This window comes from Lepisosteus platostomus, chromosome 5 (assembly GCF_059453375.1).
Source record: "Lepisosteus platostomus isolate fLepPlt1 chromosome 5, fLepPlt1.hap1, whole genome shotgun sequence".
NCBI classification, from domain to species: domain Eukaryota; kingdom Metazoa; phylum Chordata; class Actinopteri; order Semionotiformes; family Lepisosteidae; genus Lepisosteus; species Lepisosteus platostomus.
The window spans coordinates 52,918,059-53,061,679 of record NC_142615.1 but is presented as its reverse complement, the minus strand read 5'-3'; the positions used below and the strand labels follow the sequence as shown (position 1 = coordinate 53,061,679).

At 44.8% G+C, this 143,621-nt stretch overlaps 1 protein-coding gene, 1 long non-coding RNA gene, 15 other non-coding genes and 4 pseudogenes across 18 annotated transcripts; 10 read left to right on the top strand and 11 right to left on the bottom strand.

Annotated features, from left to right (window-relative positions):
- Positions 1-1,048: 1,048 nt before the first annotated feature.
- Positions 1,049-1,120, bottom strand: trnat-cgu (transfer RNA threonine (anticodon CGU)). Its single transcript has one exon. It is a non-coding gene; the product is annotated as a tRNA-Thr (tRNA).
- Positions 1,121-1,850: 730 nt separating this feature from the next.
- trnai-uau (transfer RNA isoleucine (anticodon UAU)) lies at positions 1,851-1,944 on the top strand. Its single transcript has 2 exons — positions 1,851-1,888; positions 1,909-1,944. It is a non-coding gene; the product is annotated as a tRNA-Ile (tRNA).
- A 4,439-nt stretch (positions 1,945-6,383) lies between these two features.
- On the top strand, positions 6,384-6,465 carry trnal-aag (transfer RNA leucine (anticodon AAG)). The gene has a single exon. It is a non-coding gene; the product is annotated as a tRNA-Leu (tRNA).
- A 5,586-nt stretch (positions 6,466-12,051) lies between these two features.
- On the bottom strand, positions 12,052-12,164 carry trnal-caa (transfer RNA leucine (anticodon CAA)). Its single transcript has 2 exons — positions 12,127-12,164; positions 12,052-12,097 (listed from the first exon to the last, which is right to left on the bottom strand). It is a non-coding gene; the product is annotated as a tRNA-Leu (tRNA).
- Positions 12,165-29,805: 17,641 nt separating this feature from the next.
- Positions 29,806-29,970, bottom strand: LOC148669227 (U1 spliceosomal RNA). The gene has a single exon (XR_015938012.1). It is a non-coding gene; the product is annotated as a U1 spliceosomal RNA (small nuclear RNA).
- Positions 29,971-33,337: 3,367 nt separating this feature from the next.
- Positions 33,338-33,456, top strand: LOC148669226 (5S ribosomal RNA). The gene has a single exon (XR_015938723.1). It is a non-coding gene; the product is annotated as a 5S ribosomal RNA (ribosomal RNA).
- Positions 33,457-51,055: 17,599 nt separating this feature from the next.
- On the top strand, positions 51,056-51,113 carry LOC148669225 (U7 small nuclear RNA). The gene has a single exon (XR_015938913.1). It is a non-coding gene; the product is annotated as a U7 small nuclear RNA (small nuclear RNA).
- A 5,174-nt stretch (positions 51,114-56,287) lies between these two features.
- LOC148669224 (uncharacterized) lies at positions 56,288-70,110 on the bottom strand. Of its 2 annotated transcripts, none has more exons than XM_088632471.1 (2): positions 69,478-70,110; positions 56,288-58,476 (listed from the first exon to the last, which is right to left on the bottom strand). In XM_088632471.1, exons 1-2 carry the CDS (start codon positions 69,863-69,865, stop codon positions 57,140-57,142), a joined length of 1,725 nt encoding a protein of 574 aa, XP_088488597.1. In that variant the 5' UTR covers positions 69,866-70,110; the 3' UTR covers positions 56,288-57,139. The 2 variants fall into 2 exon arrangements, with proteins under 2 accessions (XP_088488597.1, XP_088488599.1); XM_088632473.1 differs by lacking the exon at positions 69,478-70,110 and having other exon boundaries at positions 56,288-58,119; positions 58,247-58,385.
- A 5,807-nt stretch (positions 70,111-75,917) lies between these two features.
- Positions 75,918-82,630, top strand: LOC148669223 (uncharacterized). Its single transcript, XR_015937056.1, has 3 exons — positions 75,918-76,185; positions 82,025-82,072; positions 82,280-82,630. It is a non-coding gene; the product is annotated as an uncharacterized LOC148669223 (long non-coding RNA).
- Positions 82,631-95,255: 12,625 nt separating this feature from the next.
- On the bottom strand, positions 95,256-95,374 carry LOC148669222 (5S ribosomal RNA; annotated as a pseudogene).
- Positions 95,375-95,911: 537 nt separating this feature from the next.
- LOC148669221 (5S ribosomal RNA) lies at positions 95,912-96,020 on the bottom strand (annotated as a pseudogene).
- Positions 96,021-96,555: 535 nt separating this feature from the next.
- On the bottom strand, positions 96,556-96,674 carry LOC148669220 (5S ribosomal RNA; annotated as a pseudogene).
- A 533-nt stretch (positions 96,675-97,207) lies between these two features.
- LOC148669219 (5S ribosomal RNA) lies at positions 97,208-97,326 on the bottom strand. Its single transcript, XR_015937665.1, has one exon. It is a non-coding gene; the product is annotated as a 5S ribosomal RNA (ribosomal RNA).
- Positions 97,327-97,864: 538 nt separating this feature from the next.
- On the bottom strand, positions 97,865-97,973 carry LOC148669218 (5S ribosomal RNA; annotated as a pseudogene).
- A 1,505-nt stretch (positions 97,974-99,478) lies between these two features.
- Positions 99,479-99,643, top strand: LOC148669217 (U1 spliceosomal RNA). Its single transcript, XR_015938628.1, has one exon. It is a non-coding gene; the product is annotated as a U1 spliceosomal RNA (small nuclear RNA).
- A 625-nt stretch (positions 99,644-100,268) lies between these two features.
- LOC148669216 (5S ribosomal RNA) lies at positions 100,269-100,387 on the bottom strand. The gene has a single exon (XR_015937178.1). It is a non-coding gene; the product is annotated as a 5S ribosomal RNA (ribosomal RNA).
- Positions 100,388-102,720: 2,333 nt separating this feature from the next.
- LOC148669215 (U1 spliceosomal RNA) lies at positions 102,721-102,891 on the bottom strand. Its single transcript, XR_015937319.1, has one exon. It is a non-coding gene; the product is annotated as a U1 spliceosomal RNA (small nuclear RNA).
- A 6,076-nt stretch (positions 102,892-108,967) lies between these two features.
- On the top strand, positions 108,968-109,039 carry trnaa-ugc (transfer RNA alanine (anticodon UGC)). Its single transcript has one exon. It is a non-coding gene; the product is annotated as a tRNA-Ala (tRNA).
- Positions 109,040-112,005: 2,966 nt separating this feature from the next.
- Positions 112,006-112,077, top strand: trnat-cgu (transfer RNA threonine (anticodon CGU)). The gene has a single exon. It is a non-coding gene; the product is annotated as a tRNA-Thr (tRNA).
- A 17,555-nt stretch (positions 112,078-129,632) lies between these two features.
- trnat-cgu (transfer RNA threonine (anticodon CGU)) lies at positions 129,633-129,704 on the top strand. The gene has a single exon. It is a non-coding gene; the product is annotated as a tRNA-Thr (tRNA).
- Positions 129,705-133,852: 4,148 nt separating this feature from the next.
- On the top strand, positions 133,853-133,946 carry trnai-uau (transfer RNA isoleucine (anticodon UAU)). The gene is made up of 2 exons: positions 133,853-133,890; positions 133,911-133,946. It is a non-coding gene; the product is annotated as a tRNA-Ile (tRNA).
- The last annotated feature ends 9,675 nt before the right edge of the window (positions 133,947-143,621 follow it).

Here is a 143,621-nt window from a genome sequence, read left to right as displayed (position 1 = left end):
AAAACGATAGTAAGGTGCTGGTTCAAGCACATCTAGGCACGCCTTTCTCACTGTTCCACCGTGAACATCATCTAGAGAAAAAGTGGCATGTAATGTTTAATACATTATTGGCCTTATTAATAATTTGAGGGAATATAAATGCTTTGCATGTATCGAATTACAGCACGTAACAACTGAGTACCTGAGTCGATATCACCGGGCAATTTCCAATAACGACCAACATCAGAAAATTCAAGAAAAATAAGATTCCGTAATGTAGGGCGGGAGAATTCATTTATACTCCTGTTGCATCTTGAGCTAAACTTTTTTTAAAAAAAATATGACGCAGATTTGCTCAAGATACTTGTAATCGCCTTAAAGAGAGTTTTCATGAAAACGTACATCGGCTAGCTCTCCACTGTTAATTGACAGAACTTTTGAAGAAACTGTTCTTATATAAGCAACATACAAATGACACATCTTAATGAACATGAAGGGAAATCTATGAAGTCCGTTTCCGCCAGGGAGTAAAAAAAAACGCGCTATGGTATCTCATTGTATGTCCTTTTTTACTTAAAAAAGAAACTCTTCTTTAGCTCAGCTGGCAAGACCTGGGTTCGAGCCAATGCAGTTCGAGCCAACTAGGGTGGGAGCGGCGAGGGCACAAGCCCTAGAACGCGAATCCGTTACGATAACAAAAGGGCAGACATTGAAATATGGGCTATTTCGAAGTCGCAAATGTGAGATATAAAGTAGGAATTCTGAGTTACTAAGTCGCAATTCTGAGTTGCTAAGTCGGAATTCTGAGATACCATAGCGGTTTTTTTTTACTCCCTGGCGGAAACGGGCTTCCATAGAAATCCGGGTTGTGAATAACAACTGTCACTACACACGACTGAGTTCTTGAGGCTGGCACCTAAGACAACTCAGCCATCCTGACAAGCAGTGGAGGATGCCCGTTACTTTGTCAAAGGATTATTAACTACTTTTCTTTTCTTATTATTACAGAGATTTCTACATTGCAAGACAATTGACGATTTAGATAAAGGTATATCTTGGCACGCAAACCAGGCACGGACGGGGTTTGAACCCGCGCTCTTCGGTTTACGAAACCGATGCCTTACCACTTGGCCACCGCGCACACAGTTTAGCTTTTTTTCCCATCGAGGCTAATACATTTTGAAAAAAAAAATCTGTGCGCAAATTGCAATGGCAGGAGAAGTAAAGAATATAGTTCTTCTGTGGAGCTGGCTTCAGACTCTGCTTATAGCGCCCGTCAAATAAAATAGATATTTTATTTTTACAGGAAGACGCATTCCGAAATGTATCTCTGCAGTTTTAGAAAAGTTTTGAATGGTATATTTTATACAACGCACAAACCGTATTCTAATTGCAGACTGCAGATCTGTGCAGCAATCGTACTACATTTCACTGTGATTCTGAAATACTTCTAGCAAACATATTCAGGTTTCCTTGAACTTTAATAAAAAACTACTTCGCTTTCAGTCTCTGGTGTTACTGTAAAATCGGACGTGATGTTCCGCAGATGTGCAGTGTGCCTTCTTGTCTTATTCAAGTTTACTTGATTTGTGAAACGAAAATACAAACTGGATAGTTTCAGACACATGAAGACTCATAAATGTCACTACAAATGACAAATTTGTAGTGTAAATCCGCCGGGCTGATTTACGTGTCTGACCATCTCTCTCCTCCCACTTCTGCAGTGAGCACTATTTTTTCATTTTCTTCCCTTGTAGTTTCCTCGCTCTTTTACTGTCCCTTTCTCCCACGGAGAGACGGAAAACATGCCGAAATCGTTTTCACCCTGTGTTTGTGCAACGTCAGTGTGTGAAGGGAAAGTAATCTATGTGGCTCCAGTGGCGCAATCGGTCAGCGCACGGTACTTATACAGCAGTGCACAGCGGAGTCATGCCGAGGTTGTGAGTTCGAGCCTCACCTGGAGCAGTGTGGCCTGTCTTTAGCTACCGAAAGCAACCGTCCACTTTAGATACTGTTACTTATAGGTCGTCCTTAACACCTTATCTAACGGGATTGTAGCTTGTTAGGTGTTTGCTGGAGATCCAGTCTAAATTAACATCAAAGGAACAGGTAAAGGTTTATTCCACGTCACACCCGAAGAAGGGTCCACGTTGTGTTTCCTTCTCCTTTCAGCATGGAATAAACCTATACTTTTTTTATTAGTCCCTATACCTATACTTTTTCCTTTGCAGCTGACGCAGGTCACTACTTAAATTCCCATCAGCTGTGGACCCCCAGCTGATCTCTACACAGATAGATGAGAGATATCTTCTTAGACGAGAGGTCTACTGGGACTAAGGGAGCACGATGGGGTACCGAAGACTTGAAAAAGCTCTCGCATTAGATTCTGTTTTTGTTGTTTCCCAGATTTGTTTTTAATGTTCTTTTTGTTTTGAAGTTGTTCCTTTAAGTATTTGTTTATTTTATTTTCTGTAGTCGTTAGACTACTACAGTGATTTACCTAGGTTCCCGGAAGGCTTCTCACATCGTGGTTGTTGTGTTTTTGGGTTACAAGTATTTTTTTTCTATTGATAGGACCCCACGCATTACTGTGGGACTAGTTAACTTAAGTTCTTACATTGTACCTGAAATTACCACATAAACTACTTCTCTGTTTTTCTTTTTTTTAAATAAAGGCACAAATGATGTTTTTTTTTTTCTTGCAGCTGATTGGCAATGACCCTACAACGGGTCATTGCAACGAACGTGGCTGCTGAAATTTGTCAGCAGCTCCATACTAAACCTGTTCTCAATTGCAACAAACCTAAAATAACATATGCTGCCCATTAGATGTTACCGATGTAGGAGACTAACTTAAACCACCTCTTCACAGGGTTTATGTAGTTCAGTAGAGGAACAGTTGATCGCATTTGAACTGTTCTGAATGTAGTGGAAATAATATAGTCACAAAGTAACGAACATACGCACCACTTGCTTGAAATATTTACTGTAGCTAAAATTGTTTTCTAGACACCACAACTATTCACAATGAATTTGATTAATACATGTCTTTATTAATAAAAGTGTAATTTATTAATAATTAAGATTAATGTATATCTTTATTAGTAGCTGTATTACCGGTAATGCATGTACAGTCCTTAATATGGGATAGTGAACTTTCAGGTATCCTGGGGAGGTAAGAAAACTGAAATGAAGGAAATACATATTTAAAGGGGGTGTAAGTCTTAAATGTGTTCTGTTACATCTGGGTGTTAACTGAATAGATTGTATTACTTATTGTGATTTGACACATGTCTGTCTCAGGAGACAGCAGAAAAATTGAGGAATTTGCAGGTACAGAAAATAACTTGAACTGAACAGGCAAATGTAAGGTTATGTTAAAGAAAAATAAACTTAGTCACCTTTTTCAACATGATTATTTAAGACAGTTTATCGGAACCGTATCTCTCCTCGATTCTGTGGCTGTGGTCCAACAGTAACGGTGGTGAAACAAGCAGAATGTGCGGAAAGAATTGGAGACGTAACGGGAGACTCATCCAGTCGATAGAAGGGTTGTGTACGCTGAGAAGTGTAGTTTAAAAGCTTAACGAGCCAGGGAGGAGTCAAACCTGCAATCTTCTGAGCCAAAGCCAAACACATTATCCATTGCACCACTGGCTCTGATACCCTAAAGCCACCACTGTGAGCTTTGTGCTACTATTAGTAATACTGTAGCACTCCGGTGTTCACAACAGCCCCCCACCACCAGGAACTCAAACCCAGGCTTCCTGCATCACTCAACAGGGACCTAGCCTGTTGAGCTAAAGAGCAATCTCCCTTCAGTCCTGCGGCTGTGGCCCTGCTATTACAGGGAAGGGCAGTGACATCACCGCTCTGGTAAGCCGGCTCTTACACACTCAATGGCGGCCGTATGCGTTACACTCTCCCCCGCTTCACTCACCAACCTCAGCAAAGGGCTATCCCATCCCACTGCTGACACCAATGTAACGCTCCAGGGTTCACATGGGCATCCTCGCCACTGCCACATCAGGTCAGTCCCCCACCGTCGGGGACTCAAACCCAGGCCTCTGGCATCACTCAACAGGGACCCAGCCTGTTGAACTAAAGGGAGACAGTCCTTAAGCTCCAGCGGCTGGGTCCCTGTTGAGCTATGGTGGCGGTCGCAGGTTTGAGTCCCCGACGGTGGGGGGCTGACTTAAGTGGCAATGGCAAGGGTGCCCGCCTGAACCCCCAACCATTACAATACTATACATCGCTCCGGTCCAAATTTTCTCAATTAGATTCACGTGTTTTCTACTTGTATTTAGCTACTAGGTCTTTCATTTGGTCTGTTTTAAAAATAGCATCTCAAACGATTTTATGTGTCATGCTGAAATTCACACACGGGGGTTGTCACATGAAAGACAATCACAGATAAGATGTTGCGTTTAAAGAGAAATCCAGAGTGGCAGTAGAAAACAAGGCCTTATACACGAGATGCAAGTGCTCTACCACTGAACTAAACTGACAGGCACTTTTACCTGCGGCTCTTTAATTGAGTTAGGGAGAGTGAAGGGTCTACACAGTGTACAATTTAAAGGTCGAAGCAAGACAATCTGATGCGAGGAGAATTCACAAAACGAGCCTCTGCTTTATCGTTTACTGAGCTTTCAATGAACATCTAAGTGAAAGACATATTCACTATTTTCACTTTTTGTTTAAAGAACACTTTTATCACGTTCTGCACTCCCGATGGTGTTTAACGGTGCTCTTTTCTACACTCCTGATTTGAGGATCCCCAGCTAAAATATTTTTTAAATACAACAAAATTCCGATATATTGAATAGTATTTATGTTTACATTTATATTCACTCGTGCCAAAAGCTTGTGTTCTCTGCATATATCAGGATGTGGAAAGAGGCCCAATCACATCTGGAGTAGATAGTATTTAGGTCAAAGCTAATTCGAAGTGCATATCTTGGTGTGTTTGAATTACCTACATGTTTGACTGAAGGACAAGCTCACGGTGCCATAAAAATTGACACTCGTCATCTTTTCTTCTATATTCACAAGTTTTACGCTAAAGACAAAAAAAATTGTTGTCGTTTTCATGCCAGCTGGCACTAATTATTCTGCACTGACAGGGAAGATTAGTATTTTATCTATCACAATATGTGTGGAATTTGTTTTTAAAAAAGTTGTTCCAGAAATGAACACTTCCATTAAAGTTAAGGCAGACACCTGTTGCTGTCCACAACGACCAACTCTGCATGGCAAGAGAGGAAGAAAAGCACTGTGGTGATTTGAACCCAGAAGACAGGAGAGCTTCCTTCATCTATGTTTTTTGCGTGAAGGGGGGAAACCATGCGTGTGCTGCAAATGATCTTAGAATCGGAATGCTGTCCCAAATATCCGATCCGAACAATCTGCTTTACAGAGGAGCTTATCGTTGGCAAATTGAAGACCAGGCCGACCTCTTCTGTGACTCTTGAACACTGAATCTCAAGATTGTGAATTCAAGCTCCACGCTGGCGGGAAATTCCATAGGTAATGATCACATTTTCTTGCATGCTAATCAAAAGAAATATTAAGAAACTTTTCCCGATACCAGTTTTTTACAAAAGTAAAGGCACACGGCACATGTGTGCCACATCACGTCCGAGTTTAGTGACAACTACCTCAGAGATTGTCAGCTGGGTTGCTTGAACCTTTTTATCAAAGGTTCAAGCAAACCCGAATACTTTTGCAAGAGACATTTCAGAATCCCAGTCAAATCCAGTACGATTGCTGGATCCTTTGAATTCAACTGAACTATAGCACAGATCTGCAGTCCACCATTAGAATACTGTGGGTGTGCTGTATAAGCCATACCGCCCAAAATAGTTCTAAAACAGGAGAAGCATCCTCGTTTAGGAATGTGGTATAAAGTGAAATGGTCTGGGAAGAGTCCTACGTTTGAACAGTTCAAAATAGACGTAAAGGGGTATTTACGAACTCTTTCGAAATGTAAGAACAAGCTGTGCGAAACTTATCTTTATTTACCTTGTGTAATCGTTTTTCATAAAGTGTAATTGTATTATAGCATGTGCCCCTGACGATTTTCTTGATATGTTATATGTGCTCTTGTTTGTATTGTATATAGTTTTGTTGTTTAAATAAAACGTAAAAGACAACTTTCCGGATGCGGCTGCTGTAAAAATAAAATGACATCAAGGCTGCTGTACGCAGAGGTCTGAAACCTGCTCCACAGAAGACCTTTATCCAGAGGTGTTAAAGAAGTCGAGATCTCGCCATGAGAGCGGAAGCATCTCAGAAAATGCAGGTGCAGTCGGTTCCACGGTCATAACGCCACTAAGTCGGGCGACGCGCAAAACCCACCCGGCTTCCTTCGGGCAAGTAATGAGACAAAGAGACAGCACACAGCGGGTAGCGTGGCCGAGTGGTCTAAGGTGCTGGATTAAGGCTCCAGTCTCTTCGGGGGCGTGGGTTCGAATCCTACTGCTGCCAGGTGCTTCTGTTGAGACCTCCTTTCAGCTGGCTTCAGATGAAAGGGAGGGAACTACTTTTTGGCAGTCTCTCGAGAAACTAAGCAAAGTGTTTAAAGATACTTTCTCAGCTTGACATCAAGGCACAAAACAAAAACCTTCTTGCGTCCTCTCAACCCAAAAGCGCTTTGCCACTTTTTGCGTTATGCAGGGAAGGACGTCTGCCCAGATCACTTTTGTGTCAATGCAAATTGTAGTGTGCCCTCCGTTTTAATGTTGGCTGTGCTGGCGTGCTGCTTCTGTCTGTGAAACCTGAATGTTCTGCTTCTTCACACCGAATCGTCGGCGGGGGTTGAGCTTGTTAAATCTTTGTGCATAGCTCTCTTTTGGAAGTACTTTGTCCAAGGTCAAAAGCGATCGTGGGATTTACTTCATGCGTGCAAAAAGCATGCCTCGCACGACAGATTTAAATGGGGAATGGAGCCTGCTTCTTGCTGTTTTTCCTGTGGTTGCAGTTACAAAGTTGATCGTGCTTTCACATTCTGTTAACAGTATTCACTGGCTGAGCTTTATCAGTTGGTTCGTAAAGGAATCTCTGCTTCGGTTCCAGAAAAGTCATCTGTAGTGTGTTTTTTTCCGTGCCCATGCCAGTCTTTTAAAGCTGGTAGTAATGGCGGTGAAGTTAATTTTTTATCCTCTTTAAAAGAATAAGGACGGGCTGGGGCGAGCTCCATTTACCAATCTTTCAGCTTACCACCGAACTCGCGAACTGATTACACTGCAGAGCCACAGGCGCCTCGCTTTTCTCCATTCTCTGGGTAAGGGTGAAAAAAAAACTTTGCTGGTATTAGCTGGCCTGCTGGGAGTACCTCTTCTTCACTGATAAGCACGATTTGTGTTTCATCTTTCGCAAGCTGTATAGATTTCTTTCAAAACAAGTTGTTCCAGAAAGGAAACGAACACTTGCATTCACCTGAATTAAAAGGCATGGGATTTGCCCGTAAGGATAAATTCTGTACAATAAGACAGGAAGAAAGGCACTGCTGGGAATTGGACCCAGGATCTCTTGTTTACTAGATAGGCACTTTAGCCAACTATTCACAGTGCCAGCAAAGTGCTGTCCTTTGACAGCCACTTGGACACTTCTCAACTGTGGGAAGTTCCATAGTTAATGATCAAATTCACTTGCATCCTAATCAAAAGAAATATTAAGAAACTTTTTCTGATACCAGTTTCATAGTGACTTTGTAGGTGACATGTTCTTTATGAGAATAATGTTTTGTATGCGATCAATAACAGCACTAGAAAAAAATACCGGAAAGAAATGATCTGTCACTAAGGAAATTCATTAAATGAAGCCAAGACATAATCAGAAAATCTATATCAAGGAAATGTTAATCACTTTACATGTTCTTTAGCGTTTATATATATATACATACTGATAGACTGTCACGATTATAGTCCCCCCTCCTTAAGGGTGCTCCAGCCCTTTCACTTGTCTTTATTCTGTGCACCTGCTCCCTATCCCCAGCCCACCTTAAAAGCCAGGCGCTGACGCTCATCCGGGCTCTGCTCTGATTTCCATATCGTGCGAGTCCGGGACCAGGAAGCGCCTGGTCCTGTTAAGGTTTTAACCTCTGTTCCCGTTCCCGTTCCTGTTCCCCGTCCGCCGGTTCCGACCCGGCCTTCGTGGTTTTTAATCCTTCTTCTGATGGATCTCCTGGTTTTGGACTTACCCTTGCGTTTTGGATTTTCCCTAAGGACTACTCTCGGATTGTTCGCCTCGGCCACACCTCCCCCGTGCACCAGCGCACCTTGGACACGCCCCCTTGTCTTCAGCCCCGTTTTCATGCATGACGTTTCCCTAGTGTCTCCCCACTCCGTCGGACTGTCGTCCGCATAGGGTCCGGAAAGAACTGTTCGTTACAAAGACATTCAAGGCATTCTAGTCGCTGTACTCTAAATGAAATCACAGTACAGTACAGGACATGCAGTGAGGAGCTCACGCAACGAATACTCTTGAACGCAACAAAAGTAATGGCACACGGCACATCACGTCCGAGTTTAGTGACAACTACCTCAGAGATTGAAAGCTGGGTAGTTTCAGATCACTTTCGATCATAGTATCGAAGTGCCGTCTCCCACATAACCGATCCACAGAAGAACTGTATCCAGAGGTGTTAAAGAAGTCGAGATCTCACCATGAGAGGGGAAGCATCTCAGGAAAAGCAGGTGCAGTCGGTTCCATAGTCATAGCGCCACTGTCGGACAAGAGCAAAAGCCACCCGGCTTCCTCCGGGAAAGTAATGAGACAAAGAGACAGGGCATAGTGGGTTGTGTGGCTGAGTGGTCTAAGGTGCTGGATTAAGGCTCCAGTCTCGTTGGAGGTGTGGGTTTGAATCCCACTGCTGCTAGAAGTTTTTGTGTTACAACCACCAAGTGGAGCAATGTGTTAAAAGCTACTTTATCAGCTTAACATCAAAGCAGGGAGAAAAAAGTGTTTCTTCTTCTCAACACAAATTCTTGTTTCCACCTTCAGCAGGGAAGTTTGTGTACCAAGATCACTTTTGAGTCAGTGCAAATCACAGTGCGCCCTCAATTTTAATGTCGGTTGTGCTCCTTTTATCTGTGAAACGTTAATGTTCTGCATTTTCAAGTCGAGTCATCCTCAGGGGTAGAGCTGATTAAGTCTTTCTGCATAGCGCTCCATCAGAAATAACTTGTCTACGTTCCAAAGAGATTGTGGGTTTCACTTCAAGCACTCACAAAGCATACCTCACATGTCAGATCTAAATGGGGAATTTGTTGGTTACAAAGCTGAACGTTTTTCCATGTTCTGCTGGAGTATCCACTGGCTTGCCTTTATCAGCTGTCTTGGAAAGATAAGCTGTGCTTCGTCTCAGGAAAAATCATTAGTACTGTCATTTTATTCTGTGCATATGGCTGATATTTAAAGTATATAAAAATCACGAGTTCATAGATTTATCCAAATATCAACGGCACCTTGTAAACCTGTGATAAGAATTCCTTCAATACAATAGTTTCACTCCAGGGAAAAGGCAGGGAAACATCGAGAATTCTTATTTAAAGACAACATCCGTATTGGATTGCATGTCAGCAGGCATCACTCAGAATTCCTAATATGATTTTGAATTCAGTTTTGCAGTTCTTTAGTGTTTTACTACTTTCAGAGAGTCCTTTATTGACCTTGCTGAAGCAGAGAAGCGACATAATCACAAATGTGACCAGTTTTTCTGCTGTTTCTGGTTAATAATGATTATTATTTTGTATTTTGATTAGTATTTTTCGTAGCGTTCTTCCTCAGCTTTTAAGTTATTTGGTGAGCAAGAACCACTGAGAACGAGTCTGAATCAATCAAGAACATATACGGTACTGCTGTCCTGTGTACAACTGCTTCGTCCTAATTGAGCTTTTCAGTGTTGAAGAAGACGTTTCCAATTTTGATTGCTTGTTTCAGAGGATGTGCTACAAGATCACAGATTCATTTGAAAAGATTTGGAGATGTATTGGCTGGGATTCAAACCTGGCTCAATTGCATGAAGGCACCTATACTCAGCAACGAGAGGAAAGGAGAAGGGGCCAGAGGTAGTGTGGCTGAATTGTCTAATATGCTGGATTTTAGGCTCCACTCTCTCAGGGGCGTGGGTTTAAATCCCACTACTGCCCAATGTTTTAAGACCTTACTTCCTGTGATTTGTAATATGGTCAGTAAAAGCACTTTATGTAAGTATTTCTTATGTCAGCGTTACAAGTCACTTACTGCTCCACAGGTCCGGGGTTCAATCCCTGGCATCTTCAGGTGTTTTATATTACTGTACTCACATCGCAATCTTCTGTTGAGTGAGAACTCTTTGCTCGTGTTCATAGAGAGCCAGGTTTACCTTTTGAATCTCACCCGGGATTTCCTGAGAGATCATTCAGCGAGCGAGCCCTCCCTCTGGACTCCGCACTGAGCTGAAAGCTGCACGAATTCCTCACTGTGTGTCCTCTACTGTTACAGGTGGTCCAGCGTAAATGTGCAGCACAGTGATATGAACAACTTGAACTTTTTCTGTATGTGAAGAAAAATGCAAAAGAGCATGTAAAGTATTGATCATATAAAATATCCATGGTACAACTCGAGAAAAAACTGAAGCACAAAACAACGACTTTTGATGATTACAAGAGATTCAAGAAACACAACCGTCCGCAGATGGGTTCAGATCCTGAACGCATAAGTCAAAAGAACAAAAGCGAAGTAAACTCTCTTCATTGTCTTATAGTTTATGTAATTAAACATTTTTTTTCTTTCTTTATAATTTCTTACTGTTGATAGATGATTTATTGAATTTTAACAGAATCACAACTACAAACATTTGGGGTTAAACTTTTATTCACATACTCTAACAAAGAGAAACGTTAGTGTCTTCCAGTGTGTGAGCCAATTTCTAAAAAAATTAAAAATAAGTTATAGAAATTGAATTGTTCTACTTTTTAGGCTTGCATAGTCTTATTCATATTTCAGTTAAGCCTTTTCTTCTGTAGTAATTTCATTTGATATTAAAATTAGTCCAGATTTACAAGAACTTTGTAATAAGTTTCAATTTAGGAAAATCGTGCCCAGAAGCTACCAAAACTGGTAATGTTCACATAATGTGTAATGCCAAAGCAGCAGTTGGGGTGGGAAACAAAAGGCATTTCTTGGTATGAATCCTAAAACTTACATAGATGGCGTTCTAGGACTTCTCGCTTCAGATAAAGCTGTTAATACATCATAGATTTCTACTCAATCAATATCTGCAGTGTTATCACTACCGAACGCTAAATATAGATCCTGGCAATAATTCATGAGTTGTTCGTTAGAAAATTGTTTATGTTTTTTTAAAACATATTTTCAATACCAGACAAAAAGTCGAAAGTTTCAATTTCATGCAGCTGATGATATCTCTCTTCGATGGAAGTTATAAGTACAGTACATCCAAAATACTGCGGAATCAATCAGATTTACATGTTTCTTGTGGATCCAGAAGATCATTTTGAGATTTAAAACATGCCTGTCTTTTCTTTTTTCAAGGACGAAGAAGTAGCAGCAGTAGTAGAAGTTATGGCAAGAACGTGTTTAGAGTTCAGCACTTCTCATTTCTAATGCAGAGCCATCGAAAAGCACCGCCAGTGATAAAAGAAATTGCAGAATTGGTCTGTTCATGCTGCCTACACGCTTTGAATTGCTGGCATTTTCTGCAAGCGTTCCTTTTTGAGGGTTCATGAAATTCCTCACATTTGAGCCAACACTAAAATATTTCATTCGGGGTCGCCTAATTCATAGTGCAAACCGAATCTACAGGGGAATGCTGTGGCACATGAAGCCGTTTGTTATTCTGTTGTGAGGTGTGAGGGGCGGAATGCAAATCGAGTTGGTGAATAGAAAATGAAACAGGAGTCACTTCTTGAGCTACGAATTCCAAAAAGTATGAAAACCTGTGCATTTTAACAGTGCAGAATACTCACAAATTGCACTGAGTTGCTTGGTTTCTTCTGCTGCTTTTATATTTCAGTCATTCACTGTCAGCTAGCACTGGAACAATTCAAGAGAGGTAAAAACAGAAGCTGTCAGGAGTGGGATTTGAACCCACACCTCCATTTGGAGACCAGAACACCCAAGCCAGCTGGAAAGACACATGTCTTTGAGTCTGGCGCCTTAGACCACTCGGCCACCCTGACAAGCAAAAGCGAATGGTATGCTGAATGCACCAGTAGTTGACTAAACTGAGTTTCTTCCCTGAAATTATTTGCTTGCGAAGACCCAAGTTGCCTTGAATGGATCTTGGAAATCAAATATACGGATGGATTGTTATTCGGTTGTGAGTTTTGAGGGGCGTATTATAAATTGAGTTGGTGAAAAGGCGCTTTTTGTTAGTCTGTCGGGAGGCTGCACAAGGTGTTTAAAGGGAGAACTTCTAAAAGGCAGGCTCTCTATGTTTAACATCAAGAAAGATTTTTTTTCTCAGTGGAAATGCTCTTTGGCGCTTTCAGCTTTACGTAGAGAACAACGTCTGCCGAGACCACTTTTGAGCCAGTGCAAATGGTAATGTGCCACCAAGTACATTTAATATTGGCTGTGGTAGCGAGCTGCTTTTGTTTGTGAAGCTTTTACTTCTTTAAGCTGAATCATCGGCAGGAGTAGCTTATTAAATCTTTGCTCATTGCGCTCCATCAGAAATACCTTGTCCATGTTCAAAAGAGATCAGGGGATTTACTTCATGCTTTCACATGGCATACCTTACACGAAAGATTTAAATGGGGAATTGATTGTGCTTCTTGATGTTGTTCCTGTGGTTGCCTTGGTTACAATGGTGAACGTTCTTCCACGTTCTGCTAGAGTATCCACTGGGTGGGCTTTATCAATTGGCTCGGATAGGTCATCAGTGCTCCGTCTCCAGAAAAATAATCAGCACTGTCTTTTTTCTGTGCGCATGACCGTCTTTTAAAACATATAAAATCATGAGTTCATTGATTTCTCTAAATAACAACAATACATTTTAACCCTTCAATCCAATAGTTTTACTCCAAGTAAAAAGCAGCGCAATATATAGAGAGATGACATTCAAAGATTTCAACGTTCTTATTGGATTGCCTGTATGCAGATATCGCTCAGAATTGCTAATATGATTTTAATTCAGTTTTTCTCTACTACTTTCAGAGTCTTTTATTGACCTTGCTGAAGCAGAGAAGTGACATAATCACAAATGCAACCAGTTGTGCAGCTGTTTCTGGTTTAAATGATTAATGCGAAAAAAAAACAGCTCCTTGCATTAAGAGTCCTCCCTCTGGATTCCTCTGAAAGCTACGCGAATTACTCACTGCGTGTCCTGTACTGTGTAGCACAGTGACAAGAACGCCTTGAGTTTTTTTCCGTATGTGAAGGAAAATGCAAAAGAGCATGAAAAGTATTGATGGTATAAAATATCCATGGTACAACTCGAGAAAGAACTGAAGGACAAAACAATGACATTTGATGATTACAAGAGAAACACAACCGTCCGAACATGGGCTTGGATCCTGACCGCTTGCGTTAAAAGACAAAGCAAAGGATATAACCTGTAAATGTCTTCATGTCTTACAGTTTATGAAATAACACAATTTCTTACTTTCTTGATAATTTCTTACTATTGATAGATGCTTTTTTAATTTTAACAGAATCACAATTACAAACAAATGGGGTTAAACTGTTATTCACATACTCTAACGATGAGAAACGTTAGTGTCTTCCGGTGTGTGAGCCCATCTCTCAAAAAATAAAAAAATAAGTTCTATAAATTGAATTGTTCTATTTTTCAGGCTTGCATAGTCTTATTCATATTTCAGTTAAGCCTTTTCCTCTGTAGTAATTTCATTTGATATTAAAATTAGTCCTGATTTACAATTTTTAGACATGGTTCATCTTAAAGAATTTTGTAATAAGTTTCAGTTTGGGAAAATCGTGCCCAGAAGCTACCAAAACTGGTAATGTTCAGATAATGTGTAATGCAAAAGCAGCAGTTGGGGTGGGAAACAAAAGGCATTTCTTGGTATGAATCCTTAAACTTCATAGATGGCGTTCTAGGACTTCTCGCTTCAGATAAAGCTGTCAATACATCATAGATTTCTACTCAATCAATATCAGCAATGTTATCACTACCGAACGCTTAATATAGATCCTGGCAATAATTCATGAGTTGTTTGTTAGAAAATTGTTTATGGTTTTTTTAAAACATATTTTCAATACCAGACAAAAAGTCGAAAGTTTCAATTTCATGCAACTGATGAAATCTCTCTTCGATGGAAGTTATAAGTACAGTACATCCAAAATACTGCGGAATCAATCAAATGTACATGTTTCTTGTGGATCCAGAAGATCATTTTGAGACTCAAAACATGCCTGTCTTTTCTTTTTTCAAGGACGAAGGAGTAGCAGCAGGAGTAGCAGTAATGGCAAGAACGTGTTTAGAGTTCAGCACTTCTCATTTCTAATGCAGAGCCATCGACTCGGAAAGTACCGCCCGCGATAAAAGAAATTGCAGAATTGGTCTGTTCATGCTGCCTACACGCTTTGAATTGCTGGCATTTTCTGCAAGTGTTTGAAGTGGAAATCTAATAAGTAAATTGATTCTTAAAATGTAGAGAGTTTAGAAAAAAATATATTGGTGCTTTTAGAAAATATATTTCAAGGATGTAATTGCTGTGCTACAGTACGTGCAGAATTTTAGAAAACAGTGCGTCAACAAAGTACACTGTTTAGGTTACTTTAGAAGACAAAGTACCAAAACAATATATGCTGTCTGGGTCGTTAGAATTAGCTGAAAGTAACTGATTAGCTTTGAATAACAACTCTATTGCTTCTTCTCTCGCTCTATGATGTAATCTGTTTTGTCTCAGGGAAAGGGGAAGTTTTTGAAGGGACAAAGCACTGAGCTTTTTTACAGCGCAACGTCTTATAAAAACCCTGTACTGCTTGTAACAAATTGAGTCTCTGGTTGCACTTTGCAGAGTGGCAACAGGGCTCCCAATATTGCAATATTGAAATTAAGACCTTACTCAGGTGAGAACTCTCTTTTGTGGCTTCCTTGATAGTTATATTTCCATGACAATTTGGGGGCTCATCCGGGATCACAAACCTGAACGCGAACGGCTGCTGAAACTCCATCCGGACCCGGACAATTTTAGCAAATTGGACGAACCTTGGAGGATAAACTGTTTATCCTTCCAGAGACGCGTCTGGAGAATTGGCAGCTGGCTGACGTCAGTAAGTGATCCTTTAAAATTAATAGTTTGAGAACCGAGCCACAGGGGTGTTCTCACACAGGTTTGATGAGTCTGGGACTCATATAAAGAAATTATCTTAACACAGACGTGTGGTTTTTGCTCTGTGGAGTAGTTGATGTGATAAGGTTCTAAGTAAGGCACCGATCGGTAAAAATGGGAAATTAAAATTCAAAGACGAAAGTGGGACAGAGCAGTCCAGCAAAAGTACATGTACGACAAATTCAGAGAAACAATTATAGCCTGTGTTAGAGTAAAAAAAAAATTTATGTTCATGAACTGTAAAGCTAGGGTAATAGGTGTAAGGGAACTTGCACATAATTTATATATGATAATTAGGGGCCCATAACTATGAAGGATCTTTGTAAGTGAATCAGAATGGACAGAGGAAAGTTGAATTAGGAAAAAGAAGTTTCCTGAAGAAGGGGAAACTTAGAAGAGAAGGAGAAGAAAGGAAAGAAAGTGAATTGGAAAACTTATGTAATGGAAAGAAGAATCACAGAAATAATGGGAAGCTTCAAAAAAGACTAGTCTTGAAACTAAAGAACAGCAAGCTGCAGCTAAAGTCATGGCCATGCCTTCTAAAAAGAAAAAGTCTCCACCGAAACTAGAAAGCGGTCAGGAGCCAAAGCCTTTTCACTTGTTCATGAAATGCCAATGTGCACTTTTACAGGTCCAGAAGGAACATTGACATTGGTCTCCTAGTGAATTATTTGCATTAGTTAAGACTTTTCCTAAATTGCCTGATGACCGTAAAGAATTTCGAAGAAAGGCCAGCCTTGTTCTTGATTGTCTTAAGCCTCATTACAGTTACATAACCTTGTTGCTAGATTATATTGTTCCTAAAGGTTTACAACGTCCTCTAAAAAGGAGGAGGCAGATTGGCGGATACGTGACCCAAATGATGAAGAAGTATCCATCTAAATTAAACCACACGGACATGGAGAGGAAAAGTTAGGCGGCCGCTTCTAAAAAGAGGTAAGGACTCCTCTTTTCTAAAAAGTCCCTTGTCCTCTCCATGTTGCTGTGGTGCTGAAGCAAGTACAACAGAAAAATTAGTTAATGGTGTATGTGTTTTTAGATGCCTGTTTTGTGAAGGTGGGGTAGAAAAAAAGGGATTGCTGAAGGAATAGCATCTCGCCCTGCCCGTGCGAAACAATCCAGGTGTTGCATCCTGGTACACGACTGCAGTACGGCTGAAGGTAGTAACTAGAACTGTACTCACAGAAGAGCCGAAAATGGTAACTCGATTCAACTGTGTGTTTAAAGCCAGGATTTGGAACCTGGTCCGTGTTCCCGAATTTTGATAGTTCGTCAGTTTGTCTCGACTGGGGGGCTCCGCGGGGCACGTGGGAGAGGTGAAAATGGTTTAGTGTGAAGAAAAAAAAAAGTTTGATTAATCCAAAGTGAAACTTAAAAGAAATATGTCAGACGGAATTTAGGATGAACAGGAATGTAGAAAAGTGTATGAACATTTGGATAAAAATAAACAATATTTAGAGGAATATTTGAGAATTCAACAGAATATCATAGATGAGACGCAAAAATCTCTGATGGAAAAGCTAAAAGCAATGGCTGAACGAAACGAAGTTATATATGCAGAAAAAGAAACAGCAAAAGAAGAAATAGAAGAGAGAATCTAGGAGAAGGGTGGGAATTAGTGTGGAGATTTTTGAAAGAGCATTACCCACCGAAATCTGATTAGAGAAAAGTAACAGCATGTCAGCAGAAGGAAGTGAGGATGTTTCAGATTTTACAGAAAGGTTTATAGCTTTATGGATAGTATACTCGGGGTTAGCCAATGAGAAGGAAGTGAATGAAGATACTTCCACAGTAATAAAGCAAATTTACTTGAGTGGGTTAAAACCTGATGTTGCCAAGAATGTACAACTATGCTTTCCTGATATTACGGACAGCGGAGACAGATTTGATTTAATAACTCGCGAAGCATGCATGCAGAAGTGCGAGCGCTGCAAATGGGAGGTAAAAAGACTCCCAAGGAGGAGAAAAGGGAGCCGCCAGTTTGTCGAAATTATTGTGCGACTTTAATGTTATACCGAGATATAAAACCCCAAAGACAAAACTACTAATAAGCTGGTGTGCAGTTACTAAAAAAAAGGTGTTTTTTGGAGAAATTGTAAGAAAGAGGCTTGATTTCACAATTAAAGAACGTCAGAAGCTGAAACGAGAGCCGTGCGTGAACTAACAGTTTTAATCTAGTAAACCCCTCTGTAGCCTTCCTAAATTTATCTCAGGATTTAAATAAAAGTGAAATAATCTTACAGTGTGCAGTAACTGGGGGACACAGGAGCACATCTGTCCTGTTTTTAGACTAAAACAGCATAAAGATGTGATATAAAGTTTTCTAACGGGTAACAGGAACCTACAGGAGAAGGGGTGCAAGGGTTGTGTTTAAAGCAAATATAAGCTGTCACAGTCTGCTTGGGAAAAGATAGATAGATAGATACTTTATTGATCCCGTGAGGGAAATTGCAGTGCAACAGCAGCTTAACACACACAACACAGCCACAGTGTAACGAATTATATACTAATAGTACAATACATACAATACAATACAAGAGTTACTCACAGTCCGGACACACAAGAGGAAACTAGAACAGAACAGTACACAGAAAATCGTATCACACGTATGAATATAAATATAGATGTAACCATAGATATAAATATAAATATAAATGTATTGCACAGGTCCCAGGCATATATTGCACAAAAGTGGTTGTAAATAGGAAAAAGAAAAAGAAAGAGAACAGATGTAGCAGTAGATGTGTATATGCGTTTAGTCCAGAAACAGGTCACTGTCGCTGTTGCCTCTGCCAAGACGCAAGGTGGATGCGTTGTACAGTCTTATGGCAGACGGCAAGAATGACCTCCTGTAGCGCTCCCTGTCGCACCGTGGATGAATCAGTCTATTGCTGAACGTGCTCTTCATTCCTGCAAGCCTGTCATAGAGGGGATGGGAGAAGTTGTCCATGATGGCCTCTAGTTTGGACATCATTCTCCTCTCAGCCACTACCTCCAAGGGGTCCAGGTCAGACCCAATGACAGAGCTTGCTCTCCTGATGAGCTTGTTCAGCCTTTTGGAATCTACTACTCTAATCCCAGAGCCCCAGCACACCACTGCGTAGAAAATGGCACTCGCTACCACCGACTGATTAAACATGTGTAGCATCTTACTACACACATTGAAGGACCTGAGCCTCCTCAAGAAGTAAAGTCGGCTCTGTCCGTTCTTATAGATGGCCTCGATGTTCTTAGACCATTCCAGTCTATCGTCGATGTGCACTCCCAGGTACTTGTACGAGTCCACCATCTCCACGCCACTCCCATGGATGTAGACAGGAGTAGGTTTGACCTTTTTCCTCCTGAAATCTACCACCAGTTCCTGGTTTCAACTACTGATGTGGGTGGGGGACACCCCAGACCTGTTTTAGGCCCAGACTGCAGCATTTTATAAGGAATTACTGCATGAAATAGCATTTATGTAAACTAACTCAATAGAGTTATGTGATATTGTGATTGTTTTACCTAATTAGGGAATCCATAAGGCCAGGCTACTCCAAGTATTGGATCTTGAGAGGAAAAAAAGGAGTATAAAACCAACTACATGATAAAGCCAGGGTGAATGCCTTCTCAGAACGAGCTTGTCCAGTGACGTATTGGTTTAAGGGGGGTAGTGCAATCAAAAGACAAAATTGCCTTGACCCCTGCAGCAGAAACCGTTTTTGATGTTTTGAAACAAGCTTTCTTGCAGACACTGGCCCTGGACTGTATTCCCTCAGATGGATCATCTGTATGTAATCTGTCTGTAAGTGAAAGAAATGGGTTGTGAGCCATTGTGCTGGTGCAGGAGCATGGAGATAGGCATCGTCTGGTGGGTTATTATTATTCAGGACCCCTTGATGCGGTGGCCAAGGGGCCGTGTTTATGTGTTGTGCAGGCTACCTGCCTGGCTGTATAAACTGTGAATAATCTGGTGTAGAACTAGCAGACCGAATGAAAATATTTAATTGAAACTTGTAAATATGCTAAATGGAAAATTGTAGCCATTTATATAGACTGTATATATACATTTGGTGTATGCCACAATTTTGGATGGCAGTGAAGGAATAGGGATTTCCCCAACATGGAAGGGACTCCAGTCAAGAATGCTGGGTTTGTCTCTGAACTGTTAGAAGCTTTGCAGCTACTGACTGAAGTAGCTGTGGTAAAGTATAAATCACATAATAAAGAAATGTTTCCAGTAACTCGAGGGAACAACTTTGCAGATGTAGCTGTCAGGTGCACAGTCCTGGTAGAACAGGAGTCTGAGACCCCTGTGAGACCTCTGTTGGTGAAAAGGGGACAGCTACAGGATATTCAGGCTGAGGCCTCTAAAGCAGAGAAAAGGACATGGTTAGAAAAGAGTGTGGTGCTGCCAGCACACTGGACGCTCTGCATGCCCTCACAGCCTAATGCCCTTTGTAGCTCGACTAATGCACTCTGTCGGACACCTGGGTGTGAGTCAAATGGTGTGCCGGTTACCCAAACCTGGGTGGGGACCGTGTTTGAAGCAGTAGCCACTTATGTGGTATCTCAATGTGATGCTTATCAAAGGAACTCAACTACAGTTCAGGTGCAGGTGCTACAGCTCAAAAGGCCTGCTCCTGAGAAACCTTTCATGCAGTAGCAAATGTTTACAACCTTGGCTCTTATAATCTGTTTTCCCAGTGGGTTGCTGTCACTGCCTCTGTGTCTACCAAACACTTGATGATGGAGATAAGCCCTTGGTGGGCACTGCCCTACCGCTTGTATTATGATCAAGAGACAGGCTGTGGCTGGATTATTCGGGGTGAGATGGACTGAGATCACCCTCAGTCTGCTGGAACAGTGGAATGAAGGAACAGAAAAGATTGACTAGACATCAGACTGAAGGAACACCATGGGATGCGGGCTGGATCAAACAGAACTGTGTAATAGAGCCTGTTTGATATCATCACAGGCCAATCAACGAAACTTCCTGGAGGGATGAATTTGGCTAATGGATTGTTGAATTTGCTAATTCTCTATTGTAGTATTGTAGGTTGTTAATTGAAGTGGTGCACGGGACTGGTGAACAGGTGCTGGACGCTTGGAGACCTCCAGTAGAGGGAAGACACGACCTGATACCTGGCGAGTGGGTGTGGGTGAGGAAGATATACCCTGCCAGATGTTGCAACCCTGCTGGGAAGGACCATATCAAGTGCAACTGACTACCGACTCTGCCATCTGAGTGACAGGATGAGATCGCTGGATCTACGCATTGCGCTGACACCGAACCACTGCACCAGAGACTGAGTGAACATTATTATATTGTCACTGTTTCTGTGTTTGTTGAGCTTCCTGAGGGGGGGTGACAGTGTACCTGTTAAGTGTAAGGAGTTTTACTTTTATAAATGGGGATATGGAATCAATACTTTATCAGTCAGCCACAAATAATAATCAGAGCTCCTGTTGGGATTGTATTGCTATAAAAGATGCTCATGGGAGTAATCCCCTTTGATAGAGGTGATTATTTAGGTTTATTGGCATGGGTAAATAGCCCTGCTTTTAGTCTGAGTGTAACTCAGATGTATTAGAATGGAAATAACTGTATGCTCCTCGCTATAATCACAGTTTTAGGCCATTCTCTATTAGGGTGATAGACAGCTGTTTAGGTGAGCAAAGACTAAACAGTACTTGTATTCTAGACAATTATTAGCAAATTAATGACTTAGCAAAGCACATCTATGATGAAGAAAAATATATATCATAATTATAATCCAGATGATTGGGGCATTGGTGCATGGCTACAGTCTGTGCTAGGAACCTGGAGAGGGTCTCTGGTTCAATACATATTTGTGTGTCTGGTATTATTCGTTATAATCATACTGTTAATATCCTGCTTGAAAAACATGTGGACTAAAGCTGCTGCTTCTGTGCTAATTGTACGCCCTGAAGGGATCATGAAGGTCAAAAAATGACTTCATGGGAAAGGTTCTCTTATCTAGTGGCAGAACCTGATGGATAGAACAATATGGTTTTAAGGGGGGGTTACCCTTGGGAATGATTCCCCTAGATGCACATTATTATTATGATTTGTTTGTTCATAATAAGATGTTTTGCAGGAACGGGCCAATGAGAAATTTTACAACTTCAGCTAGAATTGTTCTGCAAAATGGCACAGCTGAGGCAGTGGAACAATGTGTAGATTTTTCTAAGAGTTATTACTCTTCTGGTGAAAGACTTCAGGAAAAAGAAGTGGTGTTCACTCAGGTGGAGGGGGCCGTACCAAGGCTGCTGACCGCTGCGACTGCTGTGAAAGTCACGGAAAGGGTGCCCTGAATTCATGCTTCCCACTGTAAAAAGGTCACAAACGAACTGAGCAAAGCGCAGGAGTGATGTCTCCACAGGGATAGATGGGGATCACATGCTTGGGACTGATGTGCCCAGCCTTTTTCCTTTTTATGTGGAAGCCTGTCACCACCCAGAAAGAGGAAGAATCTAAATGCGAAGCCTCTTTGTATACAAACTGGCTGAATGAAACTGATAATGAGGGGGATATGAGTAATTTGTGGTATAAACTTATAAATCATACTGTAAAGTTAAAGAAATTTAATGCATCTTGTTATGTATGTGCTTTAATGCCTCATTCTACAGCCTCACCCATTTCTCTCCTGGTTAGAATCACTGTTTGGGCCAGGGGGAATGTTTTTCTTTAAGTTACTAACACCGATTATCGTAGCTGTGATACTTGTCTTCCTGTTTTTGTGTTGCTGTACGACATATATTATTCCAATGCTTTGAAATATGGTAATGAATATGTTTGCGCATCAGTATGTCCTGACAAGAACGCAAGAATCCGAAGTATGGGAGCCTCCTGGGAGTCCATATTGTATTGTACCAGCGGAGCTGCGAGGGCCTCGATCAGGACCAGCGGCAGCGGCTCCAGGCACTACTCGCCCAGAACGAGGATCTCTTTGCGGCGATAGATGAGGACTGCACCCGCACTGCCCTTGTCCAACACGAGATCAACACCGGCGACGCTCGGCCCATCCGCATCCCACCGGGACGCATGATTCAAGCCAAGCGGACCGCCGCCGAGGATAAGATCCGGGAGATGGCCGCAGCGGGGGTGATTGAGCCCTCCGCGAGACCGTGGTCGGCGCCAGCTGTACTGGTAAAAAAAAAAGACGGCTCGTGGAGGTTCTGCGTCAACTACCGCAAGGTGAACAAGGTCACCCGGAAAGATTCCTACCCCCTGCCGAGGATAGATGACGCCCTAGACTACATCACCGGGTCGACCTGGTTCAGCTCCCTGGACCTCCGCTGCGGCTTCTGGCAGGTACCGCTTGCTCCCGATGCTCGCCCGAAGACGGCCTTTTCTATCGGCCAGGGCCTCTGGCAGTTTACTGTCATGCCTTTTGGCCTGTGCAATGTCCAGGCGACGTTCGAGAGGCTGATGGAGAGGGTGCTGGCATCTGTCCCGCGGAACCAGTGTGTGCTGTATCTGGATGATCTGCTGGTTCATGCCCGGGGCTTCGACCAGGCCTTGACGAACCTCCAGGCGGTGCTGGCCTGAGGCTCAACCCCCGCAAGTGCGAGCTCCTGCGGCGGGAGGTGAGCTTCCTGGGACATGTTGTTGGACCGCGAGGGGTGGCTACGGACCCAAGTAAGGTCGCCGCAGTGAGGGACTGGCCGACTCCACGCACCGTCATGGGGGCCCCCGTGCTGGCCTACCCCGACCCGCGGTTGCCGTATGTTCTCGACACCGACGCGAGTGACTCGGGGGTGGGTGCGGTGTTGGTGCAGGAGGGGCCGGATGGGGAGCGCGTAGTGGCCTACTATAGTCGGGCTTTGACTAGGCCTGAGCGGAACTACTGCGTGACCCGTCGCGAGCTGCTGGCGGTGATGGCGGCGGTCCACCACTTCAGGCCGTACCTGTTCGGGACCCGGTTCCGGCTGAGGACCGACCATGCGTCCCTCACCTGGCTGCTCCACTTTAAGGAGCCGAAGGGGCAGATGGCGCGATGGATAGAGATCCTGCAGGAGTACGACTTCACTGTCGTGCACCGTGCGGGGTCTCGCCATCTCAATGCCGACGCTCTCTCGCGGCACCCCTGGCGGGAGCAGCGTGAGGAGGCTGTCCGCACCGTGGCGGGGGTGAGCACTGCGGCCACGGCCCGGGAGGGGCCGCTGGGGGTGGGCCTGCCAGACCTGGCGCAGCGTCAGGCAGCTGATCCTGACGTGGGGCCGGTGCTCCTCTGGAGGGCAGCAGGAGTGCGGCCTACGCGAGAGAAGCTCGCCCCGCACCCAAAGTCCGTCAAGGCCCTCTGCGCCCTGTGGGAGGCCTTGGAGGTAAAGGACGGGGTGCTGCGCCAGGGGTGGCGGGTACCCTCCAGTGGCGAGGTACGGTGGCAGCTGGTGGTGCCTCGGTCGCTCCGCGGGGCGGTGCTCCGAGCGGTGCACGGCCAGCCGGGCATGGGGCACTTCGGCAGTAAGAAAACCCTGCAGCGTCTCCGAGGCCATTTTTATTGGGGTCTTTGCCACCGGGACGTGCAGCGGTACTGCCGAACGTGTGCGGTGTGCGTGACGCAGAAGGGTCCCCCCGAGCGCTCTCGGGCCCCCCTCCAACAACATGTTGCTGGAGCGGGTGGGGGTGGACGTTTTGGGCCCCCACGGTGGCCGATGCACTGCTGGAGGGGATGTTTGCCAGGCTGGGGGTGCCGGAGGAGTTACACAGTGACCAGGGGCGTAACTTCGAGTCCCAGGTCTTCGCCAGAGTGTGCCAGCGCCTGGGGATTACTAAGACGCGGACCACCCCGCTGCATCCCCAGAGCGACGGGTTGGTAGAGCGGTTTAATCGGACGCTCGCCACCCAGCTGGCCACCCTGGTGTCGACGTCGGCGAGACGCCAGACGCCAGACGCCAGACGCTTCAGGTGGGGGCAGTGTAACGCCCTCGCCTGGTGGTGAGGAGAAAGCACCCCTAGGCGCTCGTAGTACCGCTGGGCATGCTGGGAGTGGTAGCCGGGGAGAGTCTGAGGGTCAGCACGATGACCAGCGGCTGACCCTACCTGTGTAAATAATGTCCTAGTAGTTCTAGTGCCCTGTGTAGTCTTGTAAAAGTATAGTGTGTTGTTAGGTAATTACCACCCTAACTATGTGTACGTGTTCCGTCAGTCTCCTCATGTGTGTGTATATCCTGTGTTTGGTTTTCTGTTAATGCTTGTTTGTTAATCGCGTCTTCACTCGTCCTTTGTTCTGAAAAGAACCTGCAAATGCTACAGCATTTACTTTATAAACACCAGTATTGACACTTTGATCAGTATATTTATTATTAGTAGCCAGTCTTATAAATTTACAATTTAGATTAAGTCTGGTAACAGTTTTACAGTTAATTTAAATCATCAGACCACTAATGGAACTGAGAGCTGGGTGGAAATAAAACCAGGATACACATTTTAACCTCCAGGATCAGGAGTCTGATCCTCCTGGCTTCTTTACTCTGAAGATTCGTGTAAAACTCTTAAAAGCGCTTATTTCAGGGACTCGTGCTTGTCCTCTACTGCTCCACACGGGTACGCTTTGTAACACAATAATCTGCGATGTAAACTTTTTTTTTCTGTTTAATGAATTTTATTCCAAGGTTTGTCGCTCTCCTTCTCCAACTGTGATGATTCGCTTCTCTTCACAGTCCGGTGTGTTTTTTTTTGGGGGGGGGAGATTTTATATGAAGAAAAGCCCCCCGGGCTCCGGACAGGAGTCTCCTCCAGCTCTGCTTTGTCAGAAAGAGCGCTGTGACGTCACAGACACCAGCCAGAGCGCCGGGATCAGAGAGCGAGACCGCGGGAGACGCGCGGAGGGAACGGAGGAGAATTATTGATCACTTATGTATCGACAACCAATTTATTCAACTGAAGGACCATAGAATAATCGATTAACTTCTCTGATTCTTGAGTACTGATTCTTTTCTTGACCCTGTTTAAATATCTAGAAAACAGTCAATAAAGACTGTATCGATCAATTACCATAGTGCGTTTAATGTTAATAATGTTCAATCCGAAATTAAACAATGATTATTCATATTATTATTTAGGTAACTCTATCCTAGAGCTAGAAAATTATATTCCAAGTTGATAAATGTATGTAAGTAACAGTTTAAATGCATTTTTTTCAGTGTTTATAAATCATAAGTATGGTAACCACGGCAACAGCCGGCACGTCACTGTATGTGTCTAGGTGTCTCGCATTCGTCACAGAGAGTGTATGTGACGTCACGGGCAGCAACTAATACTACTACTAGTGTATTCATTTTAACATTAGTGAGAGTACAACTGGTAGTTTTAATGGTAGTGTTCATAACAAAGTGTGAGTATTAATAACAAAGCGCTTGTTTGTTAATCGCGTCTCCACTCGTCCTTTGTTCTGAAAAGAACCTGTAAATGCTACAATATTCTTTACTCAGCAGCTTATTAAAAACAGCTCCCGTGATGTTCAAACAGATTTTTTACACAGAACACTGACACAGCTTTGCGTTCTGAATCTCTTTTTCTCGTGCGTTTATTTAATGTGGCACAATGCACTGGGATAAGGGTATTCTGTTCACAAACCAGTAGCATTTAAACCACAGCACCCACAGTGCTGCAAGTAAGTGTTTTGCACACTAAGCAGAGAGCGATGTCTTCCTCGTTAGTATAGTGGCGAGTATCCCCACCTGTCACGCGGGAGACCGGGGTACATCAGGACGGCCACAAAGCAAAGTACTGACCCCTATACGATCACGGCGAGTTACCGATACACACGTGACAGGGTGGAAAAGGCTGTGCTCTCTTCGTGTGACATAATTCGGAAAAGTCCTGATGTTGCATTTCAACTGAGCCCCAGTATACATCGACCCTTGGACACTCTGAGTGACAACTCTCTTGCGTGTTTTCTCATATTTATGTAGTTTGCTTGCATGATGCCCAGAACAGCGGGGTTGTGTGCTCCCATATGGTCTAGCGGTTAGGATTCCTGGTTTTCACCCAGGCGGCCCGGGTTGAAAACTCCATACTCCCAGTATGGGAATGTGTCAGTTTTGCCTCCTGCTTTCCAAAAGATCAGCACCATACGAAGGAGCCGCATTAAAACCACTCGAATGTGCAAAACGTGCGAGAAGAGGGGGAGCTTGTTTCCAACCGAAGACTTCTCGCATGTGAGACGAGCTGATCATCGCTGCAGGAGGAGGGAGGGTTACTCTGGTAGACAGGGCTGACCTTCGGCAATAGGATTTATACTCTCCAAGATGATATTTGCACTTTCTGGAGAGGCGATTTTCTCCACTTCAGTAGCCCGATTTCGTCGATTGCGTGGAGAGGGCTGTAGAATGTGGCGCCGCCTTTCCTGCTCTGTCCATGACAGGCGTGCTGGTCTCTGGAGAGACAGCACGGTCCATCAGCGCACTCCAATAAAGGCACTGGAAGCAGCTGAATCGCATTGGCGAAGCTCAGCGCTGGGCCGCTGGGCACGTCTTACCACCGTTACCGTAGTGTAGTGGTTATCACGTTTGCCTCACACGCGAAAGGTTCCCGGTTCGAAACCGGGCGGAAACAGCCTTCTTTTGTCGCCACGCACAAAAGGGGATTGGGGATTCGCCTAGCGCTGTGATCGAACAGACCCACTCACCTCTTAGTGTGGCGGGATCTGCACAGTGCATGTCGCAGCGCTTCCTGCTTTCACTTCAATGTGCTTCCTGATGTCGAGTCGTGTGCCGTGCGGAGGCTCTGAAAGCGAGAGCAATGAAAAGGTGCACGACGCTGTGAAAGAAAACAGAGAAGTGAAAGGCAGTCCTTTCTCTAAGGAGGTGAAGGAAAACCCCGGTCTCCCGCGTGACAGGCGGGGATACTTGCCACAATACTAACGAGGAAGACATCGCTCTCTCCGACCCCCGGCATCGTGTCCCGACCCACCGTGCTGGAAGCCGACGCGTCCTCTGATTCCTTTACGGAGCAGAAATGACAACCGAGGAGCCGAGAGAAAATTTCAGCGTTTCGCGTCTGAACGGAAAACACAGACGACCAACTCGGAATGACTTGCCTTTGACGCTTTTCAAAGCCTTCTTTGTGGACGACGACTGCACCGCCTATCAGATACAAATGGGTTGTACAACTTTGAACTAGCAAATGGAAGAGGGCTAAGCCCCCTCTCTTTTAGCCCAGGTTCGATCTGTCTCCCAGAATCACCAGGGCGCACGCACACACACACACCCGTGCCGTTGAAGTGCTCTGCTTCATTTCTAAGGGCAACTCAACATTCACTCCTACCCCGAGTGCAGAAAAGACAGCGTCCGCAGCAACAACAGCTCAGGTCTCTGCACAGGAGCTAAGCTGCCCCCATCTCCTCTGCTCTGCGGCTCCTGCGGAGTGGAGTCCTTCCTGGAGCCGTGTTTGCAGGCGGCGGCTCCCCGCGCCCTGTCTGTGCGTCGTGTCCAAGAGCTCCTGGGAGGAAGAGAGAGCCCTCCCACTCGGGGGCTTTTCAACGGTCTGTGTGAGGAGGGGCGGGTGTGTCAAGTAGCTTATCGAGCGGAAGCCTGGGGCGGCGGAGAGCTGTGATCGTGCAGACCTTGAGGTGTCACCTCTTTGTCTGCTTTCCCGCCCCCCCTCCGCCCAAGCTCTGCTCCAAAGTAGCCCGGCAAACCCTCACACCTGCACGTGTCACAACCTAAGGTGTGGTCATGAGACACCCATGGGGTGTCGTTCTGTTCTTGCTAATTGTTTCCTGCCCGTCGCAGGCAGGAGTCCATGCGAGGAAGATGCGCTGGACAGAGCTCAGAGGGCGCACCTGGGTGGCTTTCCTTCAGAGTGACGTTCCTGCAACACTCTCCCGCTACTCTTGGTGCGCTCATGCCGCAACACAGGAAGGCTGGAGCAGGTGGCTGTGGGCTCTGCGCACCGCCAAAATAGCTCAGTTGGGAGAGCGTTAGACTGAAGATCTAAAAGTCCCTGGTTTGATCCCGGGTTTTGGTATTTTGTTTCATCGCGCCCTTTGTTCCTCTCTCCAGCGCACCCTGCCTAAAGTGACGCGTCCCTTTCTCAGCCCGAAACGGGAAATAAGACCTGCTGAGCGGCTATCACGTTCGCCTAACACGCGAAAGGTCCCCGGTTCGAGACCGGGTGGAAGCAGCCTCGTTTTGCACTCTCCTGTACTTCACAGAGGTCTTGAACGACCGGTCATTTGTTCCCAATGTATTTCCGGTGCCTTGTGCACTCTTGTACCAAACGCACGTTCCTTCTATAAGTGGAGCCGATCATTTGCAATTGGGCTCTGCCGACAGACCAGGACGAGCTCTGTCGGCTCAAAAGCAGCGCAGGACCTGCAAGAACAACAGAAAGATTAGCATCCAGCGGGGGCCTCTTAGTGAGCCCAAGATCTCATCAAGAATCGGCTCCAGCAACAGGGCTGGGCGCATTGTTCCATTCTCCGACCACTCTCGGTGTAAACAAGTCCCTCCTGGTCTCTGCTTGAAATGCACTTTCCTGCGTTTGCTTTGTTGTAACTGGCTTCCCCTGCATGGGCGAATGTGAAGAAGATCCTTAGTAAGTCATTGAAGAAAACCAAGAAGAGGTCGCAGTGGCCTCTGTCGTTCATCAACGATCCAGTCAGGCAGTACTCCTCCTATTCTGCCAGTATGCGGATTCGAACCGGGGTTGTTGCGGCCACAACACAAATTCTGAGCACTATACGATCACAGCGAGTTACCGAGACATACACAGCCAGTAGGAAAGGATGTACTCTCTTTGTGTGACACTGGTCGGAAAAGTCCTGACGCTGCATTTCAACTGAGCCCTAGTATACATCAACCCTTCGACACTCTGAGTGCCAACTCTCTTGTGTGTTTTCTCCATCAAGCAGGTCATCAAGGCAGCAATTACAGTTTGCTTACATGACGCACGCACAACATGGCTGTATGCTCCCATATGGTCTAGCGGTTACGATACCTGATCTTCACCCAGGTGGCCTGGTTTCAGCTCCTTGTATGAGAACGTGTCAGTTTTGCCTCCTGCTTTCCAAAGATCAGCACCATGTTTTACGCCTCCCCCGAATATCGAAGCTGCCTCTAAATCTGCAAATGAAGATGAGTCGATAAACCACTTGTTTTTCGTATAACTATACATATATTCATTTATTACTGATTTCATTCATTGAGCACGGATACAATAGAGGTACAGCCATTCACTGTTTGACATGTCTGCACTGGTACAGAACCTAGCAATCAGAAAATGGGTGAAACTGTCTTGAGAATTAGCATACAGTACCGAGGCCCCCATGACCAAATAAAGGCTAACCTCGATAATCAGCCTAAATAATGCAGACAACAGCAAAACGACTGACTTTGAAAAGGGAATGAATGTCCGGAAGGAGTAGTGTAACCAGCTTGAAATGCTTCTACGGACCTCTAACTAAAAGAAACCGGGAACCAGCAGTGGCATCGACTCCTTTCGAACTGGGATCCTATCGCAGCTCGTGGTGTCCTAACTCTCCCGTATCTGATATTGGACCAAGCACATCAGGAGAGAGCGCGAACGCAGTCCCCCACTACCAGAAATTATGCAGTCGAGATTCCCACATTTGGGGAATTCGCAGGGGTCAGCACAGCCGGAGTGCAATGGCCGAGCCTCGCCCTGGGTGAATCGATTTTTTAAGAACTTTATTTTCTTTTCACAAAAAAATACAGGACATCACAAATTAGAAAGCTTTACATTAATATACATACTTAAAACAGTATATATAATCACATCTCATTACATTTTGACACGGTACCAGTTATATAGCAACAATTTATTTTTTTCTGGTGCAAATCACATTCTTTACTTAAACATGATAATGTTTTTCACAGTTTCTTGAGATATTGACCTATGCTCTCAATTTCCCACAGATTTTCTGCTTCCTCCCTCCCTTCTCTCCACAGATCTCTGAGGTAATAGTTCTCTCGGGTGATGAACAGGGCCAGGCTACCTGCTGCCTTGACTGGGACCTCGATGCCTTTGAACAGACCCATGTTCCTCACTCTCCACAGGGCGTCTTTCCCACTGTTCACCACGGCCCAGATCCTGTCAAACACGTCAGGAGGAAGTTTGACAGGAGAGATGCCGTTGTAGCGGCAATGCTTGTTAATAAGACAGAATTAGGCGGTGGTATTCTGTCCTAAATGAGGCCCCATCTCACCCTCCATCTTTGTGGTGCAGCCACAGAGAAAGTATTCATGCAGGTTGATTTAAGATGTTTTCTTTTGATAATGGACAGCTCCCAGATTGGTGCCTATCGGTCTAGGGAGTGCCGAATGGACATCTGGACTGCATTCCTAAGTGTCAAGAGTAAGTGACTCATATCTCACCTTGACCAACCAATCAGGGACTGGCAGGGCGTGGTAATACCACGTGGGTCTCTAATGCCCGCCAAACTCTCAACCAATCAGCACACATCTGTGTCTTGGTCAAAAAGGGAGCGCAAGCTCAGATCGGAGCTCTCCTTGGCCATTTTCGCGCATCCTCAGAGACAATCACGTGACAACTGCTGTTGTCTGCAAAGGGACTTGGACTTTGTTCTAAGCGCGAGGCCGAGGATCCCATACGTACTCAGAATTCTACCAACGTGAATGATCCGCTTGATCAACGGCAGCCTACAGTTGGACCCTCATCGACAACCTGAATAGCTTATTCAGAAGCAGCGCTGGACCAGGAACGAACCAGCTTCTTCCCAGGCAAAAGAGTGACTTGTGAGGACTCGCGGTCACACTCTGTGCATAGAGACTTTCTACTAGCCAGCTGGACTGCTGGTAGATCTCCTCGGAGCAACGACTGCCCTGCGCGCCGCAGTCAGATTCCTCCGCCCGTCCTACTCCGAGCTGTACCTCAACTGGTTGGCCGGTAGCCAGAGGACGCCGGGACAACGCCCATTGGACAACCGCTGGAACAGAGGCTGCAACAGAGCCTGTCAGCTGGTTTGGTGTTCGTGCCGGGAAATTCCAAATCCAAACACAGTGGATAAGTAAACCCCATGTTCTACATTGTATCTCGAGAATTCAATTGTACCTCAACACAAGTTGTTATCAATTTAATTCATGAGTAATGTATTTACTTCCGAGTTTAGAGTAACAGTGGGTAATAACACTGATTAGCGATTTGGTAACCGAACGATATATATTGACATATATTCTCTGTTGTGTATCTCTTTGTGTTGGCATCTCTTCGAGATTATATACCTTGTATATTGATAACCCTCACAGTAAGGTTTGCCGCTCGTATCCAGGCAGACTAGTATATGTTTGGTGCACAATTTATATGAATAAATGTATCTCGTGTATTGAACCCGTGTGTGTGCGTTGTTAGTTGTTCTGACGATTGATTTTCTAAAAGCCACAACGAACAACCTCGTGATTACTGCTACAATTAATAATTGTCTCAGTAAACCCATCAAACCTCTACAACCACGATACACCACCATAAACTATATTAATTTAGGAACATAAACATATAGTGTAAACTGTATATGGCTGGTATTGGTAGTTTAAAGAAAAAATACACACCAGTATTCCACTTTCTTCCTAAACATTTTAAGCATCAAAGTCTTACATGTAGTAAGATTTTACCACGTTTCGGAAACGTTTTTACATGCTCCTTCTGACCATCTTAACTTTATATACTTTGGGAAAAGTCATAAGATATTAACATTTTCTGTGAATGTGCTCGTTATCGGAGTAAACAAAAGCATACTTTTAGAATTTGATTAATAGGGAATATAATATGGAATCACGTACCTAAAGAAATTAATAACGATATAATTATTTTTATGTACTGTAGCTCAAATAGTAGTATAATACACTTTCTATGGATACATGTGCTTCTACGCAACGCAGAAGCACATCCACAAGTAACATTACCTAGCTAAGAGAAGACATTGGCTAGCCATTATGATAAATACAGTGGAAAAAAGCAATTGGGAAAATAAGACCTGCTGATCTGTTATACATACCAGGAAGAGAACAGAATATGATTTTTTTCTGTTCGAAACGTGTGTTGTCTTTATGAAATTCATGTATTTTAAACATTTAATTAAGAAGAAAAAAACTTACAGAAAGATACTAAGCTGATCACGAGATAGAAAGATCACCCGTTTTTCGCGCATAAAAAGTGGCTATTAACTGGGTGAACTGTTATTAACTGGAGTCAACTGGGTGAAAACACATAATATGAACATGAAACAAAACAAAAAATAAAAATAAGATACAATCTTCAGACATTAAAACCGGTGTCATAGAAATATAACTATCAAGGAAGCCACAAGAGAGAGTTCTCACCTGAGTAAGGTCTTTATTTCAATATGGGGAGCAACCAGAGACTCAATTTGTTACAAGCAGTACAGGGTTTTCATAAGACGTTGCGCTGTAAAAAAGCTCAGCGCTTTGTCCCTTCTAAAACTTCCACTTTCCCTAAAAGAAAACAGATTACATCAAAAAGCGAAAGAAGAAGCACTAGATATGTTATTCAAAGCTTATCAGTTACTTTCAGCTAATTCTAACGACCCAGACAGCATATATTGTTTTGGTACATTGTCTTCTAAAGTAACCTAAACAGTGTACTTTGTTGACGCACTGTTTTCTAAAATTCTGCACGTACTGTAGCACAGCAATTACATCCTTGAAATATATGATCTAAAAGCCCCAATATATTTCTTTGCAAAGCTCTCTACATTTAAAGAATCAATTTACTTATTAGATTTCCACTTAAAGACTTGTTCGGCTGGCGTTCGGGGAGTCGCGTTTTTCAGAATTGTATTGAGATCGTTTTCCACAGAGCTCAGATGTCAAAGCACAGCAGCAGCTCTCCACAGCGATCCTCTATAGCGCCCTTTCTCCCGCAGCTCCGTCCTCATTGGAAGGAAGCAAGAGTGAAAGGCTGAAGTGAAATAGAGCGGGGACAAAGGCAGTGAAGAGAGAGAACGTGGGAAGAAGAAAAAAACGCAAGGGAAAAAAAGCAGCGTCGTAAAAGAGGTGACGGAGCTGTCCTCTCAATAAGAAGGGTGCCAGCGAGCCTTGCTCTCGCTTACGGCCACACCCCCTTGAACACGCCTGATCTCGTCTGATCTCGGAAGCTAAACAGGGATGGGCCTGGTTAGTACTTGGATGGGAGACCGCCTGGGAATACCAGGTGCTGTAAGCTTTAAAGCGCAGGAGGCGCCCTATCCCCACTCGCTCGCTCATTCCCCTGTTCACACGTGCAGTGCGGCTTGTCCGTCTGTTTATTTGTCAGCTTTGGCGAGACACGGGTGCTTGCGTATTAGCGTGAGCGTTTTTTATTCTGATCATGAACAGTTTTACAAGTCCGCAAAGGATCAAGGAAAGGTTTATCGCCAGCTGAAAAGAGACACAGCGCTTCGGCTGTGGAGACTTTATTAATAAGGCCCCTCAGTAGTTGAGATCTCTGTTATACCCATCTAGAAACATGCAATCAGCATGTTATTGCTGAAGCAATAGTCACAACATTATTCCACACCTGGGTGAGAAGCGGGTTATGATGACAGTCATGCTTTCTACACCTTATACTGAGCTCAGAAATGGACCAAGCGGACATCTCACGAGCAGATCCCTCTGCATATAAGAAAGGCAACTTGTCTCAGCAAAAATACCACGGATTCACATCCAAAATATGATAAAAAGGCAAAAACCCCACACTTGGAATGCAAACGTACCCTAAAAAGGAAACACGGTTTTTAAACCAACTTGATTTTCCCCTGGAGAAACCTTTTTATGGACACACATCGCATCTATTACACATGTAGAACTAAATATAAAGATAAAACTTAATATAAGAAGACATGACATATCACACATGATGAAGTCTGGTCCAGAATAAACAGTTTACACTGACCCACCTTTATTTACCCTGGTCACTCACTTCTATTAACTGTTTAACTGGGTAACAAATTAATATTTCAATTTGGGATCTACACCTGGGAGCCCTGAAATGTTGGCCAGAGGGGAGAAGCTGATATTCAGACGTGTGAATATATTAAAAAAAAGGATCTGATGTTGTTTTTCACCTGTCTAATCAAAGCTTGTTCAAAAATTATCTGATTATAGGACACACGAGTTTATAATCATACTCATTCCACTTTTTAACCCCGTATATATGCACAATATGAAACGTATATACACTAAATCTCACGTGTGTCTCCCATAATATACATTTCTTTACGAAAATTAGGAACACTTACTACAATTATCAACCCCCCATGACGAGGCAATATTTCATAACTTTGTTTCTTTGTGGGTTCAAAGTTCTGTCCTGTCGTTTCACACGTAAAGTTTTGGTAGTTATCTCAATTTTCCTTTGCAATTATCTCCAAGATCATCATCAACTTTTTGTAAAACGCTATGCACAACTGATATTTAAAGAAAGTCCTGTACCAAAACGTCTTCGTAGGGAAAGACAACTTTTTTTTCCTTACGTTAGTCGCTACACGGTTACTCAGAAAATCCATTAACCGCCTTTAAAAAAAAGTTTCGTTTTTTATTGTGGTTCACTGACATTTCTGTCACAATTCTGAGGGACCTCAAATAAAATTCACTTGCCGGTATAAAGACGCCGGCGAGGATAAGACAGGTATCGAGCCACCTGCGTATCTAGCGGATGTTTAAAATAAAAAAAATGGCGTGTAATGTTGCGAAGGGCTACTGTTTTTTTTATAGTTTGTCGATTGTAAGGGACGTGGGCCGCGATAGAAATACTGGACGGGGTGGGAAAAGGTTTATTGATGGTTTATTGTACCGCAACGGTCACAATTGACTCACCAGCAAAGATGGCGCCGAGGCCACATCGACTCCCTCCCGCCCTGCCTCGCACCGAAGCTCGAGCTGCGGAGCGCGACGCCAAACCGCCGGTCCACGGGCGCGGGCGCAGGACATAGACGTCATAAACCCTTCCGAGGCGCAGGAATTATAGATCACTGTAGTTTCTTCTGGACCCGGGTTAGGGACAGTGTGCCCTCCGTGAGAGTCTTCTGAGGAAGCCAGTGTCTCATGGGTGTCCAGGCTTGGTACCATCTGTCCATCACAGGACACACAGACACACACACTCACTCACACACCCTGGACAGGACACCGGTCCATCACAGGACATACACACACCCTAGATAGGACACCAGTCCATCACAGGACACACACACACTCACACACCCTGGACAGGACACCAGTCCCTCACAGGACACACACACACAACCTGGATAGGACACCAGTCCCTCACAGGACACTCAGACACACACACTCACACAACCTGGACAGGAACCAGTCCATCACATGACAAACACACACTCACTCACACACCCTGGACAGGACACCACTCCATCACAGGACACACACACACCAGGGCCAGTTTTCCCAGAAGCCAATTAGCCCAAAAGCCTGTCTTTGGACCCGAAGAACACAGGGAGTCCAGACCCGAGCCCGGAGCCCCCCCACGCTGAACCCCTCCGTACAGACGTCCGCACACAGCTCCGTTGTTCCCGATTCCCGAGGTGATCTGTTAAAAGAAGCCGGTGTGTTGCCTCCAGGTGACATTTCCTACTGGAGTCAGGACAGGAGGCTCTTCTGTACACAGAAGGGGGTGGGGGTGGGGAACAAGCCGCCCAGCCCTGTGGTTGAAGCCGATACCCCGGCTTCTCTCCAGACACAGCTGGGTGAGCTCCTCCAGTCAGTACAGGGGGCTCTACTGTACACAGAGGGTGGCGGGGGTGTGGAACAACTCCTTTGTTCGGGGCCTTGGGGCATTCTTGTTGTGAAAGGCGCTATATAAAAAAACTGAATTGAAATTGAATCTTACAGGTTTGGGTTTTTCGGAGATCTTGTCAGAGATCTTGTCTGACATGCCCGTTTCAAAAACGTAACGACACTCCTCACGTCCGAGCGCCGCCGGTCTGTGACGTAACGTATGCTTACACAACCATGACGGTTTCATCATGGACAGCACGAAAGCTCGAAAAGTGGTTGACGTTTTAATTTGGCAACGGCACGATGGATCCCAGTTTTTTTTTTTATTTTGGGGGCCAAAGAGGACAAAAAAGGAAACGTCTGGAGGTGGATCGATGGTCATCTCTGCGGTTGTTCTGATGTTCTGGAAAAAACAAAACAAAAAAAAAACGGCTCGCTTGCCCGGTCGTGTAGTGTTTCCACACCCCACGCAAATCAACTTCTCTTCGCCCCCTGGGGCTCGTCGCCCGCCGCACCCCTCTCACGTGATAGGGGCTTCCCCCGGCTGTGACGTACTTACCCCACCCCCTTCGGCCAACGTCATACCGAAGGTCGCGCTTCGGGCCGCGGCGATGTTGACGGACTGTCTTGTAGCGTGAGAAGGGTTTAAATTTCAACTTAAGGAGTTGGCCATCGTTATATTTCGCGAGGTATCATACGGGGGGAAAAAGAACATTTATATTTATCAACCTACTAGTAATACTGGGTGGATGTCACGTTCCCCAAAGTTCAGTGCCTCTCTCTAATAAAAACATTAAAAAAAAGAACTCCTATTCCCATTTGTAATGACCCCATCGTGTTTTTCCCGGTGTGCGCTTATCTTTCGGAGACCGTTTCTCTCTGGTGTTGTTTTGCTGTTGGAATAAATGCCGAGGTGACCCTTCTGTGTGGAGTCTGCGTATTCTCTCCAGCGGGTCGTTTCCTCCACCGCAGGGGCTGGTCGAACCGGGGTCTCCCAATCGTCACAGAAGTGTGTGTCGTTTTGGGTGGTGGTGGGGGGGTGCATCGGGGATACTGCGCCCCGAGGGGGTGACCTCTCACCTTACTCCGGACAAAGGGAGAAGACCTGTACCTTCACGAGTCCGGGTTGTGAAAACTTCTTCTGGCAGTTCAAAACGTTTCGAAGGGACTACAGCGCTACCCTGTTTTCCATTTGTATTGTGTATTATTAGACAGTCAAAAGTATCTGTACTGATCACAGAGTCCCCCTTTCACTGCCAGGACTGAAGACCAGTGCAGCACGAATAATAATAATAATTAATAAGTCTGGACTCTCCACTCAGAGCTCCTCCCAGGTCAGGGGGATCCCCTCCAGCCCCCCCAGTGTGCAGCCCCTACCTGGATGATGCTCCAGTCCGCTCAAAAACCAAAAGCTAAACAGATTTTTTTAAAAAAAAATTTATTGATGCTTAACAAAAGGTCATCAGTCCAGTCTGGGGCCCCTCAGCTTCAGTTCAGACCAGTCTGGGGTCCCTCAGCTTCAGTCCAGACTGGGGTCCTTCAGCATCGGTCCAGCACAGTCTGGGGTCCCTCAGCTTCGGTCCAGCACAGACTGGGGTCCCTCAGCTTCGGTCCAGTCTGAGGTCCCTCAGCTTCGTTCCAGCACAGACTGGGGTCCCTCAGCTTCGGTCCAGACTGGGGTCCCTAAGCTTCGGTCCGGCACAGTCTGGTGTCCCTCAGCTTCGGTACAGCACAGCCTGAGGTCCCTCAGCTTTGGTCCAGTCCAGTCTGGGGCCTCTCAGCTCCAGTCTAGTCCAGTCTGGGGCCCCTCAGCTCCAGTCCAGTCCAGTCTGGTGTCCCTCAGCTCCAGTGCTGTCCAGTCTGGGGTCCCTCAGCTTCAGACCAGCACAGTTTTGGGTCCCTCAGCTTCGGCCCAGCACAGACTGGGGTCCCTCAGCTTCGGTCCAGCATAGACTGGGGTCCCTCAGCTTCGGTCCAGCACAGTCTGGGGTCCCTCAGCGTCGGTCCAGCACAGTCTGGTGTCCCTCAGCTCCTGTCCAGTCCAGTCTGGGGTCCCTCAGCTTTGGTCCAGCACAGTCTGGGGTCCCTCAGCTTCGGTCCAGTCTGGTGTCTCTCAGCTCCGGTCCAGTCCAATTCAGTCCAGTCCAGTCCAGTCCAGATCTTAGCAGGCACAGAACCAGGAAAGGAACCTGGAAAGATATTGTTATTGCAGGTGTGAGGGACACAGACACAGACGTCACCATGACATCAAACAGCAAGAGGAGACTCCTCCTTGAATCACAGACACGACCGGGCGGCGCCCCCCTGTCTGCTCACCTGCACCTCCTCTTCCTCTTCTTGTCCTTCCCGGCAGCCTGCTTCTCCTCTCCCTCGTTCTTCCTCTCCTGAGCTACGGTCTCCGCCGCCTCCATCGGCTCGTCCTGATCTTCTGTCTCCACTGACACGCAGCTCAGGGACTTTAAAAAGACGCATCGGCGCTTCTGAAGCAGAGACAGGAGCGTCACGTTAAGAGTCGGACTGGACACTCCAGTACATGAACACTGCACTGAGAGAGAGAGGGGTTCACACAGACACACTGACTGGACACTCCAGTACATGAACACTGCACTGAGAGAGAGAGGGGTTCATACACACACACTGACTAGACACTCCAGGACATGAACACTGCACTGAGAGAGAGAGGGGTTCATACAGACACACTGACTGGACACTCCAGTACATGAACACTGCACTGAGAGAGAGAGGGGTTCATACAGACACACTGACTGGACACTGACTGGACACTGGACAGGAGTAAAGAGAGGATCAGAGCATTACCCACCTTCTTTTTCTTCTGTCTCACAGGAGGTGGTGATTGGACCTCCTCCAGCTGGAGTCCGAGGAGGGAGAGAGGGGGCAGGAGAGGGACAACACAGGGAGAGAAAGAGAGAGACAGGTGAGTCAAGTGTCCCAAGAGTACAGAGACTCTGCTGAAATCACACTCGCAGTGAGTGACACCGACACTAACCAGCCTCAGGACAGCACTGCTAGAGCACCACAACCCAGACTCAAGCACATCACAGCACAGATCAAACAGCAATATCTCACACACTGGGACACACACACACAAACACAACATAAACTGGAATGCTACAGAACCTTAAACAGACAATACACACTAGCTGAATATTTGACCAAAATAAAAAATAACAAACAGAAACAGACCCTGACGAAGTACAGGCTCAGTGACCACAACCTGGCCATAGAAACTGGGCGACACAGGCAGACCTGGCTGCCCAGAGAGGACAGGCTATGCTCCCACTGCCAGCGGGGAGAAATAGAGACAGAGGTGCACTTCCTACTGCACTGTGACAGATACTCTGGGATTAGAGAAACATTCTTCCCAAAATTCAGGAATCTAATCCCAGAGTTCCCACACCTGCCAGAATCACAACGGGTCCCAATCCTACTGGGAGAGGGAGGAGGGAACTCAGTTGATCTGGCAGCCCAGTATGTGATCTCCTGTCACAGCCTGAGGAACAGTGAGTCTGTCTCCCAATAATGCTCCAGCCGCCTACAGTATATGTCAATATTTTATAATATGTCTTTGTTGTAAATGTCTGTAACATGTCTGCTTTACACAGAGAGTGGTGGGGGTGGGATGTCAGGGCCATATGACACTGCTTTACACAGAGAGTGACGGGGGTGGGATGTCAGGGCTTGACGACACTGCTTTATGCAGAGAGTGGAGGGGTGGGATGTCAGGGCTATACGACAGTGCTTTCGGCAGAGAGTGGTGGGGGTGTGATGTCAGGGCCATACGACACTTCTATACGCAGGGAGTGGCAGGGGTGGGATGTCAGGGCCATACGACACTTCTTTACGCAGAGAGTGGCAGGGCTTGACGACACTGCTTTATGCAAAAAATGGAGGGGTGGGTGTCAGGGCTATATGACAGTGCTTTCCGCAGAGAGTGGTGGGGGTGTGATGTCAGGGCCATATGACACTGCTTTACACAGAGAGTGGCGGGGGTGGGATATCAGGGCCTGACAACACAGCTTAACGCAGAGTGTGGAGGGGAGGGTGTCAGGGTTATACGGCAGTGCTTTACGCAGAGAGTGGTGGGGGTGTGATGTCAGGGCCATACGACAGTGCTTTACACAGAGAGTGGCGGGGGAGGGATGTCAGGGCTTGACAACACTGCTTTATGTAGAGAGTGGAGGGGAGGGTTTCAGGGCCATAAGACACTGCTTTATGCAGAGAGTGGAGGGATTGGTGTCAGGGCCATATGACACTACTTTACACAGAGAGTGGCGGGAGTGGGATGTCAGGCCCTGACGATACTACTTTACGTAGACAGTGGCGGGGGTGGGATGTCAGGGCCTGACGACACTGCTTTATTCAAAGAGTGGAGGGGTGGGTGTCAGGGCTATACGACAGTGCTTAATGCAGAGAGTGGAGGGTTGGGTGTCAGGGCTATACGACAGTGCTTTCCGCAGAGAGTGGTGGGGGTGTGATGTCAGGGCCATACGACACTTCTTTACGCAGGGAGTGGCAGGGGTGGGATGTCAGGGCCTGACGATACTTATTTACGCAGAGAGTGGCAGGGGTGGGATGTCAGGGCCTGAAGATACTGCTTTTCGCAGAGAGCGGAGGAGGTGGGATTCGACCTCTCAGTGGGGCCAGCAGGGGGCACTCACCCTGCGGTCTGTGAGGGTCTTAATGCCCCAGTGTAGTGACGGGGGACACGATCTGGCCCACCAGCGACGAGCAGGTTACCAGATCTAGACAAAGGGGGCAACTCTTAGTCGTATGAGCTTAGTCACACATCGCAGCGATTAAAAAAACAAAACAAACATATTATGTCTGTTACTAACGACTTTTTTTTCCTACATTGAAAGTCTCTTTCCCAGGTGATTTTCTAGCGCGACTGGGGTGCTTCATTTCTCCTCGGTGTCTCATCGCGGGCGGATTTGAAACAGACCACAGAAGGTGGTCACACACTATATTATTATTGAGAGACAGGCTCACTGTCTGTACCTCAGGCTGGGACAAGAGATCCCACACTGTATTATTATTATTGAGAGACAGGCTTACTCTCTGTTCCTCAAGCTGAGACAGGACATCACATACTGTATTATTATTGATTGACAGGCTCACTGTTCCTTAGGCTGGGACAGGAGATCACACACTGTATTATTATTATTGAGAGACAAGCTCACTGTCTGTTCCTCAGGCTGGGACAGAGGATCACACACTGTTTTATTATTATTTAGAGACAGGCTCACTGTCTGTTCCTCAGAGTTGGACAGGAGATCCCACACTGAATTATTATTATAGAGAGACAGGCTCACTGTATGTTCCCCAGGCTGGGTCAGGAGCTCACACAGTATTATTATAATTATTGAGAGACAGTCTCACTGTCTGTTCCTCAGTCTGGGACAGGAGATCACACACTGTATTATTATTATTGAGAGACAGGCTCACTGTCTGTTCCCCAGGCTGGGACAGGAGATCCCACACTGTATTATTATAATTATTTAGAGACAGACTCACTGTCTTTTCCTCGGTCTGGGACAGATGGTCACACACTGTATTATTATTGAGACAGGCTCACTGTCTGTTCCTCAATCTGGGACAGTAGATCACATTGTATTATTATTATTAATATTATTGAGAGTCTGGCACACTGTTCCCCAGGCTGGGACAGGAGATCCCACACTTTATTATTATTATTGAGAGACAGGCTTACTCTCTGTTCCTCAGGCGGAGACAGGACATCACATACTGTATTATTATTGATTGACAGGCTTATTGTTCCTCAGGCTGGGACAGGAGATCAGACACTGTATTATTATTATAGTGAGACAGGCTCACTGTATATTCCCCAGGCTGGGACAGGAGGTCATACATTATATTATTATTATAGAGAGACAGGCTCACTGTATGTTCCACAAGCTGAGACAGGAATTCACACTGTATTATTATTATTGAGAGACAGACTCACTGTCATTTCCTCAGTCTGGGACAGTTGGTCACATACTGTATTATTATTATTGAGAGACAGGCTCACTGTTCCTCATGCTGGGACAGTAGATCACACTGTATTATTATTACTGAGAGTCTGGCTCACTGTTCCCCAGGCTGGGACAGGAGATCACACACTGTATTATTATTATTGAGAGACAGGCTTACTCTCTGTTCCACAGGCTGAGACAGGACATCACATATTGTATTATTATTATTGACAGATAGGCTGACTGTCTGTTCCTCAGGTTGGGAAAGGAGATCACACATTGTATTATTATTATTGAGAGACAGGCTCACTGTCTGTTCCTCAGGCTGGGACAGAGGATCACACACTGTATTATTATTGAGAGACAGGCTCACTCTCTGTTCCTCAGGCTGGGACAGGAGATCACACATTGGCTTGTTATTGAGAGGCAGGCTCACTGTCTGTTCCTCAGGCTGGGACAGGAGATCACACGCTGTATTATTATTATTGAGAGACAGGCTCATTGTCTGTTTCTCAGGCTGGGACAGGAGATCACACACTGAATTACTATTATTGACAGATAGGCTCACTCTGTCTTCGCTTGGGCTTGAACAGGAGATCACACACTGGATTATTATTATTGAGAGAAGCTCACAGTCTGTTCCTCAGGCTGGGACAGGAAATCACACACTCTATTATTATTATTGAGAGACAGGCTCACTGTCTGTTCCTCAGGCTAGGGTAGGATATCACACACTGTATTATTAGTATTGAGAGAAAGCCTCAGTGTTCCCCAGGCTGGGACAGGAGATCACACATTGTATTTTTATTATTGAGAGACAGGCTCACTGTTCCTCAGGCTGGGACAGGAGTTCAAACTCTATTATTATTATTATTGAGAGACAAGCTCACTGTTCCTCAGGCTGGGACAGGAAATGACACACTGTATTATTATTATTGAGAGACAAGCTCACTGTTCCCCAGGCTGGGACAGGAGGTCATACTCTGTATTATTATTATTGAGAGACAGGCTCACTGTCTGTTCCTCAGGCTGGGACAGGAGATCACAAACTGTATTATTATTATTGAGAGACGGGCTCACTGTCTGTTCCTCTGACTGGGGCAGGAAATGACACACTGTATAATTAGTATTGAGAGACAGGCTCAGTGTTCCCCAGGCTGAGACAGGAGATAACACTGTATTATTATTATTGAGTATCTGGTTCACTGTTCCCCAGGCTGGGACAGGAAATCACACACTGTATTATTATTATTGAGAGACAGGCTCACTGTCTGTTCCTCAGGCTGGGGCAGGATATCACACACTGTATTATTAGTATTGAGAGACAGCCTCAGTGTTCGCCAGGCTTGGACAGGAGATCACACACTGTATTATTATTATTGAGATACAGACTCACTGTCTGTTCCTCCTGCTGGGACTGGAGATCACACACTGTTCTATTATTACTGAGGGACATGCTCACTGTTTGTCCTTCAGACTGGGACAGGACATTCCACACTAGGTTATCATTATTGAGAGACAGGCTCGCTGTCTATTCCTCAGGCTAGTACAGGAGATCACGCACTGTATTATTATTATTTAGATACAGGCTCACTGTGTGTTCCTCAGGCTGGGACAGTAGATCACACTGTATTATAATTATTGAGAGGCTGACTCACTGTTTCCCAGGCTGGGACAGGAGATCACACACTGTATTATTATTGAGAGACAGGCTCACTGTCTGTTCCTCTGGCTGGGGCAGGGAATCACACACTGTATTATTAGTATTATTAAGAGACAGGCTCGCTGTCTGCTCCACAGGCTGGGACAGGATATCACACACTGTTGTAGTGTTCTCTCACGAGGCACCAGTTCTGTAGGGGTTTGGGCATTTATTGGGACAATTATTTTTGTGGCAGTAAATCACAAAATTGATTCTTTTAATGGTCTTAGAATCCAACCATGCGACATAACTCAAACAACGCACACACAGGTACAAATACACGAGGATACATTTGTTAATATATAGAATATGCATGCAAACCTAACAGATCTTATCGTATGGGTTATCAGAATACAAAAGATATAAATTCATTTAGTTACAAAGAGTTACACATATCAAGAGGACATAAGTTCGGTATATCATTCATTTAGACCATTTCGTAATTGAACTTGTTTACAACTTCTACATGAGATACTCAAAACAAGTACATAACCCTTAGGAATTAAATTGATATCAACTGGTTGGGAGCAGTAATGCAATAAGGTTGAATACTCACTGCCGGGGCGTCCCTTCTCTCACTGTTTCCGTAGTGCAGCGGTTATCACGTTTGCCTCACATGCGGAAAAATCCCCGGTTCGAAACCAGACGGGAACAGCCTCTTTTTGCACGCTCCTGTACTTCACAGAGGTCTTGAGTGACCGGTCATTTGTTCCCAATGTATTTCCGGTGCCTTCATGCACTCTTGTACCAAACGCACGTTCCTTCTGTACGCGGAGCCGATCATTTGCAATTGGGCTGTGCCGACAGACCAGGACGAGCTCTGTCGACTCAAAAGCAGCGCAGGACCTGCAAGAACAACAGAAAGATTAGCATCCAGCGGGGGCTTCTTAGTGAGCCCAAGATCTCATCAAGAATCGGCTCCAGCAACAGGGCTGGGCGCATTGTTCCATTCTCCGACAACTCTCGGTGTAAACAAGTCCCTCCTGGTCTCTGCTTGAATTGCACTTTCCTGCATTTGCTTTGGTGTAACTGGCTTCCCCTGCATGGGCGAATGTGAAGAAGATCCTTAGTAAGTCATTGAAGAAAACCGAGAAGAGGTCGAGTGGCCTCTGTCGTTCATCAACGATCCAGTCAGGCAGTACTCCTCTGTAAAGCGCCGTTCGTTCACATCGATTGGCTTTTTTTTGCCTTCATTCATGCAAGTAGTAAAAGCAGACGCCCCTCTAGGGAGCCTGTCAGTACCCGGAGTTTTCCCCTTCTGTAAGCTCTAAATAGCTTCTCAGCTCTTCTACTGTCAAATCCTCCTCAAGTACTTCCCTATCTTCTTCACTCAAAATGTTTTCTAGCTTTGAGGTAAAAAAATGAATTTCTTCATCCTTTACCTCTGTAGAGCTGTACAGTCTTGTGTAGAAGTGTCACGCCCTATGCAGCCAGAGGGCGGTCCTTCTCTGTCCTGTCCCTTGTTTCTGGTCTGCTGTCTTTCCTGTCCCTCTCTTTCCCTTTGGCTAAATATTTCCGGGTCTTGCACTCTGTCCTCGCTCAGCACTGACGTTTGGATGTCCTGAGACCCGCCTAGCACCAGGGCGCCCCACATCCGCTCCCTGAGGGCACAGGTTTCTATACGGCATTCCTGAACTATTTGCACAAATGAGCCCGGGCCTTTTTCCCGTCTCGCCGCTACGCATATGGGTCTTTTTCCGCCCTCCTGCTACCTACGGTTAGGCCCCTTGGACGTCCGTGACAAGAAGGCCTCAATGCAGGAGAGGATAGCACTCAGCTCTGTACTCTCTCTTCCCTCCTCATCAACTACACTTTCCATGACAGACTTGGAGCCTACCACTTTCCTGAAAAAGAAGCGAGTACACTTCTCATTTTCTTCCAAGAACTGCACTCAGCTTCTTAACAGCACTCCTCGACTACTTTCTTCCGCTATGCTCCAGACATCCTTTTTTAAAAGGGTGATATCCTCGAGCACATCGAAGCCACTGTGCAGCATCGTGTAGAGACGCTGCAGCTGCCTCTGTTTCCTGGCTAACACTCCTCTCCGTCTGGCAGCCTTCCTTCCCTCAGCCATGAAAAAGACCCTCGTCCTCACCTTCACCTCCTCCCACCATCCTCCTACTGACCCATACAGACACTGCAAGGACAGCCACTGTGATAGTTTCTCCTTGTAGCAGGATACTACCCCGTCATTCTCTAGCAGCTTTGTGTTGAGTTTCCAGAGGCCTGGGCCAAAGAAAGTCCCGCCCTGGAGTTCCACTCTACACCCTAAAGCTTGATGATCTGAGAAGAAGACAGGCTGAAGAGTGACCCCAACAACTTTCACTCTCTCTGAGGCAAAGCAATAGTCAGTTCTGGAGCTGCTATTCCTCCCTGACCATGTATATCCTGCTGTTGTGGGATATATACATCTATATGTGTCTGAGAGTTTAAAGTCTTGAACTAAGTTTTGCAGGGCCAGTGAGCTGGAATCCAATTTTATCGGCCTTTTGGCTAAGATCAAGTTCAAGTGGCATGCCCGCAGTTCCTGTCTTTCCAAAGTTCTAGAAGGCGATCGAAGATCCTGAAGAGTGCTTGAGCTGGTATCGCCCTAGGTTGAGCCTCGGGGGTTAAGGCCAAGCAGCAGCTGAGCTGGGTGGGATCCGGCAGCAACGTTCTCTCTCTCTGCTCTCTCCTCTCCCCTCCCCCTTTCTCTTGCTCCGCCTCCTTGGCCTCTTGGCTGGGAGTAGGTACTCGTGGCCTGCCCGCAGTGCTTGCTTTCTTCCTCGAGACTCGGAAGCGCAATCCGCTTCTTCTCTCTCTCTCTGCCTCCTTGGCCTCTTGGCAGGGAGTAGGTACTCGTGGCCTGCCCGCAGTTCTTAGTTTCTTCCTGGAGACTCGGAAGCATTATCCGCTCCCTCTCTCTCTCTCCTCCTGCGCCTGCACCTAGCTGGGCTTTGCCCACAAGGACAAAGGCCAGGGCTCCCTCGCTGCTCCTTTAGCAGCTAAACCCTCCTCTCCACAGGACCTTGCTCTCTCTCTTTCTCTCCTTTTTTCTTTTTTCTCCTTTCCAGATGGCAGACAAGAAGACACTGATCCGGTTCCACTGGACCAAGAAAACAGAGACGATGCCAACTGCGAAATCCTTTTTCATTACCTTCCTGAGAGGGATCCTGCAGTTGGTGGCCGGAGATCTCTACTGCCTGCAAGACAACAAGGCAGAGAGATACATGGAGACCTACATGGCCACGGACGCCTCATATGAAAAGGCAACGAAAATGATCAGAGAAAAAGGTAAGCACCCGGTTTCTCTGATTTCAGGCCGGAGCCTATGAGGAAGACAAACCAGAGGACCATCACAGTCCTCACATACAACCCCTATGAACCAATGGAACTGGTAACAGCGTACCTAGGGAGGTATGTAACTGTGGTGGGCAAACCGACGGAGATCAGGGACAGTTGCGGCGTCTGGTATGGCAAACGCCAGTACCGAGTCCTCCTGAAAGAGGACCCAGAGGGCGTCGACGGTTTCCAGCACCCCCCGGCCTGCTTCAACATCGGAGCCGACAGGGGGTACCTTTACTACCCCAGGATGCCACAAGGAGAACACGTGTGACATCGTCAGATGTCACAACTGTAACAAAGAGGGGCACCTCCTTCACCAATGCAAGGTAAGCAAACCTTCATTTGCGCAGGTGGTGGAAGCCGGCGGGCAGAAACCGGTCTCAAGACAAAGGGAGAGAGGTGAGAACAAAGAACCCGCACCTCCCCCGCAGAGAACCGAAACTGCCGAGGCCACACCCCCAGCTGCACCAGTGCCACAAGATGGCTGCCAGGACGACGGACAAAATGGCCGACCGGAGAAAGGGCCCTAATAACTCCCAGCAAGAAGGGAAAGAGAAAGCGGGAGAAGAGATGCAGGGCGGATCCACCTTCGGAAGGACAAAAGAAAAGAGTGGTAAGGGAGAACCGTTTCCTCGTCCTAGAGGAAACGGAACTTTCTTCCCCCGAGGCCCAGTAACAACCGGAGGAGGCAGCCCAGGAAATGGAAACCCTCCCCCCCAAGGCCCAAAGACGACAGGAAGTGACAGCCCAGGAAACAGAACCCCCCTCCCCCGAGTCCCACGGACAACAGGAGGAGGCAGCCCAGGAAGAGGTAACCCCCTGCCCCCGAGGCCCAGGGACAACAGGAAGAGGCAGCCCAGGATGTCGGAACCCCCTCCCCCGAGGCCCAGGAACAACAGGAAGAGGCAGCCCAGGAAGTGGAGCCCCCTTCCCCCGAGGCCCAGGAGCAACTGGAGGTCCCCGAAACTCCTGGAGAAAGGGAAGAAAAAAGCCTTCCCAAAGCGGTGGCGGAGAGTATCCTCGAGGAAGACGAGGATTACTTTGAAGCCGCCCTGGAGCCGGGACTGATGGTAGGGCTGGACCTGTCCAGCATGTTTACCTTTCAGTCCCCAGCGAGACCTGGAGGGAGCCCAGCATATTCCCCCCAGGACCCAGACAAGAGGAGCTACATCTAGGCTAAACAGTGCCCAGATGTAGACTCCCAAGTTTTCCACTGTAAGCACAAAGAGAGGAGGTTCAACTTTCACTTGTTTAATCATGATTGTGAAACTTACCTTTCTAACAACTAACGTGAGAGGGCTAATAGACCCGTTGAAAAGACGGGGAGTCTTTCATGATCTGGCCTCTCAGTTTGTTTCTTACAGGAGGTCCACCTGAAGGATGAAAGCGACAAGCTGACATTCACCAGGGAATGGATGAAGGGAGAATCATGCTGGAGTGTAGGAGGGGTCCACTCTTCCGGAGTGGGAATCCTCCTCGGAAACCCAGAAATGACGCTGGTTTCCTCCTTCCCGGTGGTGCAGGGCCAGATCCTGGTCGCACACATCGACTGGAGGGGGCAGAAGTTGAGAGCAATTAACGTCTATGCTCCAACAGAACCCTCTATCCTGAAGGAAGTGTTTGCTGACCTGGCCAGCTGCTGCACCACCAACAGACAGGTGGTGCTTGGCGGGGACTTCAACGTCGACCGGGAGAAGGGGAGCGACGCTAGCTCGGCAGAGCTGGAATCGCTACTTAAGCAGTTCTCCCTAGTAGACGGCTTCAGACGGTGTCGCCCTAACGACGCCGGAACAACCTGGAAAAACTCCCGGGGAGTGTGCAGCCGCCTGGACTACATCTTCCTGCACACGACCTGCTCCCTGGAGTCGGCGACGGTGTCCCCGGCGTGGTATTCCGACCACGAGCGCTGGACGGTGGTGGCTAACACCAGCCTGCCGGCATTCGGTCGTGGGTACTGGAAGCTGAACCGGGAGATACTGGAGGAAGACGACTTCAGGGCACTGTTCCGGAAAGACTACGCGAGCTGGGGCGATCTGAGAGATGGCTACAGCTCCGTGGTGGAATGGTGGGAGTCAGTGAAAGACAGGACCCGAACCCTGGCGCAGACGTACTGCAGACGGAAGGCGGCCAGGGAGAGGAAGGAAGCTGCATGACTCCAGAGACAACTAGAGGAGGAGTACAGCTCGGCTAACGGGGGAGGAGCCTTCAATTCAGCCCGGGCACGGGACCTGAAGGAGAGGCTCCGCAAACTCAATCAGGTCCGAGGAGCCCAGAAAAAGAGGGTGATCCACGGCCTGAGACGGGGAGATGGAGAGGAAGTGCTGGACGAGAGCGACAAGGTAGAAGCGGCCACCGCTTTCTACACGGAGCTCTTTTCAGAAAAGCAGACGGAGGTGGAGGCAGGCGATGCTTTTCTGGAGGAGCTGAAGGCACGAGTACCTGAGGAGGTGAGGGAGGACTTGGAGGGTCCGATCGCGGCCGAGGAGCTGAAGGCGGCGCTCTTGTCCATGGAGAATGGCAAGGTGCCTGGGCCGGACGGAATCCCCAAGGAATTCTACACCTGCTTCTGGGACACCCTGGGGGCAGATCTGGTGGAAGTGGCGCAGGAGATTTTCCGCTGGGTGAAACTCGGAGACACCATGAGGGAGGGCATCATCTCCCTGCTCTTCAAGAGCCCTTAGCAGAGACGGTGTGACGGGACCCTGGAGATACCGGGAGGCGCGGGGGAAACCCAGAAGATCTCCCAGTACGCAGACGACACGACGCTGTTCCTGAGGTCGGACAGGGGGTTGAGGAGGGCCCTGCAGGTCATGGAGCAATACTCCAGAGCCTCGGGGTCGAAACTCAACCGCCGAAAGAGCAAACTGAAGTTCTTCGGGCCCTGGAAGTACAGGACGACGGCGCCGGAGGGTCTCGTGCTCTGCACGGAGCCCCTCAAAATACTGGGGGTTTCCTTCCAGAGCCAGGACAACGAGACCAACAACTAGACCAAGAGGATCGCCAAGATGAACGCGAAGCTGGGTCTGTGGAAAACGTGGTCGCTGTCCTACACAGGGAAAGTGATGGTGTTGAAAGCAGACATCCTGCCGGCTTTGGTTTACCTGGCGGTGGTGTACACGCTGCCGGCCAGACTCAGACGAGCGCTGCAAGGGATGATCTTCGGCTTCGTCTGGGGCGGCAAGTATGAGTACATCACGGATGTGTCAGCCGGTCGAGGAAGGGGGTCGAGATGTCCCACGTTTCCCCATGAAACTCGACTGCATCTTCTACTGCAACCTCTGTCGGGCGCTGCGGGAGCCAATCAGACCTCAGGAGGAGGACGAAGCGCCTAGTCGCCAAATGGGGTTTCCCCACGGCGAGGGAGCGCTGGAAAGGACTTTGGGCCCTATACAGGGATTAAAGGACAATAGCAAGTGCTAGGTTTGGAGGGACTCTGTTAATTGCGCAAATTCGCCCCCACTTGCAAAGATTGATAACGGACAATCAATCTCCGTTCCGCCGTTGTTTTTTATTACATGGAGTGTTAATATGTGTGAGATGTTCCTTTTGAGATGTTTTTTTTGCGGAATAAAGTATATTTTGTAGAACAAAAAAAATCTTATGACAAGGTTTACAAGTTATCTGTTGAACTACATTCTAATAGGTGTGGTCACATTCCAGGTCATTTGTTTACGTTTTTGTTTCTGGAGCAACTGTTAGATGAAATGTGCTAATATGTAACCTAACTCCAGTGTGAATAACTAGAAGAGGGGAGCAGCTCCATTCCAGACCAAGGGAGCTTTGAGATTGGCTGGGCCAGATCTCTCATTTGCATATCTGATTTGGAAATACAACACTAAACCCCCTTCTTGCATGGATTTAACTTGCACTCAAGAGTCCCCTACTGTGTATTGCTACTTATTTTTTATGATAAGTGGTGATTACCAGTTGACAGGTTTTATTTGTTGAATTATAAATGTTTCTGTATTATCACCCTGAATGGCCTGTACTCACGGTTTGGTAGGGTATGTGTTTTCATTTCTTTGACCAAATGGAATTTTTGCTCTTTTAGTATTTGTCTAGAAGGCTTTCTGAAGTCAGGAAGCCCATTTATTTGGTGAAAAAAGATTCTGTATTAATATTTCTCATATAACATAAATAGGGTCTTCTATGAATAAAAAGATCTTGCACTTGGACATCTTAATAAAGCTGTGTGCTTCCATACAATCGAGCAGTTTTGATTCCTAATATTTGACCTTAGGTGTGGGAATGGGTCTTTTTTGCCATTTGATTTCCAGTTGATCAGCACAGTATAGAAAATAGACCCATAAAGCAACCTCAGCAGTGACAAATGTGCAAAAAGTGATCACTTGTTTTCGCCCGCTTTCAAACTGAAACCCTTTGGTGTGTTAAGAGAATGTGATAACCACTGCACTGCGCAAGGTGGGAATGGGTGACTTGCAGAGAGTGTTGAACTTCAAGAAACGACTTCTCTCAGGAATATATTTCCACATTCTGAAGAGGAGATTTTCTCCATTTCTGTAGTCTGACTTCCTCTTTTGCTAGAGAGCTGTAGAATGTGGAGTCACCTGGGAGCAGTGTGTAGATAACAGGTTTGTTACTGCCGGATGAGCACAGTAAATTAATACAGCAGAATAAACACACTGTGAGTATTTGAAGGGAATTAACAATCTTTTACGTCTCGCCATGTTCAATGCTGCTGTCATTTCTGTAATATTGTGATTATCACGTTCATCACACATGTGCAAGATCCCCTGTTTGAAATTGGGCAGAAACAGGTGTCTTTTTATCTTCTCACATTTTGCACTCCCACCAGTGTTTTATGGATCTTGTTTTGTTTTATTGCAAGAATTCGAATTTCCTGTGTCATTCATGATCACATCAAACAGCCAGCAGATCATGTCACCTTTCACATAGTCATTCTTTTGCTTCCTAAATTTCCTAGAGACAGGTTTTTTCAGCAGAACTGACAAACGTGGCAAAGCAACCTGATAAGACCAGGTCCTAGAAGTCACTACTCAGTCAGTTACTACTGCCGAAATGCAAGCCCTTCCTCCAGCCTGAAGAAGTTGATCCTACATTACTCATGAAGAAGATGTATCTACCAAACCTCAGAGAGCTGAGCTGGATCACTCCCCTTCTGAATGACGTTGCAGTAACACTCTACCACTCCTCTTCGTGCACTCATGCTGGAACTTTGGGAGGCTACTGCAGACAGCAGAGGTTGGATCATACACAGAGGTTGAAATAGCTCAGCTGAGAAAGCCTTAGACTGATGCTCTAAAGGTCCCTGGTTCAATGGCATTTTGGTTTTGGCATTTTGTTTCGTTGCGCCATTTGTTCCTCTCTGCAATGCCCTGTGTCCAAAGTCACACTTCCCTTTCTCAGCCTGAATCCCAAACTAGAGTCTTTGTGTCCTTGAGTCCCTCTTTTACCGACACTGATGAAGTACAGAAATAACTTAACATGTTTTGCACTCCTTATGGTGTTTTATGGTGGGACCTGTATTTCTCTATGAATTTCCTTAGTGACAGCCCATTTGTTTTCAATATATTTCTGGTGACGTTATTACAGCCGTCTCCCCTGGTGGCTTGTTTTCATATCCCACTTCTGACAATGACTTTTCTTATGTCACTTTGATGGGAGTACAATTGGAAAAAAAACTAAAATGTGTGTAGTTGTTTCCATATCAAACCTGTCTTCCATTTTATACAGTATTCCACAGGAGTGAATCAATTCCTTGTTTAATTTTGCAAATGACCCTACTGTCAAAAAAACAAAATTCCCATGTAGCCAAGGAGTTGCTGAAAAGCAACTTCACTTTGATGTTTTGTGTTGTTATAACCAATTCATCTCCTTTAAAAAAATAGATTTCTGTAGAAGAAAGGTGTCTCACACTACAGTTTAAATTGTAAACAGGTCATAGAAAAAGCTCCTTAGCTCCCTGTCGGGAATCAAACCCCACTCTCTTGTATGACAGGCAGGGATTCTCACCATGGTTAAATTGCAACCGTAATAATATTGACAACGTTAATAAATGCATATATAATTGAAATTGAAAACACATCTAACACAGCATCTTTTCTGGTTATATACCACAATGCATTGCTGATATTTGTTGTTTGCCATTTAGGTTAAATACTGTCATGTTTTTCTCAGCAATCGTCTTTTGATGCGTAAGTATAAATAATGATAATACTATTTGAATACATACAGGTCTTAATATTATTTTGATTAAAAAAGGAACAAGTTATAGGTTTATTCCATGCTGAAAAAAAGAAGAAAGAGAACACAATGTTTTGGCCGTGGAGCCTTCTTCAGGTGTGAGAGAGACAGGGCAGTAGGCAAAGGTAAAGTAGCGGGAGAACAAAGGTTGGGAGGGAGGAGGAGTGAGAGGCGGGAGCAGGGGACAGAAAGAGAGGCCAATCAAGAGGTGTGAAGTCAGAATGGGTGCAGAGAGGTGTGAAATGAAACTTCCAATGACTGGAGAAAATTTAAAAGAACAGTAGTCTGTCGTTAAGGGAAGGGAGAATGTGTGATCCTAGCTGCAGAATAATTTTAGTTTCGGTGGTCTTTCTGATGTATGAGTTCGGAAAACCATCTTTGAGAACACAGACGGAGAGATTAGAGTGGTCGTGGCCGTCAGAGGTGAAATGAGAAACAATGGGCTTGGAGAGATCTTTAATCTTCACAGCCCTGACGTGTTCTCTGAAGCGGTCTCCGAGTCTCCTTCCTGTTTCTCCAATGTAGATGGCTGGGCATTTACTGCAAGAGATACAGTAAATAAGGTTGCTGGAGGTACAAGATGCTGTCTGGGTGATCCGGAATTGTCCTGAGGGGCCTTGAATGAGTGTGGTGGTGGCTGTGTACTTGCAAGTGATACAGCGAGCTCTGTTGCAACGGAAAGTGCCTGGTGTGGATGGTTGTTGAGGGCGGTCAAGGGAGCTGTGAACAAGGAGGTTACGCAGATTAGGTGGTCGGCGGATATGAGATGATAGGGCGATCAGAAAAGAGGGCCCCAATGGAGGGATCATTCTGTAGGATGGAAAAGTTGTGGTTAATGGTCCTGGGGATAGGAAGTGTGTTAGGGTGGTAAGGAAGCACGAAAGGAATGCGGTTGTTACGGCGAGAGTTCCTGATCAGGTTGATGGTACGGGGGGTGTTTTTGGCTCGGGCAAGGGCCCTGTCAATCACACTGCTGGGGTATTCTCTGTTGATGAAAAATGAGTACATTTCGAGGGCTTCGAGTGGACAGTTGGCAGACAAGTGGATGTCTACGGGGGTAGTTGATAGACAAGTGGATGTCTAGAAACGGAAGAGTGGTGGAAGATATGTTAACCGTATATTTGAGGGACGGGTGGAAGTTGGTGAAATGGTGCAGGAAGAACTCAAGCTGATCATTGGAGCATGTGGCGGCACCAACGCAGTCATCAATATATCGTTTATAGAAGTCAGGGACATAGCGAAGAAGCGTTCTTCTACCCAGCCGACAAAAATGTTGGCATAGCTGGGTCCCATTCTGGTGCCCATGGCAACTCCACTGACCTTTTTGTAATAAAGATTATTGAAAGAGAATGCGTTCAGTGTGAGGACCAATTCTGCAAGGCGTACCAGGGTGTGGGTGGGTGGATCAAGCACTGTGCGTTTGTCCAGCGTGTGCTTGAGGGCTGTAAGGCCATCATTATGGGGAATGACGGTGTACAGAGATGTGATGTCCATGGTAAAAATGTGGCATTCGGTACCCTGAAATTGGAAATCATTGAAAAGTTGGAGCGCGTGGTTGGTGTCTTTGATGTATGAGGGAAGATCTTCAACCAGCGGTCTCATGAGGCTGTCGAGAAAGGCTGAGATGTAAGTAGTTGGACAGTTACATGCTGATACGATGGGCCGTCCAGGGGTGTCCGGTTTGTGGATTTTGGGGAGGAGGTAAAATTGAGATACCTGTGGATGTTCCATGATGAGCCGGTTCGCCTCCTGGGGGAGCTCGTTACCGCTGATAAGAAGGGAAATGGTGGATACCACTTCCTTTTGGTAGTCAGTGGTAGGGTCCTGTTGGAGAGGGAGGTAGGCAGAAGTGTCAGTTAGTGTCAGTTAGTTGTTTAGGCTTCAAAGACATACAGATCCTTATGCCACACCACAACAGCACCTCCTTTGTCCGCTGGTTTGATGACGATATCATCCCTGTTGCGGAGAGACTGGAGCGCCTGATTTTCTCCTTGGGTGAGGTTAGACCTATGTTTACTGGGTATAGAGAGTGCCTTGGGAGCTTGATTAGTGCATTGGTTGATGAAATAATCAACTGGTGGAAAACGGCCAGAGGAGGGAGTCCAACAGCTCTGTTTGGGATTAATGTTGTTAATGACATCAATAACCGGGTTGTTATCAGCTGCCTGTGAAGAGGAATTGTCGGCAAAATGTGCTCTGAGACGGATCCTGCGGTAAAAGCGGTTAAGGTCGACATTGGTCTGGGGGATGTCCAGCTTCCTTGGAACTGGTACAAAACTGAGCCCTTTGCTGAGGAGGGATCGCTCATCCTAATGTAATCGCTCATATAATCGCTCATCCAAACATGTAAATCTTTATACATGTTATTATACACATAAAGTAAACTGCATGACTAGAACCAATTCTGTTCTAATCAACCATAAGTAAGAGTAATTATAGTCAACATTTAGTTGACTAGACTAAATCAAAAGTGGGTGACTACAAAGTAACTAATAGACATTTTAGGAACAAGTACAGGTTTGTTCCATGCTGAAAAGAGAAGAAAACGCAGTGTCAGCTGAGGAACCTTTAACAGATGTCACATGCTGACGCAGTTACCTACTTCAACTAATAGACATTTCAGTTGACTTGACTAAGACTATGATTAAATCAAAAACTAAAGTGGTGACTAAAGCGGTGTATTTTTAAGTCACCTGACTGGATAAAACCCTTTCCACACTGACTGCAGCTGGAAGGTCTCTCTCTGGTGTGATTAGGTGCAGTGGCTCTGTAGCTAAGGATGTATATCTGTGGGTGGAAAGTTGCTGGTTCAAATCCCACAGCTGGCAGAGAAATCCTATGCTGGTGGGCCCCTGAGCAAGGCCCTTAACCACAACTACACCAGAGATGCTGACCCCTAGCTTCTCTTCCTATCTGTGGGCCTCATAGTGAGAGTGTTGTGAGAAGACAAAATCCTAATGTGAGAAAGTGATCTTATCTTATGCGCTGGTGGTGTCTTAAGGTGATTCAGTCACTAAAACTCTTCCCACGCTGACTGCAACAATTTATTTTCAAAGTTTATTTATCAAATGCACAACAACAGAGCATGCAGCAGTAGTTGCTGGCAATGAAATGTCTTTTCTGCAAGCTCACAAAAATCACAAGAATCACAGAAATCACAAAAATCACAAAATTGAGATTATGAAAATAAGGTTACATAATAACAGATGTAATAGAAATTTAATAAAACTCAATATGAGTAGAGCTGCTATGTGTCCATGGTGTATGCAATATATACAAGTAGTGCAGTTATGCTGAATACAGTGAAAACTGTGTGTCCATGTAGCCATTACAGGTGATTTGCTAAAGGAGCTGGAGGTTGGCTATTTAGCAGTCTGATTGCCTGGAGGTAGAAGCTGTTCCGTAGTCTGTTGGACTTGGACCGAATACTTTGGTACCGTTAACCGGATGGTAGGAGGGAAAATAGTTTGTGACTGCGATGACTGCGGTCCTTGAGAACGGACCTGGCCTTCTTCAGACATCTAGCTGAGTAGATATCCTGGATGTTTTGTAGCTCACAGCCGGTGATGAGCTGTGCTGACTTCACCACCCTCTGCAGTACTTTGCGATCCCAGGCGGAGCAGTTCCCATACCAGGCAGTGATGCAACCAGTCAGGGTGCTCTCAATAGTGCACCTGTAGACGTTGGCCTGGATATGTGATGGCATGCCAAACCTCTTTAGCCTACGGAGAAAGAATAGGCGCTGCCGTGCTGTTTTGACCATGGTTTTAGTGTGGTGGGTCCAGGTTAAGTCCTCTGAGATGTTAACTCCCAGGATCTTGAAACTGCTGACCCTCTCCACTGCAGTTCCACTGATGTAGATAGGTGTGTGATCTCCTCCCTAGTGTTTTCTATTGCCTCTCTCCTGTGTGAATGCGCTGATGGGCTCTTAAGTTACTTGAAAGACTAAAACATTTCCCACACTGACTGCAGCTGAACGGTCTCTCTCCTGTGTGAACAAGCTGGTGCCTTTTTAAGTCATGTGATTGACTAAAACTCTTCCCACACTGACTGCAGCTGAATGGTTTCTCTCCTGTGTGAGTGCGCTGGTGGGCTCTTAAGTTACTTGATTTACTAAAACTCTTCCCACACTGACTGCAGCTGAACAGTCTCTCTCCAGTGTGAGTGCGATTGTGGGCTAATAAGGCACTTGAGACTCTAAAACTCTTCCCACACTGACTGCAACTGAATGGTCTCTCTCCTGTGTGAATACGCTGGTGTCTTTTTAAGTAGTGTGACTGACTAAAACGCTTCCCACACTGACAGCAGCTGAATAATTTCTCTCCTGTGTGAATGCCCTGGTGGACTATTAAGGTTCTTGACTGACTAAAACTCTTCCCACACTGACTGCAGCTGAATGGTCTCTCTCCTGTGTGAATGCGCTGGTGGACTATTAAGGCACTTGAGTCTCTAAAACTCTTCTCACACTGATTGCAGCTGAATGGTCTCTCTCCTGTGTGAATACCCTGGTGTCTTTTTAAGTTGTGTGACTGACTAAAACTCTTCCCACACTGACGGCAAGTGAAAGATTTCTCTCCTGTGCGAAGGTTTTTTGAAATGCTAGACTGACAAAAAGGCTGCTCATCCCTGTGTTGTAATGGCAGTTTGTCCACTCCATCTGAGCAAGGCTTTGAGTGATTCTTCCTCATTGTCTGATCATGCTGGGGTTTCTTATTCTGCAAATCCTTCATGGAATGATTTTGCTCTCTGTTCTGAAACTGAGATTTGTTTTCTCCATCGTGTCCTTCAGTGTGCAGCTCAGCAGTCTGAATCACCTGGGGCTCCTTCTTCAGCTCTGCGGGGTCAATCAACTGGGGCTCCATGTCCTTATCTGTAAGATTAAACTCACTCAGTTCTTCTTTGAGCTCTTGTACAGAGACACAGTAAAGTTCATTACAACCTTGTGACATATTGTTCGTGTCCTGATTATTAATCTTCTCTGTAAAAGCATCACATACTAAGAGTCCAGGTGTCCCACTCTCAGGCTCCGTCTTCATCATGGGCACAGAGTCCAGATCCTCCACACTCTGTCTGCTCTCTGTGTGCTGCTCACTGAGTGTCTCTTTCCCTTCTGCAGCAGTGATCTCTGTCTCCTGCATCAGACTGGAGCTCCACTCCTCCTCCTCACTGTGCTGCTGTTCAAGAGGAGCCCTTTCCCCAGCATCAGGGAGAACACTGGCCTCTGAGCCTGAAAACACAGGACAAGAAGACAAGACCTTTATTATAATAATAATAATAATAATAATAATAATAAACTTTATTATACAGATGCAGCCATTCAAAATGCACGGTACCGACGGGCACTCATGGTGCATTAGTCGGTAGTGAAAAGATTTAATCATTTAATCTCTTTACTGTGCACATTTTAATCCACTTAGTATTGAATATTTATAGGAAATTTTACCGCTAAAGGGAAATTTTAGTATCTGAGCATAAAAAGAAGAGGAGCAGAAGAAAGTATATAGATAGATAGAAGGTCATAAATGATATTAATTTAGGAACATACAGTAGGCTAGTCAAACGTTCTGAGGTCAAATTCTTCCAGGACGACGGCATCGAATATTTTTGGCGCGCCCTCTCTTTAAAGCCCTGGCCAAATATGAAGACAGTACGTACAGTTATAATTCAAACTGAATTAAAAACTACACATCCCAGTTACCATGGTGGTGCATGTGATCATTGCGTTTAACCAACGAAACAGGGCGAAAAATCAGTCACATGACTTTGGGGCAGAGTTTCGAAAGCTTAACCTATCAGCAACAAAGCGAAATTTACACGAGAGGCTACCTCAAACTGTCAGTTACACGACTGTGTATGTCGCTTAAGCCACTCCTATTTGGCATTTTAGTTATGGAGGCGAGAAAACGCCCCCCCCCTCTCTGGGTGTCTGATTTGCCGCCATGTTTAACCGTCCGTGTCCGAATCGCAGTAGCTACGCGTATGAAATAAAGTTCATCCCAGCTACAAAACATATATATTTTTGTGGTAAGAGGGCGCAAAACATCAGTATTTACTGCTATTAATTACTGTACGATTTATAGTTGAAATCTGAGCCTAGATATAAAGTTAGATATAGAGTTAAAATCTCGACAAAGCAATGTAGGAAATACAGAGAAAAGAAATCCTTTCTGACATCTAAAATCAGTTTCGATCAAGGTCTCTAAAACGAACAAGAAAAAGAGGATTTTCGGAGGGCAATTACGCTGTGTTTATATAGGATAAGTGATCTATGAGCAATCTAATTTCTTGTTCGTTTAAAACAGTGAAATGTCAGCTGCAAAAGATCGCACCAGAAACAGCACTCTCTCTGCCTGTCATAGACGTTCAGCAAAGGCTGAATGAAGTCATGTTAAGAACAATAATTCGGTGATCAATAATAACAGTTGTAGGACAAGAAACAAAAGATAATGAAAACTTCTTTAGGCTAAAACTCAAGTTCATTCTACAAATTAAGGCAAATGAAAATTCAGGATGTTAAAGTGCTAGAGGTGTAAAAAATACAAAAATGCACATGAGTTAAAAGTTTTAGAAATGGAGCAGGTGTTGCTTTGAAATAAGCAAACAGAAAAAAAGCCATGACTAAAGTGCAGAAGAGGGATGCAGGAACACTTGCTTAGATATACAAAAAAAATCACAAAAAGGTGTATGTTACAAAAGAACATGCAAACATGTTCATCATGTACATCAATTTCCCTTCACGATCAATAAAGTCTTATCTATAAACATGAAACAGAGTGAGGAATCAGAAAATTAGCATGCATAAAAAACAGCAATTCTGTCAATAAGCCCTAAATGAATTAATAGCAACCATGGTTTCATGGAGGGCTTCTCAGATAGTTGGGCATTCAGGTAGATTGCCAGGTGAAAGGATTTGTAAACATACTTTGTTAAAGCAAGTCAGTTTTTTCTGCAACACATAAAAGACATTTTTCCAAGAAAGTTTAGCCTTTGTCACTAATGAAACCACTAAATAAAGACATAAATATAGAAATCTTAAGATTTTGTTATTCAATGTTGGTAGCAGGATGAACTGTGCTAAGTGTATATTTTGTCGCAGCTTTGCTGCAAGATGTTAACAGTGAAAAAAGGTATTTAGAAATGAGTTATTTCAAGAAGAAAATGTTCAGAATAATTGCAAATCTAGCAGGATAGAGAAAGCACAGAAAACAGGCAGTTAGATTGATCAGATTAGTATGAAAAGTTATTTAGCAAAGGGAATGAGAAGAGTGACAAACTAGTATGCTTTAGATCTTTTTATCTGGACCAGGGAAAACTGATCATGTTTCTCTATAACAATAATAAAAAACTTTATTTGATATATCAACATTAAAGGTGCCATTAAAGGTGGCATCTCAAAGCAATACAGTAGATGTAAAAACAGATAAAAGGACCACAGATTACAAAGTAAATACATATAAGAAAGACAAGCAGTTAGAGGTGCTACCAAAATTAGAAAATGAAGCAGATACAGACACTAAGTCTTCTGAAAAGAAAGGTTCTGAGGTTAGATTTAAATGCACTCAGGGTACGTGACTGATATCACTGGGAATACAAATTGAGAGCTCTGGGGTGCAGCTAGAGAAGACCCTGTCACCCACAGAATGTAGATGTTCTTGAGGACAGCTAGAAGACCAGAGTCAGATGGACAAAGGTGGGGAGTAGACAGATAATAAGCCATATACTGTAGGTACTGAATGAGGATGAGGATTTTGAAGTTGACTCGAAACCTGATAGGTAACCAATGCAAGGACTTGAAAACAGGTGTAATGCATCCCTGATAGGATTCTCGCTGTCATATTCTGAACATATTGAAGATTGCTCAGTGTGGATTTAATTTCCCCAGTGAACAGGATGTGCATTTATTAATTCTAGAAAAAAAAGCCTTTCTTGATTTCTCTAGTTCTTAGTTTCTCTAGTTCCCTTTAAAATAAACTATTATTCCACAATGCAGAGTATTATATGGACAGTATTTACACATGATATTGTGATTTAAAGAAATGAACACAAGCAGCTTTTCGAGATTTAAGTGTTGGCTGAGTTATTGCAGGATAAAAAACTAGAGATGTTGGTAAGAAGATAATTTTGGGATAGCTGAGGAATACACTGATAACAAGAACACTTCCTAATGGGGTTAGGCATACTTTTGATGAAGATGATGAAGTTAACAGACTGTATGTTTACATAGATACTGAAATGAGGATTGTATTTTAGATTTTGTGTAGTTGCTAGCATTGAACTGTGTGTTGGATGCACATGAATTGAAGGAATGGGCAAACATCGCTGATGCGGATCCACAGAGCCAGCATATTAAGATGTTTATAATTAGAGGCAATTTGTTTAAATAACTAGGTATGGATACTGATGTGCAAGAGAGGTGGAAAGGCTGTTTACTTAAGCCAGCACTATAAAATATTTTATTCTCAGTGAGATGCTGCCATTTCATAGTGGGTTTCTAACACTGTGTATAGTTCAATCCACACAGTGCCTTTACTTCCATCCATTTCTAATCTCTTTATCCAGTACAGAGGATTAGGAGCCTATCCCAGTAAGCAACGGACACAAGGCAGAATACACCCTGGACATAGCGCCAGTCCATCACAGGACAGACAGACACAAACACACACACACCAGGGCCAGTTTTCCCATAAACCAATTAACTTACCAGTATGTTTTGGAGTGCGAGAGGGAGTCATATCACACATATGGAGAAAAACCATGTAACCCAGAGAGAACATGCAAACCCCACACACACAGGATGGCAGGAATTGAATCTAGGACCCCAGTGCTCCAAGATAGCAATGCTAACCACTTTGCCACCATTATAAATGGATGGATATCTTAGTTATCTTTCTAGTTCACAGGTTTGCATGCATAATTTAATTTTGAAAGGCGCTGAGACATCAGGTACTACTGTTGTATTTATGAAAAAGAAACAAAACAAAAAGCATAGTAACAACTGTGCCATCCTACTCTTTAGTTAATACAATTTATTATTTATAAACAGTTAACATTGTTAGCAAAATATTTTGAATTATATTTAATTAGTCAGATTTAATGTATATTTGAACAATGAAAATATATTTTTACAAGATGCGGGGGAAAGTGCAACAACTTATTACAGTGCTAAATTTAATATTGATTGCTAATAGTTTATGCTAACACCTAACTTTCTTAATTAGGTGTAATTAAAACAGTGAACTAAGTGTAAGATACCATTCAGAAATACAATCGAGAATAGTTTTGTGGTGTTTGTATGGATGAAACGTTTCTAAAATGTATAACGTAACAAATTTAAAGACGATTAAATTCTGTAATCTTTCCACTTGTAATGTCATTAGACAGAACAAGAAGTTTCTGCTTTGTCTAAGGATGGTATCAAAAAGTAGTCTAGGTGGTGAGAAAGCTGTGCTTAATGATAATTAAGTGACTTAAAAGTAAAAAGAGATGCTTCATATTGCTTGATTAATTTTAAAAACTAAGTTATAAATGCAGACGCGATCGCTGCCATAAGCGCTCCAGGCAGTAGAACGTTCGTTCTGTACTGCTGCGCTCCGCGCCTCCTCCCTCTCTCGGTGCCGCGCCCCTCTCTGACGGAGCGCAGTGGGCGGTACGCTATTTTCAGAGCCTCTGATTGGGAAAAAAAGACCTGCTGATGAGTTTCACACAACAGGAAGAGAAAAGAATGGGATTTTTTCTCTTCGAAACGTGTGTTGTCTTTATGAAATTCGTGTATTTTAAACGTTTAATTAAGAAGTAAAAACCTTACAGCGTACACAGAGATTCTGAGCTGATCACGAGGAAGAAAAATCACCCATTTTTTGCGCATAAAAAGTGGTTTTTAACTGTCGTAACCCATTTTTATAGGTTTTAAAGTCGTGCAATGTCTAAGTTAAGCAGGAACACATCATTATATCTCATTTTTTATTTCTTTTTAAAAAAATTTAAAAATCGTTTGCCCAGCCTAATTTTAGTTATGGAGGCAGGAAGACGCACCCCCTCTCCCCCTCCCTCTGGGTGCCTGACTTGTCGCCATCTTTAACCGTTCCGTTTCCGAATCACAGTAGGTACACATACAAAAATTAGGTCATCCCAGATACAATACATATAGATTTTTGTGGTAAGAGGGAGCAAAACATCAGTATTTACCGCTAGTAATTAGTGTGAGATTTATAGTTGAAATCTGAGCCTAAATATAAAGTTAAAATCTCGACAAAGCAATGTAGGAAATACGCACACAGAAATACACAGAGAAAATAAATCCTTTCTGACATCTAAAATCAGTTTCGATCAAGGTCTCCAAAACGAACAAGAAAACATTTTCAGAGAGCAATTACGCTGTGTTTATTTAGAATAAGTGATTTATGAGCAATCTAATTTCTTATTCGTTTAAAACAGTGAAATGTCAGCTGCAAAAGATCGCACCAGAGACAGCACTATCTCTGCCACTCACAGACGTTCAGGAAAGGGTGAATCAAGTCATGTCAAGTACAATACTTCGATGATCAATAATAACAGTTGAAGGACAAGAAACAAAAGATAGTGAAAACTGAAGCTTTTTAAGGCTAAAACTAAAATTCGTCCTACAAATTAAGGCAAATATAAATTCAGGACGTTAAAGTGCTAGAGGTGTAAAAAATACAAAAATGCACAAGAGCAAAAAGTTTTAGAAATGGAGCAGGTGTTACTTTGAAATAAGCAAACAGAAAAAAGCCATGACTATACATAGTGCAGAAGAGGGATGCAGGAACACTTGCTTAGATATACAAAAAAATCACAAAAAGTGTATATTACAAAAGAACATGCAAACATGTTCATGAACATGTACGTCCATTTCCCTTTGGGATCAATAAAGTCTTATCCATCTCTACACATGAAACAGAGTGAGGAATCAGAAACTTAGCACGCATAAAAAACAGCAATTCTGTCAGTGAGATCCAAATGAATTAATAGCAGACATGGTTTCATGGAGGGCTTCACAGATAGTTGGGCATTCAGGTAGATTGCCAGGCGAAAGGATCTGTAAATATATTTTGTTAAAGCAAGTCAGTTTTTCGCAACACATAAAATATATTTTTCCAAGAAAGTTTAGCCTGTGTCACTAATGAAACCACTAGATAAAGACAAATATAGAAATCTAAAGATTTTTTTATTTAATGTTGGTAGCAGGATGAACTGTCAGGTTGAGCTAAGTGTATATTTTGTCGCATAGTTGCTGCGAGATATTAACAGTGAAAAAAGGTATTTAAAAATGAGTCATTTCAAGAAGAAAAATTTCAGAATAATTGTAAATCTAACAGGATAGAGAAAGCACAGAAAATAAGCAATTAGATTGATCAGATTAGTATGAAAAGTCATTTAGCAAAGAGCGAATGAGAAGAGTGACAAAGCAATAAAGCAATACAGTAGATGTAAAAACAGTTATAAGGACCACAGATTACAAAGTAAATACATAAAAGAAAGACAAGCAGTTAGAAGTGCTACCACAATTAGAAAATGAAGCAGATACAGACACTAAGTCTTCTGAAAAAGGTTTTGAGGTTAGATTTAAATGCACTCAGGGTAGGTGACTGATATCACTGGGGATACAAATCCAGAGCTCTGGGGTGCAGCTAGAGAAGGTCCTGTCACCCACAGAATGTAGATGTTCTTGAAGACAGCAATAAGACCAGAGTCAGACGGACAAAGGTGGGGAGTAGACAGATAATAAGCCAGATAGGTACTGAATGAGGATGAGGATTTTGAAGTTGACTCGAAACCTGATAGGAAGCCAGTGCAAGGACAGGCGTAATGCATCCCGATCAGGATTCTCGCTGTCAAATTCTGAACATATTAAAGATGCATATTAAAGTGTGGATTTAATTTCCCCAGTGAACAGGATGTGCATTTATTAATTCTAGAAAGAAATGGCTTTCTTGATTTCTCTAGTTCCTAGTTTCTCTAGTTCCCTTTAAAATAAACTATTATTCCACCACGCAGAGTATTACATGGCCAGTATTTACATATGATATTTGTGATTTAAAGAAATTAACACATGCAGCTTTTGAGGGGTTAAGTGTTGGCTGAGTTATTGCAGGATATAAGACTAGAGATGTTGGTAGGAAAAAGATAATTTGAGGAAAGTTGAGGAATACACTGATAACAAGAACACAACCTGATGGGGTTAGGCATACTTTTGATGAAGATGAAGAAGTTAACAGACTGTATGTTTACATAGATACTGAAATGAGGATTGTTTTTTAGATTTTGTGTAGTTGCTAGCATTGAACTGTGTGTTTGATGCACATGAATTGAAGGAATGGACAAACATAGCTGATGCGGATCCACAGAGCCAGCATCTTAAGATTTGTTGAAATAACTAACTAGGTATGGCTATTGATGTGCAAGAGAGGTGGAAAGGCTGTTTCCTTAAGCCAGCCCTATAAAATAATTTATCCTCAGTGAGATGCTGCCATCTCACAGTGGGTTTCTAACACTGTGTATAGTTCCATCCACACAGTGCCTTTACTTCCATCCATTTTCTAATCTCTTTATCCAGTACAGAGGATTTGGAGCCTATCCCAGTAAGCAACGGACACAAGGCAGAATACACCCTGGACATAGCGCAAGTCCATCACAGGACAGACAGACACAAACACACATAACCAGGGCCAGTTTTTATATAAGCCGATTAACCTACCAGTATGTTTTGGAGTGCGAGAGGGAATCATTAAAATAAATACAGCTTTTTAGTATAGATTACACTTTCCTAAAATGTATTTAAAAAATAAAAATGATTACAATTTAATCTTCCCACGTTTGATCCCAAAATCCCAAGAAAAATAAATCTAAACGGGGAGAAAGCTATGCTGGTAGTTTATTAAGATACTTAAAAGACAAAGATAACAATTTATGTTGCATTTGTCTGATTGTATCAAAAAGACATTTAATAAAACTGATAATTCTGGTCCCAAAGTCTGATTGCCTGACACACATTCGAAGAAGTCCTATATTTTCTAATATACGCACATCCCGGAATTTTGACTTCACTGTGTGATGAAGAAATTTTAAAGACTACTTCTTAGCGTAGATAAAAAAAGCTTGGATTCTCATGTACAGTATCTGATACACATATCTTTTTCTGTTGTCTTTGTTGATCTCTTGAGGATCCTTGTGATATTTTGAGCTCTTGATATAAAAGTGTCGCAGTTTAAATCATTTTCGTTGTTAGAAATTATGAAATGCTCTGTTAAAAGCAAGGGAGTTTTTATGTCTGTTATAGTAAAAGAAAATGCCCGACGAACTAGGGATTTGGCAGTTTTTCAGTGCTTGTACAATCGATGGAAATGTTCAAATAAATGTGCTAAAGAAATAAACCAAAAAAGTCATTTATTCCTTTATCATATTGTCTAGCTAATGTCCCATTCTTGTTAGTTAGATCAACGAAATGCTGTGGTGTTACTTTTTGTCGATGAAAAAATAAAAGTATTTTCATTTAAAATGACGGTTACAAATAATGTGGACCAGCGTAATACTTTGAGTTTACAGCCTATCCAAGGTCATTCATTAATACTATTAGTGATATCTTCGGTAAAGGCTTTGATGCATAAAATATTTCTGCATAATTAAAATATTTATGATAAAGGTTGTGTTGTGTACTTTTGCCCAACTGAACAATCTTGCATTCAAAAAATATACTAACTTTTTAATGACTGATGATTAACATGCTGTAATACAGTTTAAATTTAAAAGCTCAAATGCTGTACATGAGAGTTAACCTTTAATAGCTCCTCCTGGCAGTTTTACAAGGTGATTCCGGATACTTTCCGATATGACGTCATATGACACGTTACACTGCATCATACCGTGTTTTGATGCGACACGCCCACCATGTTGTACCATGGTGTACCTCACGCGTTTTGAATGGCTGCATCTGTATATAAAACCTTCAAAGGTGGCTGTATAGTATGTGAAAGGAAGATGCTTTGACAATATGCTGCACATATGGGTCCAATGTCAGGTCTGAGTTAAATATCATCTTCGGGTTTTCAATTTAGACTGAAGCTCAAGTACAGAACTATCTACGGATAGGTCTAGAGCATTGGTTTTACAAAGTTTGTGGGTGGTGCCAATAAGCATGGCTCTAGTCTTGTCACAGTTAAGATGAAGGAAATTCTGAGTCACATAGGTTTTTTCTGTCGGAGATGCAATTCGATAAAATAGAGAAAGCCACATCAGTGTCAGGTTTGGTATGGACGTCTAGGTGAAAATCATCAGCATAGAAATGACAGTTGAGGCCATGTGACCTTAAAAGCTGACCAAGTGGACACATGTAAATGCTGAAAAGTAAAGGGTGGAGTATTGAGCCCTGAGTTTTAACACGAGCTTCGAGTAGTGCTCAAAAGGAAGTAATATCCACACAAAAAGTACTAGCTTAAAATTTAAATTTTAAGCAAAGACGTTATTTAGCAGTGAAGAGATAAGGGAGAGACCTGGGAAGTGAGATGATAATATCATTTTTTTGTTTTTGTATTTTTTTGTATTTTGCAAACTATGAAGTCTAGTGTCTTGAAGTTAGCTTTGTGCCCAAATATTTAAAGATGCTGCCTGTTCTTGATCAGTAAGGTAAAGGGCATGTATTTGGTAAGCTGGCTGTACGCCCAGAACGTGAAAAGAACTAACTGTTGTCTAGTCTGCAACTTAGATATAATTAATCGGCATGTGTTGCTGTCTTATCATTTGTTTAGAATGCGTCATAGTAACTTGTTTGTTTAAAGGTATAAAAGAACATCTTTAGCTACTTATTTTTAAGTCCGGTGGTTGGAAGCCAGACTTCCATATGCATATGAAATAAAGAGACTTCTGCTTCACTGACACCTGAACTTTGTCATTTGTATGACACAACAGTAGTAAGTAAATTAACTTTTCAAAACTCATTTTCAGAACTTGATATACATCACAGATTCAAACACACTTCATCTCTGAACACATAACTTGAAAAAGGATTTAAAATACAGCAGACTCATATTTTACGTTATGTATTTTTACACAAATTCATGTATAGCCAGTCAGCTGTGAAAAAAAAATCAAATACTATAAATAAAAATGTAAATGATGTGGGAATCCCCAAAAATTCAAGTCTTAACAGCACGCAGCTGAGCTGCTCTTTGGGAACTAGTCACTAGTTATCATGCAGCATGAACATCAATATAAGTACAAAGAGGAAAAAAAGCAAGACAAGAAAAGTTAAATTGTATCACTGTTTTTATTGTAATTTACACTATATACATGGACATGCTAGTACAGTGACAGATGAGTTGTTTAAGATAAGATAAGATTACTTTATTAGCCCTATACAATTTCTTGCATTAGGAATTTATCTTTTCACATACACTAGCTTGTTCTCCATGAGACAAGCAGACAGGGAGAGAGGCTTGGGGTCAGAACGCAGGGTCAGCCATTGTACAGCACCTCTGAAGCAGTCGGGTTTAAGGGCCTTACTCAGGGGCCCAATGGAGTAGGATTCCTCTGCCGGCCGCAGGATTTGAACCTGCGACCTTCCAGCCACAGGCGCAGATCCTTAGCCACAGAGCCACTGTCACTGTCTGCATGTTTACTTGCACATTGTCTATTGTTTGTTTGTACATTGTCTTGATGCACTGTTTGCACTTTGTTTTGTTTTTTACACTTGTTTTACAATCGAGAGACTTTCTGTAAGTAAGAATTCCATTGTACCAGTACCGGTTACATATGGCAATAAAGTTCAAGTTCAAGTTCACTGAGAGAGAGGGGTTAATGCAGACTCACTGACCGACTGGACACTACAGTACATTAAGATTAAGACTGCATTGAGAAGAGGAGGACCGGAGGACTGAAATACTTAAACCGATTAAAATTATTGTTATATACACAATCATCAGTAAATATATAAAAAGCCAATACGACGTAAAATCAATATCTATACGTTTTCTTTCCTAATGACGTTGTATTTATTCACTGATTCAGTGAAACAATTGCTGAATCTGAACGAGGTGTTTATTACCGTAACCAGACAAAACAGTTTAGTTTCCAGTAAAGAATCCCGTTGCTACAACACACAAGTCTTTCCCACTTCACTCTGCATCTCTCCACTATACTCTCACCAGTGAGGAAGTTAAAGACACTGTTTTTAAACTCGCACAGACCCCGACTACATACAAGTCACCACACTGACCTGACAGCTCTAGTTTCGTGTCCATTTCTTCTTTTATTCCTGCAGTCACTTCACAGGGAAGCGTGTATCCAATATGATCTGTCGGTCCCTGATATCCTTCTGCTCCCGACTCCTTCTCCCACAGCTGCAATCTCCACTTCAGGCTCTCGTTTTCCTTCTTCAGCTGCGCCATTTCACTCCCGACACTGTCCTCCACACACTGTGTGATTTTAAACACGGCCCGTCTCACCAGGATCTGGGAGATATTGCGGAGTTTGTCTTGAAACTCGTTCTCGGTGTCAGACATCCTGTTTCCAAAAACTTCTGACACTTCATACACGATCGATTTGAGCAAAACGTGCATGAACGAGTCAAGCTGGGTTTGCAGATTTAACAAGCACTCCGCCATCCTTCTTCAGAGTCGGTCAGAAACAAAGACTGACTTCCGAAGTTTAAACAGAACAACTTATTTTTTATTCTTCACAGATCCTGTTGTCAGGGCTGTGCTCTGTTCAAGCATAAACATAGTCGACAAGACGTTACGTATTCAGAACCTGAAGTTATTTTAAAGAAAAACAACAACTTTCGTTATCTAAAGAAAATTATTCAGTCACCCACACGTGGTTGAAGTACATGCAGGGTCGCGTAGTATAATGACGTCATTCGTTAGCGCGGCCGCAACTTCAAAACAATAGAGAAGCGGAGCTGAGAAAGAGGAGTTTCTTCAGCCGGACATAAACTTCTCTGCACTTCCTAGCGCCACCTAGTCAAGAGGAGTGAATCACCTGCGACCTTCGCCGTTCGTAACGGAACAGATGGATTTTTTTGCCCTTCCACAACCATCCTTCCCAACGAAAACTTCTCAAGTGGATTTTTTCAATTGGATTTTTATCTCCCTATGCAGGTTTTTGGTTAAAGAAAAAAAATGGTGTCGTTCTCTTGCCAACTGGCAGTATTTCTTCTGCACTTATAAGCAAGATTTCTATTTCATATTTCACAAATTGTTAGAAATTCTCGAAAAACAAGTGGTTCCAAGAAAGGAAATAAATACTTGCATTTAACAAAATCAAGCCATATGTGGTCGTCCTTAATGATACATTCTGTATGACAAGACAGGAAGAAAGACACCTCAGGACTTCGGACACAGGATCTCCTGTTTATTGAGAGAAGGTTTAACCATCTGTCAGTTTTCATGTCCAAGGAGCTCAATTTGCATTCCGTGTACAACAGCGTGTCTTCTACACCTGCCACTGAAGCACAGCACAGACTCAGCATCTTGACATCTCCCAAACAGAGACACACAGAGACCTTTTGGTGGGATTGTGGCTCACAAGGGGAGAAGAGACAATTTCCAGAGCAGGATTTGTTACATTTGAGTATCATGAACACAAATCAGTGCCCGCTTGTATTTCTGTGTTTTTTTTAAATTTTACAGAAAGTTTAAATGTGACTTTGAAGGCATTATAATATTCACAACCTTGGCAAAAAATGGTTGTCCATAATTGTTGTTTATGTTTGATTAACAGACAAAATATGACAACCCCTCTACTGAGCATATGCTTTATTTTCCTGATGTACAGTACATTGATTAAACACATACCTTAGATGTATAAATGTGGTCCGTAATTGGTCTAGAATGAAATTTTAATATACGTATATCATTATACGTCAATTACACATCTCTGATTATACAGTATGTCCATTATACATAAATGGTTGGAGTTTTATTATACGGAAACATTTAGAGGACTATTATACCTATATAGTTAAAGGTCTATTATACATCAAAGATAGGTCTCATAGGTGTAGAAACTAGTAAATCAAGCCAATGATTTGGTCTAGAAATTTATTCTGAGAATATACAATTATTCACCCCTGAAAAATATATAGTTCAAATTATGCATTTTATACAATATTGTAATAAACAAATGGCTAATCATCATAAAAAACACAAGTATTAAACTTCAGCTTCAAATTCTGGTAACATGGCTATATATATATAGTAATGACAAACACAAACTAATTCCATGAACACGCTAATATTTAACTCAAAACCACATTTTGATTCAAATATAAGTTTTAAAAATTACAACTTCTATATTTCCACGAAAATATTATTAATGTAGCACAAATGCTACTTTCTAAGAAAGACAGAAAGAAACTGTTTTGTGTCTCATGGCGATCCTCCTCTCGATCCTAATGAAATGTTTAATATGATCCCTCGAGAAAAAAAGGTGTCAATATCCGCCTGGAATGATTGATGCCCCATCAAACATTTTGTAATATCTCCGGAAGCTCATACTGTAGAAACCTGATTCGTGGCTTAAATTCAAGGTAAACAAGACTAAGGAAACGAGTTAAAAACTTGATGTCGAACTGTGATTTAAATCACCCAAAACATTGCACAACATTGGGCAGTATGTGCCAGAAACAGATAGCTCAGTTGATAGAGCAGAGGACTGTAGTGGCAATAATGAAGAATCCTTAGGTTGCTGGTTTGACTCTGGCTTGGAGGAATGTGTTTCTTGTGTACTTCAATCAAAGAGTTGAAATAGCAATTTTTTTTTAACTCAGACGTTGATCAAAAGCTCAATAAACCACGAAGCAGAGGCTCTTGTTCCGAATTCAACTCCAGTCTGATTGTCTTGTTTTGGCCAAAATCTGATCTTTGAATTCAGAGGACTACTCTGCCTGCATTGTAATTCAAAAGTATACACAAATGTCACGTTTTTTTTGTAGATATAAAGGTGTTCTCTGTTTTCAAAGGATAGGTACTTAATTGGCATAATGATTTGGTATTGAGTTTGTATCGTTATATGATTAAATTTGTGTTTTTTGTGTTTTTAACGTATTGTGAACTTATTTTTTAAACAAATGCTTACAAAGGCAAACAAGGCCCACATCTGTTTATACCAGCGGTGAATTGTACATTTTTATTTACAAGCTACTCTGCACTTTTGGGAGTGTAACAGGTTCGATATAAAGTGGCAAAAATATAAAAGGGGAAAATACCCCGGACTGCGTGTAAAGCCCTCGTTGTGACTGTTTTTTTATTGTTAAATACGGCGTCCTGTGCACGAAATGTTGCAGAAACACAATCTGATATTTTAATAACTATTATTTTAATAATTTGATAAGTATGAGGTCCCGGATCCAAATATTCAGTTCTTATTTTTTTAAGTGATATCTTCCCTTCCTCTCGTGGATTTTGAATCAAATTTGATCTTTGTACATTACATTTTACATTGAAAAAAACGAGCATACCTCATCCACCAACGGACAGAGCAATCTTTTATGTTGCCTTCCAGAGCTTCCAGCTTGTGATGGATTTGTATGGGCGTCTGTATGATACCACTACAGCACTGGCACAGGTGTAAAATCCACTTTCTCACGACTTTTTCAGTGTCTTCTCCTCTCACAAATGGTCCGAAGCACAGGAGCCAATATTAGAGAAAACAACAGGTGTTTAAACAGAGTATGTCCAAATGTCTGCGACAACGCATTGTCATTTTGTATAAACGCAAATGGTTCATCATTTAAAAGCCAACAACGTTCTTTTTCTCCCTGGCGCTAATAAGTTACAGTACCACACATGCGAGCTGTTGAGTGAAAGAAAATTCATATGTGCGTAGGAAGGCAGAATAAAATCCAGAACTGTACTGGTGATATCGATAAACAGGGCCCATGTTCACAATAAAACGTTATTGTATAAAACGTTAAGATTCATAAATATATTTTTTTAATCATGCAAAGTGTCTGTTAAACCATTCATGAACGATTTTTAGACAAAAAACACACCATTATATGAGAAAATATATTTACTATATGTGCATTTAACTTACTTTTTAACAATTTCAATTTCAAGGTCGATGAAAATTGTTGCCCTGCTTTTTTTCATAAATACACGAGCTTGTTATGTCTTATGTCAGAAATAAACTGCATGAAATTCGATAAAGCAACAAAAAGTAAGCGCCACAAAGACGACAAACATTTGCGTTTATATTGCACTGTTATCTCGAGCCTTTAAACTTACTTTAAACGCAATTTGTTTTTCTCTGTAGTTCTAAGGCTTTGTCATTTAGGTGTGCTGTTTTTTTCTACATGTTGTAAAAAAAGTCACTAAATCATACGAAACATAAAAGCTCCAATTGTAAACAATTGACCATTCATATTCCTGAATTTTAAACCTATGGAGTATTTTAAACCTTGTCTTCGTATTTGTGAATATTAGAGCTCCTTTTCAAAAGCTGTCACTATGGATAAGTGCTTAGGTTTCCTGTTTTTTTACCCAGGCGGTCCAGGTTTGGCTCTTGGTATAGGAGCGCGTCTGTGTTGCCTTATGGATTTCAAATGAGCAGCTCAGTGCAGATCAGCATGTACATTTGTCTGGACAGTAGAATTTTCAGAAAGTGTAGTTGGATTATAGCACGTGCCCCTGACGATGTTATTGATACGTCATATGTGCTCTTTTTTGTATAATATTTATTTTTGTTGTTCAAATAAAAAACGGTTTCTCCGTTTTCCTCTTCATGCCGTTGTCAGCGAGCACAACAAGACGGGAAAAATGCAAGGGGGGGAAGAGGAAGCAGCTGTCAGGAGCTTTCTACCTCCTTTTGCTTTCACTTCTCTGTGTTTCTTTCCACAGCGCCGTGCACCTTTTCATTGCTCGCGCTTTCAGAGCCTCCGCACGGCACACGACTCGACATCACGACGCGCATTGAAGTGAAAGCAGGAAGCGCTGCGACATGCACTGTGCAGATCCCGCCACACTAAGAGGTGAGTGGGTCTGTTCGATGCACAAAGAACGCTTTGATAAGCGTCAAAGGCAAGTCATTCCGAGTTGGTCGTTTGTGTTTTCCGTTCAGACGCGAAATGCTGAAATGATCTCTCGGCTCCTCGGTTGTCATTTCTGCTCCGTAAAGGAATCACAGCACGCGTCGGCTTCCAGCACGGTGGGTCGGGACACGATGCCGGGGGTCGGAGAGAGCGATGTCTTCCTCGTTAGTATAGGACCTGTCACCTGTCCCCACCTGTCACGCGGGAGACCGGGGTACATCAGGACGCGCATTGAAGTGAAAGCAGGATGCGCTGTGACATGCACTGTGCAGATCCCACCACACTAAGAGGTGAGTGGGTCTGTTCGATCACAGTGCTAGGCGAATCCCCAATCCCCTTTTGTGCGTGGCGACAAAAGAAGTCTGCTTCCGCCCAGTTTCGAACCGGGGACCTTTCGCGTGTGAGGCGAACGTGATAACCACTACACTACGGAAACGGTGGTAAGAGGTGCCCAGCGGCCCAGCGCTGAGCTTCGTCAATGCGATTCAGCTGCTTCCAGTGCCTTTATTGGAGTGCGCTGATGGACCGTGCTCTCTCTCCAGAGACCAGCACGCCTGTCATGGACGGAGCAGGAAAGGCGGCGCCACATTCTACAGCCCTCTCCACGCAATCGACGAAATCGGGCTACTGAAGTGGAGAAAATCGCCTCTCCAGAAAGTGCAAATATCATCTTGTATAAAACCTATTGCCGAAGGTCAGCCCTGTCTACCAGATTAACCCTCCCACCTCCTGCAGCGATGATCAGCTCGTCTCACACGCGAGAAGTTTCGGCTGGAAACAAGCGCCCCCTCTTCTCGCACGTTTTGCACGTTCGAGTAGTTTTAATGCGGCTCTTTCGTACACGGTGCTGATCTTTTGGAAAGCAGGATTCAAAACTGACACGTTCCCCTACCGGGAGTTGAACCCAGGCCACTTGGGTGAAAACCAGGAATCCTAACCGCTAGACCATATGGGAGCGAACAACCCAGCTGTTCCGGGCATCATGCAAGCAAACTACATAAATATGAGAAAACACGCAAGAGGTGTCACTCAGAGTGTCGAAGGGTCGATGTATACTGGGGCTCAGTTGAAATGCAACGTCAGGACTTTTCCAAATTATGTCACACGAAGAGAGCACAGCCTTTTCCGCCCTGTCACGTGTGTCTCGGTATCTCGCCGTGATCGTATAGTGCTCAGTACTTTGCGTTGTGGCCGCAACAACCCCGGTTTGAATCCGGGTCACGGCAGAATAGGGGCGTCTGCTTTTACTACTTGCACGAATGAAGGCAAAAAAAAGCCAATCGATGTGAACGAACGGCGCTTTGCAGAGGAGTATTGCCTGACTGGATCGTTGATGAACGACAGAGGCCACTCCGACCTCTTCTCGGTTTTCTTCAATGACTTACTAAGGATCTTCTTCACATTCGCCCATGCAGGGGAAGCCAGTTACACCAAACGCAGGAAAGTGCATTTCAAGCAGAGACCAGGAGGGACTTGTTTACACCGAGAGTGGTCGGAGAATGGAACAATGCGCCCAGCCCTGTTGCTGGAGCCGATTCTTGATGAGATCTTGGGCTCACTAAGAGGCCCCCGCTGGATGTTAATCTTTCTGTTGTTCTTGCAGGTCCTGCGCTGCTTTTGAGCCGACAGAGCTCGTCCTGGTCTGTCGGCACAGCCCAATTGCAAATGATCGGCTCCGCGTACAGAAGGAACGTGCGTTTGGTACAAGAGTGCATGAAGGCACCGGAAATACATTGGGAACAAATGACCGGTCGCTCAAGACCTCTGTGAAGTACAGGAGCGTGCGAAAAGAGGCTGTTCCCGTCCGGTTTCGAACCGGGGATTTTTCCGCGTGTGAGGCGAACGTGATAACCGCTGCACTACGGAAACGGTGAGAAAAGGGATCCACCGGCAGTGAGTATTCAACCTTATTGCATTACTGCTCCCAACCAGTTGATATCAATTTAATTCCTAAGGGTTATGTACTTGTTTTGAGTATCTCATGTAGAAGTTGTAAACAAGTTCAATTACGAAATGGTCTAAATGAATGATATACCGAACTTATGTCCTCTTGATATGTGTAACTCTTTGTAACTGAATGAATTTATATCTTTTGTATTCTGATAACCCATAAGATAAGATCTGTTAGGTTTGCATGCATATTCTATATATTAACAAATGTATCCTCGTGTATTAGTACCTGTGTGTGCGTTGTTTGAGTTATGTCGCATGGTTGGATTCTAAGACCATTAAAATGACCATCAATTTTGTGATTTACTGCCACAAAAATAATTGTCCCAGTAAATGCCCAAACCCCTACAGAACTGGTGCCTCGTGAGAGAACACTACAACAGTGTGTGATATCCTGTCCCAGCCTGTGGAGCAGACAGCGAGCCTGTCTCTTAATAATACTAATAATACAGTGTGTGATCTCCTGTCCCAGCCTGGGAAACAGTGAGTCAGCCTCTCAATAATTATAATACAGTGTGATCTACTGTCCCAGCCTGAGGAACACACAGTGAGCCTGTATCTAAATAATAATAATACAGTGCGTGATCTCCTGTACTAGCCTGAGGAACAGACAGCGAGCCTGTCTCTCAATAATGATAACCTAGTGTGGAATGTCCTGTCCCAGTCTGAAGAACAAACAGTGAGCATGTCCCTCAGTAATAATAGAACAGTGTGTGATCTCCAGTCCCAGCAGGAGGAACAGACAGTGAGTCTGTATCTCAATAATAATAATACAGTGTGTGATCTCCTGTCCAAGCCTGGGGAACACTGAGGCTGTCTCTCAATACTAATAATACAGTGTGTGATATCCTGCCCCAGCCTGAGGAACAGACAGTGAGCCTGTCTCTCAATAATAATAATACAGTGTGTGATTTCCTGTCCCAGCCTGGGGAACAGTGAACCAGATACTCAATAATAATAATACAGTGTGTGATCTCCTGTCTCAGCCTGGGGAACACTGAGCCTGTCTCTCAATACTAATTATACAGTGTGTCATTTCCTGCCCCAGTCAGAGGAACAGACAGTGAGCCCGTCTCTCAATAATAATAATACAGTGTGTGATCTCCTTTCCCGACCTGAGGAACAGACAGGAGTGAGCCAGTCTCTCAATAATAATAAAGCAGATTATGATCTGCTGTCCCAGCCTAAGGAACAGTCAGGAAAGAGCAGGTCTCTCTATAATAATAATACAGTTTGTGATCTCCTGTCCCAGCCTGAGGAACAGACAGTGAGCTTGTCTCTCAATAATAATAATACAGTGTGTCATTTCCTGTCCCAGCCTGAGGAACAGTGAGCTTGTCTCTCAATAATAATAATAATACAGTTTGAACTCCTGTCCCAGCCTGAGGAGCAGACTGTGAGCCTCTCTCAATAATAATAATCCAGTGTGTGATCTCCTGTTCAAGCCCAAGCGAAGACACAGTGAGCCTATCTGTCAATAATAATAATACAGTGTGTGATCTCCTTTCCCGACCTGAGGAACAGACAGGAGTGAGCCAGTCTCTCAATAATAATAAAGCAGATTATGATCTGCTGTCCCAGCCTAAGGAACAGTCAGGAAAGAGCAGGTCTCTCTATAATAATAATACAGTTTGTGATCTCCTGTCCCAGCCTGAGGAACAGACAGTGAGCTTGTCTCTCAATAATAATAATACAGTGTGTCATTTCCTGTCCCAGCCTGAGGAACAGTGAGCTTGTCTCTCAATAATAATAATAATACAGTTTGAACTCCTGTCCCAGCCTGAGGAGCAGACTGTGAGCCTCTCTCAATAATAATAATCCAGTGTGTGATCTCCTGTTCAAGCCCAAGCGAAGACACAGTGAGCCTATCTGTCAATAATAGTAATACAGTGTGTGATCTCCTGTCCCATTCTGAGGAACAGACAGTCAGCCTATCTGTCAATAATAATAATACAGTGTGTGATCTCCTGTCCCAGCCTGAGAAACAGACAATGAGCCTGTCTCTCAATAATAATAATACAGCGTGTGATCTCCTGTCCCAGCCTGAGGAACAGACAGTGAGCCTGCCTCTCAATAACAAGCCAATGTGTGATCTCCTGTCCCAGCCTGAGGAACAGAGAGTGAGCCTGTCTCTCAACAATAATACAGTGTGTGATCCTCTGTCCCAGCCTGAGGAACAGACAGTGAGCCTGTCTCTCAATAATAATAATACAATGTGTGATCTCCTGTCCCATTCTGAGGAACAGACAGTCAGCCTATCTGTCAATAATAATAATACAATATGTGATGTCCTGTCTCAGCCTGTGGAACAGAGAGTAAGCCTGTCTCTCAATAATAATAATACAGTATGTGATCTCCTGTCCCAGCCTGGGGAACAGTGAGCCAGACTTTCAGTAATAATAATACAGTGTGATCTACTGTCCCAGCATGAGGAACAGTGAGCCTGTCTCTCAATAATAATAATACAGTATGTGACCAACTGTCCCAGACTGAGGAAAAGACAGTGAGTCTGTCTTTCAATAATAATACTACAGTGTGAATTCCTGTCTCAGCTTGTGGAACATACAGTGAGCCTGTCTCTCTATAATAATAATATAATGTATGACCTCCTGTCCCAGCCTGGGGAATATACAGTGAGCCTGTCTCACTATAATAATAATACAGTGTCTGATCTCCTGTCCCAGCCTGAGGAACAATAAGCCTGTCAATCAATAATAATACAGTATGTGATGTCCTGTCTCCGCCTGAGGAACAGAGAGTAAGCCTGTCTCTCAATAATAATAATTCAGTGTGGGATCTCCTGTCCCAGTCTGATGAACAGACAGTGAGCCTCTCTCTCAATAATTATAATACAGTGTGTGATCCTCTGTCCCAGCCTGAGGAACAGACAGTGAGCTTGTCTCTCAATAATAATAATACAGTGTGTGATCTCCTGTCCCAGCCTGAGGAACAGTGAGCCTGTCAATCAATAATAATACAGTATGTGATGTCCTGTCTCAGCTTGAGGAACAGAGAGTAAGCCTGTCTCTCAATAATAATAATACAGTGTGGGATCTCCTGTCCCAGCCTGGGGAACAGTGAGCCAGACTCTCAATAATATTAAGAATAATAATACAGTGTGATCTACTGTCCCAGCCTGAGGTACAGTGAGCCTGTCTCTCAATAATAATATAGTGTGTGACCACCTTCTGTGGTCTGTTTCAAATCCTCCCGCGATGAGACACCGAGGAGAAATGAAGAGCCCCAGTCACGCTAGAAAATCACCAGGGAAAGAGACTTTCAATGTAGGAAAAAAAAGTCGTTAGTAACAGACATAATATGTTTGTTTTGTTTTTTTAATCGCTGCGATGTGTGACTAAGCTCATACGACTAAGAGTTGCCCCCTTTGTCTAGATCTGGTAACCTGCTCGTCGCTGGTGGGCCAGATCGTGTCCCCCGTCACTACACTGGGGCATTAAGACCCACACAGACCGCGGGGTGAGTGCCCCCTGCTGGCCCCACTGAGAGGTCGTATCCCACCTCCTCCGCTCTCTGCGAAAAGCAGTATTTTCAGGCCCTGACATCCCACCCCTGCCACTCTCTGCGTAAATAAGTATCGTCAGGCCCTGACATCCCACCCCTGCCACTCCCTGCGTAAAGAAGTGTCGTATGGCCCTGACATCACACCCCCACCACTCTCTGCGGAAAGCACTGTCGTATAGCCCTGACACCCACCCCTCCACTCTTTGAATAAAGCAGTGTCGTAAGGCCCTGACATCCCACCCCCGCCACTGTCTACGTAAAGTAGTATCGTCAGGGCCTGACATCCCACTCCCGCCACTCTCTGTGTAAAGTAGTGTCATATGGCCCTGACACCAATCCCTCCACTCTCTGCATAAAGCAGTGTCTTATGGCCCTGAAACCCTCCCCTCCACTCTCTACATAAAGCAGTGTTGTCAAGCCCTGACATCCCTCCCCCGCCACTCTCTGTGTAAAGCACTGTCGTATGGCCCTGACATCACACCCCCACCACTCTCTGCGTAAAGCACTGCCGTATAACCCTGACACCCACCCCTCCACACTCTGCGTTAAGCTGTGTTGTCAGGCCCTGATATCCCACCCCCGCCACTCTCTGTGTAAAGCAGTGTCATATGGCCCTGACACCAATCCCTCCACTCTCTGCATAAAGCAGTGTCTTATGGCCCTGAAACCCTCCCCTCCACTCTCTACATAAAGCAGTGTTGTCAAGCCCTGACATCCCTCCCCCGCCACTCTCTGTGTAAAGCACTGTCGTATGGCCCTGACATCACACCCCCACCACTCTCTGCGTAAAGCACTGCCGTATAACCCTGACACCCACCCCTCCACACTCTGCGTTAAGCTGTGTTGTCAGGCCCTGATATCCCAGCCCCGCCACTCTCTGTGTAAAGCAGTGTCATATGGCCCTGACATCACACCCCCACCACTCTCTGTGTAAAGTAGTATCGTCAGGCCCTGACATCCCACCCCTGCCACTCTCTGCGTAAAGAAGTGTCGTATGGCCCTGACATCCCACCCCCACCACTAACTGTGTAAAGTAGTATCGTCAGGCCCTGACATCCCACCCCTCCACTCTCTGCATAAAGCAGTGTCGTATGGCCCTGACATCACACCCCCACCACTCTCTGCCGAAAGCACTGTCGTCAAGCCCTGACATCCCACCCCCACCACTCTCTGTGTAAAGCAGTGTCATATGGCCCTGACATCCTAGCCCCGCCACTCTCTGTGTAAAGCAGTGTCATATGGCCCTGACATCCCACCCCCACCACTCTCTGTGTAAAGCACTGTCGTATAGCCTTGACACCCACCTCTCCATTCTCTGTGTAAAGCAGTGTCATCTAGCCCTGACATCCCACCCCCTCCACTCTCTGAATAAAGAAGTGTCGTATGGCCCTGACACCCACCCCTCCATTCTCTGCATAAAGCAGTGTCGTCAGGCCCTGACATCCCACCCCTCCACTCTCTGCGTAATGCGGTATTGTCAGGCCTTGACATCCAACCCCCGCCACTCTCTGCGTAAAGCAGACATGTTACAGACATTTACAACAAAGACATATTATAAAATATTGACATATACTGTAGGCGGCTGGAGCATTATTGGGAGACAGACTCACTGTTCCTCAGGCTGTGACAGGAGATCACATACTGGGCTGCCAGATCAACTGAGTTCCCTCCTCCCTCTCCCAGTAGGATTGGGACCCGTTGTGATTGTGGCAGGTGTGGGAATTCTGGGATTAGATTTCTTAATTTTGGGAAGAATGTTTCTCTAATCCCAGTATCTGTCACAGTGCAGTAGGAAGTGCACCTCTGTCTCTATTTCTCCCCGCTGGCAGTGGGAGCACAGCCTGTCCTCTCTGGGCAGCCAGGTCTGCCTGTGTCGCCCAGTTTCTATGGCCAGGTTGTGGTCACTGAGCCTGTACTTCGTCAGGGTCTGTTTCTGTTTGTTATTTTTTATTTTGGTCAAATATTCAGCTAGTGTGTATTGTCTGTTTAAGGTTCTGTAGCATTCCAGTTTATGTTGTGTTTGTGTGTGTGTGTCCCAGTGTGTGAGATATTGCTGTTTGATCTGTGCTGTGATGTGGTTGAGTCTGGGTTGTGGTGCTCTAGCAGTGCTGTCCTGAGGCTGGTTAGTGTCGGTGTCACTCACTGAGAGTGTGATTTCAGCAGAGTCTCTGTACTCTTGGGACACTTGACTCACCTGTCTCTCTCTTTCTCTCCCTGTGCTGTCCCTCTCCTGCCCCCTCTCTCCCTCCTCGGACTCCAGCTGGAGGAGGTCCAATCACCACCTCCTGTGAGACAGAAGAAAAAGAAGGTGGGTAATGCTCTGATCCTCTCTTTACTCCTGTCCAGTGTCCAGTCAGTGTGTCTGTATGAACCCCTCTCTCTCTCAGTGCAGTGTTCATGTACTGGAGTGTCCAGTCATGTGTCTGTATGAACCCCTCTCTCTCTCTCAGTGCAGTGTTCATGTCCTGGAGTGTCCAGTCCGACTCTTAACGTGACTCTCCTGTCTCTGCTGCAGAATCGCTGGTGCGTCTTTTTAAACTCCCTGAACTGCGTGTCGGTGGAGACAGATGATCAGGACGAGCCGATGGAGGCGGCGGAGACCGTGGGTCAGGAGAGGAAGAGCGAGGGAGAGGAGGAGCAGGCTGCCGGGAAGGACAAGAAGAGGAAGAGGAGGTGCAGGTGAGCAGACAGGGGGGCGCCGCCCGGTCGTGTCTGTGATTCAAGGAGGAGTTTCCTCTTGCTGTTTGATGTCATGGTGACGTCTGTGTCTGTGTCCCTCACACCTGCAATAACAATATTCTTTCCAGGTTCCTTTCCTGGTTCTGTGCCAGCTAAGATCTGGACTGGACTTGACTGGACTGGACTGGAGCTGAGGGACGCCAGACTGGACTGCACTGAAGCTGAGGGGCCCCAGACTGGACTGGACAGGAGCTGAGGGACACCAGACTGGACTGGACTGGAGCCTAGGGACACCAGACTGGACTGGACTGGAGCTGAGAGACACCATACTGGACTGCACCGGAGCTGAGAGACACCAGACTGGACTGGACTGGAGCTGAGGGGCCCCATACTGGACTGGACTGGAGCTGAGAGACACCAGACTGGACTGGACTGGAGCTGAGGGACCCCAGACTGTGCTGGACCGAAGCTGAGGGACCCCAGTCTGGACTGAAGCTGAGGGACCCCAGACTGTGCTGGACCGAAGCTGAGGGACCCCAGTCTGTGCTGGGCCGAAGCTGAGGGACACCAGACTGTGCTGGACCGAAGCTGAGGGACCCCAGTCTGTGCTGGGCCGAAGCTTAGGGACACCAGACTGTGCTGGACCGAAGCTGAGGGACCCCAGTCTGTGCTGGGCCGAAGCTGAGGGACACCAGACTGTGCTGGACCGAAGCTGAGGGACCCCAGTCTGGACTGCACTGGAGCTGAGGGACACCAGGTTGGACTGGAGCTGAGGGGCCCCAGACTGGACTGGACCGAAGCTGAGGGACCCCAGTCTGTGCTGGACCGAAGCTGAGGGACCCCAGACTGTGCTGGACCGATGCTGAGGTACCCCAGTCTGGACTGAAGCTGAGGGACCCCAGACTGCACTGGACCGATGCTGAGGTACCCCAGTCTGGACTGAAGCTGAGGGACCCCAGACTGGTCTGGACTGAAGCTGAGGGGCCCCAGACTGGACTGATGACCTTTTGTTAAGCATCAATAAAAAATTTTAAAAAATAATCTGTTTAGCTTTTGTTTTTTTCCCTCCCCCCCCCCCCCAAGTTGCTGCTGGGAGAGGTGTGAGTGGGGCCAGCAGGGGGCGCTCTCACCCTGCGGTCTGTGTGGGTCCTGATGCCCCAGTATAGTGACGGGGGACACTGGACTGTAAACAGGCGCCGTCCTTCGGATGAGACGTCAAACCAAGGTCCTGACTCTCTGTGCTCGTTAACAATCCCGGGGTGTTTCTGGAGAAGAGTAGGGGTGTTACCCCAGTATCCTGGCCTGATTCCCCCCCTGGTCTTGACCCATCATGGCCTCCTAATCACCCCCCTCTCTGAACTGGCTCCATCCCTCTGCTCTCCTCCCCACTGGATCCCCCTGACCTGGGAGGAGCTCTGAGTGGAGAGTCCAGACGGATTAATTATTATTATTATTATTCGTGCTGCACTGGGCTTCAGTTCTGGCAGTGAGAGGGGGACTCTGTGATCAGTACAGATACTTATGACTGTATAATAATACACGATAGAAATGGAAAACAGGGTAGCGCTGTAGTCCCTTCGAAACGTTTTGAACTGCCAGAAGAAGTTTTCACAACCCGGACTCGTGAAGGTACAGGTCTTCTCCCATCGTCCGGAGCAAGGTGTATGGTGTCCTGGTGATTTCTCCCGTTTTGAACGGAGTTTAATGTCTTGTTTCTACTTTATTAGAGAGAGGCACTGAACATCCTGTGATGGACTGGTGTCCTGTCCAGGGTGTGTGAGTGTGTGTGTGTGTCCTGTGATGGACTGCTGTCCTGTCCAGGGTGTGTGAGTGTGTGTGTCCTGTGATGTACTGCTGTCCTGTCCAGGGTGTGTGAGTGTGTGTGTGTCCCGTGATGGACTGCTGTCCTCTCCAGGGTGTGTGAGTGTGTGTGTGTCCTGTGATGGACTGGTGTCCTGTCCAGGGTGTGTGTGTGTACTGTGATGGACTTGTATCCTGTGAAGGACTGGTGTCCTGTCCAGGGTGTGTGTGTGTCCTGTGATGGACTGGTATCCTGTGAAGGACTGGTGTCCTGTCCAGGGTGTGTGTGTGTCCTGTGATGGACTGGTGGATCACAATATTAATTCTCCTCCTTGATTCCCTCCTTTATCGCCAGAGTGAAAGCGGGACACGGCAGTAAAAGCTCAGCCCTGCGGGTGGTGGTCCTCTCGGCCACACGGGGGCGCTGTGGCTCCACGGGGGGGGGGGTTATGTTCAAGTCCCGCTGGGAATCGCACCGACGCGGCGGAGTTCGTGAACGTCCCAGACACCAAGAAAACGAGAGAGAGAGAAAAAAGGTCGTTTTCGGGGTTCAAGAAGCAACCCCGAGATTCAGGGAGTTTCCCCGCTGAGCTTACTCTGCCGAAAACACGCAGGTTTTATTTTTTTCCCGTGCCCCCCCTCACACAGGCCGTTTCTGTAGCGTGAAGTTGTGTTTTTTTGCGCAGCGGTCGGTGAGGGGTGAAATTTTCTTTTTTCCCACGGTCTGAAACAGAAACGGCCGGGTGGTGTTGTAGAGAGGTCGACGTGCCTGGTTTTCCTCGTCTCCGAAGCCCGTTTTTTGGGGGGGGGTCGTGAGGTCCCACGCAGCGCTCGGAAAAGAAAATGCCGTCTCTTTTCCCCGCAGGACGGGGGGGGGGAACCCGTGTTTTTTGGACGTGGCGTGGCCCGAAATTTCCGCCCTTGGCCGCTAGAGGGGGGTGGAGGTTGGTCTTTCTTTGACTTGGGGGTAGGGGGGGTGCTAATTTCACTGAACCATACCTAACGGAAACCCGTGTTGGACGTGGGGGTGCTGAATGCGCCCTCGACGTGATTTTGTTTTTAAATTCAAGTGCAGCTTTTGTAACCCTTGGGCCGGAAACACCTGGACCCGTTTCCCCTGCCTGTCCGAGGTGGCGACTACCGGGGTCATACAGGGACACCCGGCTGGCCGCTGAGAGTTGGAAAAATAAAATGTCCACCTAAAAAAAAAACAACCGCGAAAAATGTCGGCCATTTTTGTTTCGCGGCCGAGCCGTGAGCGCGTCGGGGGCGACATCACGGGGGCGTCACAATGAGCCGCCTGACGTCACAGAGCGGCGGAATCTAGTGGGGGGCGGCGCTGGAGCCCCGTGAGCTCAGAGGAGTGAAGAGAGAGGAGGAGGAAAGGACTATATAGCGCTTTCTAAACACGTGTTTCTTCCAAAAAAGATTCGTGGGTTACTTCGACTTCAATCAAATAATAGTTCCAGCTTCAGATTCACTCTGAAGTATCCCCGTGAAATCGGTAAGTCAGTTAAAAATGCCGCTGTCGAGAAATAACAAAATAAGTTGAGAAATAAGTTGTTTTTTTTTCCCGTTACTCCACTCTTATGGGTGTGATCGTGCTGTAAAAAGATATTGAGAGGAGGTGCACCTCTACACAGAGAGTGGTGGGGGTGGGGAACAAGCTGCCCAGCCCTGTGGTTGAAGCCGATACCCTGGCTTCTCTCCAGACACAGCTGGGTGAGCTCCTCCAGTCAGGACAGGAGGGTCTACTGTACACAGAGGGGGGCGGGGGTGGGGAACAAGCCGCCCAGCTGTGTGGCTCCGCCCCCTCCCCTCCCCACTGTGACTCTGCTTGTCTCGGCAGGACGATGCACCGACAGAGATGCCGCATGGCCGTGCGCGGTCGCAGCAGGACCCGGGCCCGGCGAGGCGTCGTAACTCCACCCCTCCCGCCCGCCGTCCAGCGTCCAGCGTCCAGCCCTCCTCCGACTGGCCTCTCCGCCCCCAGCAGCGCTCGCTGTATTATAATAATAATAATAAACTTCACTGATAGAGCACCTTTCACACACATAGCAGCGCAAAGCGCTTGACAGACCAGGTCTCAAGGTAACACCTCCAGATGAGGAGAGACACTTCCAGTGGTGATCTTGACTGAGGACACGCCTCGGCTCAAGAGACAGGGTCGCGGGTCCGAGGAAAACCAAGCTGCAGGTCCATTATGGCCTTCTGAGAGCACAGATTGCCTCTGGACGTCCTACACTCTTCCTGGACACACTGTAGAGACTCACCTGTCCGGACTCTTACTGGACACACTGTACACACTCACCTGTCCAGACTCTTACTGGACACACTGTAGAGACTCACCTGTCCAGACTCTTACTGGACACACTGGTCAGACTCACCTGTCCAGACTCTCACTGGACACACTGTACACACTCACCTGTCCACACTCTCACTGGACACACTGTAGAGACTCACCTGTCCAAACTCTCACTGGACACACTGTAGAGACTGCCCAAAGCCCCTAGTCTCGACACGACTGGGCTGGGCTATTTGGTCAGAGCTGTCTCGGAGATGGGCTGTTTGGCGTCTTCACAGGTCACACCGGTCAGGCCGAACCCGGACTGGCAGCGGGAGAGGTCCCGGCCCAAGTCCCGGTGCTTTTCCGTAAGTCTGACCCGGTCGCCTTCCGCGAGACTGGACCGGCCGCCCTGTGGTGGGTCCGGTGCCGCACATCTACCCTACAGCTCCCCCACAGACCCCTAAACTCCCGATACCCTACAGCTCCCCCCACTGACCCCTAAACTCCCGATACCCTACAGCTCCCCACACTGACCCCTAAACTCCAGATACCCTACAGCTCCCCACTCTGACCCCTAAACTCCCGATACCCTACAGCTCCCCACTCTGACCCCTAAACTCCCAATACCCTACAGCTCCCCACACTGACCCCTAAACTCCCGATACCCTACAGCTCCACACTCTGACCCCTAAACTCCCGATACCCTACAGCTCCCCCCACTGACCCCTAAACTCCCGATACCCTACAGCTCCCCACACTGACCCCTAAACTCCCGATACCCTACAGCTCCACACTCTGACCCCCACAGTCCTGATGGCCGAGAGGTCTCTGCTTGCTGTAGTGATTGAGTGAGTTCTGTGGACCTAACCTCTGTCTTGTGTCCTCGTTTCCAGCATCTCCTAGTGGTCCGGCATTTCACCAGAGCTGAAGGTGAGATCTGGGGAGGAGACAGAGCACCCCCTAACACCCCTGAGCTAGGTTACAGGGTAAGACAGCTTCTTACTGTTGGACACACCTGTCCACACTCTTTCTGGACACACTTGACACACTCGCCTGTCCGGACTCTTACTGGACACACTGGACACACTCGCCTGTCCGGACTCTTACTGGACACACTGTACACAACCACCTGTCCAGACTCTCACTGGACACACTGTCCACACTCACCTGTCTGGGCTCTTATTGGACACACTGTACACACCCACCTGTCCAGACTCTCACTGGACACACTGTCCACACTCACCTGTCTGGGCTCTTATTGGACACACTGTCCACACTCACCTGTCCAGACTCTTACTGGACACACTGTACACACTCACCTGTCCACACTCTCACTGGACACACTGGACACACTCACCTGTCCAGACTCTTACTGGACACACTGTACACACTCACCTGTCCAGACTCTTACTGGACACACTGTACACACTCACCTGTCCAGGCGTAGTCTCTGCTCCTCATCCCCCCTGCGTTGTGTCTCCCCCTCTCCCCGCTGGACAGAATCCCGTGGTGTCTTCGTGTTTCCCCGAGCTCGTCCAGAAGCTGGAGAGGGCGGCCGAGCTGAAGCTGGAGCTCCCGGGGTCGCCCGGCTCGTCCCGCTCGGGCTCGCCCAGCTCGTTCCGCTCGGTGTCCCCCCCCTCCTCGCCCGAGAGCCTCCTCTGCTCCCCGCCCCCGGCCCCCCCCTCCGGCCCCCTCAGGCCCCTGCCCGCCCCGCCCCGCCGCCCCCCCTTCCTCCCCGCCATGCCCCTCGAGCCCCCCCTGCTGCCCGGGGCGGTGCCCCTGCCCCTGCCCCCGCCCGTCCTGCCCCTGCCCCCGCCCGTCCTGCCCCCCATCGCCCGCCCGGCCCCGCCAGGCCCCGCCTGGGGCTCCCCGGTGCGGAGGGCAAGGAGAGAGGCTGAGATGTCTGACGAGGCAAGTGTGACAGAGTCTGTCCGTCTGTCCATCTGTCTGTCCATCTGTCCTTCTGTCCGTCTATCCTTCAGTCCATCTGTCCCTCTGTCCATCTGTCCCTCTGTCTTTCTGTTCTTTTCTCTGTCCATCTGTCCATCTGTCTTTCTGTCCTTTTCTCTGCCTTTCTGTCCATCAGTCCATCTGTCCTTTTCTCTGTCTTTTTGTCCGTCTGTACTTCTCTCTTTCTGTCTTTCTGTCCTTCTGTCTGAGTCTCTCCATGTCTCCCTGCTCTCTGTCTGTCCTGCGTTGTCCCAGCTGGGCCTGTCTCCCTGTGTCTCTCCGTGTGTCTCCCTGCTCTCTGTCTGTCCTGCGTTGTCCCAGCTGGGCCTGTCTCCCTGTGTCTCTCCGTGTGTCTCCCTGCTCTCTGTCTGTCCTGCGTTGTCCCAGCTGGGTCTCTCTCCCTGTGTCTCTCCGTGTGTCTCCCTGCCTGTCTCTCTGTCTGTCCTGCGTTGTCCCAGCTGGGCCTGTCTCCCCGGCTCTCTGCCTTCAGCTCTGTTCGCCGATGTCCCGCCAGCCCGTCACTCTCTCAGCCTGTCTCTTGACTTGCAGGAGGAAGAGGAGGTGGAGACAGCTCTTCCGGCAGGAGAGAGGAAGGAGGTCAGTGCTGGTCCCACCCTGCCCCCTGTCCTGTCTGTGGTGGAGTTTTGCCGTCTTGTCTGTCCCTCGGTCTCAGTGTCTCTCTCTCTTTCAGCCCTGTCTGTCAGTGTCTCTCTCGGCCTGCTGTCTGCCTGTCCCTGCCTCTCTGTCTCTCTCTCTTTTAGCCCTGTCTGTCAGTGTCTCTCTCCTCCTCCTCTCTGTCCTCAGTGTGTCTCTCTCCTCCTCTCTGTCCTGTGGTGTCCAGTGGGTCAGTATTAGTGGGGTACACCCAGGCTCACTCACTGCGAGTGTGATCTCAGCAGAGTCTCTGTGCTCTTGGGACACTTGACTCACCTGTCTCTCTCTTTCTCTCCCTGTGCTGTCCCTCTCCTGCCCCCTCTCTCCCTCCTCGGACTCCAGCTGGAGGAGGTCCAATCACCACCTCCTGTGAGACAGAAGAAAAAGAAGGTGGGTAATGCTCTGATCCTCTCTTTACTCCTGTGCAGTGTCCAGTCAGTGTGTCTGTATGAACCCCTCTCTCTCTCAGTGCAGTGTTCATGTCCTGGAGTGTCCAGTCAGTGTGTCTGTATGAACCCCTCTCTCTCTCAGTGCCGTGTTCATGTCCTGGAGTGTCCAGTCAGTGTGTCTGTATGAACCCCTCTCTCTCTCAGTGCAGTGTTCATGTCCTGGAGTGTCCAGTCAGTGTGTCTGTATGAACCCCTCTCTCTCTCTCTCTCTCTCAGTGCAGTGTTCATGTCCTGGAGTGTCCAGTCAGTGTGTCTGTATGAACCCCTCTCTCTCTCAGTGCAGTGTTCATGTCCTGGAGTGTCCAGTCCGACTCTTAACATGACTCTCCTGTCTCTGCTTCAGAAGCGCCGATGCGTCTTTTTGAAGTCCCTGAGCTGCGTGTCAGTGGAGACAGAAGATCAGGACGAGCCGATGGAGGCGGCGGAGACCGTAGCTCAGGAGAGGAAGAGCGAGGGAGAGGAGGAGGAGCAGGCTGCCGGGAAGGACAAGAAGAGGAAGAGGAGGTGCAGGTGAGAAGACAGGGGGGCGCCGCCCGGTCGTGTCTGTGATTCAAGGAGGAGTCTTCTCTTGCTGTTTGATGTCATGGTGACGTCTGTGTCTGTGTCCCTCAGACCTGCAATAACAATATTCTTTCCAGGTTCCTTTCCTGGTTCTGTGCTAAGATCTGGACTGGACTGGACTGAATTGGACTGGACCGGAGCTGAGGGACACCAGACGACTGGACTGCAGCCTAGGGACACCAGACTGGACTGGACCGGAGCTGAGAGACACCGGACTGGACCGAAGCTGAGGGACCTCAGACTGTGCTGGACCGAAGCTGAGGGACCCCAGTCTGGACTGAAGCTGAGGGACCCCAGACTGTGCTGGACCGAAGCTGAGGGACCCCAGTCTATGCTGGACAGAAGCTGAGGGACCCCAGTCTGTGCTGGACCGAAGCTGAGGGACCCCAGACTGTGCTGGTCTGAAGCTGAGGGACCCCAGACTGGACAGCACTGGAGCTGAGGGACACCAGACTGGACTGGACTGGAGCTGAGGGGCCCCAGACTGGACTAGACTGGAGCTGAGAGGCCCAAGACTGGACTGGACCAAAGCTGAGGGACCTCAGGCTGTGCTGTACCGAAGCTTAGGGACCCCAGTCTGAACCGAAGCTGAGGGACCCCAGTCTGTGCTGGACCGAAGCTGAGGGACCCCAGACTGGACCAAAGCTGAGGGACCCCAGTCTGTGCTGGAGCGAAGCTGAGGGACCCCAGACTGGACCGAAGCTGAGGGACCCCAGTCTGTGCTGGACTGAAGCTGAGGGACCCCAGACTGTGCTGGACCGATGCTGAGGTACCCCAGTCTGGACTGAAGCTGAGGGACCCCAGACTGCACTGGACTGAAGCTGAGGGGCCCCAGACTGGACTGAAGCTGAGGGGCCCCAGACTGGTCTGGACTGAAGCTGAGGGGCCCCAGACTGGACTGATGACCTTTTTTTAAGCATCAATAAAAATTGTTTTTAAAAAATCTGTTTAGCTTTTGGTTTTTTCCCTCTCCCCCCCCCCCAAGGTTCCTGCTGGGAGAGGTGTGAGTGGGGCCAGCAGGGGGCGCTCTCACCCTGCAGTCTGTGTGGGTCCTGATGCCCCAGTATAGTGACGGGGGACACTGGACTGTAAATGGGCGCCGTCCTTTGGATGAGACGTAAAACCGAGGTCCTGACTCTCTGTGCTCGTTAACAATCCCGGGGTGTTTCTGGAGAAGAGTAGGGGTGTTACCCCAGTGTCCTGGCCTGATTCCCCCCCTGGTCTTGACCCATCATGGCCTCCTAATCACCCCCCTCTCTGAACTGGCTCCATCCCTCTGCTCTCCTCCCCACTGGATCCCCCTGACCTGGGAAGAGCTCTGAGTGGAGAGTCCAGACGGATTAATTATTATTATTATTATTCGTGCTGCACTGGGCTTCAGTTCTGGCAGTGAGAGGGGGACTCTGTGATCAGTACAGATACTTATGACTGTATAATAATACACAATAGAAATGGAAAACAGGGTAGCGCTGTAGTCCCTTCGAAACGTTTTGAACTGCCAGAAGAAGTTTTCACAACCCGGACTCGTGAAGGTACAGATCTTCTCCCTTCGTCCGGAGTAAGGTGAGAGGTCACCCCCTCGGGGCGCAGTATCCCCGATGCACCCCCCCACCACCACCCAAAACGACACACACTTCTGTGACGATTGGGAGACCCCGGTTCGACCAGCCCCCACGGTGGAGGAAACGACCCGCTGGAGAGAACACGCAGACTCCACACAGAAGGGTCACCTCGGCATTTATTCCAACAGCAAAACAACACCAGAGAGAAACGGTCTCCGAAAGATAAGCGCACACCGGGAAAAACACGATGGGGTCATTACAAATGGGAATAGGAGTTCTTTTTTTCTTTTCCGGACGTCAGTTGGATCGTGTCCTGGTGATTTCTCCCGTTTCGAACGGAGTTTAATGTCGCGTTTCTACTTTATTAGAGAGAGGCACTGAACTTTGGGGAACGTGACATCCACCCAGTATTACTAGTAGGTTGATAAATATAAATGTTCTTTTTCCCCCCGTATGATACCTCGCGAAATATAACGATGGCCAACTCCTTAAGTCAAAATTTAAACCCTTCTCACGCTACAAGACAGTCCGTCAACATCGCCGCGGCCCGAAGCGCGACCTTCGGTATGACGTTGGCGGAAAAGGGGGTAGGGTAAGTACGTCACAGCCGGGGGAAGCCCCTATCACGTGAGAGGGGTGCGGCGGGCGACGAGCCCCCGGGGGCGAAGAGAAGTTGATTTGCGTGGGGTGTGGAAACACTACACGACCGGGCAAGCGAGCCGTTTTTTTTTTTTTTGTTTTTTCCAGAACATCAGAACAACCGCAGAGATGACCATCGATCCACCTCCAGACGTTTCCTTTTTTGTCCTCTTTGGCCTCCAAAATAAAAAAAAAAACTGGGATCCATCGTGGCGTTGCCAAATTAAAACGTCAACCACTTTTCGGGCTTTCGTGCTGTCCATGATGAAACCGTCATGGTTGTGTAAGCATACGTTACGTCACAGACCGGCGGCGCTCGGACGTGAGGAGTGTCGTTACGTTTTTGAAATGGCACGTCAGACAAGATCTCTGACAAGATCTCCGAAAAACCCAAACCTGTAAGATTCAATTTCAATTCAGTTTTTTTATATAGAGCCTTTCACAACAAGAATGCCCCAAGGCCCCGAACAAAGGAGTTGTTCCACACCCCCGCCACCCTCTGTGTACAGTAGAGCCCCCTGTACTGACTGGAGGAGCTCACCCAGCTGTGTCTGGAGAGAAGCCGGGGTATCGGCTTCAACCACAGGGCTGGGCGGCTTGTTCCCCACCCCCACCCCCTTCTGTGTACAGAAGAGCCTCCTGTCCTGACTCCAGTAGGAAATGTCACCTGGAGGCAACACACCGGCTTCTTTTAACAGATCACCTCGGGAATCGGGAACAACGGAGCTGTGTGCGGCCGTCTGTACGGAGGGGTTTAGCGCGGGGGGGCTCCGGGCTCGGGTCTGGACCCGGGGGGGGGGGACTGTCTGTGTGGAGTCTGCATGTTCTCCCTGTGTTCTCCGGGTCCAAAGACAGGCTTTTGGGCTAATTGGCTTCTGGGAAAACTGGCCCTGGTGTGTGTGTGTCCTGTGATGGAGTGCTGTCCTGTCCAGGGTGTGTGAGTGAGTGTGTGTGTGTCCTGTGAAGGACTGGTGTCCTGTCCAGGGTGTGTGAGTGTGTGTGTCTGTGTCCTGTGATGGACAGTTGGTACCAAGCCTGGACACCCATGAGACACTGGCTTCCTCAGAAGACTCTCACGGAGGGCACACTGTCCCTAACCCGGGTCCAGAAGAAACTACAGTGATCTATAATTCCTGCGTCTCGGAAGGGTTTATGACGTCTATGTCCGGCGCCCGCGACCGTGGACCGGCGGTTCGGCGTCGCGCTCCGCAGCTCGAGCTTCGGTGCGAGGCAGGGCGGGAGGAAGTCGATGTGGCCTCGGCGCCATCTTTGCTGGTGAGTCAATTGTGACCGTTGCGGTACAATAAACCATCAATAAACCTTTTCCCACCCCGTCCAGTATTTCTGTCGCGGCCCACGTCCCCTTACAATCGACAAACTATAAAAAAAACAGTAGCCCTTCGCAACATTACACGCCATTTTTTTATTTTAAACGTCCGCTAGATACGCAGGTGGCTCGATACCTGTCTTATCCTCGCCGGCGTCTTTATACCGGCAAGTGAATTTTATATGGGGTCCCTCAGAATTGTGACAGAAATGTCAGTGAACCACAATAAAAAACGAAACTTTTTTTTTAAAGGCGGTGAATGGATTTTCTGAGTAACCGTGTAGCGACTAACGTAAGGAAAAAAAAGTTGTCTTTCCCTACGAAGACGTTTTGGTACAGGACTTTCTTTAAATATCAGTTGTGCATAGCGTTTTACAAAAAGTTGATGATGATCTTGGAGATAATTGCAAAGGAAAATTGAGATAACTACCAAAACATTACGTGTGAAACGACAGGACAGAACTTTGAACCCACAAAGAAACAAAGGTATGAAATATTGCCTCGTCATGGGGGGTTGATAATTGTAGTAAGTGTTCCTAATTTTCGTAAAGAAATGTATATTATGGGAGTCACACGTGAGATTTAGTGTATATACGTTTCATATTGTGCATATATACGGGGTTAAAAAGTGGAATGAGTATGATTATAAACTCGTGTGTCCTATAATCAGATAATTTTTGAACAAGCTTTGATTAGACAGGTGAAAAACAACATCAGATCCTTTTTTTAATATATTCTCACGTCTGAATATCAGCTTCTCCCCTCTGGCCAACATTTCAGGGCTCCCAGGTGTAGATCCCAAATTGAAACAAATATTAATTTGTTACCCAGTTAAACAGTTAATAGAAGTGAGTGACCAGGGTAAATAAAGGTGGGTCAGTGTAAACTGTTTATTCTGGACCAGACTTCGTCATGTGTGATATGTCATGACTTCTTATATGAAGTTTTATCTTTATATTTAGTTCTACATGTGTAATAGATGCGATGTGTGTCCATAAAAAGGTTTCTCCAGGGGAAAATCAAGTTCATTTTAAAACCGTGTTTCCTTTTTAGGGTACGTTTGCATTCCAAGTGTGGGGTTTTTGCCTTTTTATCATATTTTGGATGTGAATCCGTGGTATTTTTGCTGAGACAAATTGCCTTTCTTATACGCGGAGGGATCTGCTCGTGAGATGTCCGCTTGGTCCATTTCTGAGCTCAGTATAAGGTGTAGAAAGCATGACTGTCATCATAACCCGCATCTCACCCAGGTGTGGAATAATGTTGTGACTATTGCTTCAGCAATAACATGCTGATTGCATGTTTCTAGATGGGTATAACAGAGATCTCAACTACTGAGGGGCCTTATTAATAAAGTCTCCACAGCCGAAGCGCTGTGTCTCTTTTCAGCTGGCGATAAACCTTTCCTCGATCCTTTGCGGACTTGTAAAACTGTTCCTGATCAGAATAAAAAACGCTCACGCTAATACACAAGCACCCGTGTCTCGCCAAAGCTGACAAATAAACAGACGGACAAGCCGCACTGCACGTGTGAACAGGGGAATGAGCGAGCGAGCGGGGATAGGGCGCCTCCTGCGCTTAAAAGCTTACAGCACCTGGTATTCCCAGGCGGTCTCCCATGCAAGTACTAACCAGGCCCATCCCTGTTTAGCTTCCAAGATCAGACAAGATCAGGCGTGCTCAAGGGGGTGTGGCCGTAAGCGAGAGCAAGGCTCGCTGGCACCCTTCTTATTGAGAGGACAGCTCCGTCACCTCTTTTACGACGCTGCTTTTTTTCCCTTGCGTTTTTCTCTTCTTCCCAAGTTCTCTCTCTTCACTGCCTTCGTCCCCGCTCTATTTCACTTCAGCCTTTCACTCTTGCTTCCTTCCAATGAGGACGGAGCTGCGGGAGAAAGGGCGCTATAGAGGATCGCTGTGGAGAGCTGCTGCTGTGCTTTGACATCTGAGCTCTGTGGAAAACGATCTCAATACAATTCTGAAAAACGCGACTCTCCGAACGCCAGCCGAACAAGTCTCCACAGCCGAAGCGCTGTGTCTCTTTTCAGCTGGCGATAAACCTTTCCTCGATCCTTTGCGGACTTGTAAAACTGTTCCTGATCAGAATAAAAAACGCTCACGCTAATACACAAGCACCCGTGTCTCGCCAAAGCTGACAAATAAACAGACGGACAAGCCGCACTGCACGTGTGAACAGGGGAATGAGCGAACGAGCGGGGATAGGGCGCCTCCTGCGCTTAAAAGCTTACAGCACCTGGTATTCCCAGGCGGTCTCCCATCCAAGTACTAACCAGGCCCATCCCTGTTTAGCTTCCAAGATCAGACGTGCTCAAGGGGGTGTGGCCGTAAGCAAGAGCAAGACTCGCTGGCACCCTTCTTATTGAGAGGACAGCTCCGTCACCTCTTTTATGACGCTGCTTTTTTTCCCTTGCGTTTTTCTCTTCTTCCCACGTTCTCTCTCTCTTCACTGCCTTCGTCCCCGCTCTATTTCACTTCAGCCTTTCACTCTTGCTTCCTTCCAATGAGGACGGAGCTGCGGGAGAAAGGGCGCTATAGAGGATCGCTGTGGACAGCTGCTGCTGTGCTTTGAGATCTGAGCTCTGTGGAAAACGATCTCAATACAATTCTGAAAAACGCGACTCTCCGAACGCCAGCCGAACAAGTCTCCACAGCCGAAGCGCTGTGTCTCTTTTCAGCTGGCGATAAACCTTTCCTCGATCCTTTGCGGACTTGTAAAACTGTTCCTGGTCAGAATAAAAAACGCTCACGCTAATACACAAGCACCCGTGTCTCGCCAAAGCTGACAAATAGACGGACAAGCCGCACTGCACGTGTGAACAGGGGAATGAGCGAGCGAGCGGGGATAGGGCGCCTCCTGCGCTTAAAAGCTTACAGCACCTGGTATTCCCAGGCGGTCTCCCATCCAAGTACTAACCAGGCCCATCCCTGTTTAGCTTCCGAGATCAGACGAGATCAGGCGTGCTCAAAGGGGAGTGGCCGTAAGCGAGAGCAGGGCTCGCTGGCACCCTTCTTATTGAGAGGACAGCTCCGTCACCTCTTTTACGACGCTGCTTTTTTTCCCTTGCGTTTTTCTCTTCTTCCCACGTTCTCTCTCTTCACTGCCTTCGTCCCCGCTCTATTTCACTTCAGCCTTTCACTCTTGCTTCCTTCCAATGAGGAAGGAGCTGCGGGAGAAAGGGCGCTATAGAGGATCGCTGTGGAGAGCTGCTGCTGTGCTTTGACATCTGAGCTCTGTGGAAAACGATCTCAATACAATTCTGAAAAACGCGACTCTCCGAACGCCAGCCGAACAAGTCTCCACAGCCGAAGCGCTGTGTCTCTTTTCAGCTGGCGATAAACCTTTCCTCGATCCTTTGCGGACTTGTAAAACTGTTCCTGATCAGAATAAAAAACGCTCACGCTAATACACAAGCACCCGCGTCTCGCCAAAGCTGACAAACAGACGGACAAGCCGCACTGCACGTGTGAACAGGGGAATGAGCGAGCGAGCGGGGATAGGGCGCCTCCTGCGCTTAAAAGCTTACAGCACCTGGTATTCCCAGGCGGTCTCCCATCCAAGTACTAACCAGGCCCATCCCTGTTTAGCTTCCGAGATCAGACGAGATCAGGCGTGCTCAAGGGGGTGTGGCCGTAAGCGAGAGCAAGGCTCGCTGGCACCCTTCTTATTGAGAGGACAGCTCCGTCACCTCTTTTACGACGCTGCTTTTTTCCCTTGCGTTTTTCTCTTCTTCCCACATTCTCTCTCTCTTCACTGCCTTCGTCCCCGCTCTATTTCACTTCAGCCTTTCACTCTTGCTTCCTTCCAATGAGGACGGAGCTGCGGGAGAAAGGGCGCTATAGAGGATCGCTGTGGAGAGCTGCTGCTGTGCTTTGACATCTGAGCTCTGTGGAAAACGATCTCAATACAATTCTGAAAAACGCGACTCTCCGAACGCCAGCCGAACAAGTCTCCACAGCCGAAGCGCTGTGTCTCTTTTCAGCTGGCGATAAACCTTTCCTCGATCCTTTGCGGACTTGTAAAACTGTTCCTGATCAGAATAAAAAACGCTCACGCTAATACACAAGCACCCGTGTCTCGCCAAAGCTGACAAATAAACAGACGGACAAGCCGCACTGCACGTGTGAACAGGGGAATGAGCGAACGAGCGGGGATAGGGCGCCTCCTGCGCTTAAAAGCTTACAGCACCTGGTATTCCCAGGCGGTCTCCCATCCAAGTACTAACCAGGCCCATGCCTGTTTAGCTTCCGAGATCAGACGTGCTCAAGGGGGTGTGGCCGTAAGCAAGAGCAAGGCTCGCTGGCACCCTTCTTATTGAGAGGACAGCTCCGTCACCTCTTTTACGACGCTGCTTTTTTTCCCTTGCGTTTTTCTCTTCTTCCCACGTTCTCTCTCTTCACTGCCTTCGTCCCTGCTCTATTTCACTTCAGCCTTTCACTCTTGCTTCCTTCCAATGAGGACGGAGCTGCGGGAGAAAGGGCGCTATAGAGGATCGCTGTGGAGAGCTGCTGCTGTGCTTTGACATCTGAGCTCTGTGGAAAACGATCTCAACACAATCCTGAAAAACGCGACTCTCCGAACGCCAGCCGAACAAGTCTCCACAGCCGAAGCGCTGTGTCTCTTTTCAGCTGGCGATACAGCTTTCCTCGATCCTTTGCGGACTTGTAAAACTGTTCCTGATCAGAATCAAAAACGCTCACGCTAATACACAAGCACCCGTGTCTCGCCAAAGCTGACAAATAAACAGACGGACAAGCCGCACTGCACGTGTGAACAGGGGAATGAGCGAGCGAGCGGGGATAGGGCGCCTCCTGCGCTTAAAACCTTTCTGAATTCTGAGTACGTACGGGATCCTCGGCCTTGCGCTTATAACAAACTCCAAGTCCCTTTGCAGACAACAGCAGTTGTCACATGATTGTCTCTGAGGATGTGCGACAATGGCCAAGGAGAGCCCCGATCTGAGCTTGCGCTCACTTTTTGACCAAGACACAGATGTGTGCTGATTGGTTGAGAGGTTGGCGGGCATTGGAGACCCACGTGGTATTACCACGCCCTGCCAGTCCCTGATTGGTTGATCAAGGTGAGATATGAGTCACTTACTCTTGACACTTAGGAATGCAGTCCAGATGTCCATTTGGCACTCCCTAGACAGATAGGCGCCAATGGATGACCATTGATCATGATAGCCAGGCTTAGCTAAGTGCATCCCCATCTGGGAGCTGTCCCTTACCAAAAGAAAACATCTTAAATCAGCCTGCATGAATACTTTCTCTGTGGCTGCACCACAGAGATGGAAGGTGAGATGGGGCCTCATTTAGGACAGCATACCACCACTTAATTCTGTCTTATTAACAAGCATTGCCACTACAACGGCATCTCTCCTGTCAAACTTCCTCCTGACTTGTTTGACAGGATCTGGGCCGTGGTGAACAGTGGGAAAGACGCCCTGTGGAGAGTGAGGAACATGGGGCTGTTCAAAGGCATCGAGGTCCCAGTCAAGGCAGCAGGTAGCCTGGCCCTGTTCATCGCCCGAGAGAACTATTACCTCAGAGATCTGTGGAGAGAAAGGAGGGAGGAAGCAGAAAATCTGTGGGAAATAGAGAGCATAGGTCAATATCTCAAGAAACTGTGAAAAACATCATCATGTTTAAGTAAAGAATGTGATTTACACCAGAAAAAAAGAAATTGTTACTATGTAACTGGTACCGTGTTAAAATGTAATGAGATGTGATCATATATACTGTTTTAAGTATGTATATTAATGTAAAGCTTTCTAATTTGTGATGTCCTGTATTTTTTTGTGAAAAGAAAATAAAGTTCTTAAAAAATCGATTCACCCAGGGCGAGGCTCGGCCATTGCACTCCGGCTGTGCTGACCCCTGCGGATTCCCCAAATGTGGGAATCTTGACTGCATTATTTCTGGTAGTGGGGGACTGCGTTCGCGCTCTCCCCTGATGTGCTTGGTCCAATATCGGATACGGAAGAGTTACGACACCACGTGCTGCGATAGGATCCCAGTTCGAAAGGAGTCGATGCCACTGCTGGTTTCCGGTTTCTTTTAGTTAGAGGTCCGGAGAAACATTTCAAGCTGGTTACACTACTCCTTCCGGACATTCATTCCCTTTTCAAAGTCAGTCGTTTTGCTGTAGTCTGCATTATTTAGGCTGATTATTGAGGTTAGCCTTTATTTGGTCATGGGGGCCTCGGTACTGTATGCTAATTCTCAAGACAGTTTCACCCGTTTTCTGATTGCTAGGTTCTGTACCAGTGCAGACATGTCAAACAGTGAATGGCTGTACCTCTATTGTATCCGTGTTCAATGAATGAAATCAGTAATAAATGAATATATGTATAGTTATACGATAAACAAGTGGTTTATCGACTCATCTTCATTTGCAGATTTAGAGGCAGCTTCGATATTCGTTTTACAAACGTTTTTTTTTTTTTATATGGGTCACACACATGCCATAGCAACAAAACATCTCTAGAGATGAGGCTATAGATCACCTTTCCATCCTCCAGGTTTTCCTCCCAAAGCCTACGGCACCAACGGCGACCCCTGCTGGCCGAGAGAGCAAAAGCTTGCAGCACCAGGTATTCCCAGGAAGTCTCCCATCCAAGTATTAACCAGGCCCAACCCTGCTTAGCTTCCAAGATCAGACGAGATTGGGCACATTCAGGGTGGTGTGGCCGCAAGCTAAAGTCATGGCGCCTAACTTGCTACTTGAAGCTGTGTGTGGCTGGGGCTCTGTGCCCCCCGAGTTGGACTGAAGGATCGTTCGTGTGCAACTCTTTGGAAAGGAGCCTCTTTCCAAATTGCATTGCGTACCTGGATGTTGGCGAATGTGTTCCCTTGTGTTGGCTTGTCCTGCACTGGAGGAGAACAAACAAACTGCACGGAGGAGCACAAGGCAAGTCTTCACAAGACAAAAACCTCCAGTGCACAGCACTCTGAAAACATTTCTGGGCTGTCGCGTGTTTATTTCAGCACATAAAGCACACCAGTCCAACACGTCGGCCGGGCGCGCAGCGCCTCCGCCCTCTTGTGGCTTGCGGCGTCAGAGCAAGAGGCTCCTTCTCGCTGCCTTTCCGCTGTGTTGCAGAGCCCCGAGAGGGAACCTGGAGCGCACACTTTGTGGGGGGCGCTCTGCCCCCGGTCTCTTGCGCGAGTACTAAATCTCACGGCGCCAGCCAGCGGCCAGGAGACAAATACAATATCGCGGGACAGGGGGGCCTCGTCATTGATTGTTACATATGAGACGGGGATTAGGAGGAGACCCCGACTGATTGGTAAAGGGGAACACTAAAAGACCGACAAATGACTCGTTCCCACCGGAGCTGAATGTACCTGCATGTGTCGTGTCGTCTACTTCCCCCGCCCCGCTGTGTTTGCTGTATTGTCTTTGAAGCCGGCCCCCGAGACGAGACGGGCTGTTCCTGTGCCCCAATTAACACTTTACAGGTGCCATTCCCCGGCATTGTGGCCATTGTCGGTGGTCACACGCGATAAGATGAGGTGGAGAAGAGCGGGGCATGCCCAGCGCGAGACATTCAAGGAGGGGGCTGTGCGAGGTGAGGTGCGACACGCCGGAGCCCCGACGCTGCTAATGCGGAACACTTGTTGAACTGGCATTGAAAGGACGTGTGCGCACGGAGCGAGCCTTCCCTGCGGCGGAGCGTGGAAACTTTCTCCCCGCGCTACAGGAGTTGTGTGCGCTGCAGCGGTGCCGAGAGAACAGCACAGAAGACAGCAGGCTCTGGAGAGCGGGTAAGAGATGGAGCCTTGTGGGCAGGCGAGCAGGCCCGTTTTTTGGAAATTGCTGAAAAGGCTCCGGTGTTTGTTCGGTGTATGGCAGGTGCACGACGCGAGCTTGCGTAGCGATCTGCCGGTCTGGTGTTATGCAAATGAGGCCAAATTGCGTCCCGGGAAATGCTGCGAATGTGCATTGGTGACTGCAGATGTGTAGGAAACGGCGCGCTCGTTTTCTCGTTTTGCCCACCCAAATTGAGCACGGATACAATAGAGGTACAACCATTCACTGTTTGACATGTGTGCACTGGAGGTTTTTGTCTTGTGAAGACTTGCCTTGTGCTCCTCCGAGCAGTTTGTTTGTTCTCCTCCAGTGCGGGACAAGCCAACACAAGGGAGCACATTCGCCAACATCCAGGTACGCAATGCAATTTGGAAAGCAGCTCCTTTCCAAAGAGTTGCACACGAACGATACTTCAGTCAAGCTCGGGGGGCACGGAACCCCAGCCACACACAGCTTCAAGTAGCGAGTCAGGTGCTATTACTTTCGCCTGCGGCCACACCACCCTGAACGCGTCTGATCTCTGAAGCTAAGTAGGGTCAGGCCTGGTTAGTACTTGCATGGGAGACTGCCTGGGAATACCAGGTGCTGCAAGCTTTTGCTCTCTCGGCCAGCAGGGGTCACCGTTGGTGCCTTAGGCTTTGGGAAGAAAACCTGGAGGATGGAAAGGTGATCTATAGCCTCATTTCTAGAGATGTTTTGTTGCTATGGCATGAGTGTGACCCATATAAAAAAAAACCCATTTGTAAAACGAATATCGAATCTGCCTCTAAATCTGCAAATGAAGATGAGTCGATAAACCACTTGTTTTTCGTATAACTATTCATATATTCATTTATTACTGATTTCATTAATTGAGCAGGGATACAATAGAGGTACAGCCATTCACTGTTTGACATGTCTGCTCTGGTACAGAACCTAGCAATCAGAAAACGGGTGAAACTGTCTTGAGAATTAGCATACAGTACCGAGGCCCCCATGACCAAATAAAGGCTAACCTCGATAATCAGCCTAAATAATGCAGACTACAGCAAAACGACTGACTTTGAAAAGGGAATGAATGTCCGGAAGGAGTAGTGCAACGAGCTTGAAATGCTTCTCCGGACCTCTAACTAAAAGAAACCGAGAACCAGCAGTGGAATCGACTCCCTTCGAACTGGGATCGTATCGCAGCTCATGGTGTCGTAACTCTTCCGTATCCGATATTGGACCAAGCACATCAGGGGAGAGCGCGAACGCAGTCCCCCACTACCAGAAATTATGCAGTCGAGATTCCCACATTTGGGGAATTCGCAGGGGTCAGCACAGCCGGAGTGCAATGGCCGAGCCTCGCCCTGGGTGAACCGATTTAGATTTTTATGAACTTTATTTTCTTTTCACAAAAAAAATACAGGACATCACAAATTAGAAAGCTTTACATTAATATACATACTTAAAACAGTATATATGATCACATCTCATTACATTTTGACACGGTACCAGTTAAATAGCAACAATTTCTTTTTTTCTGGTTCAAATCACATTCTTTACTTAAACATGATAATGTTTTTCACAGTTTCTTGAGATATTGACCTATGCTCTCTATTTCCCACAGATTTTCTGCTTCGTAGCTTCGTAGCAATATCTGGGACAGACGTCCCCCCTGAGGGTAGCGGCCTGTACATTATTTCCCTTCTGAGTCTTTCCTGCTTCCCACCCCATAGAAATTGAAACATCAATCTCCTCAGCGCCGCCGCAACACGGTGTTGGATTGGGAAGGTAGAAGCCAGAAAATTCAAGACAGGCAAGAGGTCGGCTTTGATGACCAGCACCTTCCCTGTCATGGTGAGGTCTCGGTCCTTCCATTGCATCAGTTTTTTGTTTAAGATTGGCAAATTGTTCTGCCAATTTACTGTTCCTATCTCTTCTCCAAAATACACCCCCAGGACCTTAATTCTCTTCTCTTGCAGCCTGAGATCATGTCCTTCTTTTGGCTCCCTCCAGTTCTGATAAAAAATCTCACTCTTAGATTTGTTAATTTTTGCAGAGGAAGCCAAAGAGAACTGATCACAACACTGCAGTGCTCTGCTAATTGAGGCATTGTCAGAGAGGAGGATGGTGACGTCATCCATGTATAGAGACGTCTTTACCTCCGTTTCTTTCACAGCGCCGTGCACCTTTTCATTGCTCTCGCTTTCAGAGCCTCCGCGCGGCACACGAAAAAAAATCAATATCAGGACGCGCATTGAAGTGAAAGCAGGAAGCGCTGCGACATGCACTGTGCACACTAAGAGGTGAGTGGGTCTGTTCATTGGTGTATTGGAGTAATTTTTTTTACAGCAGCTGCATCCGGAAAATTGTGCTTTTTACTTTTTATTTGTACAACAAAAATACATACAATACAAACAAGAGCACATATAACGTATCAAGAAAATCGCCAGGGGTTCATGCTATAATACAATTACATTTTATGAAACACGATTGCACAAGGTAAATAAGAAAAGGTCCGCACACCCAGTGGGCAGTGATTCGTCGAATATACTATATATCACATCTTTGAAAAAATAAAACATTTCCCTGGGTCAGAGATTAAATAAAACTTCACTCGCACCAAACAAATTTATATTTCTAAATATCACAACATGATCGAATTTAAGTCATTTTAATAACAATGAATAGTCACCTATGCATTGCAATATAAACATTTATATTGATTTAAATCGCGTTTAAATCGCCTTTATTTAAAACCCATAAATAAAGCTGATAGTGTTTAGACTTTTAATTATTTAAAACTGTATTATAGCAGCACAATGCACAATGCAACGTAAATCGCTATCTTTGTCTTCTGCGTAATAATGTTCACCTCTCTGTCCAGCAAATTAACAATAGTAATAATAATGAACTTTATTGTATATGGCGCCTTTAAAGGTGGCTCCTCAAAGCGCTTTACAGGATAAAAACAATAACAACATTACTGTTAGGCTGGGCAAACGATTTTTTTTTTAAAGAAATACAAAATGAGATATAATGATGTGTTCCGGCTTAGACATTAACGAAGAGCATAACAAAGGTCATAAAGGTCATAAATTATATTAATTTTGGAACATCAACATATTATGTAAACTGTATGTTGCTGTTATTGGTATTTTAAAGAAAAAAATACTGTAAAATCCTGGGTTCGGTACAATGATTCAGGCATTCATGTGAAGGACAACAGAGCTTTCACTGGCTCAAAAAGACAAAAAGAATAACGGACACAGCGCGAGCCTGCATTCTCTCCTCAGCCGTCCACACCACACTTTTCCCTGGGTCAGATTTTAAATAAAACTTCACTTGCACCAAACAAATTACCACACACTGAACACTGAACATGTTAACCCAAATATGTCTCACAATACTTTTATGGTACATTACTTTGCTAAAATGTATTTAAAAATAAAAACGATTACAAACGCCAGCAGAGAGAGAGACACACACACAGTTCTTCATTGTCAAAAAGTAATTGTTTTTTACTTTTTCAGCACCCAGACAAACGCAAACGCGTTATTAATTAAATGTTTTTATTCATTCTTAATCAAACTCACAAGTTGTCATCTGCTGTTGAAGCTCTGTGAGACTAGACTCACACATGGCTAGACTTGACTCGGCTCTGGCTTTCCCATCTATACCGATGCACTGCAAGTACAACCCCCCTCTCTGCGGGAGTGCTGGCTGTGACGAATTAAACCTGTTTCACAGGTATTTTCAAAGTAGAAGGGGGCGAGATTTCCAGCAAAAGACACCTCCCCCCCTTCAAAACCCAGTAAGTACAGTACTTACTAGTTAAGAAAGCTAGGCTCCTCAATGAAATCGCTTTAACATGCTAATGCATTGGTGTATTGGAGTAAGTAAAAAGACAAGGGACATTCTTCCTCCCCCTACATTCTCAGAGTAGAATAGAATTTTCCTTTGACAAAACAAGGCTCGCCAGATAATGTGAATCGAAACCTGTTTTTCTAGCTTTTAAAGTCGTGCAATGTGTAAGCAGGAACACATCATTATTTCTTACATATGAAAAATACATAATATAGCTCCCAAACAAACACAAACGTGTTTTTAATAAAATGCTTTTGTTCACTCATAATCTGACAATTTCAGGAAGACTAAGGAAGGACTAAGGAAATTGTCATCTGTTGTTGTGGCTGTCAATGTTGGATTAAAAAAAACACGTTGCCCGATGTTAGTTGCATTGATTGAAAAATAATTTTAGTTCGAGAGACTGGATAAGTAATTCAAGTGTTTTTTTTTAACTTCCTGAAAAACAAGTAATAAAACTAAATTCAATTTAAAGGTCTTTATTAACATGACAGATGGGTGCAATCAGTGTTGGGTATTTACTTTGTAATCTGTATTGCTTGGTGATGCCACTTTTAAAGGTGATATATAAAATCAAGGCTTTAACTTGCTTTAACTCTGCAAGTCTGAGTTCTTGTGTCCGTCCTATCTGAGACCGAAAGTATTACAATATGTATCTTTATAGCAGGTGGTGTACAGCTTTTTAGTATAGATTACACTTTTCTAAAATGTATTTAAAAAATAAAAACGATTACAATCTAATCTTTCCACGTTTGATCCCAAGATCCCAAGAAAAATAAATCTAAACGGGGAGAAAGCTATGCTGAAAGTTTATTAAGATACTTAGAAGACTACACAGCCCAATTTATGTTGCATTTGTCTGATTGTGAGGCGAAACAGCCCTACACAGCCCTGTCGCAGTACACAAATATAATCATATCGTTATTAATTTCTTTAGATACTCAATTCCATATTATATTAGCAGAAAAGCTTAAAACTGCCACTATTTCACATGTTAGTTAAAGACTTCGATGCGTAAAATGTTTAGGGAGAAATCGAATTTTCTTTAAAGTACTGATTCCTGGAATCTGACTGGCTGACAGCCTTCTGAAGTAGTTCCATAATATCTGGTATACGGAAAAGAAAGTGTTGAGAAAAAAAGCCTGGATTCTCATGTATCTGATACAAGTATCTTTTAATACAGTCTTTGATGTGCTCTTGAGGATCCTTGTGATATTTTGAGCCCTGGTTGAATGATAAGTGTTGCAGTTTAAATAATTTTCGTAGTTAGAAATTATGAAACGCTCTGTTAAAAGCAAGGGAGTTTTTATGTCCATTGCAGTAAAAGAAAATGCCTGACAAAGTAGGGCTTGGACAGATTCCAAGTGCTTGTACAAATGTGCTTAAGAAATTATCCACGAAATGCTGTGGTGTTTGTCAAAGAAAAAACTAAAAGTATTTTCGTTTAAAATGACGGTTAGAAAGAATGTGGACCAGCATAATACTTTGAGTTTACAGCTTGTCCAAAGTCATTCATTATTAATACTATTAGTAATATCTTCGGTAAAGGCTTTGATGCATAAATATTTCTGATAAAGGTAGGTTGTGTACTTTTGTCCAACTTTTGTCCAAGCTCAAATGCTGTACATGAGAGGTTCCAGCATGACCTCAAATGACGCGATACACTGCGTGATACTGCATGATACTGCGTTTTAATGTGACACGCCCACCGGGGTATACCACGAAATACCCCACCCATTTTGAATGGCTGCATCTGTGTATACGTCGCTGCGACGTATTATCAACATCTAATTGCAACCGTAAAATCGACAACATTAATAAACGCATATATAACGTCGAAAACACATCTAACACAGTGCCTGAGGCTTTTTACTGTATATATCGTGGGTGCTGCAACTAGGAGTATACAGCCATCTGCACAGTGTACGAAGTAAATTATTTACGTAGTAATTAATTAATTTACTATATTTATTACTGTATTTTCTATATTTATTACTATATGTACTATATTTATTTTACACGTGTAAATAAATTAATGTTTGGCCATTGACAAAGTACAACTATTTTTTTATTACAAGTTAAGTAAATCCTTTTGCCCAAAACTGAAGGGGCGACACTCCTCCCTCCCCCCGTGACACCAGGCCTGTCCCCATCCTATTCCATAATGTCATTATATATAATACCTTACAACAGTGACCGTTTCCTTACTAACTGCATGCGTTAAAATTGCACATCAGCTCATAGTAGGGGGCACATAGCTGCGATGTATTATCAATGTTAAATTTCAACCATAATATCGACAACATTAATAAACGCATACGTTGTGGTATATTTTCCGGTTATATACCACAATGCATTGCTAGTATTCGTTGGTCACCATTTTGGACACGTTTTTCAATCGTAGAAGAAATCCGCAAATATCTCAGCAATCCTCTTTTGACGAGTAGGTATAAATAATAATAATAATACTATCTGAATACATATAGATCTTACTTAATATTATTTTGATTAAAATAGTACGTTAATAAGCAAAAATAGGCACATAAAAATAGTGTGAGGGGGAAGATGACACAAAATCGTTTTGCCGTTTCTCTAATTATTCTTATTCTATGTTGTACTTTCAAACTTTGGGTACTCTTTAATTAGGACAGACTTTATTGCTCAACTGCTATGATGCAAGCCAAATTTTATACGTTTATTATAGCTTTGAGCTTAGTTAACCTTAATGGTTCATTTTTGAGATTATACTAAAGAAGATATTAATCATCATTTATTTGGGTAGTAATATTATATAATTTTCTCCTAGCTGCGGTGCTGAAGTCCCACCCTACCTTTAAAGAAATAAAGGAACACACAATGTGTTACTTGAAGAATGCATATGCAAGGCAGGGGGCCAGGAGATCTGGACACTGAAAATAATAGGTTTCTGGTTCTAACTGTTAGGACAATTAGACAGGGTTTGCAAATGGTGGACAAAAATCGTCTTAACTTTCATTGTAATATTTTTTTTCTTGGAAATATAGAAGTTGTACATTTTAAAATCTGTATTGTAATGTATAATAGGCCTCTACCCATATACGTATAATAGTCCTCTAAAATTATCCGTATAATAGACTTCTAACCATATACGTATAATAGACCTCTAAAGTTATCCGTATAATAGACCTCTAACCATATACGTATAATAGTCCTCTAAAGTTATCCTGAACTCCAATCATATATGTATAATAGTGCTCTAAATTTATCCGTATAATAGAACTCCAACCATTTATGTATAATGAACACCTTATCATAGACGTATAACAATAGACATATATTAGAATTTCATTCTAGACGAATTGCGGACCACATTTAGACGTCTAAGGTATGCGTTTAATAGACGTATATTATACGTCTTTTGCCCACTGGGCCGTCGTCCATGTGACTGGATATAAAAATAACTGATTCATTTTTAACCGGTCTCTGGAAGCTTAGATGTGACTATTTTTCCTTCCTTATTTCTTCATTCCCATGAATTTACTCTGTATTAGAGGAAACGCGAAAGTGGGAAACTGCAGACATTCTTCGTGAGTGGTGGATTGTGGTCAGTGAGCATCTGCACATCTCTAAGTCAGTTCCACAAGCTGTTCTGTTGGGGATGTAGCTCAATGGTAGAGTGCATGCTTTGCATGTATGAGGTCCTGTGTTCAATCCCTGGCATCTCCAAGTGTTTCATATTACTGTGCTCACATCGCAATCTTCTGTTGTGTGAGAACTCCTTGTCTGTGTTTATAGACAGCTAGGTTTACACAATTAAATTTAGACACACTCGAAGTGCTACAGTGTTCTCAGTGTTGTTTTAAATGTAACTCCAAAACATTTCGTTCTGTTCTTCACACTTGTCATGGCTTTTGCAGAAAACACCCTTTGAATTTCTTGAGAGATCATTCAGCGAGTGAGTCCTTCCTCTGGACTCCGCACTAAGCTGAAAGCTGCACAAACTCCTCATTGCATGTCCTGTACTCTTACAAGCGCTCTCGTGTAGATGTGGAGCACAGTTATAAGGACACTTTGAACTTTTTCCGTTTGAAACGGAAAATGCAAATGATCATGAAAAGTATTGATCGTATAAAATATCCATGGTACAACTCGAGAAAGAACTGAAGGACTACACAACAACTTTTGATGATTACAAGTTACTTTAAGAAATACAACCATCCGCACATGGGCTTGGATCCTGAACGCTTAAGTTGAAAGAGCAAAAGCGAAGGATGACCTGTAAACTCTCTTCATTGTCTTAAAGTTTATAAAATAAAACAATATCTTACTTTCTTAATAATTTCTTACTGTTTATAGACGATTTATTGAATTTTTGCAAAATCTCATTTACAAACTTTTTTCTGTTAAATTGTTATTCACATACTCGAATGTAGATAAACGTTATTGTCTTCCGGGTGTGTGCCCATTTCTCAAAAAAAATATTTGTTAGTCTGTTGGGAGGCTGCACAAGGTGTTTAGAGATAGAACATCTAAAAGACAGGCTTTCTAAGCTTAACATCAAGGCAGTTTTCTCAACAGAAATGCTCTTTGGCACTTTCAGCTTTACTTTGGGAACATTGCCGAGATCACTTCTGAACCAATGCACGTGATAGTGTGCCGGCAAGTACATTTAATATTGGCTGTGTTAGCGAGCTGCTTTTCCCTTTGAAACTTTTACTTCTTCATGCTGAATCATTGGCAGGGGTAAAGCTAATTAAATCTTTTCGCATAGGGCTCCATCAGAAAATACTTTCTCCTTGGTCAAAACGGGCACAGAAAGTTTTATAAGGGCAGCCTGTTTTGCACCGTCTAAATAACCGACAGTATGCGAATAAGCTTTTTAATAACAGTATTTACAATATAACCCATGTTCAAAAATGCTTTTAGCTTCTTTTAGTCTAAGAAACAGGGGTGTTTTAGCGGATTGTGGTCTTCAATTAGTAAACGCTGAAGTGTTTCCCCGCTTGTGAACAGATCTGGCTCCATTTAAACAGAATCTTGCTCAGCTCCTGCTTTCACTGCAACTTTTGAATTGAGCCCAAAGCAATAAGCAAGCTGAATTATCAAAGCTCATTAGGTACTAGAGATCATGGTATGTTATCAGGTAAATGCAGTCCCATGTATCCTCCGTAATTTCGAGTAAATACCAAAACACACCATCCATGACCCACAGCGGGAATAAGCAGGACTTGGTTGTTCAGAGCGTGAGGCAACTATCGCCAAGAGGGGGGTTTGATCCTCGCTCTCGCTACTATTTGAAATGCCAAAGACGCATAATAGAGATTTTTGCAGATGTTTTTTTATGCTCCACTATACATTACAATAATGAAAACAAATCAATTAGAAATATGCAATACAATGTCGGTTCCCGAAAATAAAATCTGTTTTACACAGACATCATTGCTTTTGAGATAATCCAGATTGTGAAGACAACTGCGCCCTAGCTCTGGAAAATATTACTGAAAGGTTGGAAAGTACAACACGTTTGTACGTTTGACGTTTACAACATGTAACATGGCACTTCTCCAGCAAAGCAACTCAGGTTGGTGAACTACTGGTGTATTCAATACACCTCCATTCATCCATCACTTGTCAGGATGGTTGAGTGTTCTAAAGCACCATTCAAAGCGCTTTACAGGTAATGGGGACTCCCCTCCACCATGATCAAAGACTTGTGTTTTTCTAGCTCTCACGGGTATTCTTGTCTCCAGATCGAGGTGTGGGTTCAAATCCCACTCCTACCAGTTGCTTGTCAGGATGGTTGAGTGTTCTAACGCACCCTGATTAAGGACTTCTGTTTTTCTAGCTCTCATGGGTATTCTTGTCTCTAGATCGAGGTTTTGGTTCAAATCCCACTCCTACCAGCTACTCTTTTTCCCTGTTACATTTTCCCATCTTGATGTGCTTGCTGACAATGACAGGAGGAGGAAAATGGAGAAACTGCTTAGCAGACACATGATGGGCAGGAAGATTCATGAACTATTAGATGTGATTAGCAGAAAGTCAACTATAAATAGACTTTGTGCATTAAGAACTGTTTGTGTTGCCTGTAATCTAGGTAAGATTTTCGGTAAGGTATGCATTCAAATGTGAAAGACTATAATAATATAAAACCAGGAGAAGACTTATTAAAACATACTGTTTTCCTTGCAGTTTCTAATGTATTTTATTAAATGGGGGCTTTGTGAAATCAACTTTTAGCCTCTTGGAATGCAGTCACTCTCCCCGGCCTAAATACCATTATGTAAAATTAGGAAGCAGCAGTATTTTGATAAAGTGCGGTGTTCCTTTATCACAGTAACACAACAGTAAACAGTAAACGCTCAGGTGTTTATAATTACTCGGGAGCAGATCACCCTCAATCTAGAAAAAACCTTTCACAGCGATATTTGAATCGAGCCCCATAGCGTTAAGAAAGCTAAATTACACAAAGCTCATATGACATTGGGAGTCACTGTACCCTATCACGTCCTGCTTGCACTGTCCTACTAAAAGATTAGAGGGATCAGAAAGGACACAAACAACCCATGAATCAACGATTTTGAACTTAAGGGTCGCAAGCTCTACCGACTGCGCCTCTTGTTCCTCTATTACAACAGTAAAATTACTAGCGTTGATTCAACATATAGTAAGCTGACCCCGCTCACAGCGACGGCACGGTGGCCAAGTGGTAAGGCGTCGGTCTCGTAAACCGAAGATCGCGGGTCCGAATCCCGTCTGTGCCTCTTTCATTCACCGCCACGTTCCTTTATCTAAGTCTACAAGTAACATGGAAACGTCTCCTCTTGTTACTCTTTCTGTGGAAGCGCACAGTTTCCTGTTAAAGCCAGAACGTATTGCGGAAGTCTAATATATGAAATTTGTTAAGAACTTGATTGTCTTTTCACAGAGAAAAACGAGAAAACCTTTTTTTCAGAAGTGGGATTCGAACAAAAAACCAGAGGGGAAACTGTGACCTGAACGCAACGCCTTAGACCCCCAGCCAACTCGCCTGTGGCTTTTATATTGAATTATATGTAATTTATTTATTTCTACTCGTTGATAAGAAAAAAAGTGAAATCATGTAATTAGGGAAATCTCTTTTTTTTCATGTGGAAAACTAGCACAAGCAAATGTAAAGTTCAGAGCAGCGCTCAATAAAAACGATCAGAAACCGAAAGCGCGAATTATGCAGATCAGTACATTCCCATACCAGTTGTTCTGCAGAAGAAATAAAAATAGCCGAACTCAAAGACGTTGTATTGCATATTTCTAATTGGTTTATTTTCCTGATTGCAATGTATTGTGAAGCATAAAAGCCAGCTGCATCAATCTCTATTACGCGTCATTTCTAAAGGCGTTTCAAATAGCAGCCAGTGCAGTATTAACGCTTTTGGAGCATGTATTACATTGTAAATAATCTTATTTAAATAAGTTTAAATTCGCACACTGTTATTTAGACAGCGCAAACCTGTCTGACCTCATACAACTTTCTGTGCCCGCTGAGTAGATCTTAAAGCAGCTGCAGCCAAAGTACCCGTAATGGCAACACAGTGCTTTGAGTTCGGCTTTTCTTATTTCTTCTGCAGAACCACCGGCATCGGAATATACTGATCCGCATAAGAAGCGCTTTCGGCTTTGATGGTTTTTATTGAGCGCTGCTCTTAACTTTACATTTGCTCAGGCTAGTTTTCCCCATGAAAAAAATACATTTCCCAAATTACACGATTTCACTTTTTTTCCTATCAACAAGTAGAAATAAATAAAACATATAATGCAATACAAGAGCCACAGACAGGATGCCTGGTGGTCTAAGGCGTTGCATTGAGGTCGCAGTTTCCCCTGGAGACGTTTGTTCAAATCGTACTTCCGACAAAGAGCCTCTCTCGTTAGAGTAGAAACGACAGAATCTCTAAGTAGAAAACATTTCCACAACATCTCGCATTTCACGTGTTTAATGTTATTTGTCTTAGTGGCTGTTTCGGTGAATGATGGCTCTCTTTTCTTGCAGGGTGACGGCAAACTTCTTCAGAGAGGGAGTCTCCCACGCACGGCTTTTCTTTATCAGGACCGAAGGTAACAGAGACAGACTTCAAACTCAAATGAATTACTTCTTGAACATTTATGACCGGTAAAAAGCTGAGAGCAGAAGAAAACGTCATTGGAAATGAAGAAATGTCTGCTGACAGTAATCAGAGCTCACGCTCAACTGCGGACAACCGCTCCTTGTTAGTACAGTGTTGAGTTCCCCCGCTTGTCGCGCGGAAGACCGGGGTAAGTTTCGGTGACAGGGTGCTGGTTTAATTTTTTAACAACCTGACTTCAGTTAAAAACTGTGTACTATTTACTAAGTTTCAGACTACTTATTGCGGTAGAATATGGAGATCATATCTAGCTCTGAGCTCAACTGCAACAAGAAGTCGTGCTTAACAAAGTCAGAGCCCAGCTGAACGTGTGCTCAGTGTAGTGCCCAGGACTCAGGAGCATTGTTGTGGTTCTAATTAGCATGAACTGCAGGGGCTCTGAATCAGAGCATTTCAATTTATCTGTTCAGTAAATTAAAATGCAAGACACCTTAAAATGGGATTATTACTTTGTCTCTGTCCCGTTTGTATATAATCGAATGTTTAAAAGATACCAGTAAGGACACACAACTACTAATGGGATATTTTTTGGAAATAATCCCAAAACAAGCACGTGCGGCAGCTGGTAAACCCCTGTAATAATATTTGCAGTGACAAAACACTTTGAAGATTTGCAATCTATTTAAATATGGATTTACTAAATTTCAGTTCTCCGGCATAACTGAACTCTCACTGTCGCATACTAAAGGCTTTACATGCATTAGCTGTGATACAGATTCTAATAAACACAGAATGAAACTTAGTTTTGTTCCTCATGGTGATCCTCTTGTAGATCCAAATGAAATGTTTAATATGATCCCCCAAGAAAAAAAAGGAGTCAATTTCTGAATAATTGATACCCCATCAAACATTTTTTAATATCCCTGCAAGTTTATACAGAGAATGCTGGTTCGCGGCTTAAATTCAAATTAAAAAAAAGGAAACGAGTTGGAAACTATGTCAATTTGGGATTTAAATCACCCAGAACATTTCACTACATCGGGCAGTATGTGACAGAGAGCAGCTCCTGACATCCTGAAATCCCTTTGATAGATCAGTTAGTAAAGTGGAGGACTGTAGTGGGTAATAGCAGGGAATCCTTAGGTTGCTGGTTCAATTCCGGCTCAAAGGATGGCACCTTTTGTGTACTTTGTTTAATCAAAGAGTTAAAATAGTGAATCTGTTTCATTCATGCGTTGAACAAAAGCTCAATAAACGACGAAGCAGAGGCTCCTGTTCTGAATTCACCTCACGTCTGATTGTCTTGTTTTGGTCAAGATCTGATCTTTGAATTAAGGGACTACACTGTCTGCTTTTTAATTAAAAAATACATACAAATGTCAAGTTTTTTGTAGATATAAAGGTGTTCTCTGTTTTCAAAGGATAGCTACTTAATTGGCTTTATGATTTGGTATTGATTTTGTATTGTTGTATTATTAAGTTTGTACTTTATGTGTTTTTATCGTATTGTGAACTACTTTTTTAAACAAATGCTTACAAAGGCAGACACGGCACACATCTGTTTATACCAGCGGTGAATTGTACATTTTTATTAAGTACAATCTACTGTGCACTTTTGGGAGTATAACAGGTTCGATATAAAGTGGCAAAAATATAAAAGGGAAAAATACCCCAGACTGCGTGTAAAGGCTTCGTTGTGACTGTTGTTTTATTTTTAGATAAAGATGGCGTACTGTGCACAAAATGTTGCAGAAACACAATCTGATATTTTAATAACTATTATTTTAATAATTTGATAAGTATGAGGTCCCGGATCCAAATCTTCAGTCCTGATATTTTTAAAAATGATATCTTCCCTTCCTCTCGTTGAAGTCACACGATGTGAACAATTGTTTTTTTTTTCACGTTGCGATCCAAAGAGCCTCAGATGCACAGTCTAACAGTAACCAAACCAGGATGGATTCTGCTGGGAGCCGGACTGAGCTCATTCTCACTCCCTGTGCTGAAAACAGAATTATCTCTTCTCCGAACATCGTCTACAGCTGCTAGATACTGTTCTGTGTCCTACTGCTCCAGCAATTCCTTTGACCAAAGACAAATCACTTGTGCGCTTTTAACCTTCTTGCAGCTACAGGCGAGACTGAAGCTGGAGATGTGAAGGCACCCGCTGGTGCATGTTCTCCAAATTTCACAATCGCGACAGACTTCCCTTTTTTTAAAAAGTAGATATAGCCCTGAAAAAAGCATTAGCTTTATCAGTTTTTACATTATTCAAACATGATATTTTTATTGCATTTTACATAATAATAATAATAATTATAATTATTATTGTTTAAACTTATATAGCGCTTTTCTGGACACTCCACTCAAAGCCCTTTACAGGTAATGGGGACTCCCGTCCACCACCACCAATGTGTAGCCCCACCTGGATGATGCAACTGCAGCCATAGTGCGCCAGAACGCTCACCACACATCAGCTATTAGTGGGGAGGAGAGCAGAGGGATGAAGTCAGTTCAGAGATGGGGATTATTAGGAGGCCATGACTGGTAAGGGTCAATGGGAAATTTGGCCAGGATGCCGGGGTTACACCCCTACTCTTTCAAGAGACGACCTGGGATTTTTAATGACCACAGAGTCAGGACCTCGGTTTTACGTCTCAGCCGAAGGACGGCACCTGTTTACAGTTTAGTGTCCCCGTCATAATACTGGGGCATTAGAACCAACACAGACCCGCCCAGTGACAGAAACCAGACAGTATCGTGTGTCGGGCTCGGCTGCGAGCAGGACAATGACGTCACGGGGACAAAGTAGAGAAAATCAAAACTGTTCTATAAAAGACCTGTGTCAGCTGTCGGTTCGCAGTCTGGACTCTAAATCCACCGATCCGATTTCAAATCTCTCTAACACCTGAGCTACGGCTTCTTTCGAGTAGTTATTCAGGAGAACATTATGTTAATCATATAGATGAAGCGTTTAATATATTCAGGTGGGTAGCTACGTCAGCATTCGTATCTGCAAAGGAACAAGTAATACTGTAGGTTTATTCCACGCTGAAAAGAGAAGAGAGAAAACAAACCTGAAGAAGGTTTCACAGCTATGTTTTCTCTCTTCTCTTTTCAGCATGGAATAAACCTATTCCCAGTGGGCAGTGATTCGTCGAATATACGTATATATATATATCGTCGAATATACGTATATTCATGGCGAAATACGGCTATACGTATATATACGTCGCCGCGACATATAATCAATGTCGAATTGCAACTGTAAAATCGACGACATTAATAAACGCATATATAATGTTGAAAACACATCTAACACAGTGCCTGAGGCTTTTTACTGTATATATCGTGTGTGCCGAAACTAGGAGTATACGGCACTCTGCACAGTGTACGAAGTAAATTATTTACGTAGTAATTAATTAATTTACTATATTTATTACTGTATTTTCTATATTTATTACTATATGTACTATATTTATTTTACACGTGTAAATAAATTAATGTTTGGCCATTGACAAAGTACAACTATTTTTTTATTACAAGTTAAGTAAATCCTTTTGCCCAAAACTGAAGGGGCGACACTCCTCCCTCCCCCCGTGACACCAGGCCTGTCCCCATCCTATTCCATAATGTCATTATATATAATACCTTACAACAGTGACCGTTTCCTTACTAACTGCATGCGTTAAAATTGCACATCAGCTCATAGTAGGGGGCACATAGCTGCACATTTATTATATTTATTACTATATTTAGTATACACGTGTAAATAAATTAATTACTGCGAAAATAATTTACTTTGTACACTGTGCAGAGTGCCGTATACTCCTAGTTTTAAAACTGACAAAAATGTAGAAAACACGTTTCTCACTTAGAAATTTAAGATGGGGGTGGGGTATTACTAGTAGCGGCACTGAACTCACCATGGTGCAATTCATTTACGTGACGGGCTAGTGGTTTAATGGATAACGCGTCTTATTTCGGTTTACAAGATTATCGATTCGACTTCTTCCGGGGTTGTGTGATTTAAATCAGGCTCCTCAGAAATAGATGTCCGGTATGTAAATGAACTGCACCTGAAAGCAAACGTTGGGTCTGGGTTCCTTTCTTTCCTGCATGAAATAGCAAATCATTACAAAAAAAGACACCAAGTAATGTCCAATAGCGTTAGTCATTTAAGTAAACATGAATATACTGTAAGGTCTTGGTACATAGGAGTGGATTTCAACCACAATTAAAAAAGGGCGAATTATAATTACAGGCTTCAGACACGTTTTCATACAAAAGTGACCAAACACTCCCTAACTTTCAGGTTTGCTTGAACCTGTAACAAAAACATGGTCTGAAACTTCCATTCTCTGATGTTACTGTCTCTAAAGTCGGACATGATGTTACGCAGATGGGCAGTTTTCTCTCATCGTGTTCAAGATTATTCGCTGCATAAGCTCCTTATTGCGTGTTCTGTACTGCTCTGTTATTTTGTTCAGATTACCTAAGTGGTGTACAGATAAAACCCAACCGGGTGGTGTAATTTCCAGGTTCGGCACCAGCAGCACCTGCAAACACATCAGCTGACCTCAACATGACTTGAACTCACAACTTTCTGATCTGAAGTTAGACATGCTACCATTGCGCCACGAGGTCACACATTAATTCCCCCAAAGAGAAAAATCAGCGTCCCTGAAAAATATTTTTTTCATTCTCTTCCGTGAGGAGCGCCGCTCTTCAAAAGAGGGTCTCTTCTTCCCAGACCACAGATTATTCTTTCCGCCCGTCTCTCTCACAGAGAGCAGACACACCGTCTCCACTGATGTGTTTACTACATCTATAGATCTGACCCCCTACAGCCCCTTTATACAGCCCCGATATTCGATATTCCCCGATAAAGAACAAAAAATATTCCTGGATAGGATATTTACCACCAGCCTCGTGAACATCTCATCTTGACCTCTTCCAGGAGGAGCACAATTAACACAGAATCCTCTCTCCATTTAGCAAATAACACAAAACACTGTTTACCTGTCAAGACAGAAAACCAGGCTGCTCCAGGTGAGGCTTAAACTCACAACCTCGGCATGACTCCACTGATGATGTCATTTTACATGGCCTGAACCAGGAAAGAGTTTGGAAGTCAAGAAGTTATGGTGTTGTTTTAATACTTGCCTACTCATTTAATTTTTCGGTCAAATCTTTTATTTGCGAGTTCTTTCAATTGATGTTAATCCTTGTCCCGATGCACGATTCTGGGCCATGGTGCATCTTGAATAATGTTCTTATAGGCTTCAGTTTGGAAAAGTGCGCTCTTCAGAAGCTACCGAAACCGGTAATTGTTATGTAACACTTAATGCAAAAGCAACGTTCGGGTTTGAAAAAGAATATTACTTGCTATGAATACAAACACTGTTACAGGAGGCGTGATAGGGCTATTTTAACTTAGATCATCAATTCATCTTACATTTCTTCTCCATCTATATCAACAGTGTAATCGCTACTGAGCGCTAAAGGCAGGTCCTGGCAATACAATCTTCTTTAGAAAACATTTTAAAAACTATTTCCACTACCATCTGTAAAGTAAAAGATACCGATTGCACACAACTAATAAAATATTTTTTCCAGGGACGTTGTAGCTAGATGCAAATTACAATCGAAAATGCATCAGCTTTAAAATTTTCTTTTGGATCCAGAGGACGATCAGCATGAGCCATCAAAGAGCCTGTAGCTACAAGAAGGTTAAAAGCACACAAGTGATCTGTCTTTGGTCAAAGGAATTGCTGGAGCAGTAGGACGCAGAGCAATATCTAGCAGCTGTAGACGATGTTCGGAGAAGAGATAATTCTGTTTTCAGCACAGGGAGTGAGAATGAGCTCAGTCCGGCCTCCAGCAGAATCCATTCTGGTTTGGTTTCTGTCAGACTGTGTGTCTGAGGCTCTTTGGATCGCAACGTGAAAAAAAAAGAACAAAAAACATTTGCTCACATCTTGTGATTTCCAAGAGAGGAAGAGAAGATATCACTTTAAAAAAAATCAGAACTGAAGATTTGGATCCTGGACCTCATACTTGTCAAATGATTAAAATAATAATTATGAAAATATCAGGTTGTGTTTCTGCAACATATCGTGCACAGTACGCCATTTTTTTCTAAAAATACAGTAGATTGTACTTAATAAAAATGTACAATTCACCGCTGGTATAAACAGATGTGTGCTGTGTTTGCCTTTGTAAGCATTTGTTTAAAAAAGTAGTTCACAATACGATGGAAAACACAGAAAGCACAAACTTAATAATATAACGATACAAAATCAATACCAAATCATAAAGCCAATTAAGTACCTATCCTTTGAAAACAGTGACATTTGTATCTACTTTTGAATTACAAATCAGACAGAGTAGTCCCTTAATTCAAAGATCAGATCTTGGCCTAAACAAGACAATCAGATGTTAGCTGAATTCGGAACAAGAGCCTCTGCTTCATCGTTTATTGAGCTTTTGATCAACGTCTGAGTGAAAAAGATTCGCTATTTTAACTCTTTGATTAAAGTTCACAAAAAGCACCTTCCTTCCAGCTGGAGTCAAAACAGCGACTTAAGGATTCCTTACTGTTCCCACTACAGTTTTCCGCTCTACCAACTGTAGTGGAAATCTAATGAGTTAATTGATTCTTAAAAATGTAGAGAGCTTTACAAAAAATATATTGGTGCTTTTAGATAATATTTCAAGGATATAACTGCTATGCTACAGTACGTGCAGAATTTTAGAAAACAGTTCGTCAACAAAGTACACTGTTTAGGTTAGTTTAGAAGACAATGTACCAAAATAATATATGCTGTCTGGGTCATTAGAATTAGCTGAAAGTAACTGATAAGCTTTGAATAACAAATCTAGTTTTTCTTCTCTCGCTCTATGATGTAATCTGTTTTCTCTTAGAGAAATGGGAAGTTTTAGAAAGGGACCAAGTGCTGAACTTTTTTACAGCGCAACGTCTTATAAAAACCCTGTACTGCTTGTAACAAATTGAGTCTCTGGTTGCACTTGGCGAAGTGGCAGCAGGGCTCCCAATATTGCAATATTGAAATAAAGACCTTACTCAGGTGAGAACTCTCTCTTGTGGCTTCCTTGATAGTTATATTTCCATGACAGTTTGGGGGCTCGTCCGGGATCACAAACCTGAACGCGAACGGCTGCTGAAACTCCATCCGGACCCGGACAATTTTAGCAAATTGGACGAACCTCGGAGGATAAACTGTTTATCCTTCCAGAGACGCGTCTGGAGAATTGGCAGCTGTCTGACGTCAGTAAGTGATCCTTAAAAATTAATAGTTTGAGAAGCGAGCCACAGGGGTGTTCTCACGCGGGTTTGATGAGTCTGGGACTCATATAAAGAACTTATCTTAACACAGACGTGTGGTTTTTGCTCTGCGGAGTAGTTAATGTGATAAGGTTCTAAGTAAGGCACCGATCGGTAAAAATGGGAAATTAAAATTCAAAGACGAAAATGGGACCGAGCAGTCCAGCAAAAGTACATGTACGACAAATTCGGAGAAACAATTATAGCCTGGGTTAGGGAAAAAAATTATGTTCATGAACTGTAAAGCTAGGGTAATAGGTGTAAGGGAACTTGCACATAATTTATATATGATAATTAGGGGACCATAACTATGAAGGATCTTTGTAAGTGAATCAGAATGGACAGAGGAAAGTTGAATTAGGAAAAAGACGTTTCCTGAAGAAGGGGAAACTTAGAAGAGAAGGAGAAGAAATGAAAGAAAATGAATTGGAAAACTTATTTAATGGAAAGAGGAATCACAGAAATAATGGGAAGCTTAAAGAAAGACTAGTCTTGAAACTAAAGAACAGCAAACTGCAGCTAAAGTCATGGCCATGCGTACTAAAAAGAAAAAGTCTCCACCGAAATTAGAAAGCGGTCCGGAGCCACTTGTTTGTGAAATACCAATGTGCACTTTTTCAGGTCCAGAAGGAACTCCAGCATATGTACAGTACATTGACATTGGTCTCCTAGTGAATTATTTGCATTAGTTAAGTCTTTTCCTTAATTGCCTGATGATCGTAAAGAATTTAGAAGAAAGGCAAGCGCCTTGTTCTTGATTGTCTTAAGCCTAATTACAGTGACATAACCTTGTTGCTAGATCATATTGTTCCTAAAGGTTTATAACGTCCTCTAAAAAGGAGGAGGCAGATTGGCGGATACGTGACCCAAATGATGAAGAAGTATCCATCTAAATTAAACCACACGGACATGGAGAGGAAAAGTTAGGCGGCCGCTTCTAAAAAGAGGTAAGGACTCCTCTTTTCTACAAAGTCCCTTGTCCTCTCCATGTTGCTGTGGTGGGTTCAGGGTTTTCCTGAAGCTGAAGCGAGTACAACAGAAAAATGAGTTAATGGTGTATGTGTTTTAGATGTCTGTTTTGTGAAGGTGGGGTAGAAAAGGAGGGATTGCTGAAGGAATAGCATCTCGCCCTGCCCGTGCGAAAAAATCCAGGTGTTACATCCTGGTACACGACTGCAGTACGGCTAAAGGTGGTAACTAGAACTGTACTCGCAGAAGAGCCGAAAATGGTAACTCGATTCAACTGTGTGTTTAAAGCCAGGATTTGGAACCTGGTCCGTGTTCCCGAATTGTGATAGTTCGTCAGTTTGTCTCGACTGGGGAATTCCGCGGGGCGCGTGGGAGACGTGAAAATGGTTTGGTGTGAAGGGGAAAAAAAAAAAGTTTGATTAATCCAAAGTGAAACTTAAAAGAAATATTGACTGTCAGACGGAATTTAGGCTGAACAGGAATGTAGAAAAGTGTATGAACCTTTGGATAAAAATATTTAGAGGAATATTTGAGAATTCAACAGAATATCATAGATAAGACGGAAAAATCCCTGATGGAAAAGCTAAAAGCAATGGCTGAACGAAACGAAGTTGTATATGTAGAAAAAGAGAAAGCAAAAGAAGAAATAGAACGCCTTGAGAGAGAATCTGGGAGAAGGGTGGGAACTAGTGTGGAGATTTTGGAAAGAGCATTTCCCACCGAAAACTGATTAGAGAAAAGTAACAGCATGTCAGCAGAAGGAAGTGAGGATGTTTTCAGATTTTACAGAAAGGTTTATAGCTTTATGGATAGTATACTCGGGGTTAGCCGATGAGAAGGAAGTGAATGAAGATACTTCCACAGTAATAAAACAAATTTACTTGAGTGGGTTAAAACCTGATGTTGCCAACTATAGTGCAACTATGCTTTCCTGATATTACGAACAGTGACAGATGTGATTTAATAACTCGCGAAGTATGCATGCAGAAGTGCGAGCGCTGCAAATGGGTGGTAAAAAGACTCCCAAGGAGGAGAAAAGGGAGCCGCCAGTTTGTCGAAATTATTGTGCGACTTTAATGTTATACCGAGATATAAAACCTCAAAGACAAAACTACTAATAAGCTGGTGTGCAGTTACTAAAAAAAAATGTGTTTTTTGGAGAAATTGTAAGAAAGACGCTTGATTTCACAATTAAAGAACTTGTCAGAAGCTGAAACGAGAGCCGTGTGTGAACTAACAGTTTTAATCTAGTAAACTTCTCTGTAGCCTTCCTAAATTTATCTCAGGATTTAAATAAAAGTGAAATAATCTTACAGTGTGCAGTAACTGTGGGGCACAGGAGCACAGCTGTCCTGTTTTTAGACTAAAACAGCATAAAGATGTGATATAACGTTTTCTAACGGGTAACAGGAGGCTACAGGAGAAGGAGTGCAAGGGTTGTGTTTAAAGCAAATATAAGCTGTCACAGTCTGCTTGGGTAAAGATGTACAGTTTCAACTACTGATGTGGGTGGGGGACACCCCAGACCTATTTTAGGCCCAGACTGCAGCATTTTATAAGGAATTACTGCATGAAATAGGATTTATGTAAACTAACTCAATAGAGTTATGTGATATTGTGATTGTTTTACCTAATGAGGGAATCCATAAGGCCGGGCTACTCCAAGTATTGGATCTTGAGAGGAAAAAAAAGGAGTATAAAACCAATTACATGATAAAGCCAGGGTGAATGCCTTCTCAGAACGAGCTTGTCTAGTGACGTATTGGTTTAAGGGGGGTAGTGCAGTCTAAAGACAAAATTGCCTTGACCCCTGCAGCAGAAACCGTTTTTGATGTTTTGAAACAAGCTTTCTTGCAGGCACTGGCCCTGGACAGGATTCCCTCAGACGGATCATCTGTATGTAATCTGTGTGTAAGTGAAAGAAATGGATCGTGAGCTGTTGTGCTGGTGCAGGAGGCATGGAGATAGGCATCGTCTGGTGGGTTATTATTATTCAGGACCCCTTGATGCGGTGGCCAAGGGGCCGTGTTTATGTGTTGTGCAGGCTACCTGCCTGGCTGTATAAACTGTGAATAATCTGGTGTAGAACTAGCAGACCGAATGAAAAGATTTAATTGAAACTTGTAAATATGCTAAATGGAAAATTGTAGCAATTTATATAGACTGTATATATACATTTGGTGTATGCCACAATTTTGGATGGCAGTGAAGGAATAGGGATTTCCCCAACATGGCAGGGACTCCAGTTAAGAATGTTGGGTTTGTCTCTGAACTGTTAGAAGCTTTGCAGCTGCTGACTGAAGTAGCTGTGGTAAAGTGTAAATCACATAATAAAGAAATGTTTCCAGTAACTCGAGGGAACAACTTTGCAGATGTAGCTGTCAGGTGAGCAGTACTTGTAGAACAGGAGTCTGAGACCCCTGTGAGACCTCTATTGGTAAAAAGGGGACAGCTGCAGGATATTCAGGCTGAGGCCTCTAAGGCAGAGAAAAGGACATGGTTAGAAAAGAGTGTGGTGCTGCCAACATACTGGACACTCTGCAGGCCCTTACAGCCTAATGCTCTTTATAGCTCGACAAATGCACTCTGTCGGACACCTGGGTGGGGACCGTGTTTGAAGCAGTAGCCACTTATGTGGTATCTCAATGTGATGCTTATCAAAGGAACTCAACTACAGTTCAGGTGCAGGTGCTACAGCTCAAAAGGCCTGGTCCTGAGAAACCTTTCATGCAGTAGCAAATGTTTACAATTTACATTTGTAAAGGGAAACCTTGGCTCTTATAATCTGTTTTCCCAGTGGGTTGCTGTCACTGCCTCTGTGTCTACCAAACACTTGATGATGGAGATAAGCCCTCGGTGGGCACTGACCTACCGCTTGTATTATGATCAAGGGACAGGCTGTGGCTGGATTATTCGGGGTGAGATGGACTGAGATCACCCTCAGTCTGCTGGAACAGTGGAATGAAGGAACAGAACTCTAAAAGATCGACTAGACATCAGACTGAAGGAACGCCATGGAATGCGGGCTGGATCAAACAGAACTGTGTAATAGAGCCTGTTTGATATTATCACAAGCCAATCAACAAACCTTCCTAGAGGGATGAATTTGGCTAATGGATTGTTGAATTTGCTAATTCTCTATTGTAGTATTGTAGGTTGTTAATTGAAGTGGTGCATGGGACTGGTGAATAGGTGCTGGACGCTTGGAGACCTCCAGTAGAGGGAAGACACGACCTGATACCTGGCGAGTGGGTGTGGTGAGGAAGATATACCCTGCCAGATGTTGCAACCCTGCTGGGAAGGACCATATCAAGTGCAACTGACTATCGACTCTGAGTGATAGGACGAGATCGCTGGATCTACGCATTGCGCCGACACCGAACCACTGCACCAGAGACTGAGTGAACATTAATTATTATATTGTCAGTGTTTCTGTGTTTGTTGAGCTTCCTGAGGGGGGGCGACAGTGTACCTTTTAAGTGTAATGAGTTTTACTTTGATAAAATGGGGATATGGAATCAATACTTTATCAGTCAGCCACAAAAAATAATCAGAGCTCATGTTGGGATTGTATTGCTATAAAAGATGCTCATGGGAGTAATCCCCTTTGATAGAGGTGATTATTTAGGTTTATTGGCATGGGTAAATAGCCCTGCTTTTAGTCTGAGTGTAACTCAGATCTATTAAAATGGAAATAACTGTATGCTCCTCGCTATAATCACAGTTTTAGGCCATTCTCTATTAGGGTGATAGACAGCTGTTTAGGTGAGCAAAGACTAAACAGTACTTGTATTCTAGACAATTATTAGCAAATGAATGACTTAGCAAAGCACATCTATGATGAAGAAAAATATATATCACAATTATAATCCAGATGATTGGGGCATTGGTGCATGGCTACAGTCTGTGCTAGGAACCTGGAGAGGGTCTCTGGTTCAATACATATTTGTGTGTCTGGTATTATTCGTTATGATCATACTGTTAATATCCTGCTTGAAAAACATGTGGACTAAAGCTGCTGCTTCTGTGCTAATTGTACGCCCTGAAGGGATCATGAAGGTAAAAAAAAATGTAGAGAAAGGTTCTCCTATCTAGTGGCAGAACCTGATGGGTAGAACAATATAGTTTTAAGGGGAGTTACCCTTGGGAGTGATTCCCATAGATGCACATTATTATTATGGTTTGTTTGTTTATAATAAGATGTTTTGCAGGAACGGACCAAAGAGAAATTTTACAACTTCAGCTAGAATTGTTCTGCAAAACGGCACAGCTGAGGCAGTGGAACAATGTGTAGATTTTTCTAAGAGTTATTACCCAGCTGTTGACCAATCTTGTAAAAAACCCCTAAGAAAAATGCTGGGCTCCAGCCCACAGGGATTTACCTGTGCTGTAAGAACTAATGCGTGAATAAGTAGACTGGATTCTGGTGAAAGACAGGAAAAAGAGGTGGTGTTCGCTCAGGTGGAGGGGGCCGTGCCAGGTGCCCTGAATTCATGCTTCCCACTGTAAAAAGGTCACAAACGAACTGAGCAAAGAGCAGGAGTGATGTCTCCACAGGGATAGATGGGGATCACATGCTTGGGACTGATGTGCCCAGCCTTTTTCCTTTTTATGTGGAAGCCTGTCACCCAGAAGCCCAGAAAGAGGAAGAATCTAAACGCGAAGCCTCTTTGTATACAAACTGGCTGAATGAAACTGATAATGAGGGGGATATGAGTAATTTGTGGTACAAATTTATAAATCATACTGTAAAGTTAAAGAAATTTAATGCATCTTGTTATGTATATGCTTTAATGCCTCATTCTACAGCCTCACCCATTTCTCTCCTGGTTAGAATCACATCACTGTTTGGGCCAGGGGGAATGTTTTTCTTTAAGTAACTAACACCGATTATAGTAGCTGTGATACTTGTCTTCCTGTTTTTGTGTTGCTGTTCGACTTGTATTATTCCAATGCTTCAAAATATGGTAATGAATATGTTTGCGCATCAGTATGTTCTGGTAAGAACGCAAGAACCCGAAGTATGGGAGCCTCCTGGGAGTCCATATGAAGAATCAAACTTTTAATCATTTTCAAGAATAAAAAGGAGGGAATTGTAGTGGAAATCTAATGAGTTAATTGATTCTTAAAAATGTAGAGAGCTTTACAAAAAATATATTGGTGCTTTTAGATAATATTTCAAGGATATAACTGCTATGCTACAGTACGTGCAGAATTTTAGAAAACAGTTCGTCAACAAAGTACACTGTTTAGGTTAGTTTAGAAGACAATGTACCAAAATAATATATGCTGTCTGGGTCATTAGAATTAGCTGAAAGTAACTGATAAGCTTTGAATAACAAATCTAGTTTTTCTTCTCTCGCTCTATGATGTAATCTGTTTTCTCTTAGAGAAAGGGGAAGTTTTAGAAAGGGACCAAGTGCTGAACTTTTTTACAGCGCAACGTCTTATAAAAACCCTGTACTGCTTGTAACAAATTGAGTCTCTGGTTGCACTTGGCGAAGTGGCAGCAGGGCTCCCAATATTGCAATATTGAAATAAAGACCTTACTCAGGTGAGAACTCTCTCTTGTGGCTTCCTTGATAGTTATATTTCCATGACACAACTGAGCTGTCAAACGGATCTAAAGAACTCCACTCTGGCACATACTACCCAAAGTAGTGAAATATTCTGGGTGATTAAATTCCAGTTCGACATCAAGTTTCCAACTTGTTTCCTTAGTCTTGGTTACCTTGAATTTAAGCCACAAACCAGGATTCTACTTTATAAACTTCCGGGGATGTTACAAAATGTTTGATGGGGCATCAATCATTACAGGCGGAAATTCACTCCTTTTTTTTTCTTGAGGCATCATATTAAACATTTCATTTGGATCGAGAAGAGGATCACCATGAGAAACAGAACAAACTGTTTGATTCCGTCTTTATTGGGGAGCTGTATCACAGCTAATGCATGTAAAGCCTTCAGTATGCGATAGTGAGAGTTCAGTTATGCCAGGGAGTGGGAGTGAAGAGAACTGAACTGAAATTTAGTAAATTCATATTTAAATAGAGTGCAAATCATCAAAGTGTTCTGTCACTTAAAACTTATTACAACACTACCAAGAGTGGGGATTGAACCCACGTGGACACTGTGCCCTGTCACAGAAACATACCCTGGTCTCCCACGCAACAAGCAGGGGTACTCAGCACTATACTAACGAGGAGCGCTTGTCCGGTGCTCTGTTTACGGTCAGCAGTCATTTCCTCTTTTCCAAAGACATTTTCGCCTGCTCTCAGTAATTAATGTCGGTTTGAAGTCTGTTCCTTTTGTCTCCGCTCTTGACGAAGAGCAGCCTTACGTAGGAGACTCCCTTTCTCAAGAAGTTTGCCATCACCCTGCAAGAGAGAAGAGCCATCAACCACCGAGGCAACCACTAAGACACTTAACATTAAACACATGAAATGTGAGATGTTTTCTACTTAGGGATGTTATCGTTTCTACTCTAACTTCTTTGTCAGAAGTGGGATTTGAACAAACATCTCTAGGGGAAACTACAACCTGAACGCAACGCCTTGGACCACCAGCCATCCTGCATGTGGCTCTTAAATGGAACGATATGTTTTATTTATTTCTACTTGATGATAAGGGAAAAAAAAGTTAAATGTAATTAAGGAAATCTCTTTTTTCATGGGGAAAACAAGCCTGAGCAAATGTAAAGTTTAGAGCAGCGCTCAATAAAAACTATCTGAAACAGGTAGCGCTTCTTATGCGGATCAGTATATTCCGATACCAGTGGTTCTGCAGAAGAAATAAGAAAAGCTGAACTCCAAGCACTGTGTTGCCATTACTGCTACTCTGGCTGAAGCTGCTTTAAGATCTACTCAGCGGGCACAGAATGTTGTATGAGGTCAGACTGGTTTGCAATGTCTAAATAACAGTATGCGAATTTAAGCTTATTTAAATAAGAGTATTTAGAACATAATACATGCTCCAAAAGCGTTAATCCTTCACTGGCTGCTATTTGAAACGCATTCATAAATGACACGTAATAGAGACTTATGCAGCTAGATTTTATGCTTCACCATACATTGCAGTCAGGAAAATAAATCAATTTTCTTTAACACCTCTGGATAAAGTTCTTCTGTGGAGCAGGTTTCAGACCTCTGCATACAGCGCCCTTCTTCTACAATATTTGCAGACAGGGCTTTATCACTCGAGTTGTACAGAACAAGTGTGCATCGGTCCATGAAAATAATCAGTAGTGCTGTTTTTCTATGCATAGTTTAATCAAGAGCACTTAAAAGATGCGGTTTTGGAACGGCATAAATTTAGGCAGAGAACTTAGTCTCAGGACGAATCTGTTGATGCTTTTGTGACTGCACTAAGAGAAGTGGCTAAATCTTTTGACTTTGGAGTATTGAAAACTGACATGTTAAGAGATCAACTTGTGGAAAAATGTGCACATAAGAGACTATAAATTGCTGCAGGAGGAAGGCCTGACTTTAAGAAGAGCTCTTACAGTCGCTAGAATTCATGAAGCAGCTCAAGCAGAATCAAGAATGCTTTCTGACCACAGTGACAAAGTGACACTGAACGGGGCGCTCGCTCAAACTTTACAAACAAAAGCCGAGCAGCAGGACACAGTCATGCTAGAGAAATAGAAGAACAGGGGACGGCTGACATTACATGTTACAGGTGCGGACTAACAACGCACAAAGCAGATGAATGCGGAGCGTGAACAGCAAAATGTCTACACTGCAAGAAAACAGGACATTGTGCACGTCTGCAGAACATCACGTCCGAGTTTAAGGACAAGTATCCCTTTTATTGTTGTTGCTGCCTCCGGTTTACATTTGGCGATGTAAACCAGATTCAGAAAAAAATAATTTGAACAACCTTATTCCCATGCTTACTCGAAGGCGCGGTGGCCAAGTGGTAAGGCGTCGGTCTCGTAAACCGAAGAGCGTGGGTTCAAACCCCACCCGTGCCTGTTTCATTTGTCACCGCTTTCCTTTAGTTTCAAAGTCTTAAAAAAACTCGCAATGTAGGGATCTCAATAGTAAGAGAACATAACTTTCGCCAGTGATTAGTATTCTTCCATATCCTGCCTTGTTTTTAAGTCGACAAAGCTTATCTCTCTTCACACCCACCTTCCGAATGATCGCTTCAGTATTGGGAAGGAACGTGCGCTTAGTACAGCCCCCGACTCCATGGTCTGATCACAAACAGATCTGGTGAGCTGTCAGTCCAGGTTGGAAGTAACGTTTGAAAGCACTAAAAATCTGACTTAGGAATGAGAAGACCATGTTTTTTTATACGAGTAAACGATAAAATAATATACTGCCTGCAAGACTATGTCAAGTTCAAGTTCAAGTCCAAGTTTATTGTCATTATACTCATACACAGGTATATGGTATAACGAAATGCTATTTAGCTAGCTCTCGGACATAAGTAGTACAAAGAAAAAAACACAACATCAATACAATTGTAAAACAAAAGAAAGACAACAGCCGATGTGCAAAAAACAACAACAGGCAGTGTGCAAAACAACAAAAAGGTAACAGGTTATGTGCAAAAACATGCATCAAAAGAATGAAATAAAGGGATAGAAATGAGGGGATTGAGCTTTTGACATGTATGGTAGAAGTAGATTTTCAATGTGTGTTTGGGTTTTTGGTAAGAAAGAAGGCACTGTGAGGTTCAGATCATAGGTGAGAGGTGAGGAGAGAGTGAGAGAGGCTGGGAGTTTAATAGTTTGATAGTGCGGGGGTAAAAACTGTTTCTGAGTCTGGTAGTCCGGACCCGAATGCTCCGGTACCGTTTTCCATGTCATGCTAAACGCCACAAATTGTGTTCGTCCAGTCGTATCAATCGTTCTAAAGTTACGGAAAATCGGATGCGACTGGTGCAATCAGTACCCATTTTTTCAGGATAGTCAAGCGGTTTAAAACAGTAAATTCACAGCTTCGTGTCTTTTAAGCTTTGTGTTTCGATCTCCAAATAGAGGCACGGGTTCAAATCCCACTCCCGACAATCAGGCGTTTTACCCTGTCTTTTTTACCTGCCTTTACACTGGGAGTACGAGGAAAACGGAGAAACTGCTTAGCAAAAACATAACGGACAGAAAAAAGCTTTGTAAACACGTGAATATGATTAGCAGCAGTAAGGCATGCATTCAAATGTTTAAGGCTTATTTATAACAGCAGCAGAAGAAAGGTGCAGCCTTTGTGAGAATTCACGGGTTTTTATGCTGCTTGGACTTCTTTCAAGCCTATGAAGTGACCCCCGTTTTATTTTCATTTTCAAACTTCAGAACCGAATAACAAAAAGGTTTCATGTGTGACAGCATTCCGTTGCAAATACCGTTTCCACGATGTATTCAGCGACGGGAATGAAATGTTTTAGTGCTGGCTCAAATGCGAGGAATTTCAGAAAAACCTGGAAAAGCAACGCCGCTTTAAAAAAATCTAAAGCGTGTAGTCAGCTCTTTTATCTCGGGCAGTTCATTCCAATACGATGTTTCCGCAGAATAAATGAAATGCCGAACTCCAAACATGTTGTTGCCATTATTGTTACTCCTGCTGCTGTAGTTTTAAGCTTTAATCAGTGGGTATGTAATGTTGTAAAAGGGCTGGACTACTTTGTTCAGTCCAAATTCCACTATGTGAATTTATGCTTTTTTAATATAAGCATTAACAATACAATGCGTGCTCAAAAACCGTTACTTATTAGCTTAAGAAGCGGCAGTGTTTTGACAAATTGTGGTATTCGAACAGAAAATGCTGAAGTGTTTAATACTTGCTTGTGAGCAGATCTCCCTCGATTTAGACAAACTCTTGTTCGGCCGATGATTTCAGATCAAAATCTGAATCAAGTGGAAAGAAAGCTGAATTACGCTGGGTACTGGGTATCACTGTTACGCCATCAGGTCATGCTAGGAGGATTGGGGGGATCAAATTGACACAGAGGGACCCAATGTGGGGGCTGAACCCACAGTTCTGAGATTAAGAGATTCTTGCTCTATGGACTGCGCCTATATAACTCTTGTGCTCCAGCAGTAATGTTTCTGGGTGTAGATGAACATGACATTATAGACTGACAGCAGGAACACGTGGCCCACAGGCAGTGACAGTATCGCTATATTTGGCTGCAGTATATTGTGTTGAGAGCAGCATTAACTTTCCTGCAGAGATGGGAGTGCCTTTAATACAGCTCTTTCAATCAGACAGAGTAACAGGAACTGACCTGAAGTTTCGGCTGTGGATCCATCTCCACATGGGGGACAATAAAATAGCGATGAAGTAATGTTTCTGGGTGTGGATGAACATGACATAATAGACTGCCAGCAGGAACACGTGGCCCACAGGCAGTGACAGTATCGCTATATTTGGCTGTAGTATATTGTGTTGAGAGCAGCAATATCTTTCCTGCAGAGATGGGAGTGCCTTTAATACAGCTCTTTCAATCGGACAGAGTAACAGGAAGTGACCTAAAGTTTCAGCTGTGGATCTATCTCCACATGGGGGAAAGAGACAGTAAAATTGCGATGAAGAAACAGAAAGATTTGTGCTCGCTGCAAAGTAGGAAAGAGGTGGTCACATAAAACAGCTTGGTGATAATTTGCAGCGACAATTTTATGTTATTTAGTACACGGATTTCTCTTCATGTTCCTTAAGATGTGTAATTTGTATGTTGGTTGTATGAGAACAGTTTCTCCTAAAGTCCTGTCAATTGACAGTGGAGAGCTAGCTGGTGCACATCTTCAAGAAGACTCTCTTTAAGGCGATTACAAGTTTCTCGAACAAATCTGTGTCATATTTTTAAAATAGTTTAGCTAATGAGCAACGAGAGTACAAATAAATTCTCCCACCCTCCATTTGAAGATGAAACTCCATGTGCGAGTCAAAGTTTCCTTGAAGCTACTGATGTTCGTCATTATTGGACATTCCCGGTGATATTGACTAAGAAGCTCAATTTTTACGTGTTGTAGTTCAACATGTGCAAAACATTCGTATCCCCTGCAAATATCGGCAAGGTCAGTGATATTCTCAACAACTTGTGCCATTGCAATTCGTGCGATTGGTGCCATACTTTTTCGAAATGTATACTGACATGCCAGGATCAGAGGGTCATATTTAAAAAACTGGTGCATTAAAATTTCTTGTACTTCAGGATTTTGATAGTCTGTTACATTGTCTTTCACACGTCGGTGTTAGAACTGTGAGACATTTTCATAATCGGGGGGAAGGCCGTAGCAATAAGCAGAAAGTACAGTCACCTTTTCCCAGTGTAAGTCCGTGTTGTGGTGAGTTTTTAAAATTGGTTTGCGATTTTCTGAAATATATTCCATACAAAAATATAATTTGGACAGTCGCTATTTATTTGGATATTCCTTTTCAGTGAAGATGTCTACAGTATTCCAGCCGGATTAGTACTGATCGAAGAGAGCCATCTACAGGCGAAAGGCGACATAACATCACAGCAGCACCATTTAAGGTGGAACGAAAAACACGCATAAGAAGCTGGCGAATAAGAAGCTAACTTAAGCCTCGTAGCAGACCCTTGGAGGCACGCTCAAAATAATCATCTTTCCAAGTACTTAAGAGTCATATTTAGATCGCTTTACTGCAATTTTATTTGATTGATGGGAGATGTGAAGCCATCGAGCCTGTACTGCACTTTCACATTGAAATTGAAGCCATTTCTCATGCTTTCTCTCAGTTTCGGGGCTGCAATTGAGTGTAAAGGAGGCGACTTGAAATTGAAACGTGTAATCACCTTACAGAGGGTCTTCACGACGGGGTGCGTCAGCTAGTTCTCCATTATTGTCAGTTTACTGGACTTCTGAAGAAACCTATCTACAGCGAAGATACAAACTGCACAGTTTAAGGCACATGAAGAGAAATCTGTTTGCTGATTGACTCAAAAAATGTCGATACAAATAATCTGCCAGGCTGATTTACTTGTCTGACCACCTCCCTCAGTTCCCCTTTGCTGTTAGCACAATTCTTTCAGTTTCTTTTCTTGTATTTTCCTTGCTATTTTAGTGTTCCCCATGTATAGATGGATCCACAACCGAAACCGTTTTCACCCTGTGTTTCTGCAGCGTCAGTCTGTATGAGGAGCACGACTTGCACAGCTCCAGTGGCGCAATCGGTCAGCGCGTGGTACTTATACAGCAGTGCACAGCGGAGTCATGCCGAGGTTGTGAGTTCAAGCCTCACCTGGAGCAGCATCTTTAGCTACTGAAAGCAACTGTCAAGTTTAGATATTATTAGGTATTTGATGGAGATAAATTAACATCAAACGAACAAGTAAAGATTTATTTCGAGTCACAATCAAAGAAGGCTCCACAGCTGAAACGTTGTGTTTACTTCTATTTTCAGCATGGAATAAACCTATACTTTTCCATTTGCAGCCCACGCATGCTGTGATGCAGCTCCCTACTTAAATTACTATCAGCTGTGTACCTGTACACAAATATATGAGAGAGGTCTACTGAGACAAGAGGAGCACTGAAGACTTGATAAAGCTCTCGCATTAGATTCTGTGTTTATGTTGTTCCCCAGATTTGTTTTTAATGTTCTTTCTCTTTTGAAGTTGTTGCGTTTGTTTTTTTTCTGATTGGTAGCTACAACGGGTCAGTTGCAACAAACTGGCTGCTGAAATTTGTCAGCAGCTCTGTAGCAAACCTGTTCTCAATTGCAACAAACCTAAAATAACAGCTGCTCCCCATTAGATGTTACTAAAGTAGGAGACTAAGCAGACGAAGTGGAACAATAGATTACATTGGAACTGTCCTGAATGTAGTGGAAATAATATCGTCATTAAGTAATGAACAATTGCTTTCCAGACACTACAATTATTCACAAGGAATTTTATCAATACATATTTTATTAATAAAAGTGTAATATCTTAATAATGAAGTTTAATGTTATCTATATCAGTAGCTGTATTACAGGTAATGCATGCACAGACTTTATTATACTATAATGAATTTTCAGGTATCCCGGGGAGAGAACTGAAGGAAATACATATTTAAAAGGGGTGTAAGTCTTAAATGTGTTCTGTCACATAGGGGTGTTAATTGAATAGATTTGTTGTAATAATATTTGACTCTACACTTGTGTTTCTCAGGAGACAGCATTAATATTGGGGATTTGCGGATACAGATACTAAGTTGTACTATACAGGCAAATGTATGGTTACCTTAATGAAAAAAACTCTTATCATTACCCTTTTCAACATTATTATTTAAGACAGTCTTTCAGAACAGTATTCTCGTATTAGTGGCTATAGTCTAATGATAATGGTGGTGAAACAGGTGAAATGTGCGGAAAGAATTGGAGATGGAACAGGAGACTCATCCAGTCGATAGAAAGCTTGGGTAGGACTGCACAAACACCGTGCCAGTGCTTAGTAGCGTCATTTAAAAATAATACGTGGTTTAACAATATCAACTGCTCTACTGTGAGCTCAGCTCCACAACTAGTAATACATTGCCCAAATTTTCAAATTAGATACATGTGTTTTCTACGTGTATGTAATTGGTACTTTTTTGTTTTAACTGATTTAAAATATAATCTTTATAAAACAGACAAAGGGTTTATGTGTCGCGCTGAAATTCACACACAAGTAAGGAAAGATATCGCGCTTAGGAAGAAATCCAGAGTGGAGACGCCGGCGATTGAAAACAACCACATACAGCCTGTATGTGCTCTACCACTGAACTTAACTTCTGACAACTACTGTATCTTTATCTCCAGCACTTTCTTTTAGGAAGAGTGAGGAGTCTACAAGCCTAGAAAATAAGACAACTAAGTGAAAGATAAATTTTCACTTTTTGATTAAAGAACATAAAAAACACCTTTCTTCCAGCCAGATTAAAACCAGAGAACAAAGAGTTCCCAGCTGTTTCCACTATATTCCTCCGCTCTTATAACTGAGTTATCGAAAACACAGGAAGCCCACCTTTTGTCTTACATAAAGCACAATGTAGTGCAGCGGTCCTATTTATTTAAAACCCAGTTCGAAATCAAATCTCATTCCCATAGTCCTGTTTAGTTTGAATTTAAGCAGTTGTAGCAGCAATGCTTGGTAATAAGACAGAATTAAGCGTTGCTGTGCTTTCCTTAATGAGGCCCCATCTCACTCTCCATCTCTGTGGTGCAGCCACAGAGAAAGTATTCATGCAGGCTGATTTAAGATGTTTTCTTTTGATGAGGGACAGCTCCCAAACGGGGATGCACTTAGATAAGCCTGGCTATCATGATCAATGGTCATCCATTGGCGCCTATCTGTCTAGGGAGTGCCAAATGGACATCTGGACTGCATTCCTAAGTGTCAGGAGTAAGTGACTCGTATCTCACCTTGATCAACCAATCAGAGACTGGCAGGGTGTGGTAACACCATGTGGGTCTCCATTGCCCGCCAAACTCTCAACCAATCAGAACACATCTGTGTCTTGGTCAAAAAGGGAGCGCAAGCTCAGATCAGGGCTCTCCTTGGCCATTTTCGCACATCCTCAGAGACAATCACGTGACAAAGGCTGTTGTCTACAAAGGGACTTGGACTTTGTTCTAAGCGCGGGGCCGAGGATCCCGTACGTACTCAGAATTCTACCAACGTGAACGCTCCGCTTAATCAACGGCAGCCCACAGTTGGACCCTCGTCGATAACCTGAATAGCTTATTCAGAAGCAGCGCTGGACCGGGAACGAACCAGATTCTTCCTGGGCAAAAGAGTGACTTGTGAGGACTAGCCGTCACACTGCATAGAGTGCATAGTGCATAGAGACTTTCTACTAGCCAGCCAGACTGCTGGTAGATCCCCTCGGAGCAACGACTGCCCTGCGCGCCGCAGTCAGATTCCTCCGCCCGTCCTACTCCGAGCTGCACCTCGACTGGTTGGCCGGTAGCCAGAGGACGCCGGGACAATGCCCATTGGACAACCGCTGGGACCGAGGCTGCAACAGAGCTTGTCAGCTAGTTTGGTGTTCGTGCCGGGAAATTCCAAATCCATACACAGTGGATAAGTAAACCCCATGTTCTACATTGCGTCTCGAGAATTCAATTGTACCTCAACACAAGTTGTTATCAATTTAATTCATGAGTAATGTATTTACTTCCGAGTTTAGAGTAACAGTGGGTAATAACACTGATTAGCGATTTGGTAACCGAACGATATATATTGACATATATTCTCTGTTGTGTATCTCTTTGTGTTTGCATCTCTTCGAGATTATATACTTTGTTTATTGATAACCCTCACAGTAAGGTCTGCTGCTCGTATCCAGGCAGACTAGTATATGTTTGGTGCACAATTTATATGAATAAATGTATCTCGTGTATTGAACCCGTGTGTGTGCGTTGTTAGTTGTTCTGACAATTGATTTTCTAAAAACCACAACGAACAACCTCGTGATTACTGCTTCAATTAATAATTGTCTCAGTAAACCCATCAAACCTCTACACTTGTATAGTATAATTTATTATCTGTACCCGCAAATCCCCAATATTACTGCTGTCTCCTGAGAAACACAAGTGTAGAGTCAAATCATATGAAATAATACAACAAATCTATTCAATTAACACCCAGATGTGACAGAACACTTTTAAGACTTTAAGACCCCTTTAAATAAGTATTTCCTTAATTTCAGTTCTCTTCCCGCCATGGGATACCTGAAAATTCACTATAGCATAATAAAGGCTGTGCATGCATTACCTGTAATACAGCTACTAATAAAGATAACATTAAAGTTGATTATTAAGAAATCACGCTTTTATTAATAAAATATGTTTTGATAAAAGAAGTCTTAATAGAACCTAGGTAAATCCCTGTAGTAGTCTAACACCTACAAAAAAGAAAAAAAAAAACAGAACAACTTCAAAACAAAGAGAAAAAGAACATTAAAAACAAATCTGGGTAACAACAAAAACACAGAAAAGTGAGTTCTTTTTCAAGTCTTCGGTACTCCATCGTGCTCCTCTCGTTTCAGTAGACCTCTCTCATATATTTGTGTATAGGTCTGCTGGAGGTCCATTGCTGATGGTAATTTAAGTAGGGAGCTGTGTCAGCATGTGTGGACTGCATAGGAACAAGTAAAATTTTATTCCATGCTGAAAAGAGAAGCAAACAACGTTTGAGCTTTGGAGCCTTCTTCAGGTCTGACAAGGAACAAACCTTTACTTGTTCCTTTCATGTTAATTTAGACCTGATCTCCAGCAAATACTTAACAGGACCTAAACTGGTCAGTTAGTTTAAATATTTGAAGATATAGGCCACACTGCTCCAGGTGAGGCTTGAACTCAATCTCAGCATGAGTTCGATCGCACCACTGGAGCTGCAGAAGTCTTTTTTTACACAGACTAATGCAATTGCAAGTAGTCACGAAACAAACGAGAACTGTAGCTGTACACTTGAGACAGGACGCTACTGTATTAATTTTGTTTAACACTCCAGTCGAACAAGCCGACATGTCACTATTGCTAAATCGTTACAAAAGACGCCAACTAATGACCAGTTTTATTTTTAACAGAACTTTACTAGAGTTAAACTTATAAAACTACCTGAGCAAATAAATACAACAATTATTGTTCCTCTGACCTTCTCAGTATTTCTTTTTTTAAATTAATACATTTATTTATCCACAGTGTGCCTTGTGCTTACTTTTCAGAACTCTCTCTCCTGTGTCAGTAGGAGCTTACATTTCAAGTTAAGTTCTTTAATCAGTTCCAATATCTTCCTTTCAAAGTAGGGAAGAGCAAGCTGGCATGTTGTTTTGCCTGTGGTTATTCTTTATGACTATATCTTCTGACACCTGTGCACAATCCTACAACATTACAAGAGAAGCACTATAACAGGAGTCATAAAAATGCAAGAAGCCACTTTGAACAATCTTTCGGAATTGTAAAACAACTAACGCTTTGCTTGGCTGTCATTTGGTTTGTATACCAGTCCATCAAGAGCCAGCACCATCATCATCAGGTCATGTGCAGTCCTACACAACCTTGCGATTGACTGGGATGAGCTACCTTTTCCATCTCCATGGCATGCAGCACACTCTGGCTGTTTCAACACAGTCATTATTGGACCACAGTGCACTGTCTCTTCTGTCATAATCACTTTTAAGAAGCCAAGTTTTTTTCTTTAACATGCCACCCATTTCCTTATTATCCCTGCTTTCCACTGATAACCACAAATACAGAGACCCATCACAATAAAATACTTAGCAAATCTATTCAGTTGACTCCCAAATTTTATAGAACATATTAAAAGCTCCCACTCTATTTATATAACCATTTGCTCTGTTCTGTTCTCTTCACTTCCTAGCATATCTTAAAGCTCACAGCTACTAGTAATGATTGACATTAAACATAAATAGTAAATGAAACTTCTGTAAATACACACATTAATAAACTTCATTATTAATAAATATGGTATGAGTGTAAAGCAATTTTAATTAATATTCCAATACATTTCCAAGCAACGGATTATTTCCACTATATTTGGGAGCCTTCTAATGCAATCCTGCGTTACACCGAGTATGGTGCTAAGCCATATGAAGACAGTTTAAATTAGTCCGCTACTTTAGTTACTCTGGAGTGCTGCAGTTGTTACTTTGTGTTCATTGCAATTGAGAACAGGTAAAGTTCGGCACTGCGGACTAAGCACAGCAGCAAAGTTTGTTGCAATTGGACTTAAGGTGGAGCACAAGTTTAGACGGCATCTGCGTTCTAAGCACGGGTTGAACTCCTGTTAGTATGCTACTTTCAGTTCGATGCAATTGACCCATAGAGTTTGCCCTAATAAGGTCTGAATAAAGCTTAAGCAGAGCCAACCCATTGCCTTTATAACTTCCATTAATCTCCACCCATCTTCCCTCGCTCACTTTTGATCTTTCTAAGACAAGCATTTAACTGGAGTTCAGCCCAATGATACTGCTGAGAACCAGAGAAAAAATATATATATATTGTAATGCCCTCGCCTGGTGGTGAGGAGGAAGCGCCCCTAGGCGTGCATAGTACCGCTGGGCATGCTGGGAGTTGTAGCCGGGGAGAGTCTGAGGGTCAGCACGGTGACCAGCGGCTGACCCTACCTGTGTAAATAATGTCCTAGTAGTTCTAGTGCCCTGTGTAGTCTTATAAGTGTATAGCGTGTTGTTAAGTAATTACCACCCTAAAGATGTGTACGTGTTCTGTCAGTCTCCTCATGTGCATGTATATGCTGTGTTTGGTTTTGTGGTTGTTAAAGAATAAAGCTATTGCTTGGTTTGTTAATCGCGTCTCCACTGGTCCTTTGTTCTGAGAAAAACCTGTAAACGCTACATTGGTGTCAGAAGTGGGCAGGATGGACAAATCTTGGCAGACATTAGCCGATTCTGTCAAGTGCTGTCTGACTCTAAAAGAGACAGAACCCATCGGCAGCGCACATAGGGAGCCTGAGCCTGAGCAACTCCTGGGTGCGACAGGTGGCCACTATCCAGTAGTGGTCCTGCCGGTAGAATTGGGGCGACTGCCTGCCTGCTACTCCTACTGCTACTCCCGCCCAGTGGATGCCCCAAAGAGAAGATACCCTCCCTGCCAGAGCTGACCAGCGATTCCCACACCCATCAGTGCGAGTGCAACCCGGTCGCTACGACGGGGCAGCGCCTTGGGAAACCTACGAGGCGCAGTTCCAGCTCGTGGCCCGGACGAATGGCTGGTGCCGGGCGGAGATGGCCGGCCACCTGGTGGTGGCGCTGGAAGGAGCGGCCTGCCAGGTGCTCCTGGATGTCCCGGAGGAGGACTGAGGCAAATACGCGGCGCTGGCAGCAGCTCTCCAGCTGCGCTTCGGTGTGGAGGAGGCGCCGGACCTGATGCGGGAAAGGCTGGCCCTGCGGCGCCGCTAACCAGGAGAGCGACTGGGCCCGGTCGCCGCGGATGTCTTGTTCCTCGCCCGCCGAGGATACCCAACTTTTCCCCGGGAGGCGCAGCGGGAGTTGGCTCTCCAGGCCTTTCTCAAGGCCCTCTCACACGAGGAGCTGCAGCGCCATGTGCAGCTGGCCGCGCCGGCATTGCTGGAGCAGGCCTTGGCCCTTGCTACACGGGCTGAGGCCGTGTTCGGGGTGGCTGGAAGCACCAGCAGACGCAGGGCGCCCTGCCAGCAGACCGAGGCAGCGACGGAGGAGTCCAGCAAGGGGGAAGAGAAGCCAGCCCGTGCAGCAACCCCTGCGGAACAGCCCCGCACGCTGTTTTGCGACCGCAGCGGGAAGAGGCGACACCGAGCCCGGTTCTGCTGGGCACCCAAACCTCGCACTCCTCGATCAGTGTCGGGAAACAGGAAACGGGAACGGGTCGGCTCAGCGCGGGGACGGCCGCCCTTGAACACCTCAACCCCCTCTCCGGAGAGCGCTGTGAAGACCAGCACCCCTCACACCACTGTGGGGTGAGTCGGCTATAGCCTGTATCTCCAGTGCTGAATCGAATCGAGGAACAACCCTGCCTGGCCCTGCTCGACACGGGTTCATCGGTAACCCTACTCTGGCCGGGCATCCTCCCCGACACCGAGGGCACCAACCCCCCAGGATGAGAGGCCTCCAGCCTGCGGCTAAGGACTGTGATGGGACAGCTCGCCGCAGTGCGGGGGAAACAGGTGCTTGCCTTTCGTCTAGGTGCAGCGATGGTGCGCCACCCCTGCTACCTCGTACCCATCCAGGAGGACTGGATTCTGGGGCTGGACCTACTGCAGCGAGTGGGGGCCAGTTTGGACTTGGGCCTGCAGGAGTTGGTGTGGCAGTGGGAGCAACTTCACCTGGTGGAGGGCAGGCCCGGCGAAGGCCGAGGGACGCGGGCTTGCCGGAGCCGGGGGAAAAAGTGTCAGTGGCGGCGGCGGCAGACCGGGCCTGTGAGCCGGGGAGCGAGCGTGCCGGATCCTGCCCCCGAGTCGGCCGGAGGGCCAGACAAGGCAGCGGCGGTTGCGTGGAAGCGAGGCGCGGTGTTGAGGACCTCTACCAACACGACATCGAGACTGGTGACCCTCTGCCATCCGCATCCCACCTGGACGCATGGCTCACGCCAAGCGGACCGCCGCCGAGGAAAAGATCAGGGAGATGGCCGCAGCAGGAGTGATTAAGCCCTCCGCGAGCCCTCGGCGCCAGCTGTACTGGTCCAAAGAAAAGAAGGTTCGTGGAGGTTCTGTGTAAACTACCGCAAGCTGAACGAGGTCACCTGGAAGGATTCCTACCCCCTGACGAGGATAGACGATGCCAAGGACTACATCACCGGGTCGACCTGGTTCAGCTCCCTTGACCTCCGCTGTGGCTACTGGCAGGTACCACTCGCTCGAAGCCTCTGGCAGTTTACTGCCTTTGGGCTGTGCAATGCCCCGGCGACTTTCAAGAGGCTGATGGAGAGGGTGCTAGCATCGGTCTCGTGGAACCAGTGTGTGCTATATCTGGACGATCTGCTGGTTCATGCCCAGGGTTTCGACCAGGCCTTGACGAACCTCCAGGCGGTGCTGGCCTGCATCCGCCGTGCTGGCCTGAGGCTCAATCCCCGCAAGTGTGAGCTCCTGAGGCAGGAGGTGAACTTCCTGGGACATGTTGTTGGACTGTGAGGGGTGGCTACAGACCCAGGTAAGGTCGCCTAAATGAGGGGTTGGCCGATCCCCCGCACTGTCGCGGAGCTGCGCAGCTTTCTGGGGTTGGCTTCGTATTACCGGAGGTTTGTCCGGGACTTTGCCAGCATCGCTCCCCCGCTGCACCGCCTCACCGATAAGGGCCGCCGTTTCGACTTGAACTCGGGCTGCGAGACGGTTTTCAGCCGGTTACGTGAAGCTCTGGTGGGGGTCCCCGTGCTGGCCTACCCCGATCCGTGGTAACCGTATATCCTGGATACCGACGCGAGTGTCTCAGAGTTGGACGCGTTGTTGGTGCAGGAGGGGCCAGATGGGGAGCGGGTAGTTGCCTATTACAGTCGGGTTTTGAATAAGGCTGAACGGAACTACTGCGTGACCCGTCGTGAGCTGCTGGCGGTGATGGTGGCGGTCCGCCACTTCAGGCCGTACCTGTTCAGGACCCGATTCCGGTTGAGGACCAACCATGTGTCCCTCACCTGGCTGCTCCACTTTAAGGAGCCAGAGGGGCAGATGGTGTGATAGATGGAGGTCCTGCACGAGTGGTGCACGGCCAGCTGGGCGTGGGGCATTTCGGCTGTAAAAAAAACTTCTTATTGGGGTCTTTGCCACTGGGACATGGAGCGGTATTGCCGAACGTGTGCGGTGCACGTGGCCCAGAAGGAACCCCCCTCCAACAACACCAGGTGGGGACTCCTATGGAGCAGGTGGGGGTTGATGTTTTGGGCCAGTTTCCGCGCACTGAGGCCGGAAACTGCTATGTCCTGATGGTGGTGGACTATTTTACAAAGTGGCCGGGAGCCTATGCCCTCCCGGACCATAGTGCCCCCACCGTGGCTGATGCACTACTGGAGGGGATGTTTGCCAGGCTAGGGGTGCCGGAGGAGTTACACAGTGACCAGGGGCGTAACTTCGAATCCCAGGTCTTCGCCAGAGTGTGCCAGCGCCTGGGGATCTCTAAGACGCGGACCACACTGCTGCATCCCCAGAACGACAGGTTGGTGGACCGGTTCAATCGGACTTCAATTGGTTTGAAGAGTTCTGCTGTGTTTTTGTGGTTAAGGCGATGGACTTGAAGTCCATCAGGGTCTCCCCGCGCAGGTTCAAGTCCTGCCGACTACGACAATCTCCTTATGTCATCGTGTGCCTGCATAAAAATGGAAACGCACTGCTCTACTTTTAAAGCGCAAAATTGCTTGAAACCGCTGCCTTGGAAACAAATTCTTCAGCGTCCACGAATGACATTTCGCAGCTGAAAGCAGATAAGGATGCTTTTAGTGTTCGTGTGTCTTGT

Coding starts and splice junctions, on each gene's coding strand:
- LOC148669224 (XM_088632471.1), bottom strand. CDS start 69,865: ATGGCGGAGTGCTTGTTAAATCTGCAAACCCAGCTTGACTCGTTCATG. Junction 58,477..69,477: donor CACGAAACTAGAGCTGTCAG/GTCAGTGTGGTG, acceptor CTGTGTTTTCAG/GCTCAGAGGCCAGTGTTCTC.